General features: G+C 35.9%; 8 protein-coding genes, 2 long non-coding RNA genes, 1 other non-coding gene and 2 pseudogenes across 20 annotated transcripts; 5 read left to right on the top strand and 8 right to left on the bottom strand.

Moving 5' to 3' along the window:
• Positions 1-6,845: 6,845 nt before the first annotated feature.
• On the bottom strand, positions 6,846-17,438 carry MOS1 (modifier of snc1). 5 transcript variants are annotated; one of them, XM_088210822.1, is made up of 10 exons: positions 17,297-17,438; positions 14,863-14,938; positions 13,646-13,726; positions 13,495-13,539; positions 12,968-13,340; positions 12,332-12,443; positions 11,619-11,696; positions 10,119-11,463; positions 9,777-10,035; positions 6,846-9,687 (listed from the first exon to the last, which is right to left on the bottom strand). In XM_088210822.1, exons 2-10 carry the CDS (start codon positions 14,892-14,894, stop codon positions 7,234-7,236), a joined length of 4,779 nt encoding a protein of 1,592 aa, XP_088066948.1. In that variant the 5' UTR covers positions 14,895-14,938; positions 17,297-17,438; the 3' UTR covers positions 6,846-7,233. The 5 variants fall into 5 exon arrangements, with proteins under 5 accessions (XP_088066948.1, XP_088066951.1, XP_088066950.1 ...); XM_088210825.1 differs by having other exon boundaries at positions 12,341-12,443; XM_088210824.1 differs by lacking the exon at positions 17,297-17,438 and adding an exon at positions 17,090-17,283.
• A 23,307-nt stretch (positions 17,439-40,745) lies between these two features.
• On the top strand, positions 40,746-42,381 carry LOC110808018 (uncharacterized). The gene is made up of 2 exons (XR_002538579.2): positions 40,746-41,260; positions 42,025-42,381. It is a non-coding gene; the product is annotated as an uncharacterized LOC110808018 (long non-coding RNA).
• Positions 42,096-42,202, bottom strand: LOC148240166 (small nucleolar RNA R71). Its single transcript, XR_015816631.1, has one exon. It is a non-coding gene; the product is annotated as a small nucleolar RNA R71 (small nucleolar RNA).
• A 7,354-nt stretch (positions 42,382-49,735) lies between the features above and the next one.
• LOC110808016 (uncharacterized) lies at positions 49,736-51,908 on the bottom strand. 2 transcript variants are annotated; one of them, XM_022033346.2, is made up of 2 exons: positions 51,664-51,908; positions 49,736-50,371 (listed from the first exon to the last, which is right to left on the bottom strand). In XM_022033346.2, the coding sequence occupies exons 1-2, from the start codon at positions 51,891-51,893 to the stop codon at positions 49,918-49,920; spliced, it is 684 nt and encodes a 227-aa protein (XP_021889038.2). In that variant the 5' UTR covers positions 51,894-51,908; the 3' UTR covers positions 49,736-49,917. The 2 variants fall into 2 exon arrangements, with proteins under 2 accessions (XP_021889038.2, XP_088067848.1); XM_088211722.1 differs by having other exon boundaries at positions 49,736-50,374; positions 51,657-51,902.
• A 388-nt stretch (positions 51,909-52,296) lies between these two features.
• On the bottom strand, positions 52,297-57,510 carry LOC110808021 (Sec14p-like phosphatidylinositol transfer family protein). The gene is made up of 6 exons (XM_088211703.1): positions 57,258-57,510; positions 55,869-56,021; positions 55,379-55,525; positions 54,795-54,947; positions 53,336-53,458; positions 52,297-52,572 (listed from the first exon to the last, which is right to left on the bottom strand). Exons 1-6 carry the CDS (start codon positions 57,402-57,404, stop codon positions 52,495-52,497), a joined length of 801 nt encoding a protein of 266 aa, XP_088067829.1. The 5' UTR covers positions 57,405-57,510; the 3' UTR covers positions 52,297-52,494.
• Positions 57,511-58,614: 1,104 nt separating this feature from the next.
• On the bottom strand, positions 58,615-59,416 carry LOC110808013 (plant UBX domain-containing protein 8-like). The gene is made up of 3 exons (XM_022033341.2): positions 59,233-59,416; positions 58,969-59,139; positions 58,615-58,890 (listed from the first exon to the last, which is right to left on the bottom strand). The coding sequence occupies exons 1-3, from the start codon at positions 59,374-59,376 to the stop codon at positions 58,663-58,665; spliced, it is 543 nt and encodes a 180-aa protein (XP_021889033.2). The 5' UTR covers positions 59,377-59,416; the 3' UTR covers positions 58,615-58,662.
• Positions 58,615-60,284, bottom strand: LOC110808012 (plant UBX domain-containing protein 10-like; annotated as a pseudogene).
• A 5,449-nt stretch (positions 60,285-65,733) lies between these two features.
• Positions 65,734-69,259, top strand: LOC110808029 (NEP-interacting protein, putative (DUF239)). Its single transcript, XM_022033354.2, has 7 exons — positions 65,734-66,292; positions 66,416-66,502; positions 66,609-66,821; positions 67,212-67,376; positions 67,568-67,621; positions 67,747-67,893; positions 68,816-69,259. Exons 1-7 carry the CDS (start codon positions 65,939-65,941, stop codon positions 69,194-69,196), a joined length of 1,401 nt encoding a protein of 466 aa, XP_021889046.1. The 5' UTR covers positions 65,734-65,938; the 3' UTR covers positions 69,197-69,259.
• A 16,197-nt stretch (positions 69,260-85,456) lies between these two features.
• On the bottom strand, positions 85,457-117,128 carry LOC110808008 (2-oxoglutarate (2OG) and Fe(II)-dependent oxygenase superfamily protein). Of its 2 annotated transcripts, none has more exons than XM_088210936.1 (9): positions 116,844-117,128; positions 109,839-110,009; positions 97,913-98,075; positions 97,638-97,755; positions 87,483-87,552; positions 87,323-87,403; positions 87,182-87,238; positions 86,933-87,044; positions 85,457-86,413 (listed from the first exon to the last, which is right to left on the bottom strand). In XM_088210936.1, exons 1-9 carry the CDS (start codon positions 117,051-117,053, stop codon positions 86,100-86,102), a joined length of 1,296 nt encoding a protein of 431 aa, XP_088067062.1. In that variant the 5' UTR covers positions 117,054-117,128; the 3' UTR covers positions 85,457-86,099. The 2 variants fall into 2 exon arrangements, with proteins under 2 accessions (XP_088067062.1, XP_021889029.1); XM_022033337.2 differs by having other exon boundaries at positions 85,457-86,527; positions 116,844-117,127.
• Positions 88,332-115,169, top strand: LOC148240165 (uncharacterized). Its single transcript, XM_088210937.1, has 2 exons — positions 88,332-88,778; positions 114,885-115,169. Exons 1-2 carry the CDS (start codon positions 88,418-88,420, stop codon positions 115,058-115,060), a joined length of 537 nt encoding a protein of 178 aa, XP_088067063.1. The 5' UTR covers positions 88,332-88,417; the 3' UTR covers positions 115,061-115,169.
• A 468-nt stretch (positions 117,129-117,596) lies between the features above and the next one.
• On the top strand, positions 117,597-122,365 carry LOC110808026 (cell division cycle protein 48 homolog; annotated as a pseudogene). The gene is made up of 9 exons (XR_015816169.1): positions 117,597-117,897; positions 118,597-118,843; positions 118,921-119,155; positions 119,411-120,174; positions 120,254-120,475; positions 120,701-120,772; positions 120,869-121,150; positions 121,244-121,603; positions 121,841-122,365. The product of XR_015816169.1 is annotated as a cell division cycle protein 48 homolog (transcript).
• Positions 121,629-127,987, bottom strand: LOC110808025 (uncharacterized). 3 transcript variants are annotated; one of them, XR_015816167.1, is made up of 5 exons: positions 125,134-127,987; positions 124,119-124,609; positions 123,153-123,263; positions 122,307-122,589; positions 121,629-122,120 (listed from the first exon to the last, which is right to left on the bottom strand). XR_015816167.1 is itself a non-coding variant. In XM_022033352.2 (3 exons), the coding sequence occupies exons 1-2, from the start codon at positions 127,985-127,987 to the stop codon at positions 124,119-124,121; spliced, it is 3,345 nt and encodes a 1,114-aa protein (XP_021889044.2). In that variant the 3' UTR covers positions 121,629-122,120. The 3 variants fall into 3 exon arrangements, 1 of the variants encoding a protein (XP_021889044.2); XR_015816168.1 differs by lacking the exon at positions 122,307-122,589; XM_022033352.2 differs by lacking the exons at positions 122,307-122,589; positions 123,153-123,263.
• On the top strand, positions 127,577-128,468 carry LOC148240164 (uncharacterized). The gene is made up of 2 exons (XR_015816170.1): positions 127,577-127,716; positions 127,782-128,468. It is a non-coding gene; the product is annotated as an uncharacterized LOC148240164 (long non-coding RNA).
• Positions 128,469-144,179: the final 15,711 nt, after the last annotated feature.

The following is a 144,179-nucleotide window of genomic DNA, read 5'->3' as shown; positions in this document are numbered from 1 at the left end:
GAAGATAGAAAACTACAATGATTCTAAACTTCACTTCAATAGTCTCGTATCCATGCTGCCCCGACTCCAAACTCGATGTTTGTTAACTAAGCAGGACATTCCCAAACTCTTTCTTATCAAAGCCGTACAGCCTTTACCATATATGTGTTATGTTACTCCTTTCTCAGTGAGAGCGCTCGCCCTTGTCATGGTGAGTAATCTTTGCTTGCTTCCGTGATAAGGGGAAGGGGAGTGGTGCCGGGGGCCCCTTCAACAAAAGTCAGGTTTGAAAGCTCTAACACAAAAAGGAGCAACAGCAGCCTTCCGAGCAACCTCCTTTGTGAAAGGAAAATGGTTTCCTTGAAAATTTGATCTTCTATTTGCAAGAGCCCGCTAATCATTAATAACAGATCAACAAAATAATACCATTATTAGAGATTGAAAAAAAAAAAAAAACAGAACATACGCAAGATAACAGAGAAGAAAAAGCACCAACCTGTCTAACAACAGACCTGGAGTCCATATATCGTCTCACCTTCAACGCATTCTCCTTGGCAGCATTAAATTTCTGATTTTTATTATGTTAAAATAACAAATACAAAATAATATTTAACCAAAACTCTGAATCATGTGGCTGCGAATAACACCAGATAGCATATAAGTGTTCTTTTGTGAGGACATCTTTCTTACCGGAGGTCTTTGCTGCTTCTTTCCTTAAAAGTTGAGGTATTCTTAGACATCTTAATGATATCATCTAGGTTAATAAAGGTAAGAAAACACATGGCTGTTTGTTAATAAAGGTTAATTAATTAGAATTTGAAGTTTGTTTTTTCTTCGTTATCCCTCTGACTATCTTCCTCTCTAATTACGTTCCATGATGTTTTACTTTTTTAAGCTATATTCTTATGAGGATGAGCAAGCTGGACCCTATCCCAGTTTTCACTCCTACTATTGCTCCTTCAGTAGCTCTGACTTTGAATCAAAATTCTTGTAACGAGGAAATTCATTTTGTTCAGCATGCACCGTTTTAAAGCCCAAGGCCCTGATGGCCTGGAAGCTGTATCTTTTCAAAAGTTTTGGCCAATTACCTTTATGATTAAAAATGCTTTTTCTACTGGAGCTTTTCCTAAAGATTTTAATCTGAAAAATCTTTGTTTAAAGACGAAAACTCGACTTGATTGGAAATCTGAGTTTTGTTTTTCTTCATTTTTCTTTACTTTATCTTTCTCTTTGAATGGATTCATATTGTACACTTTTTAGTTTCATAAAAGAGGAAAACTGAGCTTCGTTTCAAAGTTTCACAACCTAATTAGAATAATACATTTTAGACCCATCAAATTTGATGACATTTAGAATGTAGTGGTTAATTTCATTTGGAATTCCTGGTGAAATCATTTTTTATATATATATTTTAATAGAACGATCATCCACGCTAGATGAAGTACAAAATTTCTGAATATATTTTACAAAAATGCTTGATTTGTTTCAATCTTTGCTTAAGCTTTTTCATGCTATACATACACCTTAGGAAGACCCAACACCTACTTATATGATTTTTTTGCGAATATTTTTATTTTATCTGCTGGTGGGATCAGCATTAAACTTTCATAAACTCTTTGTTGAGAATAGAAAAACTGAATTTCTAGTTCTATATCCATGAAAAGCAATTAAATTTGAGACAAGATTACTGTCCTCTTAAAATATTGAGGGATCAGATGGGTGGCAAATATCATAGTGCCTCTTATTATTTTTAATCTGAGAAGTTTGCAATTGTTTACAAATAACCTTAATTTTCAAAACTTGTGCCAAAAAAGGTAGGTTCCTAAGTAGCTTATATAAATTTTCTTTTTGTTGAGGTTTAGTTTGTCAGTAGGGTATAGCATTTCATCAAAATTTTGTATCAAGCACTGATTTTTTATTTTATAAAAAAAAAATTGAATTGATATTTCAGGACTTCTAGATAGTTATGTTAGTTAATTGCAAACTCTATTTGCATACCATGTTTGTTGATTTAATGTAGGAATCTGTTTTAACTCGAGATAGAATGATGCTGACCTCATTGGGTTTGGATGATTGAGATTTGATGTTGTTTTTATGGGATTTTTATAATCATCACTTGTTGTTTTGTAGAATTACTTGGATGTGAATTTATAAAATTTGTTAAAGAATTTGTAGAATCTGGATGAAATGGTTAGATATATTTGCTAATGCTTTTTATACAAAAAAAAAAAGAAATACTATGATTCGTTAGAGGCAAATTACCTTCGTTTCTTGGAGTCAAATTACATTCATACTGCTCTCATCTTTGGCTTAACTAAAAGTAGATCACAACCTTTAAAGATGAAATATAATATATATTTTTAATCTATTCTCCTGTACACCCTCCAAGGCAAAATGCCTCCAAGACATCATAGAAATTTTCATAGAAAGTGACATCTGTGGCTAGAGAAAAGAATAAATGCTAAATACTATTAGGGAACTGTTAACATAGGATGAGGTTAAATAAATATTACCAGAAATTTATTCCCCAAATAGGCGAAAGTGTGTGTTGAGTAAAATGTATACTATGATTTGCTTTGATTTAGAATAATTAAACTCATTGTTTTTTTTTTGTTTCAGCTATTTGGTATCGTTTCTGTTTACACATTAGATAAAAAATATAGATATTTTGATACGTGTAATTATTTTACTATGTCAGTTTATCATACTTCATGGGCTAGTAGTTCATAAAAAATGCGAGATAAATTATAGGTTTACTCATGAACTAAGACTAGAGGGAGAGAAAACTCGAGATAAGCTTATAAAAAATTTGTTATCAAGTGATTTTTGTCGTCATATAATTAAGATAAGAACTTCGTCTTTTATGAATTTATGTCGTTTACTATTTATAGATTGTGGACTTAGGCATACCATTCGTGCAACTGTAGAAGAACAAGTATTTCATACACTTTACTTATTATGATACAATGAGAGAAATCGAGTCATATCTTGAATTTTTCAACGATATGGAAAGACGACAAGTCGTCATTTTCGAATGTATAGTACATATGACCGATAAATTTATTAATCAACCAAATGGATCACAAGTGCTTCCGAAAATAACCGACAATCCCAGATTTTTTCTATTTTTTAAGGTATATCTATAAGCTATATACGTTTAATTAATTATTTTAACACAAGTGCATGTTTGATTAATTAGTTAATAATTAATTTCAAGATTGTATTGGTGCGATTGACGGAACACATATACGTGTTAAAGTGTCTAAAAAAGATGTTTCACAGTTTTGAAGGAGAAAATATTTCCCCACTCAAAACCTGTTAGCAGCTTGTACATTTGATTCGAAATTTTCATACATCTTAGCTGGGTGGGAATGAACAGCTTCAGATTCAAGAATAATAAAATATGCATTAAACAGAGTTGATGATCCTCTAGTAATTCCTGAAGGTAATTAAAATATATTTAATTTCGATATGTAATGTATATTTTTTTTTAAAAAATGTTATAACTTAATTTGTTTATTGCTTATAGGTAAGTTTTACATTGTCGATGTTGGGTTCATGTTGCGGAGTGGACTAAGTACACCATATAGAGGTGAACGCTACCATTTAAGTGAATACTCTAGGAATCCATCACGCAATGTTCATGAGCTATTTAATCTATGACATATTTCATTGCGTAATGCGATTGAACGTGCATTTGGAGTTCTAAAGAAATGTTTTCCAATTATCCAAATCTCAACTGAACCTCATTATTGGATTAAGACTGTTAATACCATTATATTTACTTGTTGCATTTTGCGTAATTATTTACGGGGAGAGGATCAAACTGATAAAATTCTTCAAGAGGTTGATGAAGGACTCCGAAATATTTATCTAGACGAAAGAAGTATTTACAGTACTGAAGAAATTAGAAAAGGCGAAACAATTAGGGATGCAATAGCAACTGATATGTGGGCTGATTATATTTTGTGTAATTTATGATATTTGTATAGTTTACGATGTTTATATGGTGTATGACATTTGTATGACTTATGATGTCTGTATAACTTAAATATTTTAATTGAATACTACAATTTGAAAATTATTATATTATAATCATATTATATTTTTTTTGTATATGATTATATTTGATGTTTTTATATGTGTTTTAGATAATGGCTAAGGCGAACAGGAATGCAGACATAGGAAGTAAAATGATCCACTAGTCAGATCATATGGATGACGTCCTAGTAAACTCATTTTACAATCAACATTTTGTGGTCGTAGATCGGGTGAGACATTCACATCACACGCTATTGATTGTATACGTGAAAAAGTGAGGAATGCATTTCAGATCTGGACATTGATAAAGAGCGTATACATAATCGCATAAAAAATTTAAAAATGCAATTCTCAAAATATTATGATGTTTTCAAACATGGAATGAGTGGTTTTGCCTAGAATCCAACAACTGAACAATTCGAAGTAGAAGAGGAAGTTTATGAGTAACTAATAAAGATAAATCTCTTACTTTATCATATCTTGTTTGCCATTTTTTATATTGTTTAAATATTAATATAGTTATTTATGTTAGGCTCAACTTGAAACAGCAGAATTGAAAAATAAACACGTGCGAAATTACGAGAAAATGTTAGAAATGTATGGAAAGGAGCTAGCTAATGGGTCTACAAGTGAAACATCCATAAACCCTCGAACACAAAGGAAGAGGAGTGGTGATGAACATGGTCTAGATGCTACAAGTGAGACACTAATTACCCAAGATTTAAGTGGTAATTTTAATTTTCATGGTTTGAATAGTTCATATGAGATTCCAACACCCGAAACTCCTATTTCAGAGTCCGAACATGAGGTGCAAGAGTCTTTAATCCGAAAGAAAGCAAGAAATTTGACAACGATCTATGAAGAGGAATATATGGTTGAAGTTCGAATTATTTTAAATTCAATGAAAGAAATATTAATAATTGCAAAAGCGCATGTTTCAGCATAAGAGTTATATTAAGATATTTCTCGTATGTGATTAGATCCCCTTCTAGAAATAAAAATTTTTATGTTGCTTATGGATAAACCAAACATGACTAAAGCTTTAATGACTTGTCCTCCTTATCGACGTAGTTTTTTCATGACCAATTTGCTTAATTTATCAGGTAATGACTAATATCACATCTCAAGTTCAAATATTTTTTATTTGTTATTTTGTTGATTTTGATTTTTTTCGAATTTTCAGATAATTGAAAATGGAGGTTGTTGTCGCTGAAATGCAAGACTATATTATGGTTTTAGGAACCTTTATCAAATTGATGTTGGATGTTTAATGGATGAATCTTATTATTTTGATGGACTAATTTATGTTTTGGATGATTAATTTATGTTATATGGACTAATTTATGTTTTGAATTGATTAATTTATGTTATATGAACTAATTTCTTCTATATTTCTTTACTTGTTTGTGGACAGTATTTTACATTTTTAAAGTAGTTTTGGTTTATTATAGTATTTATTTAATTTTTAAGTAATTTAGTAAAAGAATATAAATATTTTTCTATTATTGAATATGAATACGAAATATTTACATATGTATATATGTACTATATATTTTTGTTAAAAAATAAATTTAGAAGTTTGAAACTAATAAAAAAGAAATGTAATTGCACATATAGAATTTTATTGATAATTAATATTTTACATAATATTAATTATTAATTTAATTCTTGGTATATGATTATTTTAAATATATTTTAATTTTTTATTTGTTGAAGTAATTTTAAATTTAATATATTAATATATAATTATAATTATTTATCTCTAATATATAAATAATTTTATTTTTATTAAAATTAAATTAATGTGATAATATAAATAATAATTATTTATTTTATTAAATATAAAATTTTAATTTAATTATGTAAAATAATTATTTATTTAAATATAAATATAATTATATTAAAAATTATTTTTTTTTCCTTATATACTTCTTTTATATTATTTACTATTATATATAATATATAGTTGTAAACTAGTAATTTGGCTGAAAATACAATCATACTACCCTATCATCCAAAGAAAAATTTCATTAACATACATTAACACACCATCATACAAACGTAAAAAAAATTTGTCATTACAATCCTATGTTATTATTATTCAATTACTGTCATTACTATATATTAATTAATCATCACTGAAATTTATCCAAACAAAACTTTAGGAAAAATCAGCTTATTATCCTTATGATAGCTTCAGCTTCTGATTTTATTGCTTTTGACTTTTCAATTTAATTTTGGAATAAAAAACAGAGCATTCACAATGTGTAGTGATTTTTTTTTTTTTTTTACTTGTACCATTGGTTTGAAAAAATAAACTACACAAATTAATAGTTATTTTGAGATTATTTTAAATCTTAATTTTATTAAATAGAAATAAAAATATAATATAAATATTATTAACATTTTGAAAGAAAATTAATATTATAATTCTAAATTACTCACTCTATAAGTTTTTGTGATTCTTTTCTTCGTATGTAAAAATACAAAATCAACAGCTATAGAATTAAAAATATGAATGAATTTAATGTAATTAATATATCAACAATATAAATAATACATAATAAATAACTTAAACAAACAATATTTTTTAAATTAAATCTTATATAAGAAAGGAATTTACGCAACATTTGGATTTCTTTTCCCTAAAAGTCACTTAAATACATAAAAGATTAATTTAAAAGAAATTTTTTTTTTTTTTTTTTTTTTTTTTAAAAAAAAAGAAACCCTAGCATAGAATGCTACAAGTGAAAAAGAAGAGTTCCCTGATTAATTTGCCTTTCAAAGATGGCATTTAAGTAAATGTCGTATTCCTTGACATGAAATGGGAGAACCAGGAAAATTTGGATTACTTCATTCCTTCTTACCCCGTTCCAATTTAAATCTAAGCAAATAATGACCACCGAATACAAGGCTCAAGAAACATGCCACAAGGTTCCACAGCCAACATACCGTGACCATAATGCAATTGTTAATGTCAGATTATATTTGAGAAAGAAAAGATAAAAATAAAAACAGAACTAGACCATCCAATCACTTCTCATCTTTACCTACTTTTCTTTTTTTTTCTCGGCCAAGCCACCACATCACCATCTTTTCTCACTTCTACTCCTGCTCAAATGCACACACAATGGCAAATGGAGGAGTGTCTTCTTACCAAACTAAAACCTTTTCAGTTTACTCATCACCACTAATCGATCATAACACCACTAGTCAATCATAACTACCATCTGATCGAATACCACCACTTTGCCGACCATAAAAATTCCCTCCACCGCGTCTCGAGTGACTCTGACCCCTCTCCCTGAATCTTGGACCTGAATTATGAGAACTATCTTTTCTTCCTTCCGAAGTATTTACTTTGTCAATGCTCTGCTGCCCAATTGGCTGATATTCGTAATGTGAATTTTGCCTCTGCCTATCTCTGTTCCCAGGCACACCATATGAGCCCCAATCTCCATGCGATTCGTTCACTCTGACAAAGCGGTTACTTTGGCTTCCATTCTTGCGGAATCCTGAAGAGGAGCGTTGCTCAAGCCGAGTGTCCATATTTGACGAAGCAGGGTCAAGAGGGCCATCGGGCCCTTGATTTGTGGAGTAAGGTTGACCTCTATGTGACGCCATCCTCCTCTCCCTCCTAAGCTCTTGCTGCCCAGCATTAGGTGCTTCTTTCACATTACTCTTATCAGATAAGGACTGATCTTGGTGACGCTGACTCAACCCTCCGTCGGTGTCCTTTTCTATTTGACGTGGAAGTGAAACCTCAGCTGGCAGAGAATAATTCTTTTTGTTAGTCCTAGCAGCTTCAACCTCTGCATTTTGACTGCTAATGGCTCGGCTGCTTCGTTGACTAGAAACTGAAAGTGCCTGGAATTTGGGTTGCCAATGAGATGTTGATCTATCTCCAAGAGCACAATTTTCTTTGGAAGCAGAAGATAAATCTGTCTGACTCATCTCAGGGAATGATGATTGCATGTAATTTTTATCAGCATCGACAGTATGAATCTTCTGATCATCATGATTATTTCCTGTACCCTTGTGCCCCTTGTGTGCATGCCTCTTCCCTCTGCTTGTTAATCCCTGATCTTTTACAACAGGCATTGTCGATGTCTCAGAACTTTCTGGAATCTTCCAGTTGTCAGAAGTATTCCACTCGTCCCCATATTTGGGCTGCTCTCTTACTGAGCTTACTTCTTGTTTCAGGGAGTTTTGATGCTCAGCTGATTTTTGGACATTTCTACTTGAGTTTGAAGACTGTCCGTTATGGACTCCTTGCACTGGAGTTGATTCTCCTGAGCTCCGTTGACGCCATGATCCATGTATTTTTCCATGCTTGTTTGACCGAGCATCATCATTCCTGGACTCCAGAGCGGATCCTCCCTTTGCAATAGCTGGGCCAGCAGGCTGTGTAATCTCCGTACCTTGAGACACAGAATCCATTCTTCGAACAGTCTCATCAGACACAGACTGACTGACAGAAGAAACCACTGGTTGTTGACTGCCTCCTTGCTGAGCCTTTTCTTTCGCTACAGGCTTTGGAACATACCTCTCCATCTCGGCCCTCTTGTTCCTTGAATTATTCTGAACTTGATGATCACTTCTTGCAACTGGAGCAAGAGTCTCAGTTACAGTATTCTGGCTAGCTTCATTAGCAACCTCAGTTTTGTTGTGTGTCCGGACGGGTGCCCATATAACAGCATCACCAGTGTGAAACTTTTCTGATGATTTACTAGCCTGTGGATTTCTTTGTGTCCTGCGAGCATGCTGAGGTTTCCATTGGTTATTTGTTTGGCTACGGCTTTCTTCATTTGGTAAAGATAAGCGTTGCTCTGAACCCTGATTTGCACCTTTAGATTCCTTAGGTGATTGAAATTGGATAGCATCCCATTCGGATTCTGACACAATTGGCTTGCCACTATCAACCAAAGTGACTGCACTGTTTGTTTCTTTCACTGCTATGGACGGTAAAGACTCCTCCATCTTTTGCTTGTTCTTGCCACTCCTGTTATTCTTCCTTCTCTGTTGAACTGAAGACTCGGCAGCAACATTTGGGTTGACAGGCAAAGTTGACTCCCCGCCTGAGGCAACTTCATTGGCAACTAGTTCAGTAGATGGAGCAGAATTTACCACGTCTGTAGCACCCATAGGCCTAAACTTCTCAGAGGAATTTTTTTCCAGGGTAATATTCTGCCTTTGTTTATAACCCTGTCGCTTCAGCTTTGAGGCCACACCATCAGAAACATGTGTAGCATTATTACTGTGAGCAGTTTCAGCATTACTAATATCCTGATTCCAAGGCACCATTTCCTTCTGGGTACTTCTTGTCTCTGATTCGTTGGATAAAGCAGTGAATTTTTCAACTCCAGCAGTGCTGCTTTCACCAATCTGAGCAACTACATCAGGATTTGAAGCAAAATCTGGGCTCAATGTTCCAATTCTGTCAGCAAGTAAAGGTTCAGGACATGTTTCAGATTCTTCCAGCTTATTCTGGACAGTGCTTCCAGAACCACTTTCAGACTTTTTAGTTGTATCTTCTACTGCTTCGGCACGCCTATTCAATTCTTCCAGCTTTGCAAGAGCCTTTGCTCTCTGATCTCTTGCCCGTTCTTCCTCCTCCTTCTGTCGCTGCTTAACTCGTTGCTTGGCTAGTTCTCTCATCATAGCACGCTGATTAAAGAAATTCAGAAAAAAAGATGATAAGTCTCTCAGACCTTAGGAGTGTAATACTAGTGAATTATAATAAAATATGAAATTACCTGCGAGTGGCCATCACTTCGATCAGAAACAGGTGGCACGGACTCTCCCCCATCCTTCCCCTGAGAATTTGATCCAGACCTTTCAATAGACTCCATGGAGGCGGACTCTTGCAAAGGAATATTATCTGAGTTTGTAGGCAATATTACATTAGAGGAGTCTGAAACAAGAGGTTTCTTCCTCCAACCATCATTTTCATGGCTATTCAATCTTCCTTTGCCACGATGATCAGCTCTATTATGCATCCCATGGATAGATCTCCTGTGAATCTAAATATCAATATCTTCCCAACATGGGAAACAACAGATGTAGCATAAATGAGATTCATTAAACCAAGAACCAACCTGGAGCTGGCTGTTCCACTGGAAGATACAGATTCAAGATTCCCACTTACAGCAGAATCACCCACTTCAGGATGTATGGAACTAGTAATAATTCCAGTTGCTGGAGTTCTTTCAGGATGTATGGAGCTAGTAAGAGAACCAGTCAAAGCTTCATTTCCAGAATGGTAAGTCTTGGCATTACCACCTGCTGATTTACCATGCTGCTCCTCCCTACTTGGAACAGATGAGATGTCACGTTGTCCATCAGAGGCTCGGGACTTTGCATTCAAACCCTCTATCTTTTGAATCAAACTGGCATCTTTCGGGGCAGCCAAGACTTCTGGAACAGATGAATCGACATGTTCTGATTTCTTTGACAAAACATCACCTGATAACTTCAAATTTCCCATACTTTCAGGTGCTTTAGATTTGACATTGACAGGAGAGCCACCTCCCCTGTAGGCAGATGTCTGAGAAGAAGCTTCTACACCACCTACTATTCTCCCTATATCCATCTCTTCCTCCTTTCTGTGACTTTCTTTCATATCATTCTCCCATGATGATGGTCTTCTATTATCTCCCTTCTCTATACAGGGTTCATTGTTTGTTAAAGAGTCGTCCCGTTTCTCATCTTTCCCATCCCAACTGTCATGCTGCTTCAGCAGAACTTTGTAAGGTGCTCGAGTTTCATGCGGATGGCTAGATTCAACTTGTCCAGAAGAAAGAGCCTGGCTCGTAGGACCGTATCCACTAGCTCTGGCACGAGAACTTCCAGGATCAGGGGCACTTTGACCTGAGCACCTGTTATAAGCTGAGGGCCCAGTCGGCATTCCCATAAATGCTCTCTCTCGTTCATTTGAGTTACAGTAACCCATGGGAGGACCATAATAACCATCATAGGCCACTGGACCAGGGTAAAACCCAGGCCTAATTGGCATACCTGGCCTGATGTAAGCATCAGGCATGGGAGATCTGTACATGTCGCCATTTTTTGGGTGGTGTCCCCTTGGCCCAGCTCCGGGTGGGGGAATTGGTTGTGGGTTAGCAAGAGCAGCAGCTGGAATCTGTGGACGAAAATAAGGAAATGGCTCCATAGGAAAGCCCCCGGGGCCAACAGGGTGACCATATGGAGGACCTCCAGGTGGTCCTCTATACCAAACCCCACCTGGATGATTTATTGGAGGACCACGCCAAGTATCATAATGTGGAGGCGGAATGCTAGCATTTGGATATGGTTGTGGGCCTTGGGGATCTACTTGCCACTTTTCCACATTAGGCCATACTCCATCTTCGCTGTAAGGATGATTATCTCTTCTCCATGAGTTTGCAGTTGCACTGCTTGAATTTGAATTTACCAAAACATCACCTGAAATGGGAAATTTTAACACAAGTAGAAAGGTAGAAGGATAGGAGTTAAGAAAGTTCATAATAAGAAAACATCAATAGGACAGAAGACTTATCTAGTGGAGAAAGAAATTATAGCATCTCGATTAAACATGAAACAAAAGACATTAGTACAACCTGCTACAGAAGTCCCCGTCCTTTCTTTCGCAGCTGCTACTCCGCCAGATGACCCAGAACAGGCATGCCGACCATTATCTGCAATTAAATAGTTCGTCATGTACCTGAAAGTGTTGACTGTCATACAGTAACAAATATAGCAATTGAGCTAGACCAATGCTTTTAAATAGCCTTTAAAAATATCAATAATTACTGATACAGAGTATAACTTATTTTCTCCGTCACGCATCAAAAGCAATCAAATTCTTTTGTAATTATGTCCCGGAGAAGAACAGTTATCCATATTGAAGGATCAATAAGCAACAACTAAAATAGCGAAAATACCCTATGCCAATCAAAAACACTATTCCCTTCAAGAGAAGGTATGTAAATGTATTAATAATGGGGACCATACGGAATCAACAGATTCCTATAGAACTTTTTCTATCAAATTAAAAAAGGAAAAAGAAAAATCCGTCGACTTGTTATATCCAAAAAGGCAGCCATCAGTTCCTCAAGAAGAAAAAAAAGAAGACAACGGATGAGAAAAGAAACCTTGATAGAACTAAAGGTGATTGGGCAGCTAAAAATTAAAACTTTGAGAAAATAATGATACCACATGTTGAGGCGAGAAAAAAAATAAAAGAATCCAGTAACTGCACCACTCAAAAGAGAACCAAACATCAAAATCCAGTAATACGACATCAGAAAGCAGTCAGGTCAGTAATCTTTACTCATGAGACCTTGTGATTCTGTGTTCTTCCCAGAACAGTCTTTTTCAGAGCCAAGTGTAGGAAAATCTCCAGAAATCAAAGAAAACCCCTCGTTCTTGGAGGATATCACTCCCTGCATTAACAAGAACATGTCTCACATTTAGTAGACCATCAGGACCATTAACAACTCAAAGAACTCAAAGACTCCAGCCAGCATGTTGATATGGCATCTAAAGCAGTGTTCAGAATGCAGTGCTTCCATAAACAGCTGTTGTAATTTGCAGCCACATAAAGAATGAACAGAACCAGCAGTTCTTAACCTACTGATGATCGGAACTTGTTTATTTTTTTCCGTAAAATGATCACAAATGATTGCAAACACATGCATGCTTTGTTACCCACAAAAAGTGCCATGTGCATCCACCACATAGCAAGAACCATAAGCCATCAATCTCCAATATAAAACAACAGGAACTTAAATTAGTTAAATTTTCTGAGCCCAAAAGAACCAAAAGAAAATGAAAAGGTAGGAAGGAAGTGTTGGCAGACTTCATTTCAGTAAGATGTGTAGCAGTAAGTGCATAAAAAAATTTCACAAACATGCTAAACAATAAAGAAAAATGCATTATGTAAGATATGGAAAACCAAGAATCATACCAACTTCTCTGCTGTAGCAGCTCCAGCCCATGCCACTGAATTCTCAGACAAGGGTTCGGCAAATCGAGAGAGCTGAGAGCTGCCGGGTCTTGTTTCTGCACTGCGAGGTCGTAATGATGCTGACGTCTGGTTAGATGTCAATGACCCAGAAGCTGATGATGGTCTAGAATTTGAACCCCATACATTAGCAACAGGTTCATGTGCTCTATCACTACCAGCAGTTGATGGCCGAGTGCCACTTCCACCAGATGAAGGGCGGCCAGTAAGATGGCTGGGAGAGCCAGTACCACTATCAGCATGTGGTGACAGTGTGGAAGAGCCCCATGCGTTTGTTGCTGATGAAGATGTTTTGCTACCCCAGCCAAGAGTCCCCCTACAAAATGTGGGAAAAACTCATTATCTATCAAGAGAGAAGTGCAAATTTATGCTATGTAAGAAAATTAACATAATCTATTGGGTTGAGGTGGGGAAAGCGAAGAAGAGAGAGACTATATGAATAAGCAGAAATACTCAAGGATGTTACTTACTTGGGAACAATTTCCACATTTGGGTCCAAACCATGATTTTCTAACCTTAAAACAGCAGAGAGAAAAGATGAATGTTGATAGCAGGGAACCAAGCAAAGTATGAAGTTGAAGATAATAACCAATATAAAATCACCACGAAGAAAATAAATACCTTTGACTCGGTAGGTTTATAGGTTTTGGGACAGCAACTTTTCCCAGAACAGTCATTCCACTTCTTCTCGCCGAAGCCCATCTAAGAAGATTTGCAACATTAGGGAAAAAGATTTTGTTGATAATATTTCATGAAAATGAAAGTCAAATGCAACAAAACCAAATTACACAATGACTACAAACCCGCATAGATGCTAAAGACTCATACTGGAAACGTCTCACAAGCTTTTATAACAAAACCATGTAAGTAATACTCTTCAACTTCAGATATTGGTAGACGATAAGTTAGAAAAAATACACAATAAAAGATTAAGATTTGCACCAATAATAGATCAACATCTTCTCTAGTTCGCCAACAAAACAGATGCCAGCAACAATGTCCTCTGGAGAAGAATATGAAAACAGCTCCAGTCTCACTATGTCTTTTGCAAGCAAATGCGATAAATGACTACTAAAGAAGCAAAGCAATCCAACTAACATCTTAATATTTTTACTCGCATATTTGCTACTTAAATTTGAAAAGAGAAAAGGAGAGTCCTTTTAACATGATCACTGGACAACCCAAAAAAAAAGGACCAAAATCTCTACCTCACAAGAACATAACACTCAACCAAACATTTATAAAGCCTCCAAAAGACCAGTCACAAACACCTCCAAAATTCATATAACTAAAGCACTACTAAGCATAAACCAAACAGGCTCTCCCAGATCTTCATAAGAGGTTCATGTTAGTCATTTGAGAGAAAAATGAAGAAACAAAAAGGTCAGCATTCTCCAATTCCCAGTCTTCCTTCTATTCCAGATTTCCATTGGCTGGCTGCATATCACAAGAGGAACATAGGGGGACAAAAATCATCACCCAGTTTTTAATTGCCACAAGGAATATTGCATGGATTGGATGTACAGATTTCACCTTTTTTTAAGTACTATGAAATAAGTTGGTTAAATTTTAGAATACAATAAACTGAACCGTCCATACCTATTCTCTTTAATCAGCTAATATCTACTTTGTTAGGCACTGCTCTTTCTAAAATAAACTTTCAGTACAACAAGCTCCTAATTCTAAAGTTAAACCAGTAATTCATAACATCTAAATCATGCATAGAAAGCTGCAAAGCAAGTCATAGCCTGAAGCATTTCAATAATCGAGATTTTAAACTGACACTCAAAAGATCAAAGACAATAGAAATCCAAAGACCAAACAAGAAAAGAAAATACCTTCGCTCTCCAGTCAGTGTACTTGATGACATGATTCAGTGGACGTGGCAAGTCATTCAAATAAATATGACACAATCTGAAGGAAAAATAGTGAAAGAAAGAGATGAGGGGGGGAGAGAGAGAGAGAGAGAGAGACAGCAAGAAAAAATTCCATCAATATGCTTCTGAAAATGAAAATGCAAAGGTAGGAAGATGATTGCTCACAAGAAAACAATTTGCATATTTGAAAAGATAAACAATGCAAGGACATAACAGAAAACCCATTCATCTTAAACACAGCTAAACAAAAACAAACATAATATCATTTCATATGTAATAAAAAATTTATGCTTTCAATATATAGTTACGAAAACTTTCTGCCATGATTTATACAGAAGAAACACTGTAGGTTGGACAATACTTCAACAAAAAAAAAAGGAAAAAATAAAGAATAAAATAAAAAAAACATAGAAAAATCTAGAGTTCAACCCATAAGCCTCAGTAACCTTTTGCTTACTTCTGTGTCTATAATAACGTTGGTTCCACATTGAAAATTGTGGAGCCAGAGGGAAAAATCTATATGCCAATTTAATGTATATATAAAACTAATTTAATTTACTTCAGTCAGTCCCTTAGCCATCTATAAAGGGCACTCATATTTCCTAAAGAAAGTCAACTCTTCCCACTCAAACCATAGCCTAATAATTCTTGGTTCACTCTTAATCCTGGAGATGATACCAGTAAAAAGTTGCTACAGATACCAAAAAGTTCACAAGGCACAGCTTTCTTATTCTCATTTCAAACTAAATGGTGATTTTCCCTTTGCATGTCCATTCTTAACTTAGAAAATCCCATTGTACAATTTAAGAGTGGCATTAAAAATACTTATTTTCACATAGCTGATCCCACTTTCCCCACAATTAAACCTGCCAGGCAAATTTAAAACTAGATAAACAACAAGCATAATAAGATAGAAGGCCTCATTCAACAGGTCTTACCACTATAGATTCAGAAATAAATTTTAAGAAGAACAAAAATATGCCCAACTAACAGACATGCCTTTGGTAAAACAAGAAATTACGATCAAACTAATTGCCTTCAAGCTCAGACATAAGGCGTGTGACTGAGACTTCTAATACACAAATAAGTCGCAATATTGCACACTCCATCAGAGCAGAAGTCACTGAACTACATTCCTTCATAACACATTTGAGAAGTAAACAGAAGTTCATAACTGCTGCACTATGATCTCAGTTATTCACTTATCAATGATATGCAACTTTGACCATCAGTTAGTTTCCACTTTCAAGTAACTTTCCCCACTTCAACCAGCATATCCAAAATATTTCCAAATAAACCATCATTCTAAACTTCTCATGACTTACCCCTTTTGATCAGAGCTACAAATCAACCACAAGTTCTATCAGCATCTCTACCTGACATTTACAAGGAAACATTAGGCTGAATATCTGTCGTCACCATCTCCTACGCACTAATATCCACTCTACTAAAAGCAACATAGGCTTCTTCCCAGAAAATTCAAGCTCACCATTATCTTTTACCCAAAAAGATTCATATACATAACATGCTATAAGTTTCTCTTAACCATTTTCCTAGATGAAACTTCTCGATGCATGTACGTCACCAATAATGAAACCATTAAAAATTATTTTTGCTACTAATAGGAAGGAATATCGCTTTGTCCTTCCTCATCTAACCAAAAGATTCCAATTCTAAAATCTCATCATTTTTCTCATCTCAACTATCCTCCATACGAACATCTTGAAAAACTGAATTTGGTAATATGTTAAATTCATAAAAATGAATCTAGCCGTTTAATCACTCCGGCAAATAAGCAATTTCTCATACGCAGAACATATAAAGCATTTGAATACTTTATTCATCTTAATCCACCTCGACAATACACATCGACTTCAAATCCATTCCTCCCATCATATCTAGGCATAGGAAAACAAACTGGGGAGTTACTGCCGTTGCCCTTAATCATGAACTCTTTTTCTCCCTTCAAATGTAAGGATGCGACATAATAACGGAGTAAAAGAAAAGATAAAGCTACTCAACAACATCCGTGTTAATTTACTCCAACGCAACCAAAACAATATCTTCGCAGTTGCAAGAGCCGCGATTAACACAGTAGCACCACAAAAGTTACCAAAGAAAAATCACAATCAAGTAACACTCCCAATATCGAACAAGGAAAAATAATAATGGTGAACCAAAAACGTACACATGTTAATGGTTCGCAGAAGATTAAATCATACTCCAAAAGAAAATAAAAGCCGAAATCCCACCCACAGAAAATCCATTGCAGTAAGTAAAAATTCCTTAGGATAGTTATTCATCACTTGTCCCTTTCTTTTCCCATCCTCTTCCCAAATTTTCTCGCCAAACAAACAGACGCAAATTTCAATAGCAGCGAAGGAGTATTACTTGCCTTAAATACGATATATTTTGGTGCCGTTTTAGAAACCCTAGAGAGTGAAAACCAAATAGAGATGGTGAGAAACAAAGAAAGATCGAAGCGTCACGAGTTATGTGAGACCGCAAAAGAGAGAGAACTAGAGAAATCGAAAAGAAAAGATGAGAGAGATCTGTGTAACTGTGAAAGCAACGCAGGTTAATGGTTTCAGATCGGGGAGATAGAGAAAGGGAGAAAGAGAAAAAAATGAGAGAAGAGGAAGAGAGAGCTGACGAAGAATGAAACGAGAGTTTGGGTTCAGGAGTTGCCCCAGCCCAAATTTTATGTTAATATGCAGAGAAAAATACCAACAACAAAAAAAAGATACTATAAATTAATATAAATTAGGAAAATAAAAGCAATTTTTTTATATTTACGGGAAATATTATTAAAATAATTTAAACTTTAAATTTATTTTAAAAGTAAGTTTTTTAAGAATAGTTAATTTTAAAATTATATATTATTTTATTCTATCCATTAGAAAATGACTAAAAACATAAATTCAAATTTGAGAATCCGATTATTCTCAAATTTCAATGTATAGCAATGTAAAGTTATGGTGCTTAGATGAATAGTGTAACGGCCCCGAAAATTAAAAAGAAATGTATAAATTTATTCTAAGTGCAGAAGCGAAATAAAATAGATTATGATTAACATTTCTTACACAATAACCAAAACGAATTAAACGTATAAAAAAATAAACTAACTAAAGAAAATACTATGAATGAATATTACAAGGAAAACTAATAAATTCTTAGGCTTTTACTCGCCGTCTTCCTGCAGAATGGGCTCGGGAACTAAGTCCTCCTAATCTGTAATGGTTAAGTAAGGAATGAGCTACACTAACCCAGTAAAGTCATCACACTATCTTACTGTCACAGAAATAAATATTAGTAGAAAACAAAAAGGACCAATGGAGCATAATTTATAACAAACTCATTTATCAATAATAAAAACATTTACTGTCCACTTACCTCAATGAGATTCATGAAAACAACTTATGAGAAACAATAACATCATAAACATCATAAGATCATACACACTCTGTAACATAACACATATCATGCTTTTGTATTTCAATCATCAGACAATAAATTTCCTCTTTTATCAGCCTACTAGTATCCATGGGGACCCATAGGGGGTCCCCGCTACACGTGAACCATTCACATTAATAACTTAATTCCAAGGTCGTCCCCATACCCGTCCGGTATGGGTGTCAAAACCATAAATCTCAATACCTCGTTCGGTATGAGGGTGAAACGGGTCATCCTCATACCCCATCTGGTATGGGCACCAAAACACATAAAGTCTCCATACCCCGTCCGATATGAGAGACCACGTTCCCTATAGGATCCCTTATGGACCCGATCCGTCCACCATCTCCCAAGATATCTAGTTAGACTGTCGACATTATCCATTTATCAATTCACATACTTTTTTTCATTTTTTTCTTAATCTCAATTATCCAATCAAACATAAACATGTAAACTAGTAATGGACACCAAACAAGACAACACAACATCGGGTTCACAATAATTCAAACCATAATAAATAAAACCGTGATTCATGCATATGAAATCATAGAATAAACACATCAGGCACCATACTGCATTCAAAACTGTAAAATAAATCAAACAACACCTGACTGAAAAAATACATCAGATTCAGACTCCATTAGCAGTCTTAATTAATTATACATATCTATTAATTCATAAAATACAGTTTTATCATTTATTAAGCTTTAATGTTGTGATAGAAAATAGGGTGAGAGATCCTTACTTGTTTCGGAGTCTGAAATTGAGTTCTCACTGCGCCTACGGATAGCCCCTAGATTCCCTGAATTTTTTCCTAGAAACTGAAACACACTTCCGGTACCTGTACATGTCCCCAAAAAACCTCAAATCAGACCCAAGGCCCTTTTAGCCAATTTTAGAATTCTGGCATGGCGGCTCCGCCGTGCTCCGACAACGGTGTCGCTGCCCACAGCGGTGATCTGCCTCGGGTTGGCCGTTTCCAACTGTTTTTGGCCGAATTCGTTAAACTTGCATTGGTTCCTGTAATAAAACACCCCTAGGGCCCTCGGTGGGCAAAAAAATTTCAGAAAATCGAGACTTACCCGCGGCGAAGCTCTCGGGTGCGGCGGCTCCTCCGACGCGAGTTATGATTTGATATTTTGCTCCGGTCAACCTGTAGAGAAAAGGACGGTGGTCACAATGGTATAAAAATTATATCGAATGGGAACCGGGAAGGGCCTCATCGGAGGTAAAAACTGAGAAAATTCACGGCAGTGCTGCTAAACTTCGACGGTATTTTCCGGCCAATTGGTTGGTGGTTTGGCTCTGATTTGGCCACAGAGAGGTTCAACATTGAAAAACGAGCCAAGGGGAGAAATTTTACCTCGTTTGGTGACCGAAAAATCCTCCAGTGCGGTGGTGGGTGGCGGTGGCCGGTTCCTCAAGTGGCTGGGTCGTCTTCTCCGACGAGGGTTCTAACAGCTAGGGTTTGGGGTTGGGTGTGGATGCGATTATTTATAACCTTCCCCTTTTAATCTGAGCCGTTCATTATGATTTAATCTGGGCCGTCCATTGCAATGCGATTTGGGTCGTCCGTACGTGATCAAATCTGGGCCGTCCGCACGCGTGAGATCTGGGTCGTCCATGCGTGCTTTTGATCTGGATTGTCCGTGCGCGCGGGAACGGATCTAGGCCATCCGATCGCGCGCACGCGAATCACCCACTTGTCTCCGTCCCGCGTGGCTTCCCATGTCAGCGTCCCTGCCATGCGGCGTGTCCTGGTTGGCCGGGGCTGTTGACACGGCTGCTGATGTGGCGCTATTTTTTTAAATTGCGTTTTGACCCCCCAGTTTTCGATTTTCTTTTTAAAAACACCCCTAAAATCTAAATTTTCACCCCTTTTTTCCAAAATCAATTTCAATTAAATCCTAAAAATAATTTTACCCCATTTTATTATTATTATTATTTTTATTTCTATTAAATTAAATTAAATTAAATTAAAACCTTATAGATTAATTATTAAAATAAAATAGAATTAGACCAAATTCTAATAAAATAAAAATAAAATAAAATAAAAGTTCCGGGTGTTACAAATAGGAACAAATTTAGAATTTATATAAAATTTATCTATAAAATTCATTTATTTTAATTATATAAATATTTTTATTACAAAATAATTTAAATAAATAAATTTTCCTATGGAATTAAAATAATAATTCGATATGATTTTGAATTTATTTTAATTCTATATAAAATTTTACATGAACTTAATTTTATTATCTTTAAATTAAAGCGTGAATGCACAAATAAATTCTATATAACTTTTTTATATTTTAAATATTGCGTATATTAATTTTTGCAAATTTTTTAAAATAAAATATAAAATAGAATCATAATTATGGAGATAAAAAATCATTCATATATAAAAAGACCGACAACTCAAGGCTCTCATCCATGTAAATAAAATTATTAAACAATTATACAACTTTCAATGTGCATAGTTTTCAAATTTTACTCTCTTACAAGTACTTTTAAAATTATTTATCTATAATTTTTTTATCATTTCCATACATAAACAGATAACCAACGGATATATTATTTCTAATAAATCTAACTTTGAAAGAAAAAAATCATCTATCAAATATCAGAATAAATAATTCATTTAATTCACAGTTGAAAGTTATCACAATGAACTTCAGTAGAACCAAACACTGCGAACTAAAAAATGTTGGAAAAGTTAGAATAACATTATATGCATTAACTTGAAGGAGTAGATCTGGGCATGAACGCTTAAAAAAATAGGTTAAATAAGAGTGGATCCTATATAGAATTGGATAGATAATTTCCAAAATTGGATCTTGCATAATCAAATCAACAATAGTTTTGTAAAGTAAAATCAATTTTCAGGTTAAGGGTCCTACTATTTATTATTTAACATTAGACCACTTTGATATTATTGATTCTCCAACATATACCTAATTCCAAATATCTACTCTCATTAAATATTTAACCAAGTGAATAACCTTATGAAACATCCATGGAGTCTCTAAATGCTTAGTATTTAGTCTTGTGTATATATAGGTGAAATAGATATAGGGCATATATTCAACAAAATTTAAAAAAAAAATCATATGGAATGTAAAAATATTTCATGTCAATCATTTAATACGTTAAAGATAACCATGTGTATAAAACATTTACTTGATCTTCATTCTCATACTAAACATATCACAAAAATACTTTTGTATTGCAAATGACAATATGAATATTTAGAATTAGAATCCCATAAGTATATGTTTTTCTTGATTTATGCATTTATTACTTTACGTAATTAAACATGTTATCTTTTCACCGAAATGAAAAACCATGTAGAGATTAAAGGTTTTTCACATGACCTAAATAAAATTTACATGTTTAGCTCAATGATGTTTTTTCTAGGGATGAAATCTTTTGGTATCATAGCATAAACAACCAAAGACTTTTAAATGATTGAATAATATGTCAAAGGGTGTCCTATTATTGATGACTAGAGAACATATACTTTTAATTAGATAAACTGCTTAAAGGATACAATATGTTTAGAATTTCATTGGTAATTAAGCTTGAAACCGTAGTATTTTTGCCACATTTATGAGGTATTGATGCTTTCCTTCAAGCATATTATTCTGTTGTGGTGTATAAGGGCATGAATTTTAATGGATATCACCTTTTTCAGCATAAAAGTTTGGCATTTTGTACTCTTTGTTGTTGTCTGATTTAATATACTTGATTTTTTTTTATTAAAATGCACTTATACATATGTAAAAAAGAAAAAAAAAATTGATGATGATCTTTCTCACTTTTACTTTTATCCTCATGGGAAATAATCAAGTATACTTACTCTTATCATTAACAACAGTTAGAAAATAATGGTGTCCATATAAAGTAGCAAAAAAAATTGGACTTTAAATATCAAGATGCAACAAATCAAAGCATTGCTCAGTTTTTGAGCTACTTATTTGAAAGGGCAGCTTTTTTTGTTTAGTAAAATGACTAGTATCATATATAAAATATGAATTAGTTATAATGAAATTATCAGTTTATGTAGTATATAAAGTCTTGTCCAAAAAGGATGTACAAGATGGAAATGCCATAAAGTTTGGTTGTTAACAACATGAGAAAAATTATTAAATTTACTCTTGATTATAAACCTAATAATGAGAATGCTCTTGGTCTTTAGAAGTTAAAGATGATATACTCTATTTTATTATTTAGTTGTACTAATCATCTTCCAATTCTACGCATCTTGGATGAAACAACAATTGTCATTGAATATAAGCTATAATAAAGAGTTGTAGTAATATGCTAATAAAAATGAGATTAAGTTAGCAATTAAGTACATAGAGAACATTGTGTAAAGTAAGGGTAAGTGTAAGGTACCAATCTCTAACATGTGTTGCACTCACAGTTCGTGAATATCAAATAGACGTAACCAAATTGAGTATAATTATCTATAAATATGATAAAATAAATAACACCATGTCTTGCCCTTGCATTCATTGTACCACATATGTTAGAATGAATTAATTGCAATAAAGTATTTGCTCTCATGGCTTTTCCAAATAGTTTTCTTACTATTTTTCTAGATAGGCAATGCTCAAAAGTAAACAAATTACTTTTTTTATATTTTCTAGTAAGCCCTTTTTTGGCTAATCTATTCATCCGTTATTGACCAATGTGGCAAAATCTAGTGTGTCAAACATTCACATCAATTCCAACACTATTAGAAGATGTAAATGAAGAAAAATTAATATTATAAGAACTATAGTCAACATCCAAAGTAATAAAACCATTTATAAAATAACCATATTTATAATAGCTTGTTTCTAAATACAAGCTTACACCACTAGGTTTAAAGTTCAAACTGAACCTAAGTTTAATTAAAATTAAACACAAGAATTAAATTCTGATAAATTTATGGAGCAAATAGCACATCATGTAGGAACAGGTTTCAACCTTCACAGATCACTAACTTGCATGTACTAATGCCCTGTCCTTTACTTTTGAATTATTTCCTACATATATCCATCATGCTCCATACGGAATGCATCAGAATTCTACGAAGTCATTCCTGTCCTTGCTATATGATCTGTGGCTGATACGTCTATAGTCCAAAAAAGATTAGATTTAGTTAGAAAGACAAAATTAGAAACGAAAATTGCACTCACACATGCAAATAAGTCTTTTACCTTTTTAGGCTCATTGTAATCACAAGCAAAATAACCCTTGTTGTCACAGTTATAGCATTTCACCTTTGTTACATATATTTTTTTGAAATGATGTTTTCCTTTCTGTTGTTGGTGAAACTTTATTTTCTTGCTGGATTTGGGATCCTCTTTTTCCTTTTGTTGGGATCCACCATGGAACTTCTACTTATGTCCCTCATCACCTTGGGAGCTAAAATCAGTCATGTACACATTAGTACTTAATTTATTGGACTCAATTTAATCCTCTTTTAACTCCAAATGTCTAATGACATCTTCAAGAGATCTAACGCTTTCATTATGTGTAACACCCAACATTTCATTATTTTTATTTTTATTAATTATTATTATTATTATTTATATAAATATAATTATTATTTATATGATTTTAATTTAATTTATTTAATTTTAATTTGATTTAATGAAAATAATAATAATAATAATAATAATAAGGGTAAAAATTGGTTAGGGATTTAATTGAAAATAATTTTGGGGAAAAGGGGTGAAAATTTGGGTTCTAGGGTATGTTCGAAAAAAAAATCAGAAACCGGGAGTCAAAACGCAATTTAAAAAAGTTACGCCACGTCAGCTGCCCGGTCAGCCGCCCTAATCAACCAGGACGCGCCAGGTGGCAGAGGCGCTGACGCGGGAGGCCACGCAGGGGGAGCCACGTAGGCAATCCGCGTGCGCGCGATCGAATGGCTGAGATCCGTTCCCACGCGCACGGACGGTTCAGATTGAATCACGCATGGACGGCCTAGATTGAATCGTAATGAAGGGCCTAGATTCACTCCCTATTTAATCTTGATCGGACGGTCCAGATTAAAAGCGATGGACGACCCATATCAAAAGTGGATGGGTATAAATAACCCCATTCGCACCCAAACCCTAACCCTAGCCGCCAGAGCCCTTCGTTGGAGAAGTCAGCCGAGTTGCCAGGGAGCCGACCGCCGCTACCCGCCGCCGTACCAGAGTAATTTCTGACCACCAAACGAGGTAAAAGTTTCCCCTCTTACACGAAATTCAATTTTAAACTCACCCATGGCCAAATCGGAGTGAAAGAACTGGCTGATTGGCTAGAAAATGTCGCTGAAACTCGGCGGCACTGCCGCGGGGTGTTTCGAAAAATGCCTCCGATGAGGCCCTTCTCGATTCCCATTCGATGTGATTTTTCCACCGTTATGATCATCGTTTCCTTCTCTACAGGTTGACTGAAGCAAAATACCCAACCGCAACGTGAGTCGGAAGAGCCGCCACACCAGAGGGCCCCACCGCCAGTGAGTTTCGATTTTTTGCAATTTTTTTGGCCTACCAGGGGTCCTAAGTGTGTTTTCTCGTAGGAACCGGTGCAAGTTCGGCTGAATTCAGCTGAAAATAGTAACCTGAGGCGGAGCGCCGCCGTGCCAGAATTCTGAAATTGGCCGAGTAGGGCCTGGGTCTGATTTTGGGTTTATTTAGAACACTTGTAGGTACCGTAAGCACGTTTCAGTTCTCGAAGGAAAATTCAGGGAACCTAGGGACTGCCCGTAGGCGCAGTAACCGTCTAATTTTCGGTGTTGAATCAAATAAGGAGCTCTCACCCTATTTCCTATCATGGAATTAAAGTTCAAATAAATAATAATACGGTCCTTTGTACAAATTAAATGGATGTGCTTGATTAATTACGGATTGCTAATGGAGCCCAAATCGGACATTGTTTTCTGTCAATTACTGTTGATTTATTGTACAGTCTAAAAGCATGATGATATCTTGTTTATATATATATGATTTAAATGCATGTATTACTATCTTACTTGACTACTGTTCGATTTCAGGAATCTAAGATATGATTGCATTGTTGGATGCATGTTACTTGTTTATGTATTTATGTTTGATTTGCTAACGGAGACTAAAGATAAATAGAAATGAGATGTGATATGATAAATGGATAAGATGATAGCCTCACTAAATATCCTAGGAGATGGAGGATAGACTGGGTTCATAGGGAACCCTACCGTGAATGTTGGCTCATACCAGACAGGGTATGGAGACTTGGTCATTTGGCGCTCATACCGGACGGGGTATGGGGACGGTCTGCTTCACCCTCATACCAGACGGGGTATTTAGGTTTAATGTTTTGGCGCTCATATCGGACGGGGTATGAGGACGACTCTAGAATCAAGATTGTTAAGAAAAATGGTTCACGTGTAGCGGAGACATCCCTATGGATCCCCATGGATACTAGTAGGCTGGTGAAATAAGAAACGGTGATGATTAGTTATTGTTAATGAATACGAATTTATGATATATTCTATGTTACTGATTTTGAATGAAATTGTGATATATATGATATTATTACTTCTATAAATTGTTTCCATAAATTCCCCAATGGTAAGAAAAATGGTAAATGATTTTATTTTAAATAAATGTACTGGTTTAAATCAACTACTCCATTAGTTGTTTTGATTTTCTACCAACCTTTACTTCTGTAACGGTGATATAGTGTGATGTCTTTACTGGGCTAGTGTAGCTAACCCCTTATTTAACCATTTCAGATCAGGAGGACCCGGTTCCCGAGCCCGATCCGCAAGAAGGCTACGAGTAGATACTAGATACTTTATAGTTTTCTTTATTTTTTCTATTTTTTGTATTTCTTTCAGAGAATTTGTTCTGTGATATTTGATAGTACTTTTGAGTTATCATGTAAGGAATGTTAACCTTAACCTTTATTTCGTTTCCACACTCAAATTATTATATGCATTTTCTTTTTAAATTTATGGGGTCGTTACATTATGAGTTCGGTGGATTTTCATATATTCCCGACTTTAGAGTAACGAACGAATCACAGCTTGGGGCTATTGCTCATCAGTAAAAACATGACCATTATTTTTCAGCTCACTTATCATGTTTGATATTTTTCTTAAATATTTTTTTATTGTATGATCATAGTGTGTCAAATTTAATATTAAGTGATCGAATTTTGGTCAAGGACGTACCATCAAATACCATATATCCTCAGCTATGTCATACTTTCTAAACTCTCTCATAATGTCATTTTTCATATTGCTTAACAACCTAATGTGAGCGAGAGTTCTTTTTATTCTAAGTTTCAAAAGTTCTACGATCCCTCCGATGTTGGGTCGTGCTCCCTTCTTTGGGTTCATTCATGAGTTCATTCAAAGCTTTCAGAGCCTCTTACTCTTCAAGTACATATTGGATTTTCATACTCCATATCTCATAATTGTCGCCATTCAATTTTTCTCATTTGTTGAGTTCATAACAATGTTTTTTTTATGCATATGTCATTTCTCTATACATATATATATTATGTAAGTTACTCAATACCTAACAATATATATATATATATACCCTTAACATGTATTAATTACTAACAATAATCTCATATTAGATACATAATTAAAAGGAAATTATGTTTCTAATCATCATCTAAAATTCTAAAATTTGATTATTATTAGTATAATTAATCATATAAGATGCTACTTTTAATTACTTAAACTTTTTAGTTTTATGGAAATTTATACATGTTAAATAAAAAAAAAATTATGTTATCATATATATACACATAAATAAATATGAAAAACATGAATAACATTTCATTAACAAGAATAAAGTACACAATTTATAAACAATTCACGAAAAAATTAAAAAAAATAATATAAAATAGTTATCTTATTCTAATCTTATGTTTATGAAAAAAATTCTCTAAGCTTATTTTTAAGGTCATCCTTAAGTAAATTTGTGTTTGTTTTAGGTAAAGGGACACTAACAATTTTATGATGTCCTTTTTATGTGGACACCCTTATTGAAGCATTAGCTGCCTTTCTAGCATCCGAATTAACATATTTCTCGATAAATTTATTAATTGTGGGTTTATATGCTTATTCCTTGTCCTAACAAAGTTAAAGTAAGCCTCGATGATTAGGGATATGTAAACTTCCCTTACGAGCATCATATTTTTCTTCATCTTTCAAAAGATCTTTTTTTCATATAATTTTTTAAATCTGTATATTGACTTTAATAATATATTTCACTAAAAATTCAACTTCAGTTTGTATGTTAATTTCCTCCATATGAGTATTTTTTAAGTTTTGTATCATACAATTAATTAATTTTCTTTGTTGATGAGTCTTAATTGTCACATGAGTTCTTATCATTATTATAACACATACAGAAAATATATAACAGGTTAATAAGTTATCTTTATAAGTTAATTAACTAATAATTAATTCATATAAAGAAGCAATTATAATAAATTAATCAACTAATAATGAATTTATTCAAATATGACATAATTAATTAATTAATAATTAATGCATTCAAAGTGACTATTATAATAAATTAATAACTAACAATTAATTTATATAACAATGTATCTGAGCATGCCCCACAAATGTATTAGAAATGATACCTTGGAACGGATGTAAAGCTAAGCAAATTGCTTCTGCTCCAAGAACAGAAGACTGTGTTGGGTGTAAGAGATGTGAATCTGCATGTCCAATGGATTTCTTGAGTGTTCGAGTTTATTTAGGGCCTGAAACAACTCGAAGCATGGGTCTAGCTTATTGATACGTTTGAGAAAATCTCACTTGAATACATTTGATTTTTTTTACTAACAAAAATTTGTAGTAAAAAAATGTATATGTTTTTATTATACTATCCGGTGGATCAAATAACTACATTTTATATATTATTTTACCTTAAATGGGTTTGGCGAAGTGATTATCAACCATGATTAGAAATCATGTGGGCTTTGCCCGTGCATGTTCGAATCTTGCCACCCATGGCAATTTTGCTTATGATTATTTGTTCCACTTTACTTTTAATTGTGGCTTAATTAATATTAAAAGTTTGTCTAGTTCAATTAGTAGTGCACAAGGGTCTTCACTTTGTAGTTGCGGGTTTGAGCCCCATGGTGGGTGTAACGGCCCTGGAATTCTAAAGGAAATAAATCATAAATTAAGTAAGAATGTGAAATAATTAGTTAGGGTTTACATTCTTTATACAATAACTTAAAGTACCAAATAGTGCTATGAAAATTACCATTTTGAAGGAAATACAAAAAATTAAGGAAATAAATGAAAAATAAATAAAATTGGTATTCTACTTGCAACTCTCTTGTGGATCAGGATCTAGATCTTGGTCCTCTTAATCTAAAATGGTTAAATAAGGAATGAGCTACACTAGCTCAGTAAGAATATCACGCTATTCACCGACACAGAAATGAAAGTTGGTAGAAAAATCAAAACAACTAATAGAGCTCTTAATTAACAAATTCATTTATCATAAATAAAATCTCTTGTCATCTACTTATTGTAGTGAGATTTATAAAATAACTTATAGAGACAATAACATAACTCAGATTATGATTTCATATGTAATCGATTTGAACAACAATTCTATCCTTTATTAGCCTACTGGTATCCATAGGAGTTCATAAAAATGTCATCACAATACGTGAATCCTTTTCTTTAACATTTCAAATTGACGGGCCATCCTCATACCCCGTTCAATATGAGCGTCAAACCACTAAACCTCAATACCCTGTCTAGTATGAGGGTGAAACAGGCCGTTCCCATACCCCGTCCGGTACGAGCACTAAATTATCAAACCTCGATACCCCGTCCGATTTAAGGGTGAAATGGGTCGTCTCCAAATTATGTCCGGTATGAGCCCAAATAACAAAATCTCGATACCTCGTCCGGTATGAGGCAACGTTCACGGTAGGGTTCCCTATGTATCCAATCCGTCCACCATCTCCTATGATACCTAGTAAGCCTGTTTTTTCGTCCATTCACTTAATCACACAATTTTTCGTTTACCTTTAATTTCAGGTTTTCCAATTCCATCGTGATCACATAAAACAAACAGAATATGCATCATGGAATACAATCACATCCCAGTTTTTCAATTTAATCATAGTCACATAAGGCAAACAATACATGCACTCAAAACTATAAAATAAAAAAAAAGATATTATCATGCATTCAACCTATAAAATAAATCAACAGAATCAACATAGAATAATTTTCTGTTCTGCCTCCACTAGCAACCCGTAATTAGTTATGGATATTTTTTAGATTATACAAAATATCGTATTATTGTTAATTAGACTTCAATTCCATAACAGAGAATAAAGTGTGGGATTCTTACACAATTGGATGCTCAAAAAGTGAAACTTGTTGATTGTGTATACCGGCGGTCCCCAGATTCCCTGAATTTTTTTTTAGGGATTAAAACGCGCTACAAGTACATACAAATATCCCAAAAAATCCAAAAACAGTGTCAAGATCCCTTTTTGGCATATTTTAGAATTCCGAGACGACGACTCCGCCGTGTTCTGGCAACGACACTAGCGCCCGCGGCGGTGGTCCACCTTGGGTTGGCTATTTTTAATCGTTTTTGGCCAAATTTAGCGATTTTTGCATCAATATCTACTAGAAAACACGCTAAGGAGCCTTGATTAGCAAGAAAAAATGAAAAACCAAAACTCACCGATGGAGGGGCTCTCCGGCACAACGGTTTTATCAGCTCACTTTTGCAGTTGGGTGTTTTACTTCGGTCAACCTGTAGAGAAGAAAAAGCTGATTACAAGGGTGGAAATATTTTACAGAATGAGAATCGGGAAGGGCCTCATCGGATGCAGTTTTTGTAATTTTATGCGGCAACGCCGTTGCGCTTTACCTGCGATTTCTGGCCAATTGGCCAGTCCATTTGCTCCGATTTAGCCATGTAGGTGTTTAAAATTGATTTTCGAGCAAAGGGGGAAATGTTTTACCTCTTTTGGAAGACGGAAGTGGCTCCGGCATGGCGGCGGATGAGTCTTCTTCTTTGGCAAGGGTGTCTGACGCCTAGGGTTAGGGTTTAGTGTGAAGAGAGTTATTTATATCCATTCCCTTTCAATCTGAGCCGTCCATCGAGTTTGATCTGAACTGTCCGATTGCGGTTAAATAAAGAGTGAATCTATGTTGTTCATCGCGATATGATCTAAACCATTCGATCGCATTTAAATAAGAAGTGGATCTAAACTGTTGATCGCATTCATATTTGATCATTCGATCGCGTCTGGGGAGAGAATGTATCTGGGCCATCCGTGCGCGCAGGGGTGAATCCTGACCGTTCAATCGCATGCACGCGGATCGCCCGTGTGGCCTCCCGTATGGCACCACGTCAGCGTTCGTTGCCACGTGATGCGTTCTGGTTTGTCGGAGCTGTTGACCGGGTATCTTACGTGACACAACTTTTTTAAATTATATTTTGACCCCAATTTCTGAATTTTCATTCAAAAATACTTTCAGAACTCATATTTTCACATCTTTTTCCCAAAATTGTTTTTAATTTCATCCTCCTTCAAGTTTTCTTCATTTTAACACTAAATTAAAATGAAAAAATTTTAAAAATTATATTTACAAATTAATTTAAATTATATAAAATTAATTTGGGTATTACAACTCTCCCTCTTTAAAAGAAATTTGGTCCCTCAAATTTCTCTGTCTCCCTCTCAATCAAATAGTTTGGTATATTGGGATTTGAAGTCTACTTCTAGCTCCAATGTGACATCTCTCGGTGTGTGATTCTGCCATAGGACCTTAACAAAGAGAATTTTTCTGTTGCGGAGTAATATGCTCTTTCAGTTCACAATACCGACCGGTACTTCCTCGTATGACAGATCCTCCTAGAGTGAAAGAGGCTCGTGGGCCAAAACATGAGAAGGGTCCGGGTTGTACTTGCGTAGCATTGACACATGAAACGCATTGTGGACCCTGAAAAGTTCTGAAGGCAGTGCTAGTATGTAGGCGGCAATACCAATTATGTCTAAGATTTCAAATGGCTCAATAAACTGTGGATTTAGTTTTTCCATCTTTCCAAACCTACTGATTCCCTTAAAATGAGTAACTTTAAGGAACACCAGACCGCCTTTCTCAAATTTCAAATCCCTCATTCGGGTGTTCGTATAACTCTTCTGTCTGCTCTGAGCCGTCTGAATGTTCTTTCCGATGTTAACTATTTTGGCTGTAGTCTCATCTATGAGATCTGGGCCGAACAGTTTCCTATCACCCACTTTTTCCCAACATATCAGCGATCTACATGGGCGGCTATACAACGCCTCATACCGAACCATACTAATACTTACTTGGTAGCTGTTGTTATAGACGAACTCTATCAGGGGTAGATGGTCATCCCAATGGCCCCCCCAAGTCAAGAACACAAACTCGGAGTATATCCTCAAGTGTGCGGATTATCCTTTCTGATTGTCCATCGGTCTGATGGTGGAATGCAGTATTAAGGGACAGTTTCATTCCCATTACTTGCTGAAAGCTAGACCAAAACCGAAAAGTGAACTTGGGGTCCCTGTCGGACACTACTGTCATTGACACTCCATGTAATCTGATTATTTCCTGAATATAGATTCTTGCCAACTTATTCAATGGATCGGTTATCTTGATGGCCAAGAAGTGGGAAGACTTGGTAAGCCAGTCAACAATTATCTCGATGACATCATGTCCTGAGCGTGCATTGGGCAATCCTATTATGAAATCTATGGTGATATGTTCTCACTTCCACTCTAAAATTAACAATGGCTGAAGTAGCCCACTTAGGTGTTGATATTCTGCCTTGACTTGTTGACATACTAGACACTTAGAAACAAAGTCAGGTACATCTTTTTTCATCCTATTCTACCAAAATTGGTGTCGCATACTTTAATATACCTTAGTACTTCCGAGATGCATGACAAACTTTGAGTTATATGCCTCTGTCATGATGTCCATTTTCAACTCACTGTCATCTGAAACACACACCCTGTCTTGAAATCTAAGCAACCCATTGGCAGAGACTTGAAATTCGGAATTAACTCCCTGTTTTGCATCTTTCTTGAGGGCTACGAGGGTGGAATCGGCGGATTAAACTTCTTTTATTTTGTGAATTAACTCAGGTTGAAGAGTCATGTGGCCCAAATGTGTGACCCTCTTCATGTCCTGAAGGCATACCTATTGTGTGGTCCCTATCTGCCTGCATTCTAAAACCATCAAATGAGCTAATATACTTGCACTTTTCCTACTGAGTGCGTTGGCTACCACGTTGCCCTTACTCGGGTGATACAAGATGTTGCAATCATAGTTCTTGAGAAGTTCTATCCATCTTCTCTAACGCATATTGAGATCCTTTTAAGTGAATATGTGTTTCAAACTCTTATGATTGATATAGATCTGAAAGGTCTTCCCATACAAATAATGGCATCAAGTCTTCAAGACGTGGATAATTGTGGTAAGTTCTAAGTCATGAATGTGGTAGTTTTTCTCATGACTCTTCAACTGTATAGACCCATAGACTATAACTTTCCTATGCTGCATCAAAATACAACCCAACTTTAGGTAGGTGGCATCATTATAGACTGTATATCTACCCGATCCGCTCGACAAAGGTAATGCATGTACAGTAGTCAACCATCTCTTTAGTTCTGAAAAATTTCTTTCATAGTTTTCGTTCTACTCAAACTTGACGTTCTTCTTTGTGAGCTGAGTCAGGATGGCAGATAGGCTAGAAAACACTTCCATAAACTTACGGTAATAACCTTTCATCCCTAGAAAACTAGGGATCTCCTTAATTGAGGTCAATCTTTCCCAACCGAGCACTATTTCAACTTTTTCGGAGTTTACCAACACTCCATCTTTTGATATGATGTGCCATAGGAAGGTAGTCTACTCAAGTCAGAATCCACACTTACTCAACTTTGCATACAACTTTTTCTCTCTGAGAACCCGCAAAACCTGAGTCAGATGGTGAACGTGTTTCTCTCTACTTTTTGAATAAATTAAGATATCATTGATGAACATAATAACAAACTGATCCAGAAATTATCTGAAAAATTCTGTTCATCAAGTCCATGAAGATGGCTGTAGCGTTGGTTAATTCAAATGGCATTATCAGTAACTCATAGTGTCTGTACCTAATTTGAAAGGTTGTTTTAGGAATGTCTTCTGCCCTGATTTTTACCTAATGGTAACTTGAACGCATGTCTATCTTGGAGAAGACTTGGGCACCCTGCAACTGATCAAAGAGGTCATCGATCCTGAGGAGGGGGTATTTGTTCTTGATTGTGACCTTATTTAGACCATTGTAGTCAATACATAACTTCAATATCTCATCCTCTTTTCTTGCAAATGTGACTCCGGCACCCTAAGGGGATACACTATGTAGGATGAATCTACTGTCCTGCAATTCAGTGATTTGTTTTCTCAATTCTTCCATCTCAACAAGACTAATGCGGTAAGGAGCAATCCAAATAGGTTGGGTGCCTGGCTGAAGGTCTATGGTAAATTCGACTTCTCTATCCACTGGCAGTGCAGATAGTTCATTCGAAAGTACATCTGAAAAGTCTCGGACTACTGAGATATTTTGAATACAAATTTCTTTTTTGGGTTTGCCTAATTAGAGAAAATAGTTGGGTTAAAGTACTTGATAATAAGAAACTTTTCCATAAGGGAAACAAATGTTAAAGAATTTTATTAATTTATAAATGACTCTTCATTAGGAGAGTTGGATACAACCTTATTGCTAAAACAATCTATGGTGGCGTGATATGCCGCTAGGTAGTTCATTCCTAATATTACATTAAAGTCCCTATATTAATCTCGGTCCACGCTCAATTTTCTATCTACTATATCTATGACATAGGCTCTGGATACAACTCTTTCTAGTAGTGTTCTACTCCTAAGAGTAGACACAAACAATAGATAATCAAGTTTTTCAGTTAATGCATTTAATTTTGATACAAAAACATGTGAAATAGATAAATGTGATGCACCAATATCAATCAAAATATGAGTAGGATAGTTACAGATAGTGTACGTATCCTGTACCACGTTTGGGTCGGCTTCTGCATCCTCCTGAGTGAGGTTATAAGTCCTGCGCTGAATAGGAGGTCTGGTCTGATTCTAGTTCCTTGGGCACTTCCTTGCATAATGTTGGGCACTACCGCATATGCGGCAGGTGTTGTTGAGGCGATAATAGGGCCAGTCTCCATGATCCTTGCCACAGTGCTGACAGGTCTTACTACACCCTACTACTGAAACTTGAGGAGGAGCCTGAGTCATCAGCCTGGGTCTCTTGTTCTGTTGAATAGGTGTAGTAGATGCTGGTCTGCGGTGTGGAGTCGAGGGCCCGAGGTTCCCTACTGCTGGAGGGAAGGTGCGAAAGTTCCTCCACACCAACTGTGCCTTGGCCAGGATAGCCGAATAAGTGCTGAGCTCGAGCACAAACAATTGCTGTCTGATTTCATGACGGAACACAACCCGAACCTTCTAGCCTTCCTGCTTTCATTCGTCATGCTCTCCAGAGAATACTGGCCCAACTCTAGGAACTTGCGAACATATTCTGATACAATCATGTCTCCCTGGACCAAGTGTGCAAACTCCATCTCCTTCAGATGTCGAGGTTGCTCCGAAAGGTACTCTGCATGAAAGGCCGTTAGGAATTGTTCTCAAGTGATTGGAAAGAATAGGGTAACCTACTTGAGTTGCCACCAGCGGCCTGCTTCTCCCACCAGCATATAGGTAGCAAGGATGACTTTCTGTTTGGGAGTCACCCCAAGCATCATAAAGACCTTCTCTGTTTTAATTAACTAGTACTCGACCTCTTCAAAGGAGGATTCCCCCGCAAAAGTAGATAGATTTAGTCTTTTATACCTCTCAATGTAGCTTGGGTCCATCATGAGAGGAGCTGAATCCCGTGGAAGAGGGACTGGATTGTGCTGAGGATGGACTAGGTAGCCCTGCGGTGGTACTGGATGATACAATGGAGGCACCGAATTGTATTATGGTGGTGTCGGGTGGTACTGTGGATGAGCAGGGTCGTATTGGGGTGGCTTGGGATCCTCTCGCTACAGAGGTGACTCGAGATCCTCTCGCTGTTGAGGTGGCTCAACTTGTGCCAGTAGAGGAGGATCAGGTAGCTCCCTTCTTTCTTCCCGGGCCTGCTGGGCAGCGATGAGTCTCTCCAGCATCTCAAATAACCAGTCAATATCCTCTCGTAGCGAACCCTCCTAGGCTACTCGGTTTAGTGGGGGTCTTCCTCTCATCATCTATCTGTACCTGTATTTCACAAGGAATTGTTGAGTGATAATTCATTATTTTTGGTGTTTCCTAAGGATTTTGTGTAAAGAATGAGTCCAAGGAATGCGACTCTGATACCAACTGTAACGGCCCTAGAATTCCAAAGGAAATAAATCATAAATTAAGTGTGAAAGCGAAATAATTAGTTAGGATTTACATTCCTTACACAATAATTTAAAGTACCAAATAGTGTTACAAGAATTACTCTTTTGAAGGAAATACAAAAAATTAAGGAAATAAAGAGAAAATAAATAAAACTAGTATCATACTCGCAACTTTCTTGTGAATCAGGTTCTGGATCCTGGTCCTCTTGATCTGAAATTGTTAAATAAGGAATGAGTTACACTACCCAGTAAGAATATTATGTTACTCACCGACACAGAAATAAAGATTGGTAGAAAAATCAAAATAACTAATGGAGCTCTTAATTAAACAAATTCATTTATCATAAATAAAATATTTTACCATCTACTTATCGTAGTGAGATTTATAAAACAACTTATAGAGACAATAACATAACTCAGATCATGATTTCGTATGTAATCGATTTGAACAATAATTATATCCTTTATAAGCCTATTGGTATCCATGTGGGTTCATAGAGATGTCCCCATAATGCGTAAACCCTTTCCTTTAATATTTTAAATTAACGGGTCGTTTCCATACCTCTTCTAGTATGAGCGTCAAACCACTAAATCTCAATACCCCGTCTGGTATGAGGGTCAAACGGGTCGTCCTCACACCCTTTCCGGTATGAGGGTAAAACGGGTCGTCCCCATACTCCGTCCCGTATGAACGTCAAATAACCAAATCTTGATACCCCGTCCGGTATGAGGCAACGTTCACGATAGGGTTTCCTATGTACCTAGTCCGTCCACCATCTCCTAGAATACCCAGTAAGGCTATTCTTTCATTCATTCACTTAATCACATAATTTTCTATTTACCTTTAATTTTCAGTTTTTCAATTCCACTGTGATCACATAAAACAAACAGAACATGCATAAGGGAATACAATTACATCCTAGTTTCTCAATTTAATCATAGTCACATAAGGTAAATAATACATGCACTCAAAACTATCATGCATTCAATTTGTAAAATAAATCAACATAATCAATATAAAATAATTTCCGATTCTGGCTCCATTAACAATCCGTAATTAATTATGAATATTTTCTAGATTGCACAAAATAACGTATTATTGTTAATTAAACTTCAATTCCATAACAGAGAATAAGGTGATAGATTTTTACATAATTCAATACTTAAAAAGTGAAACTTGTTGACTGCGCATACCGGTTGTCCCTGAATTCTCTGAATTTTTCTTCAGGGATTAAAACGCGCTACGAGTACCTATAAATATCCCAAAAAAATCAAAAACAGTGTTAGGACCCCTTTTTAGCCAATTCTGAAATTCTGACACGGCGGCTCCGCCGTTCTCCGACGATGGCGTTGCCGCCTATGGCGGCAATCTGCCTCGAGTTAGCTATTTTCGACCGAATTTGGTCAGATTTACATCATCCCTACAAGAAAATACGCTAAGGAGCCTCGGTTGGCCGGAAAAAAATGAAAAATCGAAACTCATCGACTGTTGGGCTCTCCGATGCGACAGCTCCGCCGACTCATTTTTGTGGTTGGGTGTTTTGCTTCGATCAACCTGTAGAGAAGGAAACAGCGATTACAACGGTGGAAAATTTTTGCAGAACGGGAGTTGGGAAAGGCCTCATTGGAGGTGATTTTTACAATTTCCCGCGATGGTGTCGTCAAGCTTCACCCGCGGTTTTCTACCAATCAGCTGGTCTTTTTGCTCTAATTTAGCCATGGGGGTGTTTAAAATTGATTTTTGAGCAGATGCGAAAATTTTTTACCTCTTTTGGCGGTCGAAAATGGCTCTAATGCAATGGCGGGTGGCGACAGCTCTCCTTCCCGGCGGCTGGGTCTTTTTCTCTGGCGACTAGGGTTAGGATTTGGTGTGAGAGGGTTATTTATATCCGTCTCCTCTTAATCCGAATCGTTCATCGCATTTGATTTGGACTGTCTGATCGTGATTAAATAGGAAGTGAATCTAAACCATCCGATCGCGTTTAAATAGAAAGTGGATCTGAATTGTTGATTGCATTCAAATATGACCATCTGATCGCGTTTAGGGAGGGAACGCATCTGGGTCGTTCGTGCGTGCATGAGCGAATTTGGACCATTCGATCGCGGGCACACGAATCGCCTGCGTGGCCTCCCATGTGGCACCGCGTCAGCGCTCGTTGCCACGCGGTACGTTTTAGTTCGTCAGAGCTGCTGACCGGCATCTTACATGGCATAACTTTTCTAAATTATATTTTGACCTATAGTTTTCTATTTTTCTTTTAAAAATACTCCCAGAATCTAAATTTTCACCTCATTTTTCTAAAATTATTTTCAATTTCATCATCCTTCAAATTTTCTTCATTTTTACACTAAATTAAAATTAAAAAATTTAAAAAATTACATTTACAAATTAATTTAAATTACATAAAAATTAATTTGGGTATTACAGTGGGCGTCGGTATTTATGAATCAATAAACTTTTTTTTGCACCAGGTAAATGGAAAATACGCAAGATCACGACAAAATTTTTTTCTCTAAATAAAATTAATTTTTTTAAAAAATACATAACTATATCATTTTTTATCTAAAAAATTACAAATATTATACCAAATTAAAGCTCTTGGTTTGTACTTTCATTTAAGATCAATATTGCACATATTTGAGTGATTAAACACAAAATTATTTTACCAAAAAAGTAAAAAATGAATTTTACTAAAAAATTCAATAAAGTGCAAATTGGAATAAAAATTAAATATTCAATTAACTAAAATACTCTGATACCAATAATAGAAATTCATAGAATTTTTTAAGATCAATGTGCATAGTAATAGATGCAATCACATTAATAAATAATGAATTATATGAAAATATTCACGTCACAAATAACTTTTGTAAAAATCAGACTTAGAAGAAACAAATCAACAAAATAATTATTTTTCTTTTTCATAGGAATCACAAAAAATATAACCTTTTTGAGGGAGAGAGAGTGAGTTTTTTTTTCTATACTTTTTTCCTTTTATTTTTTACATATTACTAAATGGTTATTTTTTCTTTTTTTTTTTATGTGTTAACCAACCACTATTTTAAATTTGAAGTAGTAATTATTAAACAGTTATCACTAATTCAAATCGAGTCAAGTCTCATCATGGGTATCCCACCCGATTAAATTCAACAATTTACATATGCATCAAATTTTTCTCAATATTAACTCCTATAAATTTACTGTTAGTTGCTATTTGGATTGTTAGTTATTTGTACAACCTATATAAAAATTCTTTGCTTTACTTAAGATGTGAATAAAAAATAATCTCTTTTCTCATCTTAATTTATCCTCTTTATTGTCTTTTGCTTTATTTTCCAGCTAACGTATTTGGTATGAAAGCCAACATATTTTTTTTATTAAGAGAACGCAAAATAAAGAGAGATATCTAACAACAACGCAGTTCACGTAAACCTAAAAAAAATGGTAGTTAATGGTATAAAAACCTCATTCCAACCTTTAATTCCTTTGTTCAAGGGTGAGAGCTACGAATTTTAGAGCATAAAAACGAGAACTTTATTTATGTCTTAAGAATTATGGGAGTTAGTGAAAAATTGGTACAATGACCAATAGGATGAGCAAAGGTTTCGAGAAAATAGAAAAAATAATGCAAGAGTTTTGTTCTTTCTTCAACAACCAGTCACAAATGGTATTTTCTCTTGAATTTTTGCAGCAACTACTTCTAAGGAAGCTTAACAGACTCTTAAGATAAAATTTCAAGGGTCATCAAAGATAATTATTGTCAAACTTCAGTCACTTCATAAAACCTTTGAAATGCTTCAAAGAGGTACCTTTGAATCTGTTCAAATACTTTTGTTGAGGGCCTCTGTAATTGTCGCTCAAATGAGAGCTTGTAGTGAACAAATTATTGATGAGATTGTGGTTTTAAAATTAATAAGAAGTTTAACTCCTAAATTTAATTATATGGTTGTTGTAATAGAGGAATCCAAATATTTATCTACTTTTTCATTTGATGATTTAATGAGTTCTTTGCAAGCTCAAGAGGACATGTTGAACATATCATTATTGAAAATATAAAGAAAAGGCTTTTCAAGTGAAAGGAGAATCATCTCAAACTAAATCAGATGACAAAGTCTCAAATAGATGTAGTTCTTATAGTGGTTATTGTAGTAAAGGTCGTGATTGAAATCAACGATAAAGAGGACGAGTTGGCAAACAAAGATCATTCAAGCAAAATTAGAGTCATATTAAGTGTTATTATTGTGAGAAATTGGGTCACAAAGGCTTATTGTTGGACTGAGTAACGGGATGAACAAAAGCATATGTTATTCAGCTCTCTCTCTTTTGATAAAAATGTTGCTGATGTTGTTTGATTTTTAGACAATGGGTGTTCAAATCATATGTTAGGTTCAAAATCATTATTTAAAGAACTTAATGAAGCAGAAAAATCAACAATTTAGTTGGGTGATAACAAGGTGATTGAGATTGAAGGGAAGGGTATAATTGCCATTAAAACAAACCATGTTAACACTAAAATTTTAATTGATGTGCAATTTATTCTTATTTTTTGCTTATAATTTATTAAACATTGGACAACTGATGAATAATCGGTATGAAGTCTTGTATGATAATAACTCATAAAGTGTTAAAGATAAGAAATTAGTTCATGTCATAGTTAATATTTAAATGGCACAAAACAAAATGTTTCCACTTGAAGCTTCTTAAGTTAATTATTATGCTTTTGTTGTTAAAAATATTAGTGAGTCTAGATTATGACATTTGCTTTATGAACATCTAAATGAGAATGGATTGAAGTTGTTAAGTGATGTGCTACTTTTTTATATAATATTTTTGATGTCTTTATTACTTAAATTTATAATAAATTTGAATGCATTTTGAGTTAAAATTAATTTATGAGTTAAATATTTTATGTAAGTTGAATTGTTGAAGAAAAGAGGAAAAAGATGCTGAAAAGAAAAGAAGAAAAAAAGAACAAGGCCAAAAGCTCCATATTTGGAGCACCTGAGCCCAACTCCATTCAAACCCAGCTCCTGCCCTCCAAAACGATGCTGTTTTGAGAGCTAGGAACCAAATCCCAACAACGATCAAAATGATGCTGTTTTGAAAAAAAAATTGCAGAAACAGAAAGAGACATGTATGCCTTTGAAGATAAAAGGAGGAGGAGCTAATAGGAAAAAGGAGGCGTTCGAAAGGGGATCTCCTCTCTTGCAGCTGCCTACAAAAAAGAGACAGAGAGAGACAGAGAAGAAGATCTGGAGGAGAGAGATAAGAGCTAGAGAGAAAAGGCAGAAATTGGATCTACAAAGCTTGGAGGCCAAGAGACGAAGTGTGAGCTTTGTCAGAAAATACAATGAACACGAGCGAAAGGCAGCAACAGCCTGAGTAGGAGAAGTAGATTAGTGCGAATGCGAGCTGGTGTGGTGTGAACAAGAAAGCAGAAGAGCGGAGTGAAAGAAGAAAAATAATCACGTAATATTTATTTAAGTTTTTTTTAGGATATATTTTTGTAGAAATTTTTACCAATTTTTTTTCATGAAACTTGAATTCTAGTGTTTGCGATTTTTCATACAAGTACTTTTAATTATTATATGATTATATTTTTTTTTTATTTTTAGTTTATTTGCATTTTAGTTTTTATTTTATTTTTACCTTTATTTATTTATTTTTTAATTTAAGCGTAATTTTTTTTATTATTATTTTTATTTATTTATTTTATTTATGAACAGACTAGGTCGTTTCTTTTCTGTTTTCTATTGGTATGTGAATCGATTAAAAAATATAGTATTGCTTCCTATAAATTCAGAGATAAAAATGACTTATAAACAGCTGAATCGAGAGAGAAATTGACACTTAGCAGTAAAAAGATAAACAAAAGTTGAGACGGTTAAACACGAAGAAATTGGACGAGTAAGGGATGTTTTGAATGAGAATAACGGGAAAACACTCAGGGACTTTGCTACTCCTTCACTTGTAGGAGCTTCATTTAGCATCGTTCGATCAAGTATCAATGCTAACAACTTTAAGATTAAACCCATCATCATTCAGATGATTCAAACCTAGATTCAGTTTGGGGAATTTTTCAAATGATGATCCTAATGTACATCTCTCTAATTTTTTAAAAATTTATAGTACTTTTAAACATAATAGTGTTTCTACTTATGCAAATAGATTTAGCCTCTTTTATTTTCCTTCAGCAGATAAATCTAAAAGTTAGTTGCATTCTCTTCCTATAGGTACAATTACTACATGGGAAGACTTACCTAAAAAATGTTTGGCTAAGTTTTTTCCTCCAGTTAAGATGGCAAAGATGAGAAACATCATCACCAGTTTTTATTCAATAGATGAAGAGACGTTATATGAGGTATGAGAACGATTCAAATAGTTGATTAAAAGATGTCCTCATTACGGGTTACCTAAGTGGTTATTAGTTCAAACCTTTTATAACGGATTGAGCCAACAAACAAGGATCATAATCAATGTAGCTACTTGAAGAGCTTTGATGGGGAAATCCACAGACGATGCTTATGAATTATTAGAAGAGATGACCATGAACAACTATCAATGGCCAACAGAAAGAAGTCAACCCAAAATGAATGCTGGATTATATAAGATTGATGTTTTAATTATTTTTAATGAAAAAATTAAATCTTTATTTAAGAAAATTGATCAAAAGAGTATTAATATTGTTAATTCTCATGTGTAGGATTTATTTGAATATCTTTTTCAAAAACATGAGGTACAACAAGTGAGCTTTTGTTACTAGACAGGGCAGACCACCACACAACCCAAACTCCAACACGTACAATTTTGGGATGAGATATTATCCAAATTCGTCATAGAAAAATCAACAAAATGTAATCGCGCCTCTCTTACAATTTCAACCTCAAGAAAAGAAGCCCTCACTTGAAAATATAATCACAGCCATTTACAAGAATACAACAGAGTTTGCAACAAAGGCTGAAGCAGCAATTTAGAATTAATAATTAATGTTACAAAATTAGCAAGCATCGATCAAGAACTTAAAAATCTAAATGGCGCAATTGGCAGGCATGATCAATGATAGAGCTCAAGGTACCTTGCCGAGTAACATCGAGACGAATCCAAATGAACATGTTATGACAATCATCTTGACAAGCAGAAAACAGTTGGCAGATGCAATAATGGATGAAGGAACCAAAGAAAAAAGATAAAACGGTGATCATTATTCTCCACATTTTAACTTATGATTGCTAGGAGGCCATTCATTTTGATGAGATTAAAATGTGGAGAATAGTGATTATTAGAGTGATGCTATTAGAGAATAGTGAAAATATGTTCAGAATAATTGTAGCTTGACTTACCATTTTCAGCATTAAACGTACTTCTTTTTATGCTTTACTCATCGCATTTTTAAGATATAATTGAAGTATTCTTATTCTCCACTTGTGAGACAGTATTGCACTCAATTTGACGGCTATTAACCATCTCGTGGAACACTTCAATGCTTTATATGGATTTTTTCTTATTAACAACATTTCAAACTTGAGTTCAAGAGCCAATTAAATGAAGATCTGGGAGAAAGGTCAGGACTTGTGTTTCAGATCATGGGCTATGGGTTTAGGAACCCAAATTATGTGGGACAGTACTGATTATAGGTACCTTATATGATATCACTCTGTTACACTAGAAGTTTCCACTGGAAGTGAAGACAGAACTTAGAGTATTTGCAACAGTAGAATGTGAGGAAGATAGCCGTTGCGGCAGATCCGATCGAGGCAGTCAATTCTATTATCCCATTTTTGATTTCATGCTCTTTTCTATTACCGTAATTGCTTAAAAGTAGGAATTTTTTCAGTTAACTCTTCATGTATTTAAAGCTTTAAGCACCAATAATGAAAATATCGAATTTGAATTGCAAAAAGCTGTGGTCTGTGATAAATTCAATACCAGATATAGAAGAAGAGAATCAATCTTTTTATGCTCAAAGCAGAGTCTGGACTTGTGTTCTTTATATATAAAGAAAGAAGAAGAACAACAGCAACTCTTAACAAACTAACTATATGTAACTATATAAACTGAAATATGTAACTATACAAATTGAAATAACAGCCATTAACTAGCTAAACTACATCAGCATGAATAATCTTCACCCCCCCCTCAAGTTGGAGCTTGATGATGATCAATCAAGCCCAATTTGGAAATAAAATGCTGAAACAGTGGTACTGGCAATGACTTCGTAAAGATGTCTGCAACTTGCTGTTTGGAAGAAACATGACTGGGAGCAACAAAACTTGCTAAACTGATCCCGAACCAAATGACAATCTATCTCAATATACTTTATTCATTCATGAAAAACAGGATTAACAATAATGTGTAATGCAGCTTGATTGTCACAGCAAAGAGGAATGGGAAAAGGAATAGAAATGTGAAAATCATGCAGCAAGGAGTCAATCCATTTAAGTTCACATACTGTTAACACCAAACTCTTATATTCAGCTTCAGCAGAAGACCTAGAAACAGTGGATTGTTTCTTGGTCTTCCAGGAAATTAATGAAGCTCCAAAAAATATTGAATAACCAGTCAAAGAACATCTGGTGTCTACATAAGATGCCCAATCTGCATCACAAAAGGCTTCAAGAGATTTCTTACTGTTTGATGGATAAAACAAACCTTTTGAGGGACAACTCTTCAAGTATTTAAGCACATGAACAACAGCTTCCCAATGTTGTTGGCATGGACGATTGACAAACTGACTCAACTATTGGACACTATAGGCAATATCAGGCCTGATGAAGCCTAAATACAGAAGTCTGCCTACTAATATTCTATACCTATCTAGATTAGGTAGTACTTCACCAGCATCTTCATGTGATAATTTGATAGCCTTAGGAAATGGAGTAATAACTATTTTTGCACCTAAAAGACCTGTATCGCTTAAAAGATCAAGAGCATATTTTCTTTGATTAACGTAGATGCCTTCAGTTGAACAAGCAATCTCCAACCCCAAAAAATATCGTGCATATCCCATATCTTTGATAGTAAACTTATCATGTAAAAATCATTTAACATAATGTATAGCAGCCTCTGATGTTCCAGTAAGAAGAACATCATCAACATATACCGAAAGAGCCAGAAAATCAATGGCTGAAGACTTAAAGAATAAACAAGCATCATTAGCTGACTGAGTAAAACCATAATGTAACAACTGGACTGTGAGCTCATAATTCCATTGACATGAAGCTTGCTTCAAACCATATAATGATCGTCTAAGTCTGCAAACTTTACTAGGACCAGTCTTAGAATAACCATTAGTTGGCACCATGTATAATTCTTCATCAATGTAACCATGCAAAAATGCATTGTTAATATCTGATAGATGTAAAGACCACGAATGAGAGGCTGCAAGAGTAAGAAATAAACGAACAGTTACCATCTTAGCTACTGGTGAAAAACTTTCAGTGTAATCAACTCCTTCAAGTTGATTGTAGCCTTTGGCTACCAATCTAGCTTTATAACAGTCAATTGTACCATATTGTTTCAATCTACCCATTTACATCCTATGGATTTCTTTCTTGCCGGTAAGTCAACAACATCCCAAGTGTGATTTTTTTCAAGTGCCTTCAATTCTTGTTTCATGGCAGTTATCCATTCCACACTGGTTTTCGCTTGATCATAAGAATCAAGCTCCTTAATAGTAGTAATATTGGCCAAGAAATCAATGTATGTGGGTGCAAAACATGTGTTTGTATGATAAGGAAAAGTATTAGGTGTATGTGGAGAATTGGAGGCAAAATGATTTACAGGATCAGAATTAGATTGCTTCTTGGCATGAGTCAAATTTTATTCATTCATCACATTTGAGACATAATCATTCATCTAGGTTGGTTATGTACGATTTCTGGTGCTTTTTCTAAGAATAGGTTTAGGTTCATTTTGTGGTACCAAGGAAGAACATAAATTAGTATCATTGAAAGAAACAGTCAAAGTTTGTTTATGCTCATTAAGAAGGTCTGTATATGAATCATCAATGACACAAGGAATGTTTGGTAATGGAGTATCAACAAGATCAGAAGGACAAGTACGGAAAAAAAATTCATATTCATGAAAAATTACATTTCTAGATATAAGAACTTGTTTAATATCCATGTCATAGACCTTAAATGCCTTATGTCCAGGAGCATAGCTAATAAATATACATTTTTGCTAATTTATCTTTTCTTGGATGAGTATTAGTAACATAACACAAATAACCAAAATATTTTAGATGTGTGTAATCTAGAAGTTTTTAAAAAAACATTTCAAATGGTGTTTTCCACATTAAAACTGAACTTGATAGTCTATTTATGATATATGTAGCTGTAAGAATAGTATCACCCGAAAACTTAATTGGTAAAGCTGATTGAAACATCAATGATCTTGCAACTTGTAATAAGTATTTGTATTTCCTCTCTACAACACTGTTCTGTTGTGGAGTATGAACACACGACTTTTGATGCATAATTCTTGAGTTCTGAAATAATATTTGACGTTTATGACTAAAAAATTCAGCTTTATTATCTGTTTTTACTTGTTGAACATTAGTTGAAAACTATGTTTTAATCATGTAAAATTTTTTTTTGTAAAATTCTAACTGTTTGAGCTTTATGATTCATTAAAAAAGTCCAAATAGTTTTACTAAAATCATCAACAATTGTTAAAACAAAATGTGCATCAGATATGGAAGCTGTTCTATTAGGACCCTAAATATCTACATGTAAAAGCTCAAAAATCTTTGTTGAAGAACTAGTACTGATATGAAAAGGAAGTCTTTGCTGTTTAGACATTGAACATATATCACAAGCTTTATTGCTCCTTTGATTTTTTATTACAAAAGGCAAGTGATCTATGATAGTAGTAGATGTATGTGCTAGTCTATGATGCCGTAAGAAGAAATTATTTATGATAGAATTAGCTCCAGATTGATCAACAAGAGCACAAAAAAGAGTTTTGATAAGTCTGGTCATAGGAAGAAAAAAAGATTTAATGGTCTCTGGATAGAAAGATTGTCTATCCAAAATATAGAGTTTGGACATCACTCTTCCCACAATCAAGATTTCATCATTCTTCAGATCCTGTAGAGTGCAACATTTTGGATAAACTATAAATTTTATCTAACCTGTTTCAGATAATTTGTTTATAGATAATAGGTTAAATTTGAAGATAGATATATGAAGGACATCAGTTAAGGCAATCTTTTCAGTTAAAGGCACTGTTCCTATATGGTGAACAAGTTTAATGGAAGCATCTGGCAAGCAAACTGGTGTAGGTTTGGTTACTATAATAAGTAAGGTTATCAAATTTATATCCACAAACTTATGACTCATATGACTAGATGCACCAGTGTCTATTATCCGGGTTCCTAATTCAAAATGATCAATTTAATTCAATGCATGGAGAATAACATTACCTGCAAAATATTTGAAATGAGCAAAGTTTACTATATCAAACTGTACAACCTTTCCTTTCATGAACTTTACTACTTCTTCCTAGATCATTTCAACAAATTTTGCATTTAGTTCTTCATTTACTGATCCTTTATTCATATTCAATGGTGAGTCAACTGCATTTACATAATTCTTGCCTCCAGTTTGTGCTCTTTGCTCCTTCTTTTCTTTATACCAGTCAGGATATCGGTGTAGCTTAAAATAATTATTCTTTGTGTGACCGTCATAATTGCAGTGATTACAATGTAAGTCTGATATTTTTATGAATGAACCTCTACCTCCTCTGCCTCCTTTGCCTGATTGACCATCATTTCCATCTCTTTTATAATTCTGTATCCTTGCAAGCATCGCATTTTGTTTACAGGTACTGAATAATTGTTGTGAACTTCCCTTTGCTTTTCCACCCTTAATACCATCGAATAAGCCTTATTGATTGTAGGTAGAGGGTTCATAACTAATATTTGGTTTTTGATATTGTCATAAGCGTCATTGAGCTCCATCAAGAACTGAATCAATCTATTTGATGAAGTAATATCAACAACAGCCTTTAAGGCACCACATATGCATTGTGGAATTGGCATCAACACATTCAATTAGTCCCATAATTTTTTCAGCTTTGTAAAGTACTACACCACAGACATATTATCTTAACTTATAGAAACAATTTCCTTTTGTAGTTGATACAATAAAGGACCATTACATTTTCCAATTCCAACTCCAACCATAATTCCCTAGTTGAACTAGCGTAAAGGAAAGATTCAACTATATCCTTTGAAATGTAATTCAAAATCCATGAGGTCACTATACAATCTACTCGAATCCATTTCTCATAATCTATTGAATCAACCTCAGGCATAGCATGTTTACCATTAATGAAACCTAGTTTATTCTTTGCATTTAAAGCAATCTTCATAGCTCGTGTCCAAGAGAGGTAATTGTTACCTGTAAGTAGATTAGTAACTAGAATCATCCGTGGATTATCTGAGTTTTGCAACGCCGAAGGATTTCGATCTCCTTCTTCGTTACTTCTATTCTCAGTTGCTCCTTCAATTCCAGCATTAGCATTTAAATCTTGCATTCTATTTTTCTTTATTATAGAAACAAGTTATCAAAGACCAATAATCAAGAAAGAAAATTTCGATAGAGCTGAATCAATCGCTTTGATACCATGATAAATTCAATACCAGATGTAAAAGAAGAGAATCAATCTTTTTATTCTCAAAAAAGAGTGTGGACTTGTGTTCTTTATATACAAAGAAAAAAAGAAGAATAACAGCAACTCTTAACAAACTAATTATATGTAATTATATAAACTGAAATATTTAACTATACAAACTAAAATAACAGTTATTAACTAGTTAAGCCATATCAGCATGAATAATCTTTAGTCTGTTCTCACCCAAAGAGAATTTTTTCACAAATTTCTATTGGCTTCTGATTGGGACCTATCACACTCATTGATTATGCCCTATGCCTTTGTGAAAGAGAGAATATTTGGTCCAGGGGATCTTTCTTTTGGACTTCAGGAGCTGCACTGGTTGAAGGAGAATACTTGTGGGTTGCTTTTAGACAAGCTTTTTAGGTTTGAAAAGTATAGAGATCATTTTCTTCCTTACTTTGTTTTTTGTTTTACTTTTTTGTCTTCTGCTCATTGTTTACTTTGGTCAAGTAAAGCTGCCTATGCCTGCCAAGAAAGGGACTGCTTTTGGGACACCCTTACCATCTTACATGCATCCAAGATGGAGACCCAACTAGTGCTTGCCATAGAGCTTGGAGAATTTTGTTCTTCCTTTCAGTTACATAATTCATTAAGAAACAGTAGGATCTTTTTTAACAGATTTTGAATATGACAATTTTGTTGTATGGTTTCCACTCCCAAATTTTGGTGATTAAAAGTTTAGCAATGACACAAAATATGCAATTATAAGGCTACGCCAACTGATTGCATTTGTAAAATCATTTAGTTTAACTTATAAATATGTTTTCAGAACAACCAAAACAATTTTCTTGACACTTCTGAGAGGAGTTGAAACAAAAAATTTTAAATTTTTGTAATTTTGGTAGAATTTGGAAGGTGTATTTTTGATTCATTTATTAAATTTTTTTTAAGAGCTTTGTTTCTGTTAATTGAAAATAATGTGGTATCAAGGTTATTTGCTTCTACTAATATCCAGTATTCAAAATAGGCTCAATAGCTGAAACTTGTTTCTGATTGGGGAACTCCAAATTAGAGATCCTCTCTTTCCCAGCCAGATAAGCATTTTGCATTTCACCCTCTCCAATCAGCATAAAACAGGACTTGAGAATCAAAATCAGACCTTTACTGGGAATGGGAGGATTATATGATACTTATTATTTGGAATATTATTTCTATTCTAAACTTAACTCATGTTCAATAAATTCTCGTCCATATTTTATGAGATAAAATTTTTTAACTTTTAAATCAGATTTTAGGCTTCGAAGTAATAATAACAAGAATTGCTTTTGAAATACAAACATGATTCATTTCTTATGATTTATATTATCGACAAGGGAGTTCAACAGGAGTAACTCAGGATCCATAGAGATCATATAATATATACATACAACATAAGGAGCTTATGGACATACTCATGTATGATTTGCTTTTCATATTCACATTAAAAGAGCCAATTGTTCAGTTCTTCAGTATGCAGCTATTCCACTGGATTTGCAGCCATCTAATTCAGGTGCATTGATATCCACCCACACTTCATTAACACGACTGATTAACCTGAAGGGTGAATCATACTGTGCAATGGAGTACGCATAATTGCTTTCAGAAGAAGTGCTGTTTGCCCATGGGGACCTGGTCAAACTTGTGGCAAGTTTCTCTGCCTCTTTCACAATTTTATCATCTGTTGCAAACCCAGAAAATTTCCGGATGGCAGCACAGTGACTCCTCCACTTATAGGGTTTGAGGTTCAGTTCAGGGAGGGGAACCGGCGGATCATCTTGGAACTTAACAGGCAGGTAAAATCGAACAAAATAGGCAGATGAATGAAGAGGCCCAGCACCTGGTACTATGCTTGTCAATACAGGAGCTGTCATAGCAATCCTTGAGAAATTTAGATTTGCACCTTGGATATACTGAAACAACCTAAAGGAACAGGAGCATTAAACCAACAGAACATAGTTAGTAGGAAAACAGTGAAGAAAAGAAATTAGCCCCACTCTAGTTTAAAATGAATTGAGAAATAAAGCTTGTTGAATAGGAAGTCTGCTACATGTTTCTAGGATGTGATTGACATAAAGTTGGCAGCAAATGTACTTTGCATATGCAGTAGCAAAGACTGGAGAATCTCCAAAAGAAATGCACTCGTGATAAATATCTGCAGCTGATATCTTAATTTCATATAACCAAAGGGAAAGTTACCTAAAGCTGCTTATAATGAACAGAGATTTGGATAAATTCTGCTCAAACCTTTTTTAGGGAAAAGACAGGATTTCATGTAAATCAAAGAATAGTCACTTATAATGCACCAATATTTGGATAAAGTATTATGGGAGAACAAACAATTAAGCTCATCATCGATCTCACAAATTACAATCCATCATTTTTCAGAAGTTGAAACAAGCAAAGCTTGCAATGTCCTGCCACCCCACATTTGCAAGTAATGCAACAATTATACAAAATTTCATGAACCCACACTCTCAGATATATATTATCTTATTTTCATTAATAATTTGACCACAATCATAACTCCAAGTATTTTATTGGTTGTTTTTGAATGTTACTTTAACTATTAAGGAAAGTGAATACTACATCTCCTTATAAGTATATGCAAAAACACTTGGAACATATTGGGTTAGGAAGCGAGAAAAGAACAGACTAAGCATATGAACTAATTGCTGCCCCTGGAAATCTTGCTAACCGCTATTACAATGAATAACCTGTTTGTGCTGCATATCCCTCCTCTCAAACACATTAAACCTACCACAAGATTTTTCTTAAGTGAAACAATTCTTCAGGTTTTTGTTGTCCTTGCCCAAAGATGTCTTGAAATTAAACTAGAATCAGAAGGTATGAATTACATCACCATGTTACTCCTGATACCACGACTAATATGTTCCCCGTTAAATCTTCGTAAGAAGTCAACGATTCAAAAACTCTAGTCATCAAGTTCTTTTTCATTTGCATCTCCATTTCTGGTTCCCATCCACACAAAGCCAATAACACAATACTGAACTGAACCCAACAAACAAGAACCTAGAAAATTCCATCTCACCTCGACCTTATAAATATGAATAACAACACTAATTTTTTTTTTTAATAAAAAAAAGTAAAATCACGCCGAAAAATTACTAAAAAGAAAACAACCATGATCAGCACGAAGACTATCTTGGAAAGAGAGATAGAGATAGAAGAATAAGAGAAATATCTGTGGAAACCATAGAGAGTGGCCTTTTGGAAAGAGAGGTCTCGAACAGAAGCAGACATCCAGGTGGAATCCCAGTAAAGCCTGATATCGAAGTCGGATTCCGAGTGTACAACCATGTACTGCGGTGACTCGATGGCCTTGCAAGGTACAACAACCGCCCAGCACAAAAAGCCCACTGCCGTGATCGTCAGCAACCTCCCTCTCTCCATTTGTATCTGGAGTAGTTTGTGTTGATGGCATCGTCTCAGTGTTTTATTTTTATCCCGGCCGGCTGCCGAATACAGTCGATTGTGTTTTTACCTTTCTAACCCTGCTATATGGTAGTGAGTTTACGAGTTTGCCCCTGTGCTCTGATGATTTGTTTTTTTTTTTTTTTACTAATAATTCTATATTTATTACAAAATATTTAAATAGTTTTTGTTTCTAAAAAATGGATATTAATTATTTAAAATTAATATTTATATTAAAAAATAAATAAAACAACTTTAACAACAAAAATATTTTAAAATAATTAAATTATTAAAACAGTTATTTAAAATTATTTAATAGTATTCAAATAATTATAATAATTATTTTTATATATTCAAAATTATTATTTTTCTTTACAGCAAATTGAGATGATGTGCATTTGGTTCATTCAGTCTTGAGAAATGTCGGCCAACCTAAACCAACTAAATGGTTTACCAAGGTGAAGTATCAAATGATACAATTTGAGATCATTTATATTTGTGTTAACCTTTACAACTATCAAATCAAACAATTTGAAGTTTTCCACCCGTCTTTGCCTTGAAAAGCTTATACTTCCACCAATTCACATTGGTATTCTCTGATTGATATACATTCAGCCTCTAAAGATGACTGGCAAGGTTCCTTCGGTGAAATACTCCCTTCTAACGTCCTCTGCCGAGCAGAATCTTACCTTCAAAACAAAATACAACTATCGTGCATGAGAAATCTTGTCCTCAACAGAAGTTTATGTTTGGGATGGGGGAATGGATCAAATGAAATGGAAAAGTGAGGTTTTTACCTTGGTATTATTTGGGAGAGTGTTTATTAGTGGATCAGAATGGAAATGAAGGGGACACAAAATCTTTCTCCTCCAAATGGGGAGATAATGAAAGGAATGGAAACAGATTGACAGTTGAATTTAGATATTTTACTAAATTATCTTCATTCTTGTATAATTTTTTATAAGTAATAAGGTTATTATTGTCTTTTGCACATTAATAATTTCAGGTTTCTACTTCTTGTACCTCCTAGAGATATTGTAAAATATTTTCCACTCATTTTCGATACTATCTTGTCCAAACAATATGAGGATACTATATTTACCCCCCGTCTTCCTCTCTTCCACATAAAGCTAAGAATTTCAAGAGAAGTGTATCGGAAGACATAGAAGCATCTGGTACTTTTATCACACATAAGAAACATTCACCACTTACACATGAGAAAGAGTAATTTAATTAAGCAACTCATTTAAAAGGCCAGTCTTCGAAGAAAAAGCATGCAAAAGGAGATGAATTGTGCAGATTAGCTGAAAAGGCCAAGGAATGGTGGAAGTATGAAGCTGAACTATGAGGTGCTAGTATTCTCTCCTAAGAAAATATGTTTTCTGCTTAATCCAGCAGAACAGACTACACTTGCTTAGAAATAACACCTCATTGGTAGCAGAAGAGACTTACCAGAGATGCATAGGACTTTAATAATGGCTTGACTAACTGCCAAATTGGCTTAAATATAAATGAAGCATCCACAAGGAGGACTTGATCCAACCGCTTTGGATAGTAATAGTAAAATACATCAAACTGCCAAAACAAGGAGAAGCAGATCAACTCTAAATGTCATGGACCATGTTAAGACAAGTTAAAGCAATCATGTCCTACAAGGGTACATGCAGAGGCTAAATTGACCAAATATAATTTCAGATGACATAATGTGCATAAACAAAAACCTTCAACTATTAACATCTAAAATGATTTTTAAAGTTGAGTAGCAATAGTGAATTATATATAGAACAAAGTATAGTTTAATACTCTAGAGCTTGATCTTTCTAATCTTATCTGGCAAATCTTTTTCTACCAATTTAGTACATGTTAGTTTGATTTTCTGTCATTTTACATAAAACCATTAATTTGCAGGTTCTTTTCTTCTAAAATTTCATTTCATTCTCCTAATTTTGAGTTGTTTAGCTTCATAACTGTATGTTTTTATACGTAAAAATGTATACATATTTCTTCAAAAAAAAAAAAAAAAATTACATAAAGTGACTAACTGTTGAACCACAGGTATTGAATTAATACGAAAAACAAAATCACAGGCATTTGCATTTGAAAGAAGTCAAACCACAGAGATTAGGTTGTACTTCGCCATTACATATAAACTCTAAAAAAAAACTAACAATATTATACAAAATTACTAACTGTAAAACTAAAGAAATTGAATTAATACAAAAAAGAACTTCAAAGATACTGTATTTTAGACTGTATTTTACTCTTACATATAAACTCTAATGGAAATACTACTAAAGCATTTTATAATTCTGTGAATTTGTAATTGGAATATAACTTCATGGGCAATTTGACTGCCAGCAAAGTAGTAAGACTGTCATAGACTCACAATTCATGGGGGCATGGCTCCTTTGATATAGTTTATAAAGAATAGATGGAAAAAGCAGATACTTCGGAAATAAAACATATTCAGCTAAAAGTGATGCCTTCATTTTAAGGGAAAAGAAAAGTTTAACTGGATGCAGTAGTTTTTCACTGATGGCATAATGCTAGCCAAAGCAGTAGGAAATACAAACCAACATTATGACTATTCATGCAAAAGGAAAATAAGTGTTAGAATACGAATAATTGATTGAAAAATTTCTATCGCAAGTTAGCTTATGAGATTATTGTTCAAAATCAATTACTTAACAGGAAATCAAAGCCAAAGGTCTGGTTTCAAATCCTGAATATTATCCAATTTCTATAAAAATTAATTTCACAAGCTATAGTGGATCTTTGCTTGACCCACTCTTCGAAAAGGAAGTGTTAAAATATAAATAATTAATCAAATATTTTCTTATCAGTTTAGAGTTTTTGAATGATTGATCACAATCCATTAGTTAATATTAAGCGGCCAAGTTAGAACATTTACCAGAAAGGTTATGAACTTTGTATCTGCGTTCTGCATGCCAAATCCTCGGAGATCAACTATTATAAGTATACTTTCTTTACCAGCTGGAAGCAGGCTCAGTGCCTTCTCAACCAAGAAGACGCATAGTATCTCATCCTCAACTGGATCATGCACCTGCAATCATGGCATTAGAAATTTATCACTACATCTAAGCCAGAAGAATTAACAGTTCTAAAGGAATGTTTGTCTCAGTTTCACCAGAAAATGTAGTAAATTGTGAGACCTAGAAATTGTTTTTACTTGCCTAATAACCAGTGCTACAATCACCAAAACTGAAATAAAAGACACTGTCTAACTTGTAAGGACTGCAGTTATTTACCAAATGAGGTTGAGAGATGAAGGCATTTAGAATTAAAGCGAAGCAGGTTGGATGCTTTAGATGTGGTGAGATCAATTTCTGGAATGCAAATGATATATCCTACTTTGTTTCAAAACCCAGGTTATCCACTGCACAATTCTTAAGAGTCTATTTCTAATAAAAGTCTAAAATAGAAGGGAAAGTAACTAGATATTAGACAAAGGGATTCTTAACGTTCAGAACTTACACTAGGAAAGTGCTTGGATGCATCAACAATGAGAACTGGCCTATCATTCACATCAAGAAATTCATGCAAGTAAGATTTTCCTGTTTCAGCCATTTTTTTCACAGATTCCTCAGACAACTCAGACACATTGAACTCTTTACGCCATTTCTGGTAAGGGTTATGGAAACTAGATCAACAACCAAATGAAAATCTGTAGTTAAATATTCAAAGGCAAAATAAGATCTGAAGTGCAAAATCACACGAAAATTGCCTTTGCTATGAAGTTTTCATCTCCTTCAAAGCAATCCTAACAGTGCAGCTGACAAATATCATGTAACAGCTTTATAATTCTCATCAACCAAGGCAACAATGATTGAGAAATAAAACCCATTTTGTAAATCTCTTGAAATAGATTTAGTCTCAAATGCTTCTCATCCATCGACACTCTTCAGGTTTTCAGAGATGAGTCGATGGAAACAAGTTCAAAACTTAAGTGTGCCATTAAGGATACAATGGCTTTAGTCAATTTTGCAACAGCTTCCTCAACAGAGAACTTCCTGTCCTTCAAAAACCAAAGGATCATTTCTTCATCATCTCTTCCATTTTTTCCCACTGGAAGACTGTTGTATTCCTTTTCAAGCTTCTTCTTAACTTCCAAAACTAGCTGCAGAATTTGATACAATCAAATATGAGCAATAAATAACTCTACATACTTCTATTAAGGAATCGGACGGGTAAAATTCACACATTCTATTCACCCCCCAGGTCTCCATTTATTGGAGAAGTTTCCAAAAAGAGAAAAAAATCTAAGTTAACTTTTGGTTTGAGTTGAAACCTTGGTGAACTTATCAATAAGCATTAATCAAAATTAAAAGACCTAACTAGAAAAAAGATATTGTATTTTCAATGATTAGCCTCGTCATATCTTAATAACTACAATTTCCTACCGGAATGGGCTATCTGATTTAACTCATTTCTCATTGTCTTACCTTCAATCACTAAAACATGTATAAAATTTTAAAATAGATTAAACTGAACCAAGTGGACAAGCTACTTGGGAGAGAAGGGAGAGGATTAAATAATAGAATGGAGTGAAACTAACATACTTTATTTCGTTTATAAATGAAAATATATTGGATAGAAAGTGAAAAGGAGGAGATTTACAATGAGGAGGCATTGCAAAAAAGATAAGGCTGTGAAGGAATAAATGAACTTCACTTGTGGAATTTATCTAGAAATACACACTTAATGCTATGTTTAGAATAAATCTAGAAATTTTGTGAAGTTCATCTGCAATCCACATTGATAAAATGTAAACTCTATTAAGAGATGATAAAAATTGATAATATTTAAAATTTTACATGAAGTTTTATTAAGTGTGTACTTGCAAACAAATTCCAAGAGATTTCTGGATTTCTTTCAAACACTACCTTAATCATATTGATGACAAAAGAATTCAAAGATTAATTGAGAAAATACTTTCCAAAACAAACTGAACTTAATATAATTCAAATATACGATTTTAATTACTCGTAAAATTTTCTAAAATGTCAATTTTTATCAATTTGGAAGGAACTTTGTATCTTCTCTCAATCAAACTAAAGTGTGAATTTCTGGTAGGGATTATTAAATGAAATCTCATCGGAGGCAAGAAAAAATCATGCACACGCACCAGAAATGAAATTACAGTGGTTGAAGTTGCATGTAAATTCTATCACTAGAGCTTTGGCATAAAATGCTAGAAGCCTGTTTTCCCCTCCAGAAAATAAACCAAAAGTCCCTTTGATTTTCGTTTTTTAGAATTTCAACCGACCAAAAGTTAAGAACCCAGCTCTTAATATCGTAGTAGGGAGAGAAAACTAGATGGAATGTTAAAATGAGGAAATGAGAGGCGGAGTACCTTGCGAGATTCATTTGGGGTCACCATGCAATTCCGAAGTGAGAAATTGCAGTTTCGAATTCGTCGACTAGTGAAATTGAATGAAAAAACCAAAAGATTGCCGATATTATGGCTCGAGCGAAGCGCATGGCAAGTGCAGTTCGCCATTAAAATAAGTAAATCCTTGCTCAGATGCAGAAGTGTGTTTATGTGAGGCAGAGTTTTTGTTGTTTGTTTGCTTCCCGGGAGAATTCAGTGACGAAAAATGCGCTGACGAATACTCAGTAGGATGGTTGGGTACGAAAGTTTAAACGACGACGTTTTCAGCCCTGAGATCTACGGGCCTGTGTCGAGTATCTCTATGGGCTTGTTAATGGGCCTAGCAATTGCGGAGAAAATTTTTCTTGATATATTCAATAAAATATAAGTCCAATAATATTATCGTTACATAATATATGTTATGTATAAGGGCCACATAGTTGCTTATTTTTATTGATAAAATTATTCTTCAATAGATTATATAATTTTTTTAAAAAAAATAAATATTAAAAATTCTTATTATCAAGAATTAGGAAATAAGAAATCTAATAAAAATTTTATGTAACAAATATATGTTATATAATATTATGAATATATTACTAACTTGACAAACATTTATGGTGACCCATAAAAATTATAATAGAATTATTAGTGAAAATATGATACTAAATTAATATATATGTATTTTATAAGATTTTTATTAATTTTTCTATGAGGCATCTCTGGGACAAGAATATGAATAAGTACATAGATACATAGATACATACATGGTATGAATTTTGTATAAAAATTTATTCAAATATAGTTTGTTTCCTCTGCTTGGTAAGCAGACTCAAAGTCTGCACCCTTTTCAGGAATCTGATTGATGATTGCACATTAATCATTGCAGAGTTACAGATCCCTAGAAGGAAGCACGCACACACACACACACACACACACACAACATATACATATACATATACATAAATATATATAAACAGAAGGCAAGTTCTGTGCATCCTGGGTTTCAAATAATGCTGTTTTAGTACAAGTTTGACTGAGAAAATCTTTCCTCTTCCAATTTTTCTTGATCTGTATCATGTTTGGTTTGTTTGTTTGTTTTTTCTGTTTTCTAAGTTTTAATCCAGATCTTTGTGCAGACTCCATTTTTCTTTTCTTATGTCTTTTGAGCTGAGAATCTGAGGCCATGATCATGCGTACTTTGTTTTGTTTTTACCAGTCCTGCAATCTGATTTCTCACTCAGAAAAAAAATTCTTCTGCTTTGGTGAAAAAATTTAATTAAATAACATTTATTACTAGTGAAACTAAGCATATATACGATTATTAAGATAGTAATAGTTAAAGTAAAAAGGTGTCTGGTAGATTTGACTTTAAGTAAATTTGTTTTCACATGAGCTCCAAGAACAGGCTTGCTCTTGAATGGAGTCCAGCATCTTTGAGTGTCATACTCATTTGATCAACCCCAAAAATTCTTCTCGGAAAGCTTGATATCAATCTGTAGTTTTTGATACCCGGAAGGCCTAATGAATCAACATATCTATAGATTGATTGGATCTTGTCTGAGGATGAGAAGCTTTGCTCTCTTGTTTCGCCATTTGGAAATCGAATTAATATCTGCAAATTTTTCTAATCAATTGTTGGTTTAAGCTAAAGGTTAACTAATACAAAAACAAACAAACCCATTAGAACAACCTTAGTAGTAGCACCATTTGCAGGGTTTACAGTTTGTAGAGCATTTTGTTTAATTATGGAAAGCTGTTTGGCTTTACCAAACAGTCTTTGTGGAGGATTTGGTTTATTAATCTTCTCCATATTTGTTCTGTTTGATGATTCAGTTCGTAAATTTCCAAGTCTTTCCTTTCCCTACAAATGCAAGAACAGGCTTTCTTGTATGTCAAATGAGTATGTTAAGTCTAGAAAACATGGTTAGTTAGTGAGTAAGACAATGAAGGAGACCTTGTCAATCTGCAGAGCAGCTAGATATGCTGCGTCTTGTTCTTCACTTTCTCGATGATATGCTCTTATTTTCCCTTCCTCTTTTGCTCTCGCTCTCATCTTCTCTTCGTTCTTGCCAAAGGCCTTACCTTGCTCCTTGAACATTCGATGTGGGATCTCCACAAGATCAGCCGGGGAAATTGGACCCTCAATCTTTGATATAGAAACCATAGACAATAAACAAGGGATGAACCTGTTGTAGGACTGCCAAACTATGATCATTAGCCAGATAAACTACAGCACAAAATGGGAAGCTAGCAGGCTGCAAGGCTGCAGCCATTTTCAGACCTTCTACTCTATCTGCGAGTGCTCCCCAGCAAACAAAATTTGCATCAAGGAACTGCACTATTAGCTCTGAGCAAAGAAGTGTTTCGACAGAAAGAGGGAGTGAAGGGGTGACCTGGTGAGTGGAGGTACATGAACATGAACTTTCCCTCTTCCTCAGCTATCTTTGAAGTCTCCGAGAACTTGCAGGCAAAGAAAAATGGATGTGTTGAACCATATTGCTGCTCAAAACTGGCTAGAAATGCCCATTCTTCTGGGACAATCAATGGCTTCTGTGGAAATTGAAGGTGAAAGTTGAGAGGTTGATGAAAGTTCCTTCTTCCAATTACTCGTGAGAAACCTCCCATTAGGGTGCGAGGAAGGCTCACCATACGTCGAACAATGGAATTGCAGAAGGGCTCAGATGACATGATTCTCTATCTGCACTTTTTAGTACCTTAAGATCAGAAGATAATAAAGTTTTGGTAAATTTTGAAGGAACTGAAGCTTTTCACATTCAATAAGTGGTGATATTATTAGTATCTGTGAATCATATTCCAATGTCTTAATCATCTTTTAATTAGTTTAAGAATATATGAAGAAACCTCACTTCTTTTTTTTCATTTCTACGAAGCTCTAGACTCGAGAGTGATTCCTTACATGTGATAGAATCAACCTCATAAAATTCTGATTCCTTATGTTTTTCGTTTCTTTTATTTATTCTTTAATCTTTCCGATTCCAAAGTTAGAGTTATGTGCTCATGCTTTTCCACATACAGTCTGCTTCCTCTGGATACCAAGTTAAGTGATATATCTTTGTAGTATGCTGCGATATGAACTAGTTGGCTATGAATCGATTCATGCACTTTATTATTCAAAATCTGAAAAGGGAAGTGTTCAATTTCAAGTTTTCAACTTAATTTTAAAGGGCATAATGATGAAAGAACAGAATCGCAGGATTACCCAGAAACTACTTCACTTTTATGGGAACTTAATTTGCACATTCCATATATTTATATATATATATATATGTATGGGGAAAGAAGCTGAAGAAAAGCAGACATGGTAAGATCAAAGGAAACTTTTTTCCTCTGTTAGCTCCATTGGATTTGTAGTAGAGCTTGAACCCAAGTTAAAATATTCCTCAGAGAAGGGATAAATGAAACTTAGACAACGAACAATTCGATGTACATCATTGTGAAAAAATGGAGATTCCTAATTGGTGCCTGGTGATCTTGCTTTAAGGTGCAACTATACTTTATGGTAGAAATTGCAGGCTTTCATTATATATATATATATATATATATATATATTGTATATTGTATATTGGTTTTTGAAACTGCAGAGTATGATCCAAATCAATTACAGGTATGTTTCTGGTAGAAGCCAAATGAAATGGTTGTGAAAAAAAAAATACTCTGACAATACTCATCACATAAGAATATATCATAAGAATACATATAGGACGTACAAACCAATTAGAATTCTTTGTACAGAATTGTAAAAATACTAACTATTCATCCATTAATCAATAAATGAATGAATAGTAAAAATTCTTTATTTAAAAATAATTAAAAAAATATTATTATTGTCACATTTTTTGAACAAATATACGGAATCCGAGATCAATAATACAATTCGAACCCGCACGTTAATTCATTATGTGACCTCCTAAATTTATAAAATTTTAATTTTCTATCAACAAAAGAGTTTGATTCTTTATCTTTTCAAACACTAATTAATATGAATGATAAGATAACATTATTTTTTTAATTTAAAATATAGAAAAAAAAGATTGACATAATCAATTATTTTTCTTGATAAAACAGAAATTATGATTCAATAAAAAAATATTTATTTATTTTTCTACGAATTTATTTAGATAATTAATAAAGATCATTGACAAAGAAGTTGAAGTCATAAGCATGCTCCATTCTTCAAATTTTCAAATATGGGCAACAAAAGTTATGTTACTAAGAAGTGCTATGGTAATTGAGTGAGAATAGATACATAGGAGTATATGCCATAAAGCAACTTTGTATAAACAATTTAAATAAAAGAGCTCTTTATCCACTTCAGCCTAATTGATCATGAACACACTTTTCAACCCATGTGATTCCCTCTACCAATATGTATATAATGAATCAATATTTTTCTACTTTCAAAAGTGTTTCACATATATATATATTTATATAGTGGATCTTTTTAAAAGCAAACACTCAAAACAGCGTCAGCTTTTCCTCCATAAAGATGAACCAAAAGACTGGTTAAGTTAAGCTTGTTCATAATATATTGGATAGATAACATCACATGGTCTCAACATCAAATTAATGCAGATTGTCTTATCATTCTTGAATCCTCAAACAAGAGCTGAATTTATGATCATGCTTGGAAAGAAAATGAAGATAAGGGTTGGCATGCTTGTACTCATGAGCTGTTTGCATTGTTTCAATGGTGGAATATGGTATACAGTCTTAGTCTTATGATGGGTCATTCCTTAAGTTCTCAATTCAATTCAAAAAGAAAGAGAAAACGTGTCTTGAAAAACACCCACTTTTCTTATTTTATGGGAAATTAGTGATTTTGGTGGAATTTGTTTTCTAAAAAAAAAAAGAGAAAATACCCACTTAATCACTATATAATTGTATGGCATGAAAGTGTTTAGTACTGCAAAAAATGGCTTGAAATATATGTATATGAGTACTGGTGGCACATGGGTTTGCTTCTGTTACATTAGACTAGTGTATGAAAAAGCAAGTCTTGATCGTATATATATATATATATATATAAAGCAAATGTTAGTAAAGACAGAGGACATTCAAAAGTGGTCCTGAATTACCTTGAAAGATAATTTAGCCATCAAATATATATGAGAAGCAATCTCAGTAAAAGAATAAAAATGAAGTAAAATAATAAATTACCCATCCATCTACTCATCTACCCTATATAACATTTCTTATCAAAGAATTAATTCTGACTTTCTGTTTATTCTCTGCCTGGAAAAACCCATCAAAGGGCAGCTTTTTCCCTTTTGTTTTTCTTTAAAAGATGAATGAAAATTTTCTTGATGCCATACAAAATCAAATCTCCTTCATGGGTTTTAAGAAGATTAACGAGTGTAATATACATGAAACACTTTTTTTACTTTTCTAAAGAAAACTTAAAAAACAAAGAAAAGAAAACTTTATTCTTTTGAAATTTTGTTTTGTTGGTTGATTGTGGGTAGGAATCTATTCTATGTGAGACCAACTTTAGAAAGAGAAGGAAGAGAAGAGAAGCATGCTTTCCAATTGAAATGCCTTAAATAAAACCTTGTTTGGCTGTGGACCAATATTCTTTCACAAGAGTTTTTTTTTTTTGGCAGAGGTGGGTGAGTGGGTATTTATAAAAAGAATAGAAGAAAAAGAAATAAAAGGAAGAAGGAGTGTATATTTTAAAAGTGGGAAGCAGCATGTCCCAGAACCCTAAAAAGATAAAAACAGGCTAAGGGCCCATACTTTTTGTGCTTCTACAGCCTAAAACCCATAAGCTTAAATATCCCTTTTTTATATATATATATATATATATTTTTTTAAAAAAAAAAAGCAAAAATATTCCCTATTTTTTAAAATGGGGTGGGTAATCACAATAATGATATGGGTAACTTCTTATTTTAATCTAAACATAATACCCATTATTATCTTACATATGTTAAAATTATTTATATGGGTGTTTGTGGGGGTTTTTTTTTCTAAAAAAGATTAAATTTTGCCATTTATTCTTTCAACAATAATCCACACAATCAACATCTCTTACTTGAAACTCACGGTAACAACTCAGCAGTGACTTTTCATTTGTTTCAAACTTTGGTATAGTATTAGTTAAATAGTGAAGCATATATATATACATACATTAAAAAAAAAATTGATTGATTTGAAGTGGGTATTTAAATTTTAATTTAATAATGAATTGTATCTCTGAATTTCTGGTGAAGGGTGTGTATTAATATTCTCTGGGTAGCAGTGGGGAGATTTAATTGCATAATAAATGGTCTGAGCATTGGGGGGTCTCGGTTGATCATGACACAATTGTACAATTTCTTGAGGACCCAACCAACCAATGGAAAAACAATGAAATACTCTCCCTGTGCATTATTTATTTAAGGCTTGTTTGGCTGATTTTTTTCTTTTCTTTTTGGATTTCAATAATTAGTGGTTTAGAAGCAAATAATAAATATAAGGTTTGAGGAGTAGGCTAATATTGTTATGGTAAAGGAACAAGAGACCATTATGTTCCCTTATGATAAAAATTAATAACCCAATTATGAGTAGCATTATGTATAATTAATTTAATTATTAGATATATTAATTATTATTAAATTAATACTTAATACTTTGTTTTACAAAGACATTATAAATTTGAGTAAGAATATGTAATTTTTTTATAAAAAATTATAAATTTAAATCATACTGTATATTTTTTTTTTGTATTGTAATTAAAAATATTATTTTATAATTAATGTATATATATTATTTATTTAAAATGTTATGAATTTTTGTTAAAAGAATTGAATTCTTATATATATATGTGTGTGTGTGTGTGTGTGTATACATATTAATTTAGGAGTATATAAATTGAATTCTTACATTTTGCTTTAATCTTAAGAGGAAAAGAAACATTTAACTTATTCTTAGGAGTTTGATGTGGAAACATTTAACTTACATTTAACTTATATATATATATATATATATTGAGTAGATAATAACTGTTTGCATGTCTTAGTCAAGTTTAAAAAAGGGAACCAAATTTAAGACATTTTTATAATTACCATATCTATTCATGTTTAAAGAAAAAACATTTACTAAAAGGAATCATCATATTGTATCATTAGAAATTACCTTTTGATTATTCATAAGTTTAAGATTGTCAAAAGAAATTGCAAACATTTACAGCATACCTTTTTTCTTTTAATCATCAATACACACACACACACGTATAAAGGGTCTTGGATTTTAATTAATCATTATGATTTCTTTGACATGATGATGATACATCCCCCACATAATGTACAAATATGTTATGTACACACTTGCGCGTGGGTATGTGTATGTGAATGTGATTGTACTTCGTAAGCTTAAAATGTATTCTAAAAAGCAATTTATGTTGTAGATGTGATTATTTATTAAAATAATAAATGAACATTCTTTTTATAAAAATAATTTTAAAAAGTTCTGTGTATACTTATGAAATACTCGGTAAAATAGCAAATTATTTTGTTTTTTTTTTTTAAATAATAAATCATAAAAATTGTTTAATTTTATTTAAAGTAGGTAATTTTAAAAGATAGACAATTTAAATTAATTAATTTAATGAAGAATAATAATAAATCCTTAAGTATAAAAAGTATAATTAGGATTTATGGATGGAAATGAAATTAATCAAGCAGCCTGGCGGTGGATACTTACCATTGAATTTGAAAGTGACAACATCAATTTCATTTTACCTTACCATCCCTGAAAAGTAAAATAGGAAAACTTAAAAAGGAAAATAGGCCTCATTAGTTTCCTATTTTTACTTTTTGGGATTAAGGAAAACAGAAAAAGTAAAAACTTAATTGAGAGCTTTTTAGCACTCGTGAGAATTGAAAGCTAAAATGTCAATCCAAAATAAAAATGGAATTTATTCACTTGACAGAATTGGAAATCTTTCTCTAATTTACTTTTGAAAAAGAACTTAAAAATTAAAAAGATAAATTTAAGGTTCAATGTATAGAAAATAAATACATTTTATTCATAAATTAATACCTTTTTTTTTTTTCAAAATAATAAGGTTTAATGTCTTACAACAAAATTATATTTTCTTAAACTAAATAAAAATTTCTAAATAATTATTTTTAGGAAAGTGGTCATTCAACACCCTTCCTTAAAATCAATCAATACAAAAATATACCTAAGAATAATCACTCAATGGTGGTCCAACTGTATTCAACTCCAGCTTCAACCCTCCTGTTTTGCTTTTTCTCAGTATCAAATACTCTTTCTCTCTCTCTCTCTCTCTCTCTCTCTCTGTGATTATGTATACACATAGAGGTTATAATGATGTATAAAAAATGGGTATGAATGTATATACTAGTTTTGACCATGACCCTTGATGGGTAAAACTTGGAAAAGTACAACTCCACCAATGGTCGGTTTATTAATGTAGGGGCTTCAGATTCAAGTTTCTTGGGTTGTCAGAGCACCAAAAAAAAAAACACCTTACCTTACAATCTCTGTTTCGTAATTTGCTGAATACACAAACCTTGTTTGTTTTTTTTTCTTTTGAATTTATATATATATATATATATTTCTTGGAAATGGAGGCTTGGTGAGAATGCAAATTCTTTTACCCTCCCTAAAACAAACCTTCTTCTTTGTTTTTTTGTATGAACATGGACTTAGATTCATCTCCATGGACAAAACCTCGGAATAAACTATGTCTCCATCCTAAACCTACAACAAGACAATACCTATCTATACAAACACTATCTTCTCTGTCAAAACAAACAACAGCACAAACACAAAAACATTCCTCAAACATGGTTCCTTCTATTTTTGTTCTGTTCCTCCTATTTCTTTCTTTTATCTCCCCTGTTTTCTCTCTACAACACCTTTCTGAAACTTCCGGCCACCGTTTCCCCGCTAACCAGACTTTCCGGCCGGCAAAGGAGTTGCTAAAGCTCAAGAGAGTCAATGCTTTTCTCAGGAAGATCAACAAGCCTGCAGTCAAGACTATTCAGGCATCTTTCCTTTTCTTCTTTTTGTTTTACCGTTTCTATGGTGGTGTCTTGTCAAGAATGAAACTTTCATGCTCTGTTTGAGGTTTGCTGATCTGGGTTTTTGTTATTTATTATTTTTCTCAGAGCCCAGATGGAGATATTATAGATTGTGTTCAATCTCATCTTCAACCTGCTTTTGAGCATCCTGAGCTTAGAGGACAGAAGCCATTGGTAACCTTCTGTTTGTCTCTATTTGTAACTTTTATATTCAATCTCAGACAATGTGGAATCTTGATCAGTAATTGCAATGTAGCTAATTAGGGATTATGTTTGGCAGGATCCACCCGAGAGGCCAACTGGTCATAAGAACTCATCAGGAGCAGGAACAGACTACTTTCAGGTTTGGACAAATTCAGGGGAAGCTTGCCCAGAAGGAACTGTTCCAATTAGAAGAACTACAGAGAAAGATCTGCTAAGAGCAAGCTCCATTAGAAGATTTGGAAGAAAATTAAGGAGGGTTAGAAGAGATACTTCAGGAGGTGGTCATGAGGTTTGTTACTCAATTTTCTCTCTTTTTTCTGGGTTTCCTCTGTTTTCTTCTTAATTTTTTTTTTTAAATTTCCAAATTTAGAACCCATTACCATTTTAAGAAAAAAAAAATATCACTGGTTTCTTCTTCTCCCCTAGGAAAAAACAAATATTAGAATCAAACAGTGAATTATTAAGAAAGAGAGAGGCAAATGCAATGGAGAGATATTGTTATTGAAATTGGTTTTCCAAACAAAACGCCCTGCCATGTCTGAAAAACACCTTGTCCTTTCAAATTCCTAATATAACATTAGAATTCCAAGTTGTTAAAAAAAAAAAGAATCAAGATAAACATGTTTTAGGTTGTCAACTTGTTTGAATTTGTCATGTAATGAATTTTGATTTTATGCAGCATGCAGTTGTTTTTGTCAATGGAGGTCAGTACTATGGAGCAAAAGCAAGCCTGAATGTCTGGACGCCTCGAGTCACCAATCAATACGAATTTAGCTTGTCCCAACTTTGGATAATCTCTGGTTCATTCGGTCATGATTTAAACACCATTGAAGCTGGTTGGCAGGTACAAACTCAATTGATTTCCTTCTTTTGTCAAATTCCAAATAACCTTAATATGATGTGTTTTTTGTCGTGTTATTATGTACATATCAATCAAAATTACTGTATGTATAAATGTATGAACTCGAGGATCAAACCCAGTTTTCACTTGGATTGGAAAAATAAAAAATGATTGAATTCATAATATATGTGCAGGTTAGTCCAGAATTATATGGAGATGACTATCCTAGATTCTTCACATACTGGACTGTGAGTGTTAATGACAGAGTCTTTCTCTTTTATTTCTAAGAATCTCTTTTCTTGATTTATTTTTAGAAAAAAGAAAAAAAAAAAAAAAAAAGTGATTACTTATGAAATATTAAATTTAATTGCAGACTGATGCATACCAAGCAACTGGATGTTACAATCTGCTCTGCTCTGGCTTTGTTCAAACCAATAACAAGATTGCCATTGGAGCAGCAATTTCTCCAAGGTCCTCCTATGGTGGCAAGCAATTTGACATTGGTTTAATGGTGTGGAAGGTGAGTTTAATTACCTTTATACTATTGATTTAAATTATTTGTTTAGCTTTCCTTTTCAAAGGTCAGCTATTACCTTTTGTTGCTTCAAGCTTAAGGGTAGTTTTGTACAGTTTGGTTGATAAAACTCCCTTTTACAACTACAAACACCATCATTCAATCTTTTTTTTATTTGACTAATTTTTTTTTCCCCTTAATTATATATAATCTGAAAAGGGTCTTTTTTTTTTTTTTTTTTTTTTAAAGTTTGATATACATTTATAAAGACATGATTTGATTGGTAATTGTCATAAAATTAAATGAAAAAGATGTGTCTCACAATTTTTCCACTGTTGATTTGATATTTGTTTTTGTTAATTAAATTTTAAGATTTCCTTCTCTTTTTCTTAATTAAATTGTTGATTTTCATTACCTTTTAATAAAAGACATTTGCTTTATGTATTGACTCCCAACTGGCATCGAAGGGTTAAACATTATTAACAAATCAATCTCTTCTCTTACCAATTCTTCCTCACCTTTTTTTATCTTTTCAAAAGAAATTTACTTCAATTTGATTTCTTTTCAGTTACTTTTACAAACGATTATTTATTGTCCGTCAGAAAATAAATTATATTATTTTTTATTTGTTTAAACTTCTGATTTATTTTTTTTGGATTGATAATCATAAACTGTATCATTTCTTATTAGTTTAAATTTTTTATTAATAAATTGTATCATTTTCTATTAGTTTAAACTTTCAATTCGTTTTTCTGAGTTGATGATCATGAGCTGAAATATTATGTCTGTCAGAAAACAAACTATATCATTTCCTATTACTTTAAACTTTCAATTCTTTCATTTAAATTGATGATCAAAATCCCAAATATCATGTTTGTCTTCTTATTATTTTTAAGTTTTTGATTCGTTTTTCCGAATTAATGATCAGGACCCGAAGCACGGACACTGGTGGCTGGAACTGGGATCGGGATTACTAGTCGGATACTGGCCTGCATTTTTGTTCAGCCATTTGAGAAGCCATGCAAGCATGGTTCAATTTGGAGGAGAAATAGTAAACAGCAGATCATCTGGTGGGTATCACACATCAACCCAGATGGGAAGTGGACATTTTGCAGAAGAAGGATTTGGAAGAGCTGCTTATTTTAGAAATTTACAGCAAGTTGATTGGGATAATAACTTGCTTCCATTAACAAATCTTCATCTCTTGGCCGATCATCCTAATTGTTATGATATCAGACAAGGAAGAAATAATGTTTGGGGAACTTATTTTTATTATGGAGGTCCTGGAAGAAATGTAAGGTGTGAATGAACAATTTTTATTTTACTTTTATAATTAATTAATATAATACAAATTTAATTAATGTTTTTACCACTTATCATTTTTTCATCTCATTATAAGTAATCCGTTGAAATTTTACCTAAATTTGGGGATAAGGGTTCTTATAGTAATATGCACTAGTTTGAGTTTTAAGAACAGAAGTGGCACAAAATAATATATATATATATATATAGATATTTAAGAAGCAGAAAAGATATATATAAAAAAAAAAAAAGGACTTGGGAGAATGGAAGAGAGAAGAAGAATAATAATATGGCTTAGAAAAGCACAACAGAAGAGTCCAAAACACCATTAACAACCATCTGGGTAAGCTGATGCAGAATCCCACTTGTTTTTATTTTAATTTTATTTTATTTTTTCGGAAAATACTGAAGATTCAAAATTATTTTTTTATTTATTTAAGTTTTTTTATAATTATTGTTGACATGCTCTTCTTCACCTATAATCAATAAATATAAAATTAATCATAAAAAAATGACGTACTTATTGCCCAATCAAATCACTGTACAGCACTAGAAGATGTGGCTTAGACCCACTTTTATTATTAATTATGATCCAAATCACGATAGTTTTTAATTTAAGTGGTTAATTGAAAAATTAATTTAAAAAAATTGAATGGTACCAAGATAATGTAAGATATAAACTCTCCATACTTAACAATTAACTATAAAATTAGAATATTTTATTAATATAATTATTATTTATTTTAAATAAAATTTAATTATGTACCCTTTTGTCTCCCAACTACTTTTGCTTAACTCGAGGATAGTTAGAGTTTTTTATTCGTATGTCTGATAATCAAATAGTATATATCAATATGAGAGTCTGATACTCATTATAAATAAATTTCGGGAGATTATAATTTATACAATTATCACGTAATAATTTAAAAGCATCTATTCTATTTGTCTCAATTATAATCCTACCCAAGTTTTGAAGAGTGACAAATAAAAAATTATACCAAATCGTAATAAGCTCATGCAAAATTTTAATCGCCTTATTATTACTAAAAAGTGCTTGAGTTATACATCAACAGATAAATGTAACCCATTTCCTTTTAATGAAACTCATATCTAAGTTAATCTTGATCAAAAAAATAGGAGACCAAGGGATTCCAAAGAGACATGAAAGGACCGTTCAAAGAAGATATGATATAATCTATTTTTGTCATCTTAAAAACAATTAAAAGTCATACCATGTTCTAGAAACAATCTAACACATAGTATTGTTATTATCTCGAGCGAACTAAATATTTCAAAATAGAAACAAAAATAGTTGAGGTCATATCACCTTGATCATTAATATGTGACAAAGGCATCTCTATCTTTGATTTGCTTGATTGTCGATAAAAGGTACCCATGATGATTAGATCTTCACCCTTCCTTAGGTCCATGCATCAATCCAATTAAATGAAGCATTACCAAATGCTATAGAGGAATATGCATCCAAGTATCATCTATTACAGTTGCTCATAGGAGATGTGGTTAATTTTTTTGCATCTTCTAACATATGAGGCTATGTTATTCCCTCTGTTTTAAGATGTCACAGTTTTGAGAATTGGATAGACTATGCTAAACTCATCGAGCTAAAGTATTTGAGAGAATAGGTTACTCTACATGAAGGTAAAAAGCCAGGTTGAGACTTTTTCCAAGTTGAATTGAGTCATTTAAATATTCAATATCCATTGTGAAGTTATACTTATACAAATCTGTTGTCTAAATGGACTCACCATATTTAGGTGGAGTATACCAAACTTCAACATGCTCTTTAAGGATCTTTATGCATATCTTTATCTTGATCGTTGTTACTAAGTTTGGGCCTATTTAATTAGACATTAGTTTCTTTTTTGTTACTTTTCTTATTATAAACAAAAAAAAAATGTGAGGAAGATTTATTTGGATGAATCATAAAAAATGAATTGCAACTTCCTATGAGAAGCTTGACTTGGTGCTCACTAAGGTTTAGTTTTTTATTTTTGAAAATCTCTAATCAATTCTTAAATGAACTATATTTATAAGATTTTTGTTTTATTTGCTTATTTATTTAAGAATCTAGTGCCAGGACATCCTACTTTAATTAAAACGAAATCAAGTCTCTTGACCCAATGGCATTGATACAAAAGTTATAAAACATTTTTAATGAAATCAATTCACTACTTTTTATGTGGAACAACTTATAAGAGAGTTGAGATCTAGTGACTAATGATAGATTCTGTCTATAATACCCGGGTTTGGAATTTGTCTCGGAATTAATTTTAAAGTTTAAAAAAATATATAAAAATATAATTTTGAAATTAATAAATTATTATTTAATATAAAATTAGAAAAAAATAGGTTGAGTATGAAATTGAAAATAATTTTAGAAAAAAGAGAAGAAAATTTGGATTTGGGGGGTGTTTTTGTGTAAGGACTAGAAAGAAAAGAAAATAATAATAATAATAATAATAAAAATAAATAAATAAATTTCTAATAGGTAGGAAACGACGTCGTTTTAAAGAGGGGAAAAACGACGTTGTTTTGAAGGAAAAAAAAAACGACGTCGTTTTGGGATGAAGGAAAACGACGTCGTTTTGGGTAGGCTAGCAGGGTATAAAGGGAGGTCGGGAAAGGGAGAAGAGAAAGGAAAAAAAAAAGAGAAAAAAGAGAGAAAAGGAGGGAAAGAGGGGAGCGGAGAAGAAGAAGGGAAGGAAAGTTCCAGAAGGAGAGAGGAGAGAGTCGGGGCGGAGGGGAGCGAGAAGGGAGAGGGAAGGAGGCCGTGGACGGACGACGCAACCGGCAGGAAGAAGGAAGATGGAAACGGGAGGTACGGTGAAAATTTGAGCTGTTTGGTGTGGTGTGTGTGTGGTGAGTTTTTGTTGCAGGTTGCAGGTTGCGGAGTCGGCAATGGCGCGACGGAGTTGAGCGGTGAAGGTAGGCCGTAAAGCGTGGGGTTATTCCGCACGCTCACGGAGGAGATCGGGGGAGGAAATGAAAGTATGGCGGTGTTGGAGGCGTGCGGGGAGCCGTGGGGAAAGATGGGGGTGGTGCGGGTAGAACAGAGTGAGGAAGATGTGAGAGGATAATCTAGGGAGCGCGGGTGGGAGAAAAACCCGAGATGATAGAAAGAGGTGTGTGCGTGGGTGGGGGCGTGGAGGGAGTCGCTAATAGGAGGCGACGTATTTCCCCGAAGTGCGCTGTGGTAAGGGCGTGTGTATGGAGTGAGACAGTGTAAGCTGAGAGGTTAACCGCCCTAGGTAGGCAAAAGTATAGAGGAAACGGGAGGAGGCAGAAGGATAGGGGAGGTGGTACATAGGGGGCGGTAGGAGAGGGAAGGGGGCTAGAAGGTACGGTAGAGGGGACTAGGAATCAGGATTTGAGGGGGTTTGGATGAGAGAAGAGGAGTAATATGAACAGTAGGGGTTAGTAAGTTAGAGAAGGGGGGGGGGGGGGGGGGGCGGCGAATAGTGTAGAGCACTTGGGATTAGCATGGTGTAAGGGTATATGGGAGCGTGCAGTTTGGGATGGGAGATTTGGAGCCCGTTGGTGGGGGTGGTTTGAGCCGCCGATGTTGGTGGCATGAGGAGGTGATATGTGTGTGTGTGGCCTAACAAGGTCGAGAGGTGTAGGAGAGTGTATGAGTCACGGGTGTTGGTGACGGGAGGTGGAAATGCTTGTGTGTGTGCGTGGCCCAACAAGGTCGAGAGTTGGAGGAGTGAGTATGAGTCGCCGATGTTGGTGACGCGAGATGATGGTATTTATGTGTGTGTGTGGCCTCTTTAGGTCGAGAGGTGGAGGAGTGAGTATGAGTCGCCGATGTTGGTGATGCGAGATGAGGGTACTGGTGTGTGTGCGTGGCCTATTTAGGTCGAGAGGTGGAGGAGTGGATATGAGTCGCCGATATTGGTGACGTGGAATGCAGGTGCTTGTGTGTGTGTGTGGCCTCATGAGGTCGGGCGATGGGGGAGAGAGTACGAGTCATTGATGTTGGTGACGTGAGCTAATGGATGGTTGTTGGGTGGGTGTGGTTGCTTGGCCGTACTGTTTCCTTGGAATAGGACCTTGATGATTAGTGTAGGGAGGGGGGGTTATGAGTTGTTTTGGGTTGGGTAGGATAAATGCATATAGACATTTCTGGAAATTCTTATCACTGCATACTGCACTTACAACTTGATTTTTATTGTATTGAGTTATGTGAACTCACTTCTCATCATTCACAGGTGGAGTAAGAACGGAGTCGGGATCCGAGCGGCTGGTAACGGAGCCCCGTCGGTAGTGCCATAGGGCACAAGTTTTGTTTGTGATTTAAAGTAGTTTTGAAAGGGTGTGTTAGTTTGGGTATTGAACTTCTAGAAATGGTTGATAATGTGTTACTATGTGTTGTAGAGGTGGAGATGTATGTACAATTGATTTGGAGCAATGAATGTGGACAAGTTTCTCTTATGCATGGTTGGAATGATATGGGATTTGTGTGTTGAGTCGTATGAGTGCTTTATCTTATACCATTAGAAGGAAGAAAAAAAAAGAAAAAAAAAAACGGGGTGTTACATTTTGACAGAAAAATCGAAAATTAAGGGTCAAAACGCAATTAAAGAAAATTGCACCACATCGGACTGCCCAGTCAGCAGCCCCGACAAACTGAAGCGCACCGCGTGGCATGACACGCTGAGTAGACTGCCCAGTCAGCAGCCCCGACAAACTGAAGCGCACCACGTGGCATGACACGCTGACTCAGTGCCATGCGGGAGGCCATGCTGGATATCTGCGTGCTTATGATCGGATGGTCTTGATGTATTCCTGCGCACGTGAACGGTCCGGATTCGTTCCCTCATCAGGCATGATCGGATGATCGCAATTAAATGCAATGAACGGCCCAAATTCATTCTCTCTTTAAAATCGATCGAACGGTCGAGATCAAATCGTAATGAACAGTCCAAATTCATTTCTTCTTTAAATGCAATCGAATGGTCGAGATCAAATGCGATGAACGACGTACATTTAAGTGAGATGGGTATAAATATCTCACATCACACCGAATCCAAATTCTAGCCGTCAGACTCTCGTCGGAGAAGAAGAACCAGTTGCCGAATAAGGGAGCGAATCGACGCCCGCCGCCGTACCAGAGCCACCTCCGATCGCCAAAAAAGGTACAAATTCTCCTATCCGCTTGGAATTTGATTTCGAGCATCCCCATGGCCAAATTAGAGCAAAAGGAACGATGGATGAGCTGAAACTGCGAGTAAAGTCTGACAGTGTTGCCGCAGGCAAAACCCAAAATCGCCTTCAATGAGTCCCTTTCCAGTTTTTGTTTCGTGCGATTTTTCCACCATTGTGTTCACTGTTTTATCTTCTACAGGTTGATCGCATAAAAACACTCAGCCGCGAAGATGAGCCGGCGGAGTCGCCGCACTAGAAAATTATGCATCTAATAGATTTTTATTTGTTGATTTTTTTCGGCCAATCGAGACCTCCTAACGTATTTTTTCACAGGAATGGGTATAAAATCGACCAAAATTGGCCAAAACTGGTAGAAAATGGTGAGGCCGAGGCAAATCATCGTCGCAGGCGGCAGTGCTGTCATCGGAGCACGGCGGTGCTGCCGTGTCAGAATTTTGAAATTGGCCGAAAAAAGTTTTTAATATCGATTTTAAATTTTTTTGGGTATTTTTAGGTACGTGAAGCGTGTTTTAATCTATGCAAGAAAATTCAGAAAACTTGGGGATTGCCAGTAGCCACAACTGAAAGTTCAGTATTTCGCACTCCGATTCGGGTAAAAATCTATCACCTTATTCTCTATTATAAAATTGAAGCTTAATAATCACTAATATAGTATTTGTGTAATTTAAAATTTTTGAGAATAATTATGGTTACCAATAAAGGCAGAATATGTTAGTCATTTATTTGTTGTCTTGTGTAACTGATTGTTGAAATTACAGCTTTAAATACATGATGGTATACTTGAATGGTTGAATGATTCAGTTTTGCTTCTTTGATATATATATTGTTTGTCTTGCATGATTTACGGTTGATTTGTGAAATTGAAAATTAATATGCAAACGAAAAATTGATTGGTCACGTGAATTAATAAATAGTAGACTTACTGAATATCTTGGAAGATGGTGGACAGACTGGGTACATAGGAAACCCTACCGTGAATGTTGCTTCATACGGACGAGATATCAATGAATAGTATTTTTGGCGCTCATACCGGACGGAGTATGGGGACGGACCGATTCACCCTCATACTGAACGTGGTATTGAGGGATGATATTTTTGATACTCGTACTAGACGGGATATGGGGACGGCCAGTTTATTGATAATGTTGGATATGAGATCACGCGTAGTGGGACATTCCTGTGGGCCCTCAAAGATACTAGTAGGCAAATAAAAAGGAAACGTTAGTGTTCTTGCCCATTTGAATATGAGATTGAAATGTTATTTGAGTTATTGACTGTATAGGTCGATTTTGAAAATTTCGCAACAGTAAATATATGCAATAAATGATTATGATAAATGAATTTACTTAAATTAAAAGTTCAATTGGTTGTTTTTATGATTTTTACCAACCTTCAATTTCTATATCGGTGAGTAGTGTGATATTTTTATTAGGCTAGTATAACTCACCTTTTCATTAAGTATTTCAGATAAAAATGATCAAGACTCAGATCCTGATCGACAAGAGGATTGTGAATAGTTCACCACCCAGACTCCTTTAAAAGGTAATGAAGGTCGTTCTAAGATGTTTAGTTGTTTACTTTTTGTTAATTTCTTTAATTCTCGTAGTCCTATTAGATATTTTAAACTATTATATAAGGAATGTAAACCCTACCTCTATTATTTCGCTTCCGTATTTAATTCATGTCTTTATTTCCTTTTAAGTTCTGAGCTTTTACACCATCAACTCATGATTGATATAAAATGAATTTTGATGCTTGTATAGGGGAGGGGAGTGCATGTGTAACACCCAACATTTTAGTTATTTTTATTTCTATTTTTTTTATATAAATATAATTATTATTTAATTGAATTGAATTGAATTGAATTTATTTTAATTTGATTTAATAAAAATAAAAATAAAAAGTGTAAAAAAATAATTAAGGATTTAATTAAAAATAATTTTGGACAAAAGGGGTAAAAATTTGGGTTCTGGGGGTATTTCTGAAAGAAAAATCAGAAATCGGGGGTCAAAATACAATTTAAAAAAGTTACGCTACGTCAGCTGCCCCAACCAACCAGGACCCACCAGGTGGCAGAGGCACTGACGCGGGAGGCCACACGGGGGGAGCCACGTGGGTGATCCGCGTACGTGCGATCGAACGGCTGAGATCCGTTCTTACGGGCACGGACGGCCCAGATCAAAAACGTACACGGACGGCCCAGATTGCATCGTACACAGACAACCCAAATTGAATCGCACACGGACGGTCCAGATTGAATTGCGATGAATGGTTCAGATTTACTTCCTATTTAATCATAATCGGACGGTACAGATTAAAAGTGATGGACGGTCTAGATCAAAAGCAGATGGGTATAAATAACCCCATCACACCCAAACCCTAACCCTAGCCGCCAGAGCCCCTCGCTGGAGAAGACAGCCCAGCCGCCGGGGAGCCGATCGTCATCACCCGCCACCGTACGGGAGCAATTTTCAACCGCCAAACGAGGTAAAAATTTCTTCTCTTGCACAAAATTCAATTTTAAACCCACCCATGGCCAAATCGGAGTTAAAGAAACAGCTAATTGGCTGAAAAACGCCGCCGAAGCTCGGCGGTGCCGCCGCGGGTTGTTTTGAAAAATGCCTCCGATGAGGCCCTTCCCGATTCCCGTTCGATGTAATTTTTCCACGTATGTGACAACCCTTTCCTTCTCTACAGGTTGACAGGAGCAAAAGACTCAGCCATAACGTGAGCCGGAGGAGCCGTCGCACCGGAGAGCCCCACCACTGGTAAGTTTCGATTTTCTACGTTTTTGGACCCACCGAGGGCCCTAAGTGTGTTTTCTCATAGGAACTAGTACAAGTTTGGCTGAATTCGGCCAAAAATAGCCGAAAACAGCTAACCCGAGGTGGATTGCCGCCGTCGGCGGCGACACCGTCGCCGGAGCTGCTGTGCTGGATTTTTGAAATTGGCCGAGTAGGTCCTGGGACTGATTTTGGGTTTATTTGGGACACTTCTAAGTGCCGTAAGTGTGTTTCAGTTCCCGAAGAAAAATTTAAGGAACCTAGGGACCGCCTGTAGGCGCAGTAACCATATTATTTTCGGCATCGAATCAAGTAAGGACCCCTCATCCTATTTCCTATCATGGAATTAAAGTTTGAATAAATGATAATACTATATTTTGTACAAATTAAATAGATATGCATAATTAATTACGGTTGCTAATGGAGTCCGAACCCGACATTATTCTCTGTCGATTCCTGTTTGATTTATTTTACAGTTTAAATGCATTATGGTATCTGGTTTATCTATTCTATGATTTTAAATGCATGTATCACTGCTTACTTCATTACTGTTTGATTTTGGGAATCTAAGATATGATTGCATTGTTGGAAGCACGTTACTTGTCTATATATTTATGTTTGAGTTGGTAATGGAGATTAAGGACAAATAGGAATGAGATGTGATCTGATAAATGGATAAAATGACAGCCTCACTAGATATCCTAGGAGATGGTGGACGGATCGGGTTCATAGAGAACCCTACTGTGAACGTTATCTCATACCGGACGGGGTATGGAGACTTGGTCATTTGGTGCTCATACCAGACGGGGTATGAGGACGGCCCGCTTCACCCTCATACCGGACAGGGTATTAAGGTTTAATATCTTGGCACTCATACCGGACGGGGTATGGGGACGGCCCTGAAATTAAGATTATTAAGAAAAATGGTTCACATGTAATGGGGACACCCCTATGGATCCCCATAAATTCTAGTAGACTGATGAAATGAGAAACGGTGATGATTAATTATTGTTAATGAATACGAATTATGATATGTTCTATGTTACTGATTTTGCATGAAATTGTGATATGTATGATATTATTTTTTCTATAAATTGTTTCTATAAATTCTCCAATGGTAAGAAAAAGAGTAAATGATTTTATTTTAAATAAATGTATTCGTTTAAATCTACTACTTCATTGGTTGTTTTGATTTTTTACTAACCTTTACTTCTGTGACGGCGATATAATGTGATGTCCTTGCTGGATTAGTGTAGCTCATCCCTTATTTAACCATTTCAGATCAGGAGGACCCAGTTCCCGAGCCCGATCCGCAAGAAGGCTACGAGTAGATGCTAGATACTTTATAGTTTCTTTTATTTTTTTTTTCATTTTTCGTATTTCTTTCAGAGAATTTGTTCTGTGATGTTTGTTAGTACTTTTGAGTTATCGTGTAAGGGACGCTAAACTTAACATTTATTTCGCTTCCGCACTCAAATTATTATATGTATTTTCTTTTTAAATTTTTGGGGTCGTTACAGTAGGTATTAGAAGACATCCCCAAGATGGCTTTTCGAACAAGGTACGGATACTATGAGTTTCTAGTCATGCCATTTGAGCTAACCAACGCCCCAACCATCTTCATGGATCTGATGAACAGGGTGTCTTCAGAAAATTCTTAGATCAATTTGTTATCGTGTTCATCGATGACATCTTGGTCTATTCAAAAAGCATAGAGGAACATGCTCATCATCTAGCTCAGGTTTTGCAGTTTCTCAGAAGAAAGAAGTTGTATGCAAAGTTGAGTAAGTGTGGATTTTGGCTTGAGCAGACCACCTTCCTAGGACACCTCATATCAAAGGATGAAGTATTAGTGAATCCTGAAAAGGTTGAAGCGGTGTTCGGCTGGAAAAAATTGACATCAGTTAAATAAATCCGTAGCTTTTTGGGAATGACGGGCTATTACCGCAAGTTTGTTGAAGGATTTTCTAGTCTTACTGCTCCCCTAACCTGACTCACAAAGAAGAATGCCAAGTTTGAGTGGAATGAGAACTCTGAAAGAAGTTTTTCAGAACTAAAGAAGCGACTGACTACTGCACCTGTACTGGCCTTACTGAGTGGATCAGGGGGATATACAATTTACAGTGATGCCTCCTATCTAGGCCTGGGTTGTGTTATAATGCAGCATAGGAAGGTCATACCCTATGGGTCCAGATAGTTAAAGAATCATGAGAAAAATTATCCCACCCATAACTTAGAGCTTGCCGCAATCATACACGCCTTGAAGACTTGGCGCCATTATTTATATAGAGAGACCTTTCAGATCTATACTGATCACAAAAGTTTGAAACACATATTCACTCAAAAGGATCTCAACATGCGTAAGAGAAAGTGGATAGAACTACTTAAGGACTGTGATTGTGATATCTTGTACCATCCGGGTAAGGGTAATGTGGTAGCCGATGCACTCAGCAGAAAAAGTACAGGTATATTAGCCAATTTGATGGTTTCAGAATGCAGGCAAATTGGGGCCACACAATAGGTTCGACTTCAGGACTTGAAGAGAGTCACATGTTTGGGTCATCTTACCGTCTAGCCTAAGGTAATCCAGAGAATAAGGAAAACTCAGTCAGCTGATCCTGTCCTAGTAGTCATCAAGAACAATGCAGAACAGGGAGTTAGCTCAGAATTTCAAGTTTTCGCCAATAGGTTACTCCGATTCCAGGACAGGGTGTCTGTTCTAGGTGACAGTGAGTTAAAGAGAGACATCATGACAGGACCTATAACTCAAAGTTTGTCATGCATTCTGGAAGTACTAAAATGTACCAAAGTATGCGACCCCAGTTTTGGTGAAACGGGATAAAAAGAGATATAGCTGACTTTGTGTCTAAATGCTTGGTATGTCAGCAGGTCAAGACAGAGCATCATAGTCCAACCGAGTTACTTCAGCCATTACCGATCTCAGAGTGGAAGTGGGAATATATCACCATGGACTTTGTGATAGGATTACCTAAGGCACGCTCAGGACATGATGCCATTTGGGTAATTGTTGACCGACTTACCAAGTCTTCTCACTTCTTAGCCATCAGGATGACCGATCCCTTGGACAAGTTAGTAAGAATGTATATCCAAGAAATAGTCAGATTGCATAGAGTCTTAGTGACAGTGGTGTCCGACAGGGACCCCAGGTTCACTTCTCGATTTTGGAGTAGCTTTCAGCAAGCCATGGGAACGAAACTGTCCCTCAGTACTATCTTCCACCCTCAGACTGATGGGCAGTTAGAAAGCACAATCCGTACACTTGAGGACATGCTCCGAGCTTGTGTCCTTGACTCCGAGGGACATTAGGATGACCATCTACCCTTGATAGAGTTTGCCTACAACAACAGCTACCAAGTGAGTATTGGCATGGCTCCGTATGAGGCGTTATATGGGCACCCATGCAGATCACCGATTTGTTGGGAAGAAGTGGGCGATAGAAAACTGTTCAGCCCAAAGCTGGTAAAAGAGACTACATCCAAAATAGTTAAGATCAAGAAGAATATTCAGACGGTTCAGAGCAGGCAGAAGAGTTATGCGGACACTTGGAGGAGAGAATTAGAATTTAAGGAAGGCGACCAGGTATTCCTTAAGGTCACTCTTTTTAAGGGAATCAGTAGATTCGACAAGAGGGAGAAACTGAACCCCCAATTTATTAGACCATTTGAAGTTTTAGACAGGATTAGTACCGTTGCCTACAGACTAGCATTACCTCCAAAACTTTCTAAGGTCCACAATGTGTTCTATGTGTCTATGCTATGCAAGTACAACCCGGACCCCTCTCATGTCTTAGCTCACGAACCTCTTCCACTGCAGGAGGATTTATCCGATGAGGAAATACTAGTCGACATTGTAGATCGAAAGAGTAGATTACTTTGCAACCGAAATATATCCGTTGTGAAGGTCATATGAAAGAACCACACACCAAGGGAGGCCACATGGGAGATAGAATAAGACTTTAGAGCCTAGTACCCCCAGTTGTTCGATCGAGAGTAAGAGGCAAATTTGAGGGACCAAATTTCTTTTAAGGGGGGGAGAGTTGTAACACCCAACATTTGTATTTATTTTTATTTTTATTTTTTTATATAAATATAATTATTATTTTATTGAATTTAATTTATTTTAATTTGATTTAATGAAAATAATAATAATAATAATAATAATAATGGTAAAAAAAATAATTAAGGATTAATTGAAAATAATTTTGAAAAAAAGAGGTGAAAATTTAGGTTCTAGGTGTATTTTTGAAAGAAAAATCAGAAACTGGGGGTCAAAATGTAATTTAAAAAGGTTACACCACATCAGCTGCTCGGTTACCAGTCCCGACCAATCAGGACAAGCTAGGTGGCAGAGGTGCTGACGCGGGAGACTACGCGGGGGAGCCACATGGGCGATCCGCGTGCGTGCGATCGAACGGTTGAGATCTGTTCCCATGCGCACGGACGGCTCAGATCGAAAACGTGCACGGAAGACCCAGATTGCATCGCGCACGGACGACTCAGATTGAATCGCGCACGGACGGTCAAGATTGAATTGCGATGAATGGTCCAGATTCACTCCTTATTTAATTGAGATCGGACGGTCTAGATTAAAAGCGATTGATGGTCCAGATCAAAAGTGGATGGGTATAAATAACCCCATCCACACCCAAACCCTAACCCTAGCGGCCATAGCCCCTCGCCGGAGAAGACAGCCCAACTGCCGGGGAACCGACCGCCGCCACCCGGCATCGTACCGGAGCAATTTTCGACCGCCAAACGAGGTAAAAAATTTTCCACTTGCACGAAATTCAATTTTAAATCCACCTATGGCCAAATCGGAGTTAAAGAACCGGCCAATTGGCTGGAAAACGCCGTCAAAGCTCGGCGGTGCCGCCGCGAGGTGTTTGAGAAAATGCCTCCGATGAGGCCCTTCCTGATTCCTGTTCGATGTGATTTTTCCACCGTTGTGACCACCGTTTCCTTCTCTACAGGTTGACCGAAGCAAAAGGCCCAACTGCAACGCAAGCTGGAGGAGCCGCCGCACCGCAGAGCCCTACCACCGGTGAGTTTCGATTTTCTATGTTTTTTAGGTCCATCGAGGGCCCTAAGTGTGTTTTCTTGCAGGAATCGGTATAAGTTTGGCTGAATTCAGCCAAAAACGACCGAAAATAGCCAACCCGAGGTGGATTGCCGTAGCAGGCGGCGATGCCGTCGCCGGAGCACGGCGGAGCCGCTGCGCTGGATTTTTGGAATTGGCCGAGTAGGCCTTGGGACTGATTTTGGGTTTATTTGGGACACTTCTAAGTACCGTAAGCGCGTTTAAGTTTTTGAAAAAAAATTCAGAGAACTTAGGGACCGCCCATAGGCGTAGTAACCATCTAGTTTTCGGCGTCAAATCAAGTAAGGACCCCTCATCCTATTTCCTATCATGGAATTGAAGTTTGAATAAATGATAATACTATATTTTGTACGAATTAAATAGATATGCATAATTAATTATGGTTGCTAATAGAGCTTGAACCGGACATTATTCTCTATCGATTACTGTTTGATTTATTTTACAGTTTAAATGCATTATGATATCTAGTTTATCTATTCTATGATTTTAAATGCATGTATCACTGCTTACTTTACTACTGTTTGATTTTGGAAATCTAAGATATGATTGCATTGTTGGATGTACGTTACTTGTTTATATATTTATGTTTGAGTTGGTAACGGAGACTAAGGACAAATAGGACTGGGATGTGATCTAATAAATGGATAAGATGACAGCCTCACTAGATATCCTGGGAGATGGTAGACGGATCAGGTTCATAGAGAACCCTACCATGAATGTTGTCTCATACCGGACGTGGTATGGAGACTTGGTTATTTGGCGCTTATACCGGACGAGGTATGGGGACGACCCGCTTCACCCTCATACTAGACGATGTATTGAGATTTAATGTATTGGCACTCATATCGAACGGGATATGGGGACGGCCCTGAAATTAAGATTGTTAAGAAAAATGGTTCACGTGTAGCGGGGACACCCATATGGATCATCATGGATACTAGTAGGCTTCTGAAACGAGAAACGGTGATAATTAGTTATTGTTAATGAATACGAATTTATAATATGTTCTATGTTACTGATTTTACATAAAATTGTGATATGTATGATATTATTGCTTCTATAAATTATTTCCATAAATTCCCCAATGGTAAGAAAAATAGCCCCAATGGTAAGAAAAATGGTAAATAGTTTTATTTTAAATAAATGTATTGGTTTAAATCTACTACTCCATTGGTTTTTTTGATTTCTACAACTTTTGCTTCTGTGACGGTGCTATAGTGTGATGTCCTTACTGAGTTAGTGTATCTCACCCCTTATTTAACAATTTCAGATCAGGAGGACTTAGTTCCCGGTTCCGATCCGCAAGAAGGTTACGAGTAGATACTAGATACTTTATAGTTTCCTTTATTTTTTTATTTTTCGTATTTTTTTAGAGAATTTGTTCCGTGATGTTTGTTAGTACTTTTGAGTTATCGTGTAAGAGATGTTAACCTTAACATTTATTTCGCTTCTGCACTCAAGTTATTATATGCATTTTCTTTTTAAATTTCTAAAGTCGTTACAGCGTGGAACTTGGTGTTCTATATAGGAATTAAAGTGGTGTAGATTATAGAGATAGAGTGCATACCGAGTACAAGAAGCGCAATATATACTTAAAATTATAGCTTTGTTATATCATTAAGAAATATCTCATTTGGATTGATTATATCATTAAGTATCTTTTTCAGATTGATGTCAAATGCATAATAGTTGAAGATGATTCAAAAGTTATAACTCCATATTTTCATCTATGAAGATGGTATTTGAATTGGGATTGCCTGTAGATGATATTTTTCTCTTAAATATTTTTTCAGTTTCTTAGATTTTTAGAAATGGTAATAAGGTTATACATGCTTTAATAAAAATAACATTGTAATTACGTGATAAGAATTTGGTTGCATTTGAACTACCTGATTTATTGGGTAACTTGTTTTAGTATGATATTTTTTAAGATTAATATATGTTTAGTAGTAATATTTTCATGAAAAAGATTGATATTAATAAAAACTGCATAAAAATAGCATTTGTAATGTTATATAATTTTTTGAAATTTATTTAAAAATTATTTAAATATTCAATTATTTATATTTTTTCTTCACTATGTGTGAAATGGAGAAAATTATTTCTAAATAATTTAAATAATTGCAGGACATACTTGAAAAATTATTTCAAAAAAAATATAAAAAAAATTAGTCAAGGTCATTTAATTTTAAAAATAGACCAAATTATCTAGTTTGTATAAATGACCCAATAAGATAATGAGATTCTACCATTTTTTTTATTAAATTTAGAAGAACAAAATTTGAATATTTAACGTAATATCTTATATTAATAATTATCAGTAGTATAATTCTTTTAAGAAATTGTTTGAATTAGATTATGTGTAGAACAAATATATTACTTAAAAAGATAAATTATATATAAAATAGTTACCTATTTAAAAAGAAAAAAAAATATTTGAAAAGGATGGTACAATTATAATCTCTAAAAATTTAATCATGATGTTTATAGTAAAACGATATATATATGCACATATCTGAATAAGATTGGAGCTTTTCAAGGAGGAGTAGGTAATTTTATGTTATAACTCACCTTTATTTAGTTACTAAGACATGGAAAAAAGTACCTTTTTTCTTTTTTAAAAGATGAAAATTTACCATTAAATGCATGATAATATATTTAAATATCAGATTCCAAAGACAGTATTTTAGCAAAATAAGATATCTTGTCTTACAGATTAGGATAAGCGATTCTTAGATACCCACAAAGACAAACTCTTACTTTATTATATACAAGAAATCATCATGTATACATATATATATATATACACACATATCCTACCTGAAATTGAATGTTTTATCAGCATAAGAAAAGTCATTTATGTTGTAAGAACTTTTGACCCAGAAAAAGTGTGAAAGTAAATCATCTTTTTCATCACTAAAGTAAAATTATCCCTTAAACTTGGTTGAATTAAATATAGAGAAATTTTTTCTTTACCTTTTAAAAAATGAGACAATGAAACAAAATAAATGTCGGATAATACCAGAAAAGAGAAACATAAAAGCTGCCTTCTCTTTCAGTGGGGGACTGGAGGAAGTGGAATACTACATGGTTCTGAAAGCAAGTGATATACGTTGTAAGAAAATAACAAGAAAATTTTTAAGTAAAAACAAAAATTGCGATTGGAGACACGAAAATAGAACTCAGAAACAATGACAGGAAATTTTTTTTTCCCTTAATAGATTTTTTTCTTTTACAATAAAAGTGCATCAGCATGTTCCCTGAACTGGATTGCATTAATCAACATACATCTGGAGAATTTATCTTTCTCACTTAGCTAAGAACTTCGTTTTAGCATTTCTTCCCGGGAATGTTAATAACTGAAGTCGACAAAATATTGGAATATGTGATCATTTTTATATATTTGCTAAGCAATTTTACTTATTAACATAAATTAAAATCTAACACCCTATTACACTTGTTTTTTTATCTTTCAATTAGGTTATAAATGATTGGTTCAAAATTCCCAAGTATGCAGTTGATGAACCACAATTTAGCGCCTGTACCTGATTTCTCTCTGCAGTTCAATCTGAAACAGCTGTTGATCACTCCAAGAATCCAGATATGTCTCCATTCTCAGTATTCCAAGCAGCAGCATTTTTACGGAGAGTCTAGCCAAAGATGAAGATTACTTCTTGTGAATCAGATCATGCGGACATCACCCCGTTGATACAATGTTTTCCTTATCCTTGGTGCCACAGTATTCTGAAACAGCATGATCAATGAATGAAATAAGATCTTCAAGGGAAGAAATCTGACTGTGGTCCCCCAACTTAACCATCAAAGTGTCTCCTTGGTGCCACAGTATTCTGAAACAGCATGATCAATGAATGAAATAAGATCTTCAATGGAAGAAATCTGACTATGGTCCCCCAACTTAACCATCAAAGTGTCCTTTGCATCAAAGCTTCTGTGCTGTTCCTCATGGATCATGCTGTATGTTCTGTCCAGACTCGTGCACAATTTAAGAAAATCAGGATCATCAAGCACTTCTCTCAAATCCACATTGCTTTTATTTTCTGGCAAGCCATCGATGGATTTCATCTTCAACAAAATCTTCTGGATAGACACAAGATTTAGAGCCAAATTTTGGCCTACATGTGAAAACAAAATTGGATGCTCATAATTTTTATATAAATTATGAAGTTGCACCACGTTGGCCAAAGAGAATTGCAATATGAAGATGAAGAAGTCATAGAAGTTCATGCCTGTTAAAAATAAAAGCATCAGCACAATAAAATTCAGTATTCAAGACAAGTAACAAGAACTGGGAAATATGCATATCCATCTCTTCAAGCTTTAAAACTTCAAATAGTTGCAAAATGTATCTCAAATTGTTGCATGAACTCATGACAACTCAAGTAACTTTGCAAAAACAGATTATCCTTTCGATTAAATAGATATGTGGAAAATAATTATACAATAAAACAACAGCATAACATTTATCTGCATGTATCTCAAGATCTTTAACAAAATATTGTTAACTAAAGACTGGTTAGCTTGCTTGGCCCTAGAGAAAACATATGGTGATTACAATAGCAAGGATGACAGAGAACTAGAAGGTATATCATGCTTTACCAAATCATGCATTCCTCTTAAGATTTACAACAGACCTGTGTTGGCAGCAAGATTACGTTGGCAAAGTGCTTCAAAATCTTCACAAATGTCTTTCATGTCCTCTATGTATCCATTAGTCTCCTCATAGTCCCTCCATAGTAAATCCCACTGATTGAATAATGAGATTAAAATAGATGCATTTATATATATGTATGCTTCAGGGTCATAAAAATATTGGCCTTTCTGATTTGCATTAGAAGTTATCTTTTGAATGGTTAAAATCTTAGAACCAGCACTGCACTTACCACCCAAGAAATGTTATAGGCGTTGAACCAGTTGTGGTTTATCGATATTGTATCTTCCTGGAAGCATTATGAAAAATTTATGGGAAAGCTATCCTTGAATATTTATAGACAACTTTACCAGTAAAAGAGAATGCAATATACCAGATTATGAACTTGATGATACCAGCCGCTGGGCACAAAGATGATTTCATCACGTTCTTGAACACACTCCAACCAAGTAGCCTTAACACAAACAAAAGTACAAGGATATGGTGAAGGAAACTTCATAAAATTCACTTTCAAGGCTCAGGCAGTGATTTACCTTCTTAAAACCAGGAAACATAGTTTCATTAATGTCTTCAAAGAGGTTAAATACACAATTTTTCATGTTCCTGAGATAACATGGAAACTGAATCTTAGGACATGTTACTAAATTGAAACCACCTACTAGAAAAAAATTAAAATCCACCGTACGAAGAATAAGATAGAGATGCACCAAAAAGGAACTTCAGTTGCACCTGATCACATGATTTGTTCAACTACTGAAGTACATAAAAGCATAACCCAGATCGATGACATGGCAGCCATCCATACATTTTCAGCATAACAAGACTAGAGAAGATGGATTCAATTCTACAACTTTGGGTTATGTTTCGTTAAAATTTCAATTCTATGAAATAGGAATGAGAATACAGTATAAATGCAATAATAATTTGAGAGAAATAATATTAATTCCAAGTCAATTTCATGTCTAAATTTAAGTTAGGTGCTTCAGTTATTCATTCCTTAATAGATAAGAATATAAATCCATAGTTGTGGATACGAGAAATTAGTGGAGTTAATTTAATTATACATCTAATATGTAAATTATGACTAACTTTTATATTTCAAATAATTAAATCCTACAAATTGAATACGAATAAAACAAAATTGAACCAAAGTGGAGATATTCAAAATTGAACCAAAATTGAACCTAAGTGTAATGGGGGCTCACACAGGATGGGCCGAGAAATTCAAAAAGAAAATGGGCCGACAGGAAAAAAGACTAAACTGACTTGGAGAGAAAAAGAGAAATGGGTTGCTAAAGCAGACCCAGAAGCTGAATGGCCAAAGAGTCAGAGCCCGATTGAAGAAAGCAGGCTGATCTTCTCCAACCCGATGCAGGGTGAACCCTCAGGGACAAAATTATGTGAGAAGGGTTTACCCGAAAATAATGATTTAGTATCGGCCATTAATCAGAATGGGTGTTTAGGGCAGATGGTGAATATCGAAACTGAGAGTTTCGGAGCTGACGGGAATACCTCCGAGCAACTGCTGTTAACAGACAGGGAGGAAGAAGATACCTTACCTGTGTTCTCTACTCTGAAAGCTTTCGCAAAAGAGGAGTGCCTTCTGATTGAGGAGTTCTCTGAAGTGCTTGATGAAGAGGAATTAGGGATTGTGCCGGTTGAAGAGGATGTGCAGGCCTTAGCTTCGGTCTCTCTTCCAGAAATTGAAGAAATCCTACAATTAAGCCTAGAAAATATAAAGGTGGTGCATGACAAGGTGCAAGGATGCTCCCAATGGGTGTTTCGAAATATGCAGAAATTCAGTAAGCTAATGGGGATATCTTTGGAAGGTATGGGAAACCTCTCTTACCTCTTTTTTCGGAAATTGAAAAAAGAAAGGTGATGAAGAAAAAAAAGGGACTATACATCACAGGAAAGAAAAAACAGAATGGGACTATGCCAAGAAAACTGAAAAGATTGGAGAGTTCACTTAATTATGACAGGTGTAGGAAGAACAATAAGAACTCGGGGGGAAATGGATTTGTTATGCCAATGATTGGAAAAGTGGTATCCTAGAATGTAAGGGGTATAAATAATCAATGTAAAAGAATAATCATTAGAGGTTGCTTGAAAAAATGGAATCCAAATGTGGTGTGTCTGCAAGAAACAAAACTAGAAAAATGCTCTGAAAATTTGGTTAAAAGTATTTGGGGAATAAAAAATGTTGGTTTGTGTACAGTTGATGCCAAAGGCTCTGCTGGGGGTTTGATCATCATGTGGAGGAAGGATGCTATGTCTTGTGAGGAGATTATGGAGGGGAAACGCTCTCTTTCTTGTCACTTCAAAAATATTAAGGGAGAAATTACTTGGACTATGACGGGAGTTTACTGCAGGGGGAGCAGAGAGGAAAAAGAATTTCTCTGGGAAGAACTGCATCAGTACATGAAGAGTTTTGTGAAAGGAGAGTTTTATGAAGAAATTCTCCTTTTTGTTCTCTTATTTCTTTCAGGCACCAAAAGGTGCTTTTTATAGAGGAAAATTGGCATCTTTTCCGGAATGTGAGGAAGGGAGATAACAGATTTCTGTTGTTATCATGTCACCTCACCTACTGAGAATATTCCACTCTGTGTAATAGAATGGAGAATAAGAAATACCTAATTTATTACAGCATTTTCTACACTCCCCCTCAATCTAGTTTACATATATATATATATATTGAGTAAACTTAGAATGGATACAATATTATCAAATATCTGTTTTGATAGCACTTTTGTTAGGATGTCAGCAACTTGTTGATTGGTAGGGATGCGCATAAGAGCTATGGTTCCATCTTCAATCTTTTCTTTGATCAAATGTCGATCTATCTCTACATGCTTGGTCCTATCATGGTGTACTGGGTTCTTGGCCATACTGATTGTTGATTGATTGTTACATCACACTTTCATAGAAATATCAATAGATACCTTTAATTCTAGTAGTATTCTTCTCAACCATATCCCTTCACAAATTCCATGTACAAATGCTCGAAATTCAGATTCTGCACTGCTACGGGATACTACAGACTGCTTCTTGCTACGCCATACGACCAAATTTCCCAACACACATGTGCAGTAGCCAGAAGTAGATCTCCTGTCCGTTATTGACCCTACCCAATCAGCATCAGTAAAGACTTCAACATCTCTATTTATTTTCTTTTAGAAAAATAGCCCTTGATCTGGTGTCCTTTTTAAGTACCTCAAAATTCTGTACACGGCCTTCATATGTATTTCTGACGATTGATTCATGAATTGACTTACTGTACTGACTGCAAAGCTGATATCTGGTCTTGTGTGTGCTAGGTATATTAGTTTCCTGACCAGTTTCTGATACTTCTCTTTGTCAACAGTCTTCTCACATTCTGTAGATCCCAATTTCATTGTTGGATCTATAGATGTATCTGCAGGTTTACAACCAAGCATACCTGTTTCCTTCAAGAGATTTAGTACATATTTCCATTGTAATACAGAAATTCCTTTTTGAGATCGGGCAATTTTCATACCTAGGAAGTACTTGAGTATTCCAAGATTTTTAATTTCGAAGTCCTTGACTAGAAACTCTTTAAGTCTTCGAATTTCTTCGATATGATCTCTTGTGAGGATAATATTATCTACATACACAATCAGAATTAATCTTTTACCTGAGATACAATCTTTGACAAATAAAGTGTGATCTGATTGACGTTGCTCATACCCAATATGTTTTATATCCTTGTGAATCTGTCAAACCAAACTCTTGGGGATTGTTTAAGTCCATACCGCGATTTCTTGAGTCTGTAAACCTTGTGAGACTGATCTTCTACTTCCAAACCTGGTGGGATATCCATGTACACTTCTTTTTCTTGATCACCATTTAGAAATGCATTTTTTACATCCAGTTGACAAAGGGGCCAATCAAGATTTGATGCAAAAGAGAGTAGTACCCGTATTGTGTTATGCTTGACGATTGGAGCAAAGGTCTCCTGATAGTCTATATCATAGGACTGAGTAAAACCCTTGACCATAAGGCGTGTTTTGAGTCAATTTACACTCCCATCTGGGTTGTACTTGATCGTGAATATCCATTTACATCTAACTGGTCGTTTCCCTAGAGGTAGCTCAGATAATTCCCATGTCCCATTTTTCTCAAGAGCACTAATCTCTTTTTGAATAACTGTTTTCTACTCTGGTATTTGAAAAGCTTAATGGACTGTCTTTGGTTCTAGAGAACTGCTGTCTAGTTTACTCATAAATGCATGATGTTTCAGAGATAGATTGTCGAATAATACATAATCTTATATGGAATATTTTGTGCATAATCTGGTACCTCTTCTCACAGCAATAGGTAAGTCAATATCAGTAGAATTGTCAGTAACAAGTATCTCATTACCTGTTGATTCCTGAACCATTGGAGTGGGTATGAATTTATGGCAAGTCCTGATTTGTTTCAGTACTTGTTCCCACGATTTTTTTTCTTTCTAGTATAGACACGTATCTCATTTATTGCAGGTAGTGTATACTCAGTTTCTGCTATAGGTTCTGGTTCAGGATCAGACTCTAGAGGAGGTGAATTTTATGAGTAGATGGAAGGGATGCTGACATCCCACACTTAATATTCCTTAGTAGAATGTTCCCCCTGAATATCAATAGTGGGATAAAAAGACTGATTCTCAAAGAAAGTGACATCCATTGTATTATAGAATCGTTGTGTATTCGAAAAAAAAATATTTGTATCCTTTTGATTCGACAAGTATCCAATAAAGATACACTTAAGGGCTCTTGGGTCAAGTTTCTCCCGAAAATGTGAGTGGATATGAATGAAGGCAGAACACCCGAAAACTTTAAGTGGCAGTGAGTTTAAGATATGTGAATCAAGAAAGTTCTGAGAGAGAAGATCATAGGGTGTTTGAAAATGCAAAATACGGAAGACATTCGGTTTATCAGATAAGTCGCAGTGAGTATTGCCTCTCCACAAAGAAACTTAGGAACATGAATAGTGAACATAATGGATCTGGCAACTTCAAAAATATGTTTGTTTTTTCGTTTGGTTATGCCATTTTGCTGAGGGGTGTATACACAAAAACTTTAGTGAATAATGTCATGTTCCTCAAAGTATTTCCCAAGAGTGGTTTCAAAATATTCACAGACATTATCAGTTTTAGTACCTGTATAGTGGTATGAAACTTGATTTGGATTATACAATTGAATCTTTTGAAAATGGCTCCTACTTCTGATTTTTCTTTCATTAGAAAGACCCAAGTAATTCTAGTGTGATCATCAATAAATGATACAAATCACTTATTTCCGCATATGTTGGTGACCCTGAAAGGTCTCCAAATAATTACTGTGAATTAATGCAAACGGTTTCGAAGGCTTATATGGCAAACTTGCAAAAGAGTTTCGATGATATTTAGAGATTTGACATACTTCACATTGAAACAAAAGTGAATTTTTATTCTTGAACAACAAGGGTAACATCTTTTGTAGATATAAAAAATTTGGATGACCTAAGCAATAATGCTATAATATGATATCAAGATCATTATTTGATTGATTTACAAAAACAGAGTTTGTACATATTGCCGTTTTAGCTTGTCTTCCAGAAGGACCTGTTTGAAGGAGATACAAGCCTGAGCACATCCTAGCATTACTAATCGTCCTTCCCGATTCCAAGTCCTGAAATTCACATATTTTTGAACTAAATTTAGCAACACAGTTTAGATCACCAGAAAGTTTGCTAACCGATAGTAAATTGCAGTATAATTTTAGTACATAAAACACTGAATGAAGGGTCATCTGTGGTGTTAAAACAATGGAACCAGTTCCAGCCACTCTGGAGATTGAACCGTCTGCAATTTTAATTGTGAAATTCTCATATGATGTTTTGTAATTCTGAAATAGGGATACATTACCCGTCATATGGTCTGATGCTCCAGAATCAATCGCCCATGTGTACTGTTTTGACAAACATGCTGTCAAACCAATTGTTGCTTTACCTTTTTGTGCTACCAAAGCACGCATAGGCCGAGTAGGTAAACAGTTCTGCTTGAATAATTGTTAAAGGACCTTTATTTGTGCAGCATTGAACGGACTGCTTTCTGCAACATTTTCTTCAATAGTGGAAGCAGCAATATTTCCTTGACGGTCTCTATTACACTATGTTCTTTCGGCCTTATTCTCGTTGGGTTTCTCGTGCAACTTCCAGCATTTTTCGCAGACATGGCTGAGTTTCCTGCAGTGATCACAGTATGGTTTTCCCTTCTTTCCACAGGAATCAGATCGCGTGGTGAGTGCTAAGGCACTTTCGGCAGAGTAGATAGGCTGAGCTTCTCCCATCATCACCCACCTCCTGCTCTCTTCTCTCCGGATTTCCACGAACACTTCTCGGATGCTGGGTAGTGGTTTTGTTCCCAGCACCCGTCCACGAACCTCATCCAGACTTTTGTTGAGCCCCATCAAGAATTTGAAGATTTTTTTTTGCTACAAAGAGTTTGAACGTTTGAGCATCATTTGGACAACTCCATTAATGCTCCTCGAAGGTATCCAGTTGCTGCCGGCTTCGAGTTAGTAAACTAAAGTACTGAGTAATAGAAAGCTCACCCTGACGCAGCTCATGGAGAGTTGACTCCACCTCGAAGATGGCGGAGACGTTATCTTTGCTAGAGTATGATTTGCGAGCCGCTTCCCAGATTTCCTTTGCTATTTCATACAGCATGAAGTTCTCACCAATGTCGGGTACTACTGAGTTAATAAGCCACGACATTACCATGCTAGTCTCTATTTTCCAGACGCGGAAACTTGGGTCGTTGGTTGTGGGAGGAACAGTTTCACCTGTGAGGTAATCGTCGCGACCCTTGCCGCGAATAATCAGTAAGACAGAGGTTGACCATTTAAAGGAGTTCTGTTCGTTCAGTTTATGCCCCGTGATGAACGATGATGCCTGCTCAACTAGGTTGTGATTCGAAGTCGCGGGGAGGTAGGAATCCGAAGAGACTTTGGGAGGAGAGGAATTGAGCTCGTCTGTGGCCATTTGAATTCTGGCTTAGCTAAAGGAAGCTCTCGGATCAGAAATGGCACTTTGATACCATGAAGAGTTTTGTGAAGAAATTCTCTTTTTTTCTCTTATTTCTTTCAGGCACCAAAGGGTGCTTTTTATAGAGGAAAATTGGCATCTTTTCCAGAATGTGAGGAAGGGGTATAACAAATTTCTGTTGTTACCATACCACCTCATCTACTGGGAATTTTCCACTCTGCGTAACAGAATGGAGAATAAGAAATACCTAATTTATTAAAACATTTGCTACAGTACAGAAGTAAATGGGGAGGGAACTCGGTCATAGGGGGTGATTTTAATATGATTTTAAGAAGAGAGGAACAAAGTGGTAATGTTTTTTATGCTTCTCAAGCTACAGAGTTCAACAATGTTATTGACAGCCTAGATTTAATTGATCTTCCATTATTGGGAGGACAATAGACTTGGTCTAACAATAGGAGTCATTCAAGAATTGATAGGTTCTTCATATCGGCATCTTTTCTGCTTCAACTAGTCGATCATTCAGAAAAAACTACTCAGGCCTACCTCTTATCACTATCCTATTTGTCTTGAGACTGATGGCTTCCATCGGGGTCTTGTTCCCTTCATATTGGATAACAAGTGGTTAGGAAATGAGGAATTTAGAGTTCTAGTAGCGGAGAAGTGGAGTAATACAGAGATTGAAGGATGTGCCAGTCTCAAAATCGCCTACAAACTGAAAGAGTTAAAAAACGCGATAAAATTGTGGGCAAAAGGGGAAAAGAAAAAGGAAAAAGGGAAGACTGATTCTATCTTGGCCGAGATGTCAGACCTAGACCACAAAGAGGAGTGTTGTGGACTGACAGATGAGGAATTTACAAAAAAAAACTCTCTGAAGATGCAATTGGCCACTATTCTCAAGGCGGACGAAATCTCTTGGAGCCAAAGATCTAGAGAGAAATAGTTGGAGAAGGGTGATTGGAATATAAAGTACTTTCATGCTTTGGCTACTCATAAGAGAAGCTGCAATTTTATTGATGAGATAAGGTATAGAGATAAAACAGTATCCGACAACCAAGAGCTAAAGCGGGCAACTAAAGACTTTTTCTCCCAGCTATGAGGAAAGCTTTAATAGGCGGCCAAAGTTGGATGGTGTCAACTTTAAAAATATTTCTAATGCTAGGAAGCATATCCTAGAAGTTGAATTCTTGGAGGAAGAAGTAACCGACTATTTGAAGACTTGTGATGGTAATAAATCCCCAGATCCTGATGGTTTTAATAAAATTCCAACAAAAATTTTGGTATTGATGAAAGAGAACGTTGTGAATTTATTTAAGGAATTCCACTCATTGGGTAAATTTGTAAGGTCTCTCAACTCCACATTTATTGTTCTTATTCCAAAAAAGAAAGACGTTAATGAATTTAAAAATTTTAGAACTATAAGTTTGGTGGGCTGCATTTACACGTTGATTGCTAAAGTTTTGGCCAGAAAATTTCCTAAAGTGCTTGGGGAAGTGATTAGTGAGAGTCAGCACGCATTTGTGGGGGGCAGACAAATCCTAAATGCTGTCATGGCTGCCAATGAGACAGTGAAAGACCTTGTGGCTAAAGGAAATAAGGGGCTTATATGCAAATTAGACATGGAAAAAGCCTACGACCATGTGAGCAGGAACTTTGTGAATTTACCTTAAAAAGGATGGGTTTTGGGCAGAAATGGCATGATTGGATGAGATTTTGTATGACATCTACTACTTTTGCAGTTCTGGTTAATGGGGAGCCATCAGAATTTTTTAAGACCAGTAGAGGACTTAGACAGGGGGATCCCTTGTCCCCTTTGTTATTCATTTTGGGGATGAAAACACTAAATGAGCTATTATGCAAGGCTTTAGACCTTCAGTTAGTGAAAGAGGTTACGGTGGGAAGAAAGGATCACATAATGGAGGTCTCTCATTTATTCTTTGCGGATGACACTTTAATTTTCTGCCAACCTGATATGAGAACACTTTTGAATTTAAGATGTGTGCTACCATGCTTCCAGGCTGTATCTGGATTAAAAATTAATTTGGAGAAATCAGAATTAGTAAGGATAGGTGGTGATGGTGAAGCAGATCTGTTTGCTAAAGTGATGGGCTGCAAAGCTGTTAAACTTTCTATCAAATATCTTGGAATCCCTCTTGGCACCAAATACAAGGATTCTGGGACTTGGGTACCGGTGCTGGATCTTTTTGAGAATAGACTTGCAGGATGGAAACGAAACTTTCTTTCAAAAAGGGAAAGATACACATTAATCAAGAGTACATTGTCTAATCTCCCAATTTATTACCTCTCTACTCTCACAATACCAATCAATATTGCTAAGAAATTGGAAGCCATTCAATGCCAATTCCTAGGGGGAGATGATGAGGAAAAGTGCAAATTTCACTTGGTAAAGTGGGAACAAATTAAAATCCGTTATCTTTGAGGGTTCTTGGATTTAGATCGATTGTTAAAATGAATGAATCTCTCCATGGTAAATGGTTATGGAGATATTGGAAAGAAGATAACAGATTATGGAAAAGAGTTATTGATGCCTGGTGGGGTTGTCTTGATCTGGACAGCAGCGGTTTCAGGCAGTCCATTTCTCATGGCAAAGGTCTGTGGAAGAAGCTCCTCACTCAATGGTTACGATTCCAGGATTATACCATATGGAAACTTGGGAGAGGAAATAGGATAAGATTTTGGCACCATGACTGGACGGATGATGATTCTTTTGAAGCCGTTATCCAAGAATTTATAGCCTAGCACAATCAAGAAACATACTGGTTAAGAACGCTTACAAGGTGAAAAATAACTCTATTGAGTGGTCTATCAATGTGAGAAGAAATTTAAATGATTGGGAGATTCAAGAATAAGAAGACATTTTGAAGATTCTAGCTTCCCAACATATCAGCAACCAGCCTGATCAGATCTGGTGGTGTCTAGAAAAGAATGGAAATTTCTCTGTCCACTCTTATTACCAGCTTCTGTTTGATGTGGGTACTGTGGGTTTCATTAGTTTCCCCTGCAAACAAATATGGAAAGCAGAGGTTCCCATGTGTTGCTTCACTTGGGAAGCTTGTAGGGGAAAATTCTCACTCTGGGTAAATTAAGGATGAGGGGTTGGATAATAGTGAATGGATGTCATCTATGCCTATAGGCTGAGGAATCATATAACCATCTACTCTTGTGGTGTCCTACAGCATATTATCTTTAGAGTATGGTCTACGGACTGTTGGGAATCAATTGGGTTATGGTGGATGCGGCGCAGGATGAAGTGTGGGCTTGGGAAGGTTTATAAAACAAAGAATTGCTAACTTAATTCCATTGACCGTTTTTTGGGTTCTGTGAAAAGAAAAAAATGATAGAGTTTTTGAGGGTACACAATGTGGACTAACTAGATTAAGAGACAGGTAGATACATTATTTTAGAACTCTTTTGATTGGTCATAACATTATTAGTGAAGAGAATTTTGGAAATGTTATTGACACTAACACTTTTGTAAAGTTTTGTACATGAACAGTACTCTCATTTTGGTACCTTGTTAATATATATCTTATACTTTTTATTTTAAAAAAAAAATTGAACCAAAGACAACATAAGTATTATCCAAATTGTGAAAGGCCTAACTAACTAATATTTCGCAAGGAGAGAGGTCATATGCATACCTGTCAAACACAAGATGACTCTGATTAGGAGGAAGAAAAAACCAGTTCTTCTTCCCACAAATATTAGCTGACCAACTATATGACCTGAAAACATCGGCATGCAGGGGTGTCCAAGAGCCTGCATTAAATAAGTGGAAGTTAGATTGTTCCATGCAGCTAAACGTTCAATCGGAACAAAAAATTACAGCAGAAGAACCCTGTCCAAATATCTAGCAGAAAAAAAGCATCTAAATCTAAGAAAAGAAAACAAAAGATAATCACATCTAAACTCAAACCTTTTGCTCCCATATAAACAAAACGATAGTCAGAGCAACTTATTTCATTATTCTCTTGACAAATGTCAGAATTCTTATGCAGACGGTAATTGTCGAGATAGATGTTCAGCCAGTCATCACAAAAAAACAGCGGAGTTCTGTATGCTAAATATTCTGGGTATTCCTGAGAATCAGATTGGAAGTAAGTGGGGGTAAGTGTTTTGAGCAACCAATAACAAACATATGTAATGTAGGACAAAGATAACTTGAAGAAAACATACAGGAAAAATTTAACAAAGATCAAAAGCAGATATCTTGGATATCAATGATCAACTCAAAATTATCCATAATATTTTTGATAATAATCATAGAAGTCTCATCTCAATACAATTTGAGACTAGAAAGTTCTAAACTATGGCACTTTGGCTGTGATTACTGATCAGAAAACTACAACCTAAACATGTCCTAGCCACGTATTACAGGCAGACATTTTTTAATTTCAGATATTTTATAGTTTATTGCAAAACTTCAAACTTATTTCCTTCTATTTTATTATTTTAATGATATATCTGTTATTTTCATACTAACATTTAAAATTGTTCATATTTTAAATTTGTACTAATTATTATGAATTGAGAAAATGGTAATATGATCCTTTCTAGTACCTACTCATCTTCTTACCTCATTATGTCAAACAAATGATAGGACAAAGATCTTACCATGAGTCGTTTACCTTACCATATGCAATTACCCTGCCCTTGTACGATGGTCCCTACTTTAATCCTGATATGGGATCAATTAGTACAGCCTTGTTAAAAGAGAACCCAAGGATCTGCAAGAATTTGAAAGACTCGAAAATTTTTCTGAAATTATTTTCCTACTTATTCCAATACAACCAATACATATACATCATTTACAACTAAATAAAACTGATCCAGCTACCACAATAACCACCCACAAAAGAGCCGTAAACCATCCACTACCAAATGATAACCACCTATAAATACAAAGACTAGAAACCAGACATAGAACACGGAAACACTGAAAATAAACTGAAAGCACCACACTTGCTAACATGAATGGATTGTGGGACCAAAAAACCACTCCTGCTGTCAAAGTTGCGCTAGTCCTCAAGCACAAAAGTTAGCTTCAAAAAAACAGCCTCTCAAAAATTAAAAGTTTGCAGGTTATATATTATTTCAAATTTGCAGATCATCCTGTGTTGATGGAGTAAGGCTGTAACGAATCCTAGGATAAAGAACATCCTCATAGAAATTATTGGTTGATGGCAGGGAAACCAGTACTTCTGCAATCAGCCATGTGGTATTTTCACTTTCCTCCCCCTTGACCAGAATAGTTTAAGCAATTTCTGGAACCACCCTTCTGTCTGGCACCAGAAAAATTATGTCATGCCTTAGACTCTTGTAGAATTTATAATTTGTAGGTGTACCAAAGTTTATGGTCAGACAGCCAGAATTTGCTGAAGTTGGAAATCCCAACCCGTATCAGACATTCTTGAGAAGTGCATGAAAGGCAGAACAATGCTTGTTCACTATTTTGGTATAACAGGACCACCATCAGCCTGATCATTTCCCAATCCAACTCCTAGCTACTGATCATGCCTTCCCCCACTGATACTGCCTCCTCCTCCCTCTTTAATATCTGAATGGTCACTTGAAAACTCTCTGGGAGGCTCTTCCAGCTTTGCTATTAATACCTGTTGTTTTGCTCCATAAGCTGCCATGTCATTCTTCCTGTCTGTAGTCCCAGCATCCTCGGGTAGCACTGCCCTCTGCAAGGTCGTGTCCCTCAACATGGACAACAAAGAAATCTTTGCTAAGTTCCTCTGACGGGGCTTCTAATGCTTATTGTTACGAATTGGTGGCTGCTCGAACTTCCTTGTATATACTTATGAAAGAATCAAACACGATTTTCCATAGGTAAATGTATTTAAAAGTGCTCAAACTTTATTAAGTGTCTGATCTTTCATGTAATTAGGTACCTGATGTTCTAAACTGTATTCAATTAAACATATAGTTCCTAATAACCAAGTGCCAAACATAAAATTTCAGTTTCTATTAGTAATATCTCCAAGAATAATAAAAAATCTAGACAAGAATCTATATCTCTAAATCTATGGCAAAATCCCAGTCTTTGCAGGTACTCATTTTGAGTAACGATTAGAGCAAACATAAGAAACAAAACAGGAGACAAAAGTGAAGCTCTAAGCATGTATTTTCTCATAGAAGCCAAAAGAGGAAAAGGCCTGATGGTTACACACCAGATCCAATCACAAGAACTAAGAATGGTTTGCACTTTGAGAGCAAGTGAATTTTAAGGGAAAAAGCAAAAAAGAGCATAAAATAACACCACGAGGCCTAACTCGGGAATGAACTAAAAGGCAATAATAGAGAGGAAATTAACCTAGAATATCAAGGAGAAAAGGAAAGAACTAAGAGAGAAAAAAGTAAGAAAGTAAAAAGCCTAGAAGGGTAATGAGAGAAACAGAAAAGAGACCAGAGTGACAATTGTAACGAATGAAAATTCCCCTAAGCAGCTAAAGACAATTTAGCCAATGCCTTATGACCTCATTTTCAGCAAGAGAAGGCAGAATTTGGAGTAGCAGCAAACTTATATTGCATTAGACACATAATACTTTTTAGACTTGCACAAAGCCAAGCACAAAGCTTTTCCTTCAAAAAGGAAAAAAAAACAGCTACGCCCAAAACTACAAGCGAGCTCTTCTTATAATTCCCCAACTATATGAGAAAGATATGTGATTATTTAGCTTCATGTAAAAACTCAAGTTACATGCTACTAATAATTTGAACTTGAGTTTTTGAAGTATGATAGTTTGAGTTTGAAAGGTTATTAGGATAAAAGGTCTTTAGGTCAGTAGAAATTGTGCCTGAAGCATTATAAATGATATCATGTAGGAAATCGTGGAAGAATTATTATAAGAGGATTTTTTAGGATAGGAAACCAAGGGTAATAATTAGATCCTAAAGTTTAGGAGATTGACTGATTAACCCTAGATTTTTTCCTAATCTTATATAATAGAAAGTGTATATAATATAGTCAAGGGAAAAGCCTGTACATATACAGAAAAAATAATAATACAAGGTTGCTCAGTATTCTTCATAATATTAGAGCTGTAAAGCTGGAATTTCTGAGAAAACTAGGGCAACTTACAGCCGACCATCATCGCAAGTCCAGCCTTAATTGGTCGTTTCTCTCTCAACCTTCATTGCTGAACTTCAGCCAGCTTCTCTCTCAGCCTTCATTGTTGAACTTTGACGCTTACCCTTACTATTCTTTACTATTGTCCAATCATATTCAGCCATGACGGATATTACATCTTCGGCTCAAGCACCTTCGATAGTTGAGGATAAACAGACTGCTCGGACCACAACAGAGCTTCATAATATTCAAGCAGCGTATAGATTAAATGGAAAAAATTATCTGAAGTGGTCTCAACTAGTTCGAACCTTTTTAAAAGGAAAAGGAAAGTTAGGTCATTTACTGAAGTAGGGACCGGAAACCGGAACTGCCAATGCAAAAGCGTGGGAGGTAGAAGATTCAATGATTATGTCTTGGCTATAGAATACCATGACGCTGGAGATTAGTGACACATGCACGTTTACACCAATAGCAAAGATAATTTGGGATGCTCTCTACCAAACTTATTCAAAGGTCAAAGATGCGGTTTTTATATATGATATCAAGATCAAGACAAAGGGGGGGCAAAACAAGGGTCGAAAACTGTGACCGAGTATGCCAATATTCTGCAAAATTAATGGCAAGAGCTGGATTATTATAGGACAATTGATCTGAACTGCAGTAAGTACGCAGTAGCCATAAAAAAAATTCATAGAATGAGACCAGGTATATGATTTGTAAGCAGGCTTAAATTCTGAATTTGATCTCGTACGCATCCAAATTTTAGGCAAACCTGAAGTTCCATCCTTAATTGAAACAATACTATTGGTCCGTGCCGAGGAGAGTCGCAGAGGCATCATGCTGGATCCATCTTCAACAGATAATTCTATCCTATTAAGCTCTAAGTCATAAGGGTTAACACTTGACAGAACTACTACAGACAGGTTTAACTGATCGAGAGCTCACAAGGATCGTGATGAGATGTGGTGCGCATACTATAAGAAACTACGACATACCAAGAAATGATGCTGGAAATTATATGGAAAACCCTCCACAAACAGCTGTAAATGGGGACAGAAATGAGGACAATTAGCACCAAGCCAAAGACAAGCTTATATGTCCGCTCAACATTCAACCCAAGTCTTTGGAGGACTTAGTATGGATGAAATTGCAAAACTTAAAGGCTTGTTAGGAACTGTGGAAATACTAGCACCAAAGTCCAGTCCTCAGACATCAACTCAGGGTATGTGTTCATTGACACTTTCATGTGAGACTCTACTATCTTTTGAATTGAATGCTTTAGGTAATAAGTTTAGGAATGCCTGGATCCTTGATTCTGGTGTCACTAATCATATGACTCATAGCTCTAGCTAGTTTAAAACCTATAAATCTTGCCCAAGCAATCGAAAAATTAGAGTTGCTGATGGTTCTACAACCACAGCAGCTAGAGTAGGAGATATTCAAGTCACCCTAGACCTAATATTTAAAAATGTTCTCCATGTTCCTCAACTTTCAATAAATTTAATTTCTATACAAAAACCTACCTGTGATCTAACTAGTTGTGTTATATTCAATGCTTCCCATTGTGAATTTCAAAACCAGGTGTCGAGGAAGAGGATTGGACTTGCTAAGGAGCATAATGGACTCTATTACCTAAATACACCAAGTCAACCGGAATTGAACAAACCAGCTTTGTTTTTGTTGTTTTCTTCTTCCAATACATATGTTATTTGGCTACATCATAGGCATCTAGGTCATGTGTCCTTTTATGCATTGAAAATAATGTTTCCCACCTTATTCAAGGGTTTGGATGTTCAATCTTTCCATTGTGATATTTATGAGTATGCGAAACACACTCGTGTACCTTTTCCAATAAGTAATAATAGATCATCATCTCCCTTCTTTTTATTACATAGTAACATTTTGGGACCATCTACCATTCCAAATATCTCAGGGCATATATGGTTTGTGAGTTTTATTGATGATTGTACAAGTGTCTCTGGGATATACTTGCTCAAAAATAAATTTGATGTAAGCTATATCTTTTCCACCTTTCATGCAATGATTCAAAACCAGTTTGACACAAAAATAAAGAGTATTCGATCCAACAATGCTCGTGATTATTTCAACCAATTTTTGATTCCCTATTTTCAAAAGGAGGGAATAATACATTAATCATACTGCATTACCACTCCACAACAAAATGTAGTAGAAATGAAAAACCAACATCTTCTTGAGTGTACTAAAACTTTATTATTCTAACAAAATGTACCAAAATCCTTTTGGGGAGAAACTGTCCTTACATCAGTCTATGTCATAAATAAAATTCTTTCCAGAGTCTTGGGTTTTAAAAGTCTACTCAAAATCTTGTCTCAGTCCTACCCTGACATTCGAAAATCCTTTCATCTTACTCCTCGGATATTTGGGTGCACTTCCTTTGTTCACGTTCACAGTCATAACAGAGGGAAACTAGATCCTAGAGTTATTAAGTGTGTCTTCGTGGGATACTCCTCCACTCAAAAAGATTATAAATGTTATCATTCTCCCAATAAGAAGCTTTATGTCTCAGCTAATGTTACTTTTATTGAAAATAAACCATATTTCTTTACTCTTTATCTTCAGGGAGAGTTGCCTATACTTGAAGATAAGGAGTTAAGTCTGCCTACACTAGAAATGCCCTCACCCAAGTCACATAAATCACAAAATGGGCCTTCAGTGTCAGTGTCTCCTTCACAATTACAGTGTAAACAGCCACAAGAAAACCAAGAAGTAGATGGAAAATCTTTGATCGTTTCCGGTTTGGTCAGGTGTATACAAGGAAAAGAGATCCTATTATGACTGCAAGGTAGGAACAATTCATTAAACTGACTCCTGAAAATGAGGTAACAATCTGTGAACCGAATCTAATATATCAAAAATAGATTCTCTTTCTAACAGTGATCAACCTAACCTTAATCTGGATCTGCCTATAGTCTTGAGAAAACAAACCCGAGAATGAACAAAAAGGCCAATATATCCCATGTCTCAATTTGTGACTTTCTAGAAATTCTCTCTAACCATCAAAGTTTTCTCTCAACCCTGAACACAATTCCTATTCCTAACTCATTGTCTGAAGCATTATCAAAGAGAGAATGGAGACTTGTTATGGAGGCAGAAATGGATGCATTACAAAAGAATGAAACTTGGGAATTGGTTGATTTACCTAAAGGTAAGAAACCAATGGGTTGTAAGTGGGTGTTTGCAGTAAAATTTAAAGCACATGGATCTCTAGAGTGCTATAAGACAAGATTGGTTGCTAAGGGATATACTCAAACATATGAAGTGGATTACTAAGAAACATTTACTCCAGTAGCAAAAATGAACACGGTGAGAATTTTCCTGTCCGTGGCTGTGAACTTGACTGGGAATTACGGCAATATGATGTGAAGAATGCCTTCCTTAATGAGAAGCTAGAAGAAGAGATTTATATGAGTATCTCACCAGGGTTTAGTGGTGCTGATGATCACAAGGTTTGTCGATTAAAAAGGGCATTATATGAGTTGAAACAATCACCTCGCGCTTGATTTGGACAGTTTGCCAAGGTAATGCTAGCTCATGGATACAAACAAAGTCAATGAGATTATACACTTTTCATCAAGCATTCGGCTTCAGGGGGAGTCACGATATTAATAGTATATGTAGACGACATCATAGTGACAGGAAATGATGAGGTAGAAAAGAAAGTCTTGGAGTGTCTAGCCAAAGAATTTGAAATAAAAGATTTAGGAAAGTTAAAATACTTAATTGGTATAGAAGTAGTTCGATGTAGACATGGAATTTTCATCTCTCAACAAAAATATGTTACAGATATACTCAAAAAGACAGGAATGGTGGCTAGCAAACCGGTTGGAACTCCCATTGAACAAAATCACAGACTAGGTGAAGCTCTTGGAGACAAGACAGTGGATAGAGAGATGTATCAACGGCTCGTTGGAAAACTCATTTACCTTGCTCATACTCGGCCAGACATAGCCTACTCGGTTAGAGTCATTAGTCAGCTTATGCATGATCCTAGAGAGGTTCATCTACAGGCAGCCTATCAAGTCCTTCATTACTTAAAAGCACATCCTGGCAAAGGAATTCTATTCAAGAAAGCATCAAACATTGACCTTGCAGTATACACAGATGTTGACTTTGCAGGATCACTGGTTGACAGATGATCAATCACAGACTACTGTACATTCTTTGGAGGGAACTTAATTTTCTGGAGAAGCAAAAAACAGTGTGTAGTAGCAAGGTCAAGTGCAGAAGCTGAGTTCAGAGCTATGGCAGCAAGAATATGTGAATTAATGTGGATCAAGATTATTTTAGAAGACCTGAAAATTCAATAGAGCATATCTATGAGACTATATTATAACAATAAGTTAACTATAAACATTACCCACAATCTTGTGCAACATGACTACATGAAGTATATCGAGATATACAGACATTTTATTAAATAAAAGTTAGATAGTGGTTTGATTTGTACACCATATGTTCCTACAGGGCATCAGTTAGCAGATGTAATGACAAAAGAGTTATGTAATAATATATTTCATGAGAACATTAACAAGCTAGGAATTGACCTTTATTCACCAGCTTGAGGGGGAGTACAAGAAATTGTGAATAAATTATTATAGGAGGATTTTTAGGATAGGAAATCAAGGATAATAATTAGATCCTAAAGTTTAGGAAATTGGCTGATTAACCCTAGATTCTTTCTTAATCTTATGTAACAGAAAGTGTATATATATATATATATATATAGTGAAGGGAATAGCCTGTACATATACAGAAAAAAGAATAATACAAACTTGCTCAGTACTCTTCAGATATCATAGCATGTGTTAGCTCACTGACTTCTAGCTAGTCTAATCTTGGACCTTACAAGCCATCGGATTGTGCTTAGGGATTGTAATGAATGGCTTTGATGAGAACATCAGGAATTTGAATAGTGGAGATTATGATGCTCCAATCTCACATTAGAAGATATGTGATTATTGAGCTCATATAAGAGCTCAAACTACTAATCACATGGCCTTTAGCTTTTGAGGATTAATAGTTTTAAGTTTAAAAAATTGTTTGGTCAGTGATGTTTAAACCTAGGAAGTTACACTTACCCTGCATTTGCTGCACAAATTCTTGAAAAGCAACTAAGAGCAAGGTCAAGGCCAATAATTCTTCTGTTTTTGTTTAACTTGAAAAGTAAACCTTCTAAAAGGGTTTTGTAAAACCTTAGTGCCCTGTGAGAAGGGCATGTGTTAGATACTTTGTTAGCATGTGCTCTCTCACATGGGCACGCCCGCATTGACTTTCAAGTATCTTACACCACCATTGATGATTCTCATGACAGTTTTTGAGTAAAAACTGATTCTTGAATGATTATGATAGTTTACTAGTGTGTCAACTGCAACTTTGTTAGAAATCTATATTTTAAAATATCAATTTCGATATATTAAATAATTAATTGTATATAAATATATTTTTTATATGATATAACTTGAGCAGTAATGTAAAAATTAATTTAATAGTTTATTAATTATGCAGCATATAAAACACAATTGGTTTAAATTAGACCATCTTAATTATACAAAAGTTTTTGCATGTCTTAATATCTGAAATCTTTTTAAGAGTAAGATTTAAATATTTGTTTTTTATTATTTTGCATTAAGATGAATAGTGATAGTTTATTTCCAAAAAGATGAATAATGATAGTAATGATTTATTTTTTACATACTCTCTTAAATTATTTGTTCTATTTTGTTTACTATATTATCATTGAATCTCTTTTTAACTTTTTTAATTAAAAAATAATTTTTTTAAATATTTAAAAAAAAAATCAGTATGCATGTCTTAAAGATGTAACTAATCTTATTTTTTAAGTCCATTTCATCTAGGAAAAATGATAATTATAAACTAGAATTATTGCTCAAGTGGGTGTTTGAGATTCTTATTGTCTACTGATAAGCAGCTTTAAACATTCGACTCCAATCTCTTTGTTTAGTAACATAAAAAAGTGGTGTCCGCAAAGTTACTTTAAGAATGTACAAATAAACATTCAATTCCTAACATATTGTACAAATGGAGTGAGCTTGCCCATTAACCTTTGCTTTTTCTAGCTCTTCGCCCTTGTTTAGGGTTATCACAGTCTTAACATATGAAATCCTAAGCATATGGATTTTTTATCATTCCTGATTGATTTTGGTTATGTTCATTTATTCTTTTTCTATACAATCCGAAGCATATGCAATGTAAGAGACATACAGCTTAGAATTTTTATTTGTGCACTTGTATGATTGTGCGGTTCAACCTATTTGCATGAAATGCATGAGTAATAAGACTTTCTTCTTAAGCAAAGACTACAAGATTAGCTTGGTTGCTAGTAGGAGTCCAAACATTAGGTTGGGATAGCTAAGGTGAGTTATGCCTTTCCTAAACTGTACCCTAGTTTCTAAACTTTTTATTGGGATGGACAGCTGAGTCCCCTTGTAGGGATTCAAAGAGTCAGGAGTTTTGTCCCAGTGGAAATTCCCTCACTTATTCTCCAAGTTAACTTGCAGGCTAGTATGTATTCTCTAGGGTTTCGATCCCAATGCCCTTGAGATTGTTGAGATCTCGGATTGCGAGTCAAAAAGGGGATAGTGAAGCCAAATGCAATTAAATTCAATTCTTTTGCTCTTGAGAATAGTTTTTGCATCACTGCACTTTCACATACCATTTCCCGTTTGTCCCAATAGCTAGATGATATGGTGCAGTGGAAAATTCAATTCCATTTGATTACTTGCAAGTACCTACTGAAAGGTTAAAAAAAGAACATCTCCAGGTTCCTAGGGAATCCTTGGAATGTGTATGACTACCTGTTACTCATGGAAGTCTAAGCCATTTAAGTACTTTGCGTGTAGTGAAATAAACATTCTTGCTAAGGATGCTCTTTTCCATGTCTTCAGATTTGGAAATCAGGGAGACACATTTTTTGTGTAGTGGGGACACTTCGTCGGGATGGGCACACCTATGCAAGTGGTAGGCAAGTGTCTACCACCTTATAGGCACAACATGGTAGAACACCTACTACATGGCATACTGGTGCCTATTTGACTGAACGGCCGTTTGATGTACGTCCTATGTGTTTTGAGAGATTACTTCCATTGGTATTCATGTGAAAACCTTAAGCCTAGAATGGGAACATCTCGGCCAAGAAAAGTGTGTAGGAGGAAAAAAGTTGAAGGAACTTGCATGCCTCTGAACACCAAACACGAAAGGCTATAGAATGCTTATATTCATGCAAATTGAAATTGCAAGAGAATCACATCAGTAACTTGAAAGCGTCCGTAAACAGCAAATAATAAGTCTAACAGAGAAAAATTGTTGAAGACAATGAGTACTAAGGAACTCCAAGAACATTTGATGCATCGGAGAAGTTGAATGTGTCCGAGATACAGGCCATGATTCAACAGATGGAGAAAGTTGTGATTGTTGTGAAGGAAAGGAACATCAACTTCAAAAGAACTATCAAAAGAAAGAAAGCCCAAATGAGACTTCTCCAGGAAAAGACAACCCAATATATGAGGTATCCCTGCTTCAAAGGAGAGAAAACTTGAAAAGATGTTAGAACTCCCGAAGAAGATGGAGAGGATAATGAAAAAAAAAAAAGGTTATGGAAGATGTTCTTGACTATATAGAACTCATCTAGGTGGGAAGAGTAAGTTACCAGCTAAATTTTACATGCCGATGTTGAATAAGTTTAATAGAATGGTAGATCCAGACATACACCTGAGACAATAGGTAACCATCATGAGCACCACAAGATTACCTAAGGCCCAAGTTGGTCAAGCTTTACACTCTCAGCCTAGAAGGAGTTGCCACATTGTGGTATCATGGTCAAAAGAAATCAGTGATGACTGGTTGGAAAAGAATATCTGAAAGCTTGTGACACAATACAGTTACGAATTTGAACTTGATATAACCCTTAAAGACTTGGGAATGAGTATGACTTGCCAAATGGAGACAGAAGACGAGCAAGGTGCAAAGTTTCAGGTAGAAGGAACACATGCTGCGACCTGTAAATTTGAGCATGAACCCTTTCTGTTGGGAGGCAAGAAGATGACCAATATGGCCAGAGCCTTGGTGATGCAGGACAAACTTGTTCATTTGCTTGCATTTTTTCATCCTAATATCTTAGCAGAATTAATATCAAGAATTACCTTGTGATGGACAATTGGGGATTTCCCCAATCATGACTAAACATTAACCAGTAAAATAAAGAATCCTTGCACAGTGCTATTCAGAATTTGCATTTTCTGTCTCATTGAACATAATCCACTTTTGATTGCAAAATTCCACTAGCTCTGTACAAGATGTTATTATACCCTCCCCCCTTCCCTTCCCTCCAACCCCAAAAAAGGAAGGTATATTTCAAATGCAGATTATGACTTATGTGACTGTCCGGCATGAGCAAGATATTAATAAGCAGAGTTTCCATCTTAGCATATATCTGATACAATCCTATCTTGTGATGAAGAGTACACAACCATGCCATCTCTTCAGTGATGCACCTTAATAGCTGATCGCCATGTGGTGAACAATTATTCTCTCTCCAATGTGCCAACTAAATTCTAAATGCAAAGCATTAGATTCAAAGAGGATTATGACTTATGGTTTCTCAACAATTACTCAATTTCCATTCATAAAATATGAAACTTGCCGTTCAAGGGGCAAAAGGGCAGAAAACAAGCATGTAAACCAACAAGAAACTAATTTTAATGCACACCTTCACAAAATGCCAATCTTTCAAATAGAGAGTGGACTTGCCATTCGTATCGCATGTAGAATCATCAGTTTGCTCCTCAGCAGAATTCGGACGCCATTGACTAACAAACTCTGAGACTGACATCTCTAATCTTTTCTGATCTGTGAATTCTCTAGTACCACAATCGGCAACCTATAGATGACCAACATTAACATTAAGCAAATAGCAAGCCGATATTGAATGTAATGATAACTGAACCATCATGAACATGCCACCAAGAAGAATTAATCTATCACCTGTATGACCTAGTAGAAATTTAAGCTTTTAATTCTACTTATTCTCCAAAATAAACTTAAAGTATAGGTTCAATAGTCTGCACGATCAACATCAAGGCATGTTTTCTAATGAAACAAAAAATAATGTGAGTAGAAATCTTTTCAAAAGTAATTAACAGCTTAACATAATGTAACAAAGTGATGATGCAATGTAATAATCCTTTATACTATAATGTTTTGTTACACAATTGTACATGATAACATAACAAAATCATAATTACAGTACCATGTTAGTTTATTTAAATCTATTATGTAATTTAATTTAGAAATAAGTTGGCAAATTAGACATGAAAAATATTATTTTTACAGTATTTGCTAAACTTTGGTTAAGGTGCGTCTGGCCTTACACTGATCAAGGGCAAGGTCCCTAGCTAGACATTGCTTGAAGTGCAGTATGGTCTTGGATCCTAATCCATCTCTTGGACCCAACCAAAGCCCAGTCACAAACTCAAATGCCAGTCTGTCAGGCACACGCAAATCCCCAACGTCAGGCATGGTGACATGCTTGGCCTAGTTTGACAAGATGCCAACATGATCTGGGGCTCAAAATTGATTCTAGCATGGTCTAGAGCTTGAACCTGAGACCAGATGTAGTGTAATTGTCCACACAATACACATAAAAGTAAATGTGAGAGAGAGGCATAATGAGCACCATAAGTTTTTCGTAATTTGAATATGGACCTACTCCACCAAGCCAATTGCAAGGTTTTTTAATTATTGAAGTACTCTCTTACAACTAAGGTTATTCCTTTATGTGAGGGAACAGAAAACCCAGGTTACGACAATAATCCAATAATAATAAAACTAGGCTAAAAAATAGGTATTCTACCAGGAACTCCAACCCTTTTACTGTGAACTCTTTGGGAACAATAATCTGTCTTAATAAGAGCTGTAACTCAACAAAAGAACAATCCAGGATACAACCTGGTTAAGAGCATGATTCCATGCTAAATCCCACCTAGGATGGGGCTTGTGCTTGACCTGGCTCAAGGTAAAATCTCATGCTCAAGCCAACCCATGCCACTCTCAGGCTCAAATCCAACACTAAAGCAATCTGGAGCTCAACAAAAGAACAATCCAGGATACAACCTGGTTAGGAGCATGATTCCATGCTAAATCCCACCTAGGAGAGGGCTTGTGCTTGACTTGGCTCAAGGCATAATCTCATGCACAACCCAACCCATGCCACTCTCAGGCTCAAATCCAACACTAAAGCAATCTGGATCTCAACTCAGGTTGGGCACAATCTTGGTCTTGAACTTGGCTCAGCTGGAACACAATCGCTAACCTAAATCTGGCCATAATATATACTTCGATTGAACACACCCAAAACATAATTAATGTAACACCTAAACCCGAAAATTTGGTATGTGATTATTTAATATTAATAAGAAAATATATTTAAAATAATTTAATTTTAATTTTTATGAAATTTTGATGAAAATTGAATTTTGAATGCATTTGAAAATATATTCGAAAATTAGGGTCAAAATAAAAATAAGAGATAAACTATTTAAAAAGAAATTTGAAAAACTGGAGTAAAAACATAATTTTCAAAAGTTCGGCCACGTGGACCGCCATGTCAGCAGCGCGGCCAGTCCCCGTGTGCTGTGTGGCAGGCACGCGGGAGGTCATGCGGGCGATCCGCATGCCAACGGATCCAATGGCCGAGACTGCATCCCACGCGCACGGACGACCTAAATGCGTTTTCTCTTCAGATGTGATTGAACAACTGAATTTGATCAGATCGTACGACGCAGATTAATTTTCCAAATAAGAGAAATCCAACGACTGAGCATAGGTCACGTCACCTCGAACGGACGGCCCAGATTTAATGAAGAGGAATATTTAAACTTCTCTTCGCAGGGTACCAAAACCCTAACCGACAAAAAGGTGATTGGAGAAGAAGAAGGGGGGCGGCTGAAAAGTGAACCAAACACCGGAGAAAAAGATCGGCCACCGTTGCTGCCGCCGAAAAGGTAAGATTTTTCTCCCTTCCGCTCGGAATTGAATCCCGAACCTCCCCATGTCCATAGGAGCCAAAAGGCCGATGGGTGAGCCAGAAAACGCGAGCGGAGCTCGGCCGAACCGCCGTGGCCGAAATGCGAAACCTTCTCTGATGAGTCCCTTCCCGTTTCCCGCTTCCCTCAATTTTTTGACCATCGTGTTACTCGTTTCTTTCTTGTACAGATTACCCAAAGAAAAATCCTGACTTCAAAGGAGGAACGGTGAAGCTGCTGCACCGAGAGACCCCTCCACCAGTAGGGTCTCAATTTTCCCATCTTCCAGCCGATAGAAGCTCCTTAACCTTGTTTTTTGCAAGTTTCTATGCAAAACCGACCAAAAACGGCCAGGCCAAGAGGAACTGCTGTCGTGGCTGGCGGAGCTAGCACCGGAGCACGGCGACGCTGCCATGCCGAAACCCTAAATCGACTAGAAAAATTCAAAAACACTTATTTTGGCATTTTTAGAATATTTTTGGATACATGACACGTATTTTTTATTTTCGCAAGAAAAATCCAGAAAACTCAAGAACCGCCAGAAAACGCAGTTAAAAGTACGGTGTTTCGAACACCGATCTGGGATAAGAATCCCTCACTCTTTTTCTCATTATGGTAAATTAAATTTTAATAATTAATAACGGTGTGTTTTGTCAAAATTAGAAAACTCTAAAAAATTAATTACAGATCACCAGTGGAGCCGGTAACTGATTAGTACAAAATTATTTATTTGTCTATACCGTTTATCTATTGCTACGATATATTTGTTGGTTTGCCGCGTGCACTTTAATTTATAGATATATTTGACCCTTCGTTATTGATTGCTTAACTGTTTTTCTCATTTGTTGAGAGAATAAAATAAATGTCCAAATTAAGTTTTCTTGATTTACGTATTGGTCATTTGCATGACTTACTGTTAATTGGTAAAAATGAGATGTTGGTATGTGATTGGTAATTGGTTGATGATGTGAAAAATATGAAAGGTTTATTAAGTACCCTAGGGAATGGTGTACGGAGCCAGTGCATAGGAAAAACTCTACCGTGAATATTATCTCAGTAGAATAGCGCTGAAAAATCCCATACCAAAAGGGGTTGGGAGGTATAGTTTACTCTCATACTGGACGGGGTATTGAAATGGTGGTATGTTTGGCGCCCATTACCATACGAGATATGGAGACGGCCGGTTAATCGATAAATTAGATATTGAGTCCACGCATAGGGGGGATCGCTATGGACCCCCAGAGATATTGGTAAACAGGTAAAATGGTAAATTTATTGTTAGTACTCATTTTAAGTATGTAATCGAAATGTTATTCGAGTTCTTATTTTCATAGATCGGTTTTAAAAACTCATAAGGGTAAATATGAAATAACATTTTTTAAGTTAAACGAATTTATTTAAAAGGAAGTAAGGGCTTCATTGATTGTTTGATAATTTTTATCAACCTTAAATTTTCCATACTGGTGTTAAGTGTGATATTCTTACTGGTTTAGTGTAGTTCATTTCTCTTATTTAACCATTTCAGATCAGAAATACCAAAATTCAGATCATAAACCATAAGAAAATTATGAATAAAAGTTACTTCCAGAATTCCATCAGAGTTGTCAAATGAAGGTTAACTTTATAAAATTTATTTTATTACGTTTGTTTCAATTATTTATTCTGTTATTTGAATTTCTATAAAGGGACATTCTCGTATTCCTATTGGGTATCCTGATTTACTGTGTAAAAAATATAAATGCTAAATTCTAAAATTATTTCCCCCTTTAGTCACTTAATTCAATACTTCCATATTTAATAAATTCTGGGACGTTACAGTTAGTCATGATCAAGCCAAGGGCATAGTCCCATGACCAACTCCAGCCCTAGCACAAATCCCAGACAACCCAATCTAGTACACAACATAGTTTCTTGCCTAACCTTGACCTAAGTGCAATCACTTGTTTGACTTAACCAAGGGTGTTGTCCCAAACCTAATAGTAACCCACGTTGTAGTTCCAGAGACAACCTAACCTAGACAACAACCTTGACCCTAGTCCCACCCAAATACAATGGTGGGAACAACCTCAAGTTCAGATGTATTCTTTAGCCCAGCTAGGCCCAAGGGTTCTACTTCGAACGCGACCTCGACTTGGATTAAGATCCCATGCTCAACCCCAACTTGAGACACAATATTGAGCCCAACCCTAACCTAGCCTGAGGGAGATCCCAACCCTAATCAAGCAAAGGTAAAATCTCAAGTTCGACAACAATCCACACAAGTTCCCAAGTTTTAACCACGGCACAAGCACAATCTTGGAGTTGACTCAGTGTAAAGAATATCTTTACCTGACACAACCAGGTTAAGAATTGACTATATTGTAATTAAAAAGTAAAGCTAAAGCGTTAGTAAATATACTATTGACCAGTTTGGCTCATAATATAGCTATAACAGTATTAACTAGGATTATGTTTTGCAATGTGATACAAAATATAACACGTAAACAATGCAAACAAATAAATCAACAGAAGAAACTTATGTGGTTTTGCCAATGTGACCTACTCTAAAGGAGGGAGGAATCTTGAATCAGGTCCTAGACATGGAATTAGAAGGTTTTTGGTAATAGAAATAGAAAGAGCAGAAAAAATTACATTTATTCAAAGAAAGATACATAAAATAAGGACTGCAGTGGTTCATAATGTTGGGGTGAAAAAAGTTGCTAAACCCCTTTGACAAGGTGCTATCTTTGCAGGTTTGTGGACAATATGGTTGGAAAGGAATAGAAGCACTTTTGAAGATATGCTGGAGAAAATGATATTTTTTGGTTCCTTATGGCGAATGCCATGGGAAATTTTTAGATATTGTTATTTCTGTGTTACACAGGAACAGGGGCAAATATTTCTTGATTCTCAGTGGGCCCAATTGTAACTATTTCCTATTTTCAAGTTTTCTTCTAGAAGGCCCTAAGGGGATATTTTCTTCTCCGCTATTGTAATTACACTATTTTCATCTTTAACAATATTTCTTTTCCTTTTTTTAAGAAAAAAACAGAGAAAGGTTTTAGATAGTTCTTTTATCTATTTGGTAATATATGTTGACAATGTGTTAATTAAAGTTAAAGATTTTACATATAAGCAACTTAAAAGAGCAATCGAACACTGAATTTGAGATGAAAGATGTGGGTGCAACAAAAGAGACTTTAGGCACGAAGATTCATAGAGATAGAAAAGCAGAAAAAGTATTCTCTTTATAAAAGAAAATACACAAAAACTACAGCAGAGTTCCAGGTATATGACGAATCACCTAAATCAGAGAATGAGCTAGAGTGCATGTTGCATTTACGCTATTCCAATACAGTGGCTGCTTGATCTATGATATGCTACATACTAGACCTTATATTTTACATGTTATTGTTAGTAGATTTATGAGAATCCTTAAAGAACACATTAGGGGGCTAGGAAACAGGTATTTAGATATTTGAACAATACATTGATTGTTTACTTTCCATTTGATAATACTAATGTTATTGGAAAAGTTATTGGTAAGTTGACTCATTCTGAAGGGTTTCAGAAAGGGCAATCAGGATATATCTTCACACCATGCAAGTGCGCTATGATTGGGAAACAACTTTGTTGAACACAAATATTTTGTCAACTTCTAAGGGGGGATAACCAGCACTTACAGAGACAATGGCAAAAGATGTATGGTTAGAAAGTCTTGTTAGCAGCTTTTAAAATAACCAATCACTCAAATAAGCTATTTCCTAATATTCTAAATGTTTAAATTTGAAATAATTGATTAACATCCTATAATTTAACACGATATAGAGCAAGAATTCTGGCTCAAAACTTATCAATCTTATTCACTTTTATTATTTCTCACATTTATTTTAATCATCCATGGACAAATTGGAACAACTTTTATGTTTAGAAGTTTACATAGAAAAGTGACATACAGATTTATAAAGAAAAGTGAGGGTTGTAATCAACTATTTTTAAGAACTAATTTTACTAAAAAGAAAGTTTTACCCTCGCGTTGTTTGGCGGAAAAGTGTAAAGAAAGGTAATTATTTTTTAAATATAAAAAAGAAATATCCTTCAATATATACATCGAAAAAAGAGATCTTATAGATTATCATAAAAGTAAATAACTAAATAATTCTATTTAAATATACAATCACTGAACTACAAAACCCTTCCAATCTCCCAATTTGAGTTAAGAAGGGTTAGTAGGGGTTCAATCAACCCGGACTTAACTATCATTAGCTCTCTGTAAAGCTATCAAACAGTATTAGTATTATCCCACCTTACTTTAGCTTGTATTACTCTCAGAAGTGAATCTCCAGAAAACACTGTAAATGTTTATTATTATTTTTTGAAATAGTAAATGTTTATTATCAAACTCAATTATTTAACCAATCCTAATTTGTAGTTATAATTTATTTCAACCAAACAATAAAGTCGAAGATTTACCACAATTTTGCTCTTATTACAAACATGATTACCTATTAAAAACAAAATGGCTAAGAGTAAAAGGATTCAGAATCCTCATGCTGTCTTTTCTTCTATCTCGGATTAAAACATTCTTGTGAGAAAACAAATCTTCAAGAATAACTTTAAGAGCATAAATAAATCAAATAAAAAAAAAAAAAGAAAAACGCAAACCGAAATAAAGCAAAACACCACGGATCGAATTGAACGCAAGTAGGTACCTGAACTTTGGATTTGCCGAAACAGGTTTCGAAGAACCGGAGATTCGGGTGCCCATTATCTGTTACCCAGTCTTTACAAGCCCCCCAGTCGTCCATGATACCCGTTAACACAACTGGTTGGTTCTTGAACAAATATTTCTCCACGAACTCACTGTACTTTAGATCTTTACCATCAACTTTCTCGATATAGCCACCAATTTCGATACCCATTTTCTCTTTTCCGGAGACACTCAAGCTAAACTCAATTATGATTTAGCGAGGGCTGCTGCAGTTGTCTTGTGCGAGATTTAAAATTAAAGTTGGTAAAATTATTTTTAATCCATGATTATTTAGTATTTAGTGGAATTAGTTGATAAAAAAAGTGTATAATTTAAAAAAAAATAGAAGTGATATATTTATTAAAAATAATTTTTAAAATTTTAGGTATAAATTTTTATTAAAAATTAAAGTTATTTTTTAAAAGCTAAAAATTTTAATTTTGATGTTTAAGTTTATTAAAAACGTATTTTAATTTTAAAAAGTACTTTTTATTTTATTAATTTTTGAAATGAAATAAGCAAAACTAAAAATTATCCCAAACAACGTTTATGAGAAGTTTTTGGAGAAAAATATTATGGGAAAAAATAGTAATAATTGTCTTGTAGTAAATATTATCATATTAAAAAAATAAGTTAATTTTTTAAAAATAATTTTTAAGATTTTAAATATAATTTTTATTTAAAGGTTAAAAGGTGGGATCACTGACTCACGGAGTCACTAACACATGTTCACGGCATCGACATCTCAGTGAAAATGGTGGACAACTGAACGCATGCATGGCAGAAGTAGATGGGTGCACGACTGGGTGGAGAAAAATTAAATAATCAACTTATTTAATCTTCGACGGTACATTCTTGTTCCTGTGTCACAAATAGCTCTAAACAAGGGACAATGATAAGTTTAAGCTAAGCAAAGACACTTGAAGAATCCAAAGACCAACCAAATAATCCATGGAGGATGAACCCTCATCGGCCCGTAATCCAGGCCAACCTTCTTCTTCTTCTTCTTCAGATTCGTACGTGCTTCTTATTCTCCTCTGTTTTTCTTCCGGTCCATGTTTATCATTCCTTTTGGGTATTTTCTTCTTTGGGCTTTTCTTTAGTTGGTGGGTTTGATCGCCTGTGCTGTTTGTTTGTTATATACTGAAACATGGGTTTTTGTTCTGTCAAGCATTTTTTTACTGATTTGATTGGTTCGGGTGATGGAGCGTTGTGGTGATTTCCTATCTGAGCTTTTGAAAATTACAGTACAACTGAAGGAAGAAACTTGATCAGCTTGAGGAAATATGTTTTAAAGTTCTCTCTTTTTTTCTTTCAATTTCATTGACCCTCTTTATTGTTGAGTTTCTGGAATTTTAATGAGCTTATTTTACTTGAAGTACTGTTTACTGTCAAAGGAAAATTTAGCCTACTTGATTTATCATGGTAGATTTTCTGATCAGGCTGATAGCTTTTTTGTGTTTCTTTGAAATTTCTGATGTAGTGTAGATCATGGCTTGGTCTTTTTAAACTAAAATTCTAAATTGATTTGTAAACTTATCACGTTTATATTTATCAACATGTATCAAACTGTAAATCTGTGACTTTTGTAATGCATCTTACATATATCGTTTTCTTCGATGTTGGTTATGGTTCATACTTATTTCAGCGATCTAGAATATCATATACATATATAAATGCCAATACATAATGCTTGTTTGTTTTTCCTGGCTCAGACATTTTGTTATCCTCTTGGGAGACAAGAATTTCTGTAATCTCATGTATGCGGATATTCAGTGCTGTTGTCCGCCTTCTGTCTTACAGGAAAAGTAGTAAAAAGGATTATTCCACAGCAATTTTAGAAAGGAAGAGATATCCAAATTGTCTTATTGTTGATGAAACCATTAACGATGATAATTCAGTTGTTTCATGCACCCTGTAACAATGGAAAAGCTTCAGCTTTTTCGAGGAGACACTCTTTTAATTAAGGGGACTAAAACCTCTTATTCAGATGCTGTTTGTTGAGATACGCCAGAAGAAGGTTCAATTATTTCTTTTACATACAGGGAAAGAAGAGAAGGGACACTATTTGTGTTGTTCTCACCGACGAACAATGTGAGGAACTGAAAATCAGAATGAACAAAGTTATCCGACATAATCTTAGAGCGCGACTTGGAGATATTGTTTCTGTGCATCAATGCCCTGATGTAAAGTATGGGAAGCGGGTTCATATTCTTCCAATTGATGATACAATCAAGGGTGTCACTGGGAACTTGTTTGATGTGTATTTGAATTGTATATTTCCTCTTAAGTGATTGATAATGCTGATACCACGATACCACAATCCCATTTTGAAAAGATATATAGTTGTTGAGCTCAACTCAGATCACAGACTACCAATAATTTGAACTTAAGCTTTTAGGGACTAATTATTTGGGTCCAAAAAATTATTGAGCTAGTGGTGCTTGGATCCGGGGCCTTACAAATATTTTCCTTTTTGTGTACTTAAATTCTAATTGTTAGTATGATTATTTCTTGCTTGTTTAACAGCATGCTTTCTGGAAGCAAACCGGCCTGAGGAAGGGAGACCTTTTCCTAATCAGGGGAGGGATGAGGGGCATTGAATTTAAAGTAATTGAGACAGATCCTGGTGAGTACTGTGTTATTGCTCCTGATACTGAGATATTTTCCGAGGGTGAACCAATCAAACGTGAGGATGAGGAGAGATTCAGTGAAGTGGATTATGATGATGTTGGCGGTATCCGGAAGCAGATGGCTCAAATTCGTGAACTAGTAAAGCTTCCTCTTAGGCACCCACAACTCTTCAAAACAATCAGTGTGAAGCCACCTAAAGGTATCTTGCTTTACGGACACCCTGGATAAGGAAAAACCTGATTGTGAGAGCTGTGGCTAATGAGACTGGTGCATTTTTCTTTCCAATAAATGGACCTGAAATTATGTCAAAGTTAGCTGGAGAAAGTGAAAGCAACTTGAGAAAGGCATTTGAGGAAGCTGAAAAGAATGCTCCATCTATTATATTTATTGATGAGATAGATTCAATTGCTCCAAGAAGGGAAAAGACTCATGGTGAAGTGGAGAGGCGTATTGTCTCCCAGCTTTTGACTTTGATGGATGGTCTCAAGACAAGGCTGCATGTAATTGTCATTGCAGCTACCAACAGACCTAATAGTATAGATCCAGCTCTTAGGCGATTTGGAAGATTTGATCGAGAGATTGATATGGGTGTACTGGATGAAGTTGGTAGGTTGGAGGATCTTAGGATCCATACAAAAAATATGAAACTCGCTGGTGACATAAGCAAACACTGACTTTTCATTTAGCTCATAAATTGAAAAAGGACAGCCTTTCATGTTTATTGATATTAAATTTCAGGTTGATCTTGAAAGAGCTGCAAAAGATACACACGGTTATGTTGGTTCAGATCTTGCAGCGCTTTGCACAGAGGCTGCACTTCAGTGTATCAGGGAGAAAATGGATACTATTTACTCAGAGGATGAGAAAATCGATGCTGAGGTGTTGAATTCCATGGCTGTTAGCAATGAGCATTTCCAAACTGCTCTTGGATCCTCAAATCCATCAGCCTTGAGTGAAACAGTGAGTTTCCTTTTGAAATTTGTGTTCTTTCTGATATTGTCAAAATGTGAAACTATTTGGTTCAGGCTAATTGTTAATAAGCTTCTTTGTTTTTTCTTTATGTATGTTCTTATGTATGTAAAGCTTCATTTTCTTAGGCATACCTCAAGAAAATCTACTAGCCTATTCTTGAGTAGAAGAAAACAGAATTGTTGAAAATAACAAATATGCTTTTTTAATTTCTAGGTTGTGGAGGTTCCTAATGTATCATGGGATGGTATTGGCGGGTTGGAAAAGATCAAAAGGGAGCTGCAAGAGGTTTGTTATTTCCTCTGCTTTCATGCTTTCAACGTTCTTTCTGTGACATATGGCTGTTCTCATCACCCCCTTTCTCTATGTTTCTATTTCTACCAGACTGTGCAATACCCAGTGGAGCATCCAGAGAAGTTCGAGAAATTTGGCATGTCTCCTTCTAAAGGTGTTCTCTTTTATGGTCCTCCAGGCTGTGGTAAAACTCTACTTGCAAAAGCTATTGCAAATGAATGTCAGGCTAACTTCATAAGTGTCAAAGGACCCAAGTTATTAACAATGTGGTTTGGAGAAAGTGAGGCAAACGTTAGGGAGATATTTGACAAGGCACAACAATCTGCTCCTTGTGTACTTTTCTTTGATGAGCTTGATTTCATTGCAACACAGGCAATCCCTAACCCTTTTTTTATTCTGACATCATGGATTAATTTATTCATAGGTTTTTAATTCTGATTTACAATCCTGGTTCTCAACTTTCAGCGAGGAAGTCATGTTGGAGATGCTGGTGGTGCAGCTGATAGAGTTTTGAATCAGCTTCTGACAGAAATGGATGGAATGACAGCAAAGAAAACAGTTTTCATAATAGGAGCAACAAACAGGCCCGATATTATTGACCCGGCATTGCTATGGCCTGGACGTCTCGACCAGTTGATTTACATTCCTCTACCAGATGAGTCATCGCATCTTCAGATATTCAAGGCCTGTTTGCGGAAGTCACCTGTAGCCAGCAATGTGGACTTGGCAGCTCTTGCTCGTTACATTCATGGTTTTAGTGGCGCAGATATAACTGAAGTTTGTCAACGTGCCTGCAAATATGCTATTAGAGAAAATATTGAAAAGGTATGATCTCAGAAAACCTGCAAACTTAACAGCACAAAAAGAATACCTATGTTCCTATATGGGTGAATTATTGTAGATTTGGTGTATATTTACACAAAAATTTTGTTGAAATTGGACATGTGTAGATGTTTTGCCCGACAATCTCACAGTATATATGTTAATTTACACAACTTATAGCCTCTCCACTTTCATAATAGTATATGTTTCGTGACTTATTGGATTCAATGGATATTACAGGATATTGAGAGGGAAAGGAAGAAGAGAGAGAACCCTGAGGCAATGGAGGAAGATGAGGATGATGTGGCAGAGATAAAAGCTGCACACTTGGAGGAATCCATGAAATATGGTCGTTGAAGGGTTAGTGATCCAGACATCCGCAAATACCAGTTGTTTGCTCAAACCCTGCAGCAGTCACGTGGAATTGGATTGAATTTAGGTTTCCAGATCGACTTGAGAGCCTCACAGCAGGAACTTCAGACCCATTCTCTTCCACCACTCTGTTGGGGGCGATGATGATCTGTACAGTCGAAGTTATAGATATGTTAAATGTCCTTGGTGAAGAAAAGTAATGGACAAGTGTCTAAATTGTACCATGAGTGTATAAATTGTTAAAGACAAGCTTAAAAGATAAGAATAATTAATTCGAAATAATACAAATAATGCAAGTAGTTACAAAAAAGATGGGATAGAGATTTAAGTATACATTGTACGCTTTCATAAGGTGTTCAATGCACACACCCATCTGGGAAATCATATCTTGAAAGCATTGACCTGCCTGTGGCTTAAGGAGGAAGTCAACTAGTTCATCTCTTGGGAAGATGTTGGACACCTATGGACAAATGAAATTTGAGTATTTGCATGATGGATTCTCCTTCGTGTAAGAAGTTCAGAGTAGTGATGTTAGAATCAGTCGGAACTGTTGCTGGCTGTCCATGACATATACATCCATGTCTCCAGGCGCCTATTAATGACTTCTGTTTGGCCATCTAGTTGAGGATGGTAAGCAATGGAGTGTCAGAGAGTTTTTGGGATCATATAGACCAAATAATGATAGTAAGAGCTGTGAAATTTGTGTATTTCATTAACTGGTCAACCACTACCCATATAGAATTTTTTTTTTCAGTTGGCTTTGTGAGGTCTTTGATGAAGTCAATTGCTATTTCAGACCAAGGTGTGGGAGGAATAGCTATCGGCTATAAGAGGATAGGATAGGGCAGACAAATTTGGTTTACACTCTTGATAAATACTGCATTATCTAATAGAATTACGTTGTCTCCATTTTTGTTTTTAATAAATTGATGATAGTAGTCATGAGTTATTCTAAGGTACTTCAAACTATTATAATAGATGAGAATCAAGAATTTTCTCCCAACAGATAACGTGCAATTTTGTCACCGCAAATATAAGGGTCTTAATTTTTTTTCTGAATGTTGAGAGAAAAAAATTCTTTATGGGAAAAGTTTTACAGATACTCTCGTTTAAAAATTTATATAACTACACTTAACACTATATCTTAGGTGAGAAAAAAAAATTTTGCACACACACCTACCTCATAAGTCATCGTCTCTACCAAATACTCATCCCAATGACACGTCCACATATGTTTCTTCATCCATTCATTCTCCACCAATCCGCATACTTGAAAGCTTGCCCTACCAACCTGTTTTCTAAGAAATCTTATAAATAGTTAAATAAAAAAATTTATACAGATTTCATGCCCTTGGTGAGCATGATTTTTATGGGCTCCTCCCGAAAATTCGCTAATTACAAATTTTTTACCCATGTCATCCAGAATGAATTAGCATACAAATTAGCAGGTAACCAGCATTTGTGCCAAATCCCTACTCCAATCTGAAAAACATCTAACTCAAAATAATATATAGTATTAAAATATGTATAGAAAATTAATAATTATTTGTTTTGGAATTGTTCCATTGATTGGATGTGAAGTTTGTTGTTGCTTTTGAAGGGTTATTACAAATACTACCATGGATTGGACAGTAAGGTATGTCTACTACACGTGGTGGGGCTTACATTGTTGCATGGAACACCTTCCTATCCTTAAATAATTATTTACACCCAATTATCTTCTCTTATATCTTTTTCACTCCACTCTCATCTCCTTCATCTTCTCAACTCAACCCTGTTTAACTTCAACTTTCAGTCTGCAAAAAGAAAAATTACTGAAACCCAACAGACAACCACACATACGATTATCACCTCCCAATCCATGGAAAATGACTACCCCTTGAAGCGACACTTTCTTCTCCCCTCCATTCCTCTGTCATTTCATCAAATTTCATCTCCATTATATCAGAAAATGATACTCTGACATGTATTTATAACTCATCAAATCCTTCTGTACACTCGTCGTTTGGCCATCCAAAACCCTTCACCATTCTACCTTTTATTATATATGTACGTACCTCTTAATTTATACAATTCCTATTCTGGGAGGTGAATCAAATCAATCTTAACCAATAAAAAATTGAATGACATGAATGGTAGCAATCACCTATAACTTATAATTGGTACTGGAGGAGGAAGATGAGTAATTAGCTAGAGAGCAATTTGAGGAACTTTGTAGACGTAGCAACTGTGCGGGAGTGACGGTGGAAGATGGGTTTGTCTGCGGCTTCTCTCCGGTGGTGGGTTTTTGGCCATCACTTCCTGTGGCGGCGGGGTCGTGTTTGATTTCTCTTAACAAAACGGCGACGTCTTTCATGGTGGGACGATCTTCTGGGCGGTTGCTGGTGCAGAGAAGGGAGATTCCTAGTGCTTGGAGCATCTCCTGGATTTGAGTATCGGGATGACCTTGGAGCTTAGGATCAAGGATTTCAACAGGGTCTTTCTTCCTCTTCAGGTGGTCTCGAACCCACTGGATCACGTGTTGACCTTCTGGAAATGATGGGTCAACTGGTTTTTTTCCTGTGATTATCTCCAGTAAAACGACGCCGTAGCTGTAAACATCGCTCTTCTCTGTTATTTTTAGCATGCAAGCATATTCTGTACAGAAACACAAAATCACGTCAACCATATAAATCTTCTAATCAAATAATTAAGATTCTGGATGGCAAAAGGTGTTACAATTGATTCGGGAAAACCCCAACAACGAAGTGACGACGACAAATAAATTTAAAAAGAAAAGGTTGGCCCATATATAATTTACCCAACATGATTAAATTTTGGCACCATGTATGCTAATGAATTAAGCTGAAAAACCCAGATTAATATGATACAAATTCAAGCACAGTGATTGATGTAAATCCAAAAACACCAATCTTTAATTAGTTATCATACAACAGTGAAATGGAAGTCTCAATCAATTATTATCACTGCCCTATTAACGCAATTGATCATTCCCCAGATCACTCCCAATAAAGCCAAATCTTTTTTGTAATTAATCCAAAAACTTTTTTGATTTCCGAAAAATTCTTCTCAAATTAACAGAGGAGAAAAAGAAAAGAAAAAAAATATATATATATTCCATGAACAGAAATCACGCATAATCAAGACAAAGGAGGTGTCACCTGGTGCCATGTAGCCGTAGGACCCAGCAAACTGCGGGTTAGCCGAAAACGAACCGCCGTTCTCGTCTTCAACCAATCGGGCGAGCCCGAAATCAGCCAAGCACGCCTCGTATCTATCTCCCAACAATATGTTATGAGCCTTTACATCTCGGTGAAGTATCGCTGGCGAGCAGTCATGGTGCAAGTAAGCTAATCCCTCGGCAACGCCTAATGCGATCTTGAATCGAATCTCCCAGTCCACAGACCCTCCGGAACCGTCGTGCAATAGCGCTCCCAGCGTACCGTTCGCCCTGTAATCGTAGAACAGCAGCTTCGTTTTCCGGTTTGCGCCCCACCCGAGCAATCTGACGATGTTCCGGTGACGGATTCTCGCTAGAGTCGCGATCTCTGATGAAAATGCCCCGGCTGATACTTTCTCCGACGACGGAAATCTCTTTACGGCTATGATTAATCCCGATGGAAGAGTTATTTTGTAAACGACGCCGGATCGGCCTCGGCCGATGACACTGCCTGGGGTGAGGCTCCGTGCCACGTCAGCTACACAAAGCTCTAGCTTCTGGAAAAGAGTGACCTCCCATGGCGGGCCCATCTCCACGTCATCGCTTCCTTCAATGTCGTTGCGGGACCCACCGCCTCGGCACTTGGGTCCGAGGATGATATAGAGCGCCGCCAGGAGGAGCGCGCACGCAGCGCATAGCAGGACCACCATCGCCACACGCGCCGCTGTGGCTCGTCGCGATAAGCCTCCTGGTTTACTTCCATCTTCTGCTGAACAGTGGTTGCCCAGAAAACAGAGGAAGGGATTCGCGGAGAGAACACTGAGAGGAAGCTTAGCGAAGAAGGGCGTGTCTGGCACTCGACCCGTGAAGTTGTTGTGGGAGATATTGAGAACCACTAGGTTTTGCATCTCCGAGAGGTAACGGAGGTCGCCGGAGAGCTGGTTATGAGAGAGGTCTAGGATCCCGAGCTTGTCTAACGCCGTGAACTCGGACGGAATCTCCCCGGACAGCTGGTTCCAGCTCAGGTTAAGTGATATTTCCAACGCCGGAATCTTCCCCAAGCTGCCCGGAATATTCTCAGACAGCTCGTTTCCACTCAAGTCTAGCAACTGCAACTTGCCGCAGGAGCCGAGTTGACTGGGAATGGACCCGGAAAATCGGTTATTCCTCAGGACGAGTTTAGTGAGTGAACTAAGAGTGCCGAGACTCGGATTCATGGTCCCCTCAATCAAATTATCGGATAAATCAATAAACTGAAGCGACACGAGCTTGCCTAAACTATCCGGCAAGTTACTGGCGATCGAGTTGGAATGCAAGTCTACAAACGTAAGGTTTTCGCAACCTGAGATCTCCCTCGGTATGACTCCGGAGAGACGATTGGAACCGACGTCGAAGAAACTCAGTCTCTTCAGATTCCCAATCTGTGGAGGAATAGTCCCTGTTAACTCGTTATTACTGGCGCGAAACCGAATCAATGACGAGCAGTTTCCGATATCCGGCGGTATCTCGCCCGAGAGATTGTTGGAGAGGAGCAGTAGTTTATTCAATTTCGTGAGCTGGAAGATTCCTCTGGGTATGGAACCCGTGAATCCATTCTGGGAGAGATCGATGGCCTCGAGGTTTGCGCAGTCGGCAATGGAAGGTGGGATGCTTCCTTCGAGCTTGTTTTGCCAGAGAAACAAGAGGGTGAGATTGGATAAATTGCCCAACTCTGGAGGTACAGTGCCGGTGATTAGGTTGTTGTCGAGCTCGATGTGAGTGACCTCCAAACAATCACCGAGTTCAGGCGGGATTTCGCCGGAGATTTGGTTTACGCTGAGTTGAAGCTCTTGGAGCGAGTTGAGATTCCCAAAAGTCTTGGGAATGCTGCCGGTGAGGGAATTCATCGATAGGTCAATAACTTGCAATTGGTTGCAGTTGCCAAGCTCCGGCGGTATTATCCCCACCAGGTTATTTTGCCAGAGCAACAGGTTCTGAAGATTCCTGAGATTGCCTAATTTGGTAGGTATGGATCCGGAGAGTGAGTTCTCGTATAGGTAAATGTTTTGCAGGTCGGTGCAGTCACCGAGCTCCGGCGGGATCTGGCCGGAGAGATAGGCGGTGTATATTGCGATGGTTTGAAGTTTCTCGAGGAGACCAAGGGTTGAAGGAAGGAATCCGGAAATGCTTGTCTCTGCAAGTCCTAACATAACCAGATTGGCACAGTTCCCTATTTCTGGAGGCAGGGAACCCTCAAGGTTCTGATTGCCACCAGCTCTAATTCCCTGAAGATTCTTTAGGTTCCCGATAGTGCTGGGGATTCCACCACTTAGATGATTATCGTACAGAGTCAGCCATTTCAAGCTTGTGAGATTGCCAATTTGGATTGGAATAGAACCTTCCAGTTCGTTGGAATTGATGTAGAGTTCTTCCAGATTGCTCAAGTTGCAGAGCTCACTCGGGATTTCCCCTGTTAAGCTATTGTCACTTAAATCCAGGTACCTCAACTGGGGAAGAAGACTAATCTCTTTGGTAATTGGACCAGTAAGATTTGTACTCGAAAGAACAAGCTTGGAGAGTGTCTGCAATGAGGTGAAATTAGAAGGTAGTGTTCCAAACAAATTGACATCCTTCAAATTTAATTCAACAACCTGGTTATTGTTGTTGCAGGTGATCCCAGACCATGAACAGGGAGTTTCATCATCTGGATTCCAATTATCCAAGGCCAGAAGGGATCCATTGAAGTTGATCTTCCATGAAAGAAGAGTCTGAGCTTGTGGGTTGAGAGCCAGAGATTGAAGAGAGAAAAGAAGAAATAAAAGAGAGAGGAGGAGAGAGGATGAGGAGGAGAAGAGGGTGCATGGATTTACAGGCATTACAGCTACGAGTACAGAGATTAGGAACAGAGGAAGAAGAAATGTGGGAGGGACAAGGAGAGAAACCAAATCATGTCTTGTGGGCTATGTGTTTTAAAAACTAATTGAAAGACCCAGAATCTCTGGATCCAAGAAACAGCTAGGCCATGATGTTTGTGCAGAGAGAAGTGGAATTTTAGATGGGTGTTTTTAAGATTTGTTTATGGTGGAAAGGAGGTGTACTAAAACGGGATAACTGTTTATACACACACACACACATATATATATATATGTAGATAGTATATTATAATTTTGAATCAAAAGGAAAGAACTAGAGAGAGAGAGAGAGAGAGAGAGGGGAGGTTGAAATCGAATCTGTAATTTTTTTAGTGATTGGGAACTGGCAAACTCTTTCATCTGTTTCTCTGGGCTTTCATTTTCTCTGCACTTTGTTTGGCCACTTCATTTTAGCGTATCTGGCTCTTCATTGTTCTTTACAGTATTCGCCCTCCCCCGTTTTAGATCTTCTTTCTTCTTCAACTGCTCTTCACAATATATTCATATTTTATATATAATTTTCATCTAATTCACAAAATTACATAATCATTTTACAACACTTATAATCTTATCATAGCAGTTTAGTTTTTATTTGAAAAGGAATTTTTCATTTTCTGCACATCCTATCATGGATTACTAACTATATCTGGTCCCCCAGAAAATTCAATTATTTTGAGGTTCTTTTTCATGAAATACTGATATTCATATGTATTATTAAATTAATTTCTCTCTTGTAATAGAATTAATGGGATGATCAGAATTATCTTACTTATTTTTATTTATATTTTTATTTTTTATAAAATAATTAAAGAGATCATATATAATGTGTGAGATCGTAAGAGACCTTTACAAATGATAATTACGCCGAACGTGACTATAAAAGTAAAACATTTCTCCAATGCTAAAAATCTTTTTGAATCTTACGTGAAATTTTTGTGATATATCAAGAACTCGTGTACGGGTGTCGCTAGAAGCTTAAGAATAAATAATTAATCATTTTACAAGTACACTACTTAATTGCTAAATAATTATGAAATTTGACACATCATCTAATTATTAAGTAGTCAAGGTATGATAATGAAATTGAAGCAAATAAGTTATGACAATGAATAGTATCTGTCAGTACACGTATATACACACACACACACATATATATATATATAAGTTGAAAAATAAAAAATGGTGAGAAATGGAAAGTAATTAATTAAATTCAAGTTATGCATGAACACTAATCTACTTAAATTAAATTAACTGCAATCGCATTGATCCAAAATAAAACTTTAAAGATTGTGTAAAGCTGCTAATACAATTTCTTTTTGAAAAAAGAATAATGCTGCATTAAGAAGTGTATTAAGTCTGTTTTGGCTTTTAAATCTTAAAAAGGAGAGTATAGATTTGAATCCCATTTGTTTTTTAGTATGTCTTTTTATTAAAAAAAATTAACTGTATTATTTTCCGTATTAATAAATAAAAGGAGAGCTCATAAATATTTATAATGTAAAATCAATTTTAAACTAAATAAATATATATATATATATAATAAAATTGTAATAATAAATAAATATACATTTATCTCATACATTATGCGAATGATGAGAAAAGATGTATTTTACATTCCATATAGATAATAATTAAAAATATTATTGTTTCTTGTACATAAGTTCTTAACTATATATAATATTATTTAATTATTAAAATATATAATTTTTTTTTTTAGAAAAAATACTAATTTTACCCAAAAACATAAAATCCTAATAATTAAGTTTTAAAATCCCACTTACTTTATGATGCGATCTATGACAAGATCCAGGTATATGCTTATACTGTAAATCAGATAATTATAATTATTTAAATTAAACCTAAACAGTGCAAAACCCTTTTCTTATTATTATTTTTTAAAAAATTTTGTGTAACCCACCAAATCCAATTTTGTAACCATTAGAAATATTAAAAATAAAATCAAGTAAAATAAATAATTGGAGTGGTCTGGTTAGCTCCTCACAAAATCTGATACCCTTTTCTAATTAATAATAATTATACAAATCCCTATTCAGTATTCTAATAATTTTTATAGAAATCCTTTTTAAAAAGAAAAAGAAAAACTGATGGGGTCACGTGATGTCGTGTTAAGACATGCCATGGTAAGAATAATTATGATTTGTGCTGTTATATATATATATATATATATATATATACTGTCTGGGTTGGTTTTATTTTAGTGAAATCATGCTAACAAGTGTGTAATTAAGAATCTAAGCACGAGAGTGACCGGAGATTGCACATGAAAGTGAGAATAATTTAAGTAGGAAGAATGCAAAGCTGCCAAGGTGTAGGACAGCTTTTAGGTCATGGTCTTTATTTTTTTAGGGTTCTTCTTGGCAATGGCCAAGAAAAGGGACATCAAAAAAGCAACATCTCTTCTATTATTACATATATATATATATATATTGGTGAAAAATTATTTCTTAAACTACGGTTAATTATAATAAAGTAAAATATATGTAAAAATAAAATAAAATTTAATATGATTTGACAAATATATTTTAAATTCTAATTTGATATATCTCTGTGCAAAATTGAAAAAAAAAAAATTTTACTATCAAATGAGATAGTATATCACCAATAAAATTATAAACCCTTATATAAAAAAATTACGAAAGTTTTTATCTTACAAAATTTTTTAAAATATACATAAAATATTCTCTAAAATAAATATAAAATATTCTCTTAAGATTAATATAAATTTTTTAAAATAAATATAAAATATTTCTTAGTATATATGTAATATATTTTTAAAATCAAATTACATCAACATATATATATATATATATATATATATCTTTCCATACTCACTAAAAATTACCACCGCCTACGTATAATTTTATCAAAATCTTGTTCAATGCTTCTAACAATATGGTAGATTGGTGGGTCAAAAAAATTATGAATTTAATACAATACATTAATTTTTTACTGGTGATTAGTTGATATTGTTAGTTCTATTAATTTGTTTTAACACATAAGATTGTACTTTATTTAGCACGCAAATCTCATATTAGCACTAATTTTCTGTTATATTTTGCGAGCTTCTTCTGTTCGTTCTTGTATACAAATGAATAACAGCTTCTGCTACAAAAACCGATAATAAAAAAAAGGGCATACAACTATAATTTCAAAATTCGAATTCTTCTTTATATTCTTTAGTTTCAATATGGTATCGTAACAAAATAATTTTCTTCCTCTTTGATTTCTCCTCTGTTTTATTTTTCTTCTACCAAACAATATTCTATTCCTCTTTTAACTATCTTCAATGGCAACTCCTAGTTTAATGACTTTTAAATCAGAAGAATCTCTTTCTAGTCCTTATTATTTGCATCCAAATGAAAACTCATCCCTAATTTTAGTTTCACCAGTTCTTACTGGATCTAATTACCATTCATGGAGTAGATCTATGAAGATGGCTCTTCTGTCTAAAAACAAACTCAATTATGTATGTAACACCCAAATTTATTATTTTTATTTTTTAATTTATTTTAATTTATATTAAAATTTTAGTTTAATATTTTAATATTTAATTTATAAGGTTTTAATTTAATTTAATTTAATTTAACAAAAATAAAAATAATAATAATGATAAAATAGAGTAAAATTATTTTTGGGATTTAATTGAAATTGATTTTAGAAAAAATGGATGAAAATTTGGATTCTGTGGTGTTTTTGAAAAGAAAATCGAAAAACGGGGGTCAAAACGTAATTTAAAAAAGTTGTGCCACGTCAGCAACCCAGTCAGCAGCCCCGGCCAACCAAAACACGCCGCGTGGCAAGGAAGCTGACATGGGAGGCCACGCGGGACGGAGCCATGTGAGCGATATGCGTGCACGCAATCGAACGGTCCAGATCTCACGCGTGCGGACGGCCCAAATCTCACGCGCACGGATGACCCAGATCTCACGCGTGCGGACGACCCAGATTGAATCACGCACGGACGGTCCAGATCACATCGCGATGGACGGTCCAGATTAAATTGTGATGGATGGCTGAGATTAAAAGGGGAAGGTTATAAATAACCTCACCCACACCCGACTCCAAACCCTAGCCACCAGTGCCCTCGTCGGAGAAGAAGAACCAGTCGCCGGAGGAGCCGGCCGCCGCCACCCGCAACCGCATCGGAGGATTTTTCGACTGCCAAACGAGGTAAATTTTCTCCCATTGGCTCGTTTTTTGAAGCTGAATCCGCTTATGGCCAAATCGGAGCCAAACCACCAGCCAATCGGCCGAAAAATACCGCCGAAGTCCAGCGGTGCTGCCGTGGCTTCCTTCGATTTTTGCCTCCAATGAGGTCCTTTCTGGTTCCTGTTTGATGCAATTTTTACATCACTGTGATCACATTCCTTTTCTCTACAAGTTGACCAGAGCAAAACATCAAACTGCGACTCGCGCTGGAGAAGCCGTCGCACCTGAGAGCTCCACCGCCGGTAAGTCTCGATTTTTCGTGATTTTTTGGCCCACCGAGGGCCTTAGGTTGTTTTATCGTAGGAACCAAAGCAAGTTTGGCCGAATTCGACCGAAAACGGCCAACCCGAGGCGAATCGCCGCCGCGGGCGGTGGTGCCGTCGCTGGAGCATGGCGGAGCCACCGTGCCGGAATTCTGATATTGGCCAAAAAATAGCCCTAGGTTTGATTTGGGTTTTTTTGGGACATGCGCAGGTACCGGTAGTGTGTTTTAGTTTCTTAAAAAAAATTCAGAGAATTTAGGGACAGCCCGTAGGCGCATTATAGAGCCGATTTCAGACCCCGAAACAAGTAAGGATCTCTCACCCTATTTCCTATCATGACATTAAAGCCTAATAAATGATAAAATGGTATTTTATGACTTAATAAATATGTATAATTGATTAAGGTTGCCAATGGAGCCTGAATCTGATATATTGTCGGTCAGTTGTTGTTTGATCTATTTTATAGTTTTAAATGTAGTATGGTATTTGATGTATTTATCTTATGATTTCGTATGCATGAATCATGGTTTCTTTTATTATGGTTTGAATTATGGTAAAGTCGATGTTGTGTTGTTTTGTTTGGTATTCATTATTGGTTTACGTGTTTGCGTATGATTGGATAATTGAGACCAAGGAAAATGAAAAAAAAGTTATGTGAATTGATAAATAGATAATGTGGACAGCATGACTAGATATCCTGGGAGATGGTGGACGGACCGGATCCGTAGGGAACCCTACTGGGAACGTGGTCTCTCATATCGGACGGGGTATGGAGACCTTATGTGTTTTGGCGCCCATACTGGACGGGGTATGGGGACGGCCCGTTTCACCCTCATACCAGACGTGGTATTGAGGTTTATGGTTTTTGCGCCCATACCGGACGGGGTATGGGGACGGCCTGTTTCACCCTTATACCGGACGGGGTATTGAGGTTCATGGTTTTGGCACCCATACCGGACGGGGTATGGGGATGGCCCTGGAATCAGATTATTAATGTTAATGGTTCACGTGTAGCGGGGACCCCCTATGGATCCCCATGGATACTAGAAGGCTGGTAAAAGAGGAAATTTGTTGTCTGATTATTGAAGTGCAAAAGTATAACATGTATTATGTTATAAAGTGTATATGATTTTATGATGGTTATAATGTTATTGTTTCTATATGTTATTTTCACAAATCTCACCGAGGTAAGTGGACAGTAAAGGTTTTTATTATTAATAAATGAGTTTGTTATAAATTATGCTCCATTGGTCATTTTTATTTTCTACCAACATTTACTTCTGTGGCAGTGAGATAGTGTGATGTCTTTATTGGGTTAGTGTAGCTCATTCCTTACTTAACCATTTCAGATCAGTAAGACGTGGTTCCTGAGCCCGTTCCACAGGAAGACGGCGAGTTAAACGCCTAAAGATTTTATAGTTCTATTTATAGTTTTTATTTCGAGTATTTTTTTTAATTAGCTTATTCTTTCATACGTTGAATACGTTTATGGTTATTGTATAAGGGATGTTAATCAGAATTTTTATTTCGCTTCCGCATTTAAAATTTTTAATATATACATTTTTATTTAAATTTTCGAGGCCGTTATAGTTGGTATCAGAGCCACGTTCCTCGAACTCATCCCTTACTCAATAATGCTTAGAGAAATACCCACCAATAAATCGTTACTCAACTCTTTCCTGTGAAATGCAGGTGTAAAGAAATGAGGAGAGGAAGACCCCCACTAAACCGAACAGCCCGAGATGATTCGCTTCGGGAAGATGTGGACAAAATATTTGAGATACTGAAAAGGATCATGGCTGCCCAGCAAGGTCGAGAGGAGAGAAGGGAGTTACCTGAACCTCCCCCACTACCACGGGTTGAGCCACCGCTACAGTACGTGGATCCCGAGCCACCCCGGCACGAGCCTGCTCCACCACAGTACCACCCGGCACCACCGTCACAGTATGAACCAGTGCTCCAGCCACCGTACTGCCACAATACAATCCGGTGCCCCCACCATATCAGTAGGTGCCACCACAGGGCCCCCCAGTCTATCCCCAGCTGAGCCCAGTCCCTCTTCCACGGGACCAAGCTCCTTCTTTGATCGACCCAGGCTACATAGAGAGAAACATGAGACTGAACCCTTCCATTTTTGCAGGGGATCCTCTTTTGAAGATGCCCAGTACTGGTTGGCAGAGACTAAGAGAGCTTTCAAGACCTTGGGAGTGGTTCCCGAGCAGAGAACTGCCCTTGCTTCTTACATGCTGGTAGGGGAAGCAGGTCGTTGGTGGGAACTCAAGCAGACCACTCTGCCTACACCAGCCACTTAGGAGCAGTTCTTAGCGATCTTCCATGCAGAGTATCTCCCTGAGCACATCCGATACCTGAAGGAGATGGAGTTTGTTCAGCTGGTCCAAGAAAATATGACGGTATCGGAATATGCTCGTAAGTTCCTAGAGTTGGGCCGATACTCCCTGGAGACATTGATGGATGAAGGCAGGAAGACCAGGAGATTCCAGTGGGGCCTCCGCCCAGAAATCAAGCAATACTTATTGGTACTGGAGCTCAAGACATACTCAGTCGTTCTAGCAAAGGCACAGATTGTGGAGAAGAGTTTCAACACCCGTCCTCAGTCAGTAGGGAGTCCCCGACCCTCGGCTCTACCCCGCAGACCAGCACCTACTGCGCCGATCCAACCAAATAAGAGGCCCAGACCAGTGATCTAGGCCCCTCCTCAGGCTCCAGGGGCAGCACGTGGAAAGATCTGCCAGCAATGTGGTAGGGATCACGGGGACTGACCATGCTACTGCCTTAACAATACCTGTCGCATATGTGGTAGTGCCCAGCACTATGCGAGAGAATGCCCGAGGAACCAGAACCAAAAAAGACCTCCTTTTCAGGGTAGGGTTTACAACCTTACCCAGCAGGATGCCGACGCCGACCCGGACGTGGTACAGGGCAAGCCCAAGAAGGAAATTTGTATCTAAGAGATTCCGATAGTCTGAAACTTTCCAGATGTGTTTCCAGATGAACTACCCAGACTGCCAATGGACAGAAAAGTCGAGTTCACTATAGACTTACAGCCAGGCACCCAGCCCATTTCGGTTGCTCCTTACCGCATGAGTCGCATTGAGATAGAAGAGCTGAGGAAACAGATCACTAAATTACAAGACAGTGGTTTTATTAGACACAGTGTGTCCCCTTGGGGTGCCGGAGTCACTTTTGCAAGGAAGGGAGATGGAATGTTGAGACTGTGTATTGATTACAGAGGATTGAACAAGGTTACGGTCAAGAACAAATATCCCTTTCCCAGAATTAATGACGTCTTCGATTAGCTGCAGGGTGCACATGTCTTCTCTAAAATAGGCCTGCGATCAGGTTATCATCAGGTGAAGATAAGAACAGAAGACATCCCCAAGACGGCTTTTCAAACCAGGTACGGACACTATGAGTTCCTGGTCATGCCATTTGGGCTAACCAACGCCCCGACAATCTTTATGGATCTGATGAACAGGGTCTTCAGAGAGTTCTTGGATCAATTTGTTATCGTGTTCATCGATGACATCTTAGTCTACTCAAAAAGCAGAGAAGAACATGTTCACCATCTTGCCCAAGTTTTGCAAGTCCTCAGAAACAAGAAGTTATATGCAAAGTTAAGTAAGTGTGGATTCTGGCTTGAGCAGTCCACCTTCCTAAGACACATCATATCGAAGGAAGGAGTATCAGTGAATCCCGAAAAGGTTAAAGCGGTACTTGGCTGGGAGAAGTTGACATTAGTTAAGAAAATCTGGAGTTTCCTGGGGATGACAGGTTATTACCACAGGTTTGTTGAAGGATTTTCTAGCCTAGCAGCTCCTCTAACCCGACTCACGAAGAAGAATGCCAAATTTGAGTGGAATGAGGACTGTGAAAGAAGTTTTTCAGAATTAAAGAAGTGGCTGACTACTGCACCCATACTGGCTTTACCGAGTGGATCGGGAGGATATACAGTTTATAGTGATGCCTCCTATCTAGGCCTGGGTTGTGTCCTGATACAGCATGGAAAGGTCATAGCATATGGGTCCAGGCAGTTAAAGAATCATGAGAAGAATTATCCCACCCATGACTTGGAGCTTGCCGCAATCATACACGCCTTGAAAACCTGGCGCCACTACTTATACGGAGAGACCTTTCAGATCTATACCGATCATAAGAGTTTGAAACACATATTCACTCAGAAGGATCTCAACATGCGTAAGAGAAGATGGACGGAACTCCTTAAAGACTATGATTGTGATATTTTATACCATCCGGGTAAGGGCAACGTGGTAGCAGATGCTCTCAGCAGAAAAAATGCAGGTATCTTAGCCCATTTGATGGTTTTAGAATGCAGAAAAATTAGGGCCACACAATAGGTTCGACTCTAGGACTTGAGGAGAGCCACATGTTTGGGCCGCCTAACATTCCAGCCCGAGTTAATCCAGAGAATAAGGGAAGCCCAGTCAGTCGACCCCGCCCTGATAGCCCGCAAGAAAAATGCAAAACAGGGAGAGAGCTCAGAATTCCGATGGATTACTCCGTTTTCAAGATAGGGTGTGTGTCCCAGATGACAGTGAGTTAAAAAGAGACATCATGACAGAGTCCCATAGCTCGAAGTTTGCCATGCATCCAAGAAGCACCAAAATGTACCAAGACATGCGACCCCAGTTTTGGTGGAATGGAATGAAGAGAGACATAGCCGACTTTGTATCGAAGTGCTTGGTATGTCAGCAGGTCAAGGCAGAGCATCAGTGCCCAGGTGGGCTACTTTACCCGTTACTGATTCCGGAGTGGAAGTGGGAACATATCACCATGGACTTTGTAACGGGATTACCCAAGGCACGTTTAGGACATGACGCCATCTGGGTAATCGTTGACCGGCTTACCAAATCTTCCCACTTATTGGCCATCAGAATGACTGACCCATTGGACAAGTTGGCGAATGTATATCTGAAAAATAGTCAGATTGCACGGAGTTCCAGTAACAGTGGTATCCGACAGGGACCCCAGGTTCACTTCTCGATTTTTGAGTAGCTTTCAGCAAGCGATGGGAACAAAGCTATCTCTCATTACTGCCTTCCATCCTCAGACTGATGGACAATCAGAAAGGACAATTCGTATACTTGAGGATATGCTCCGAGCATGTGTCCTTGACTCCGGAGGTCATTGGGACGACCATCTACCCCTGATAGAGTTCACCTACAACAACAACTACCAAGCAAGCATCGTCATGGCTCCATATGAGGCGTTATATGGGCGCTCATGCAGATCACCGATTTGTTGGGAAGAAGTAGGCGATAGAAGATTGTTCGGCCCGGAGTTGGTAGAGGAAACCACGTCTAAAATAGTTAAAATCAGAAAGAACATTCAGACGGCTCAGAGCAGGCAAAAGAGTTATGCGGACACCCGAAGGAGAGATCTAGCGTTTGAGAAAGGCGACCGAGTTTTCCTTAAGGTCACTCTTTTTAAGGGAATTAGTAGGTTCGGCATGAGAAGAAAATTGAACCCCCGATTTATTGGACCTTTTGAAATCATAGACAAGATTGGTATTGCTGCCTACAGACTAGCACTGCCTCCAGAGCTCTCCAAGGTCCACAATGTGTTCCACGTATCCATGCTACGTAAGTACAACCCGGACCCTTCTCATGTCTTGGCTCATGAACCGCTTCCACTCTAAGAGCACTTATCTTATGAATAAGTACCAGTCGGTATCACGGACCGAAAGAGCAGGATTCTCCGCAACCGAAAAATATCATTTATAAAGGTCGTGTGGCAGAACCACACGCCAAGGGAGGCTACCTGGGAGCTAGAATCAGATTTTAGAGCTCAGTATCCCCATTTGTTCGACCAAGAGTAAGAGGCAAATTTGGGAGACCAAATTTCTTTAAGGAGGGGATCGTTGTAACACCCAAATTTATTATTTTTATTTTTTAATTTATTTTAATTTATATTAGAATTTTAGTTTAATTTTTTAATATTTAATTTATAAAGTTTTAATTTAATTTAATTTAATTTAATAAAAATAAAAATAATAATAATGATAAAATAGGGTAAAATTATTTTTGGGATTTAATTGAAATTGATTTTAGGAAAAAGGGGTGAAAATTTAGATTTTGGGGGTGTTTTTGAAAAGAAAATCAGAAACTGGAGGTTAAAACGTAATTTAGAAAAGTTGTGCTACGTCAGCAGCCACGTCAGCAGTCCAGTCAGCAGCCCCGACCAACCAGAACACGCCGCATGGCAGGGAAGCTGATGCGGGAGGCCACACGGGACGGAGCCATGTGAGCGATCCGCGTGCACGCAATCGAACGGTCCAGATCTCACGCGTGCGGACGGCCCAAATCTCACGCGTACGGACAGCCCAGATCTCACGCTTGCAGACGGTCCAGATTGAATCACGCACGGACGGCCTAGATCGCATCGCGATGGACGACCCAGATTAAATCGTGATGGACAGCTGAGATTAAAATGGAAAGGTTATAAATAATCTCACCCACACCCGACCCCAAACCCTAGCCGCCAGTGCCCTCGTCGAAGAAGAAGAACCAGTCGCCAGAGGAGCCGGTCGCCGCCACCCGCCACCGCCCCGGAGGGTTTTTCGACCGCCAAACGAGGTAAATTTTCTCCCCTTGGCTCATTTCTCGAAGCTGAATATGCCTATGGCCAAATCAGAGCAAAACAACCGGCCAATCGGCTAGAAAACACCGCCGAAGTCCAGCGGTGCCGCCGCGGCTTCCTTCGATTTTTGCCTCCGATGAGGCCCTTTTCGGTTCTTGTTTGATGCAATTTTTACACCACTGTGATCATCGTCCTTTTCTCTACAGGTTGATCGGAGCAAAACATCAAACCGCGACTCGCACTAGAGAAGCCGCCGCACCCGAGAGCTCCGCCGCCAATAAGTCTCAGTTTTTCGTGATGTTTTGGCCCACTGAGGGCCCAAGGGTTGTTTTATCGCAGGAACCAAAGCAAGTTTGGCCGAATTTGGCCAACCCGAGGCGGATCGCTGCCGCGGACGGCGGTGCCATCGCCGAAGCACGGCGGAGCCGCTGTGCCGAAATTTTGATATTGGCTGAAAAGGGACCGTGAGTCTGATTTGGATTTTTTTAGGACACGTGCAGGTACTGGTAGTGCGTTTCAGTTTCCTGGAGAAAATTCAGGGAATTTAGGGACAGGCCATAGACGTATTGTAGAGTCGATTTCAGACACCGAAACAAGTAAGGATCTCTCACCCTATTTCCTATCACGGCATTAAAGCCTAATAAATGCTAAAACGGTATTTTATGACTCAATAGATATGTATAATTGATTAAGGTTGTCAATGGAGCCCGAATCTGATATATTGTTGGTCAGTTGTTGTTTGATCTATTTTATAGTTTTAAATGCAGTATGGTATTTGATGTATTTATCTTATGGTTTCGTATGCATGAATCATGGTTTCTTTTATTATAGTTTGAATTATGGTAAAGCCGATGTTGTATTGTTTTGTTTGGTGTTCATTATTGGTTTACGTGTTTGTGTATGATTAGAAAATTAAGACCATGGAAAATGGGAAAAAGGTTATGTGAATTGATAAATGGATAATATGGACAGCCTGACTAGATATCCTGGGAGATGGTGGACGGATCGGATCCGTAGGTAACCCTACCGGGAACGTGGTCTCTCATATCGGACGGGGTATGGAGACCTTACGTGTTTTGGCGCCCATATCGGATGGGGTATGGGAACGGCCTGTTTCACCCTCATACTGAACGTGGTATTGAGGTTTATGATTTTGGTGCTCATACCGGACGGGGTATGGGGACAGCCCGTTTCACCCTCATACTGGACGGGGTATTGAGGTACATGGTTTTGGCACCCATACCGGACGGGGTATGGGGACGGCTCTGGAATTATATTATTAATGTTAATGGTTCACGTGTAGCGGGGACCCCCTATGGATCCCTATGGATACTAGAAGGCTGGTAAAAGAAGAAATTTATTGTCTGATTATTGAAGTGCATAAGTATAACATGTGTTATGTTATAAAGTGTATATGATTTTATGATGGTTATAATGTTATTGTTTCTATTTGTTATTTTCACGAATCTCACCGAGGTAAGTGGATAATAAAGGTTTTTATTATTAATAAATGAGTTTGTTATAAATTATGCTCCATTGGTCGTTTTTATTTTCTACCAATCTTTATTTTTGTGGCAGTGAGATAGTGTGATGTCTTTATTGGACTAGTGTAGCTCATTCCTTGCTTAACCATTTTGGATCAGGAAGACGTGGTTCCCGAGCCCGTTCTGCAGGAAGATGACGAGTTAGACGCCTAAAGATTTTATAGTTTTATTTATAGTTTTTATTTCGAGTATTTCTTTTAATTAGCTTATTCTTTCATACGTTGAATACGTTTATGGTTATTGTGTAAGAGATATTAATCAGAATTTTTAGTTCGCTTCCGCATTTAAAATTTTTAGTACATATATATTCATTTAAATTTCCGAGGCCGTTACAATGTAGATGGAAGCATTCCAGCACCTAAAAAGGATGATTCTCTTTATTCTATTTGGCAGCATTGCAACACCATGGTTTTATCATGGATGATGCACTCTGTTTCTCCATCTATTGCACAAAGTATTATTTGGTTAGACATTATAATTGATGTTTGGAATGATTTAAGTGAACGATTTGCCAAGGAGATTCTCTTCACATTTCATATTTGCGGCAAGAGATTCATGGATTTCAGGAAGGTGAATTGTCAATGATAAATTATTTTACTCAATTGAAAATTCTTTGGGATGAGTTAATGACCTTGCGACCTATCCCTATTTATTCTTGTGAAACTCCTTGTAAGTGTGAATCATTCGATGTTTTTAAGAAATATATAGAATCAGATCAGATTATTAAATTTCTTAGAGGTTTGAATGAGAATTTTTCAACTGTTCGCTCCCAAAGTTTACTTATGGATCCACTACCTACACTTAACAAAACTTTTGCTTTGGCTGTTCAACATGAGCGACAAGTTGCTACACCTCCGCTTCCTACTCCTTCTGGTGAACCAATGGCCCTTTCTAATAGATCTTCAACTCATATAAACCTTCTTTTTGTCCTCAAATTTCCTAGAATTTTATATCTAAACCACAATTTTCATATTAGAATTCACCACCAAACACATTCAATAAACCAACATTCCATCGACCATTTAATATTGATTCTAAGAAACCTTTGTGTACTTATTGTGGATTTCATAATCACACTGAAGAAAAGTGTTATAAGAAGCACGACTATCCATCAGGTTATCAGTTAAGAAACTCTACAAATGTAGATTTTGCCAAGGCTAATCAAATGCAGGTTCATGATTCAGCCCTTAGAGATCCTACTTTTGTTGATGTTGATCATTCAAATGAACAGTATGATCCTAATAATTATGCCATTTACCAAGGAGCAATACCAGTAATTGTTGAGTCTCATTCAGCACCATAATCAACCCATTGTTGCTACAGTTTTAGCTATTACCACATCTCAACCCGCTACTTTACCTCCACCAAAAGCGGGTATGTCAATCATTAGTAACATTTTTTCAGTAAGTACATCAAAGAATTTTAGTATTAAGGACTAGATCATTGATTCTATGTAAATGTCCAGAATTTAAAAGGAAATAAAGTTATAAATTAAATGTAGAAGTAAAATAATAGAGTTTAGAGTTTATATTTCTTATCCAATAATTTAAAATACCCAATAGGGACACGAGAATGTCATTTACAAAAGAACAAATAAAAATTAAAGAAATAAATAAAAGACAAATAACTGAGCATTCTAGGACGATATTCACTAACTTTTGAAGAGAGTCCGGATGGTGACCTCATCACAACCCTCTTGTTGATCGGAATCTGGATTTTGGTCCTCTTGATTTGAAATAGTTAATAAAAGGGTGAGCTACACTAGCCCAGTAATAATATCATACTACTCACCGATATAAAAACTAAATGTTGGTAAAAATCATAAAACAACAATGGAGCTCTTGATTTAAGTAAATTTATTTATCATAAAGAAAACCATGTTATTGCATATATTTACTGCTGCGAGATTTCCAAAATTGATTTATAGAGACAATAACTCAAATAACATTCTAATCACATATTCAAGAAAGTAATAACAATAATTTCTCCTTTTTATTTGCCTACTGATATCTTTGGGGGTCCATAGGGATGTCCCACTACGTATGAACCAATATCCAATATTGTCAACTAACTGGCCGTTCCCATACCCCGTCTGGTATGAGCGCCAAAAATATCATCCCTCAATATCTCGTCCGGTATAATGGTGAATCGAGCCGTCCTCATACCCGTTCGGTATGAGTGCAAAAATACTATTCCTCGATACCCTGTTCGGTATGCGGCAATATTCACAGTAGAATTCCGTATGTACCCGGTTCGTCCACCATCTCTCAGGATATCAAGTAAGACAGTCATTCATAAATTCACATAACCAAGCAATTTTCTGTTTGCATATTAATTTTTAATTTCATAAATTACCCGTAAATCATGCAAGACAAACAATAAATATACATTAAGGAAGTACAATTGAATCATTTAACTATTCCAGTATTTTCTCATGTATTTAAAACTGTAAAAGCAAATAATCAATTATACAGGATAAACAAATAAATAACTAACTGGTTTCGACTCCATTAGTAACCTGTAATTATTCTGAAAGTTTTCTAAATCACACAAAATATCATATTGTCGATTATTAAGCTTCAATTTCATAACATAGAATAAAGTGATAGATTCTTACCCAAATTGGTGTCTGAAATACTGAATTTTTTACTGCACCTACTAGGGATCCTTGGGTTTTCTGAATTTTTCTGTGGAAATTAAAACACGCTTCACGTCCCTAAAAATACCCTAGGAATCCAAAATCGATAAAAAAAAATTCTTTTTCAGCAAATTTCGGGATTTCGGCATGGTGGCACCGCCGTACTGCAGCGATAGCACCATTGCCCGCGACGTCGGTTTGCGTTGGTCTGGCCGTTTTTAGACGATTCTGATAAGTTTCAGCTGGTTTTATACCTATCCCTATGAGAAAACATGTTAGGGGGCCTCGGTTGACCAAAAAACAAAAGAACAGAAATCAACCGATGGTGGAATTTTTCGATATGGCAGCTCCGTCGGCTCACTTTCGCTGTTGGGCGTTTTTTTTCGATCAAGCTGTAGAAAATAGAACAGTAAACACAACAGTGAAAAAATGACACAAAATGGGAAACGGGAAGGGGCTCATCAGAGGCAGATGCGAATTTTTCCCGTGGCGGCACCGCCAGGCTTTACCTGCAGTTTTTGGCTCACCCGCCGTTCCTTTAGCTCCGATTTAGCTATGCGAGTGCTCAGAATCAAATTTTGAGCAGATAAGTGAATTTTTACCTTTTTCTCATTCGTGAAAAAGTTCAGCAAGGTCTTATACGGTTAATGCATGTTTCTTCATCTCAACAGCTGGCAGATTTCTTCACCAAAGCCTTGCGTACTCCTCAATTTCATCTATTGTTATCCAAGCTGGAAATTTTCAATATTTACTCTTCCTAGCTTAGGGGGGCCTACTACAATACATTAATTTTTTATTTGTGATTAGTTGATATTGTTACTTCTGTTAATTTTTTTTTGCGACATAGTAACGTTACTTTGTTT

Source organism: Carica papaya, chromosome 9, assembly GCF_054855325.1.
Source record: "Carica papaya isolate Zhongbai chromosome 9, ASM5485532v1, whole genome shotgun sequence".
NCBI lineage: Eukaryota > Viridiplantae > Streptophyta > Magnoliopsida > Brassicales > Caricaceae > Carica > Carica papaya.
This window is presented reverse-complemented; position numbering and strand designations above follow the sequence as displayed.

Excerpts from the sequence above, each read along its gene's own strand:
- LOC148240165 (XM_088210937.1), top strand. The coding sequence starts at position 88,418 with ATGGTGAATATCGAAACTGAGAGTTTCGGAGCTGACGGGAATACCTCC. Across the intron at positions 88,779-114,884 it reads AATGGGGATATCTTTGGAAG|GTTTGTGGACAATATGGTTG; the intron begins GTATGGGAAACC and ends CTATCTTTGCAG.
- LOC110808029 (XM_022033354.2), top strand. The coding sequence starts at position 65,939 with ATGAACATGGACTTAGATTCATCTCCATGGACAAAACCTCGGAATAAA. Across the intron at positions 66,293-66,415 it reads CTGCAGTCAAGACTATTCAG|AGCCCAGATGGAGATATTAT; the intron begins GCATCTTTCCTT and ends TATTTTTCTCAG. Across the intron at positions 67,622-67,746 it reads GATTCTTCACATACTGGACT|ACTGATGCATACCAAGCAAC; the intron begins GTGAGTGTTAAT and ends ATTTAATTGCAG.
- LOC110808016 (XM_022033346.2), bottom strand. The coding sequence starts at position 51,893 with ATGCCATCAACACAAACTACTCCAGATACAAATGGAGAGAGGGAGGTT. Across the intron at positions 50,372-51,663 it reads CCAAAAGGCCACTCTCTATG|GTTGTTTCAGTATATCCAAG; the intron begins GTTTCCACAGAT and ends CTGTTCCTTTAG.
- LOC110808008 (XM_022033337.2), bottom strand. The coding sequence starts at position 117,053 with ATGGGTATCGAAATTGGTGGCTATATCGAGAAAGTTGATGGTAAAGAT. Across the intron at positions 97,756-97,912 it reads TGTTTATATGGGAGCAAAAG|GCTCTTGGACACCCCTGCAT; the intron begins GTTTGAGTTTAG and ends TATTTAATGCAG. Across the intron at positions 87,045-87,181 it reads CCTATAACATTTCTTGGGTG|TGGGATTTACTATGGAGGGA; the intron begins GTAAGTGCAGTG and ends TTATTCAATCAG.
- LOC110808013 (XM_022033341.2), bottom strand. The coding sequence starts at position 59,376 with ATGTTCAAGGAGCAAGGTAAGGCCTTTGGCAAGAACGAAGAGAAGATG. Across the intron at positions 59,140-59,232 it reads CTGCTCTGCAGATTGACAAG|GGAAAGGAAAGACTTGGAAA; the intron begins GTCTCCTTCATT and ends TTGCATTTGTAG. Across the intron at positions 58,891-58,968 it reads CAAATGGTGCTACTACTAAG|ATATTAATTCGATTTCCAAA; the intron begins GTTGTTCTAATG and ends AAAAATTTGCAG.
- LOC110808021 (XM_088211703.1), bottom strand. The coding sequence starts at position 57,404 with ATGGCGAACTGCACTTGCCATGCGCTTCGCTCGAGCCATAATATCGGC. Across the intron at positions 56,022-57,257 it reads CCCCAAATGAATCTCGCAAG|CTAGTTTTGGAAGTTAAGAA; the intron begins GTACTCCGCCTC and ends CAAATTCTGCAG. Across the intron at positions 54,948-55,378 it reads CATCCAAGCACTTTCCTAGT|GTGCATGATCCAGTTGAGGA; the intron begins GTAAGTTCTGAA and ends CCATGATTGCAG.
- MOS1 (XM_088210822.1), bottom strand. The coding sequence starts at position 14,894 with ATGTCATCAAGTACACTGACTGGAGAGCGAAG. Across the intron at positions 11,464-11,618 it reads GACGGGGACTTCTGTAGCAG|GTGATGTTTTGGTAAATTCA; the intron begins GTTGTACTAATG and ends TTCCCATTTCAG. Across the intron at positions 10,036-10,118 it reads AGTGGAACAGCCAGCTCCAG|GAGATCTATCCATGGGATGC; the intron begins GTTGGTTCTTGG and ends TTAGATTCACAG.
- LOC110808025 (XM_022033352.2), bottom strand. The coding sequence starts at position 127,987 with ATGCCTGTAAATCCATGCACCCTCTTCTCCTCCTCATCCTCTCTCCTC. Across the intron at positions 124,610-125,133 it reads CTACGGCTACATGGCACCAG|AATATGCTTGCATGCTAAAA; the intron begins GTGACACCTCCT and ends GTTTCTGTACAG.